The following is a 123,437-nucleotide window of genomic DNA, read 5'->3' on the forward strand; positions in this document are numbered from 1 at the left end:
ATGCTGACTTATTAAAGCAAGCTGAACACTATTTAAATAATAAAGTTTAAAGAGCACATAAAAAAGATTTCCTGGTCAAGGATTCCCAGAAATCTTCTTGTGTTATATCCTGTTTCTAATAGTGAGTTACTAACTTGGTCTTAAGAAATAAAATCTAAACATGCCGATTTGTTTTTCAAAAATGTTCTTCCTTCAATTTAGATATTGTCCTCTGTGATCTACGAAATACTTTTATTACAGTGCTTTAATGGCACATGCCTTTTTCACTACTGCTTAAAGTTGAAACAGCTACTCACTAGAAACAGCTCTAAGAAATAATAGACAGGAAATTCACTTCCCTGAAACTAGACTGAGGATTTTGTTTGGTAGAGAGGAACAAGTCAAAGGTTTCACTTTACTAGAAGTCTCTCATTAAAACCATTGCTCAACATGATATAATTTACAAGAAGCCGCATGTTTCCTCAACATGGCAATTTTTTCAGTCTCCTTTGGTAGTGAATTGTACTCATCTGTTGCTTATATTGAGATGTACTTCCTAGCAGCAATGGGCTCCCCTATGTGACTGGTTGCGTGTGAACTGTCAGTGTTATATAAGCAGTGTTATCCTATCTCTCTTTGGAAACTCCCCTCAATGCCAACCCCACTCCTCTTGCAACCGCCCTGCCCCATGCCTTCTGTCTGCCTTTTGTCTGTGGAACACTTTAGCCAAAGAATAAATTTAATCAGAGAAATGAGGAATGCAGAAACAAAGGAAAATAGTCAAAGGAGACCAAATAATAATAACGTAGTCATTAAGCATAGTAAAGGATATTTAGCTCCTTCTCAAAGACTATATATAATAGTCTGAGCCATATCCTGTGAGCTGTCTTATAGGTACTGAAACACCAGATGGAAGAAGTTAAGTATATGATGACCAGACTGTACCCAGGACATGAGCTGCCATAATTCTCAGAACTGGCCTCAAAGAAATGGGAACAAGTGGACCCTGGAATTAAAGGTTAACTAATTTGGAAAACTCAGCCGTGGCCACAGGACTGGAAAAGGTGTTTTCATTCCAATCCCAAAGAAAGGCAATGCCAAAGAATGCTCAAACTACCGCACAATTGTACTCATCTCACACGTTAGTAAAGTAATGCTCAAAATTCTCCAAGCCAGGCTTCAGCAATACATGAACCATGAACTTCCAGATGTTCAAGCTGGTTTTAGAAAAGGCAGAGGAACCAGAGATCAAATTGCCAACATCCTGTTGGATCATTGAAAAAGCAAGAGAGTTCCAGAAAAGCATCTATTTCTGCTTTATTGACTATGCCAAAGCCTTTGACTGTGTGGATCACAATAAACTGTGGAAAATTCTGAAAGAGATGGGAATACCAGACCACCTGACCTGCCTCTTGAGAAACCTATATGCAGGTCAGGAAGCAGCAGTTAGAACTGGACATGGAACAATAGACTGGTTCCAAATAGGAAAAGGAGTACATCAAGGCTGTATATTGTCACCTTGTTTATTTAACTTACATGCAGAGTACATCATGAGAAACACTGGGCTGGAAGAAACACAAGCTGGAATCAAGATTGCCGGGAGAAATATCAATAACCTCAGATACGCAGATGACACCACCTTTATGGCAGAAAGTGAAGAAGAACTAAAAAGCCTCTTGATGAAAGTGAAAGAGGAGAGTGAAAAAGTTGGCTTAAAGCTCAACATTCAGAAAACGAAGATCATGGCATCCGGTCCCATCACTTCACGGCAAATAGATGGGGAAATAGTGGAAACGGTGGCTGACTATTTTTCTGGGCTCCAAAATCACAGCAGATGCTGACTGCAGCCATGAAATTAAAAGACACTTACTCCTTGGAAGGAAAGGTATGACCACCCTAGATAGCATATTCAAAAGCAGAGACATTACTTTGCCAACAAAGGTCCATCTAGTCAAAGCTATGGTTTTTCCAGTAGTCATGTACAGATGTGAGAGTTGGACTATAAAGAAAGCTGAGCGCTGAAGAATTGATGCTTTTGAACTGTGGTGTTGGAGAAGACTCTTGAGAGTCCCTTGGACTGCAAGGAGATCCAACCAATTCATCCTAAAGGAGCCCAGTCCTGGGTGTTCATTGGAAGGACTGATGCTGAGGCTGAAACTCCAATACTTTGGCCGCCTGATGTGAAGAGCTGACTCATTGGAAAAGACCATGATGCTGGGAAAGATTGAAGGCAGGAGGAGAAGGGGATGACAGAGGATGAGATGGTTGGATGGCATCACCAATTCAATGGACATGAGTTTTGATAAACTCTGGGAGTTGGTGATGGACAGTCAGGCCTGGCATGCTGTGGTTCATGGAGTCTCAAAGAGTCAGACACAACTGAGTGACTGAACTGAACTGAACCGTACCTAAAACAACCAAGATGATGCTAGTCAGACCACTGATGACCAGTTTGAAGATGACTATTAAAGATGAATATGCTGTTTCTGTATTTAGCCTCCCTCTACCTCCATTTCTGGAGAAGGCAATGGGACCCTACTCCAGTACTCTTGCCTGGAAAATCTCATGGATGGAGGAACCTGGTAGGCTGCAGTCCATGGGGTCACTAAGAGTTGGAAACGACTGAGCAACTTCACTTTCACTTTTTCACTTTCATGTATTGGAGAAGGAAATGGCAACCTACTCCAGTGCTCTTGCCTGGAGAATCCCAGGGACAGGAGAGCCTGGTGGGCTGACGTCTATGGGGTCACACAGAGTCGGACACGACTGAAGTGACTTAGCAGTAGCAGTAGCAGCACCTCCATTTCTGTATATAAAAACTCTTGCCCCACTGGTTGTCAGTCAGGGAGGAGTTGGCCTTTGGACAGATGTCTACCCTCTCTCTTGCTCAGTTGCTGGAATCTGAAATAAAGCAAACTTTCCTTGCCATCAACCTGGCCTGTTTATTGGCTTTTGGGCAGTAAACAGCCAGATCCTCACCCTTTTGGTATAAATGTGGCCAAATAATTCTGATTTGTGTGATAATTTTTGAGATATTTAGTCTATAGACCCAGAAAGACAAAAATTCATATGTGTGCATAGGCATGCTTACCTAATGAAGCTGATTAGACTTGTATTTTCTCACTTGTTGTTCAGTGGCTAAGTTGTGTCCAACACTTTGTGACCCCATGGACTATAGCCCACCAAGCTCTTCTGCCATGAAATTTTCCAGGCAAGAATACTGTAGTGGGTACCATTTCCTTCTCCAGATCTTCCTGGACTAGGAATCAAACCCACATCTCGTGCATTGGCAGGCAAATTCTTTACCACTGAGCCACCAAGGAAGCCTTATTTTCTCACTTCCTCATATGAAAATTTTCGTTACAATTTAAAATTTAATAGTCCCATTTATCGTGTTTATTGCATGCCAGGAACGGAGGGGACATTTCATTCACTATCTTATTTACCCCTCATCACAGCCCTGTGAAGTATTAATTGATCACCTTATGTTACAAATGAGAAATCTAGGACAATGCTGGGATTTCTAGCACAAGTCTGCCCAAGCACAAAATCTGTACTCTTAGCTGCTATTTGATCAACCAAGTTCTCTTCTCAAATCAAAGAAAACATGTTAGTGAAAAGTGCATTTGGGCAGTGAAGTCAAGGAACATATGTACCAGACTTACCCAAGTCATGATTTTTGACACTCCATTATCTTACCCCTAAAATGAGGACTTCGATGCTGAGCAGAGGTTGCTGATTGGCAGCTATACCCTGGAGTTGTGTCTTTGGTTTGACAAGGAATTTTTCTTTATTGTTTGTTTTTAACTAGTTATTGGCTTTTTAAATTAGATAGTTCATAAGTATTAAAAAGAAAAAAAGAATGAAAGAAGAAAAATGCTTGGTTATTGTGAAAAGAAACCATCTAGCATAATAGGCCCCTCTCCCCAAAAGAAAAATAGGCCCAAATTTTGTTAGTACAATAATCAGCTTGTGGTAGCAGCTCATCCCTCTATGTGGTCAACTCCTTTTCATGCCCTAGTCTCCACCTCTACCAGTAGTCTTGAACTAAACCACTGTCACACATTTACATTCCCTGCTCTGCCTCTGTTGACATCTGAGTATGTACCCTGTCCTCAAGCCATTATTTCCCAAACTATCCTGTGCAGAGCTGGTGGGTAGGGCCCCAAGATTTCCACGCAACCTTTAATCAAAGACTTTGATACACATTATTTTAAAAATAAATCATTTATCTTAAAATAAGCTTAAAAACCATCCATCTTGATGACTTTCCCAGCTCTAAAATAGGTAACTCTTATTCAGCTCTAACTAGAATATCTTTTCTTATTATTGTGCAGGTAAGAAAATACAGAAATTCTAAGAAGGTTTAAAATGTTTCTATAAAACAAAAAAAGTCATACATTTTAAAACTAAGGAAGAAATAAACAATGTGAGTTATTAATAATAATACATACTATCTTTTCATTACCTGTGAAAGATCTGCAAACTATGGCTCACAGGTCAAATCTGACTGATGGCAGTCAGTTTTTGTGGATAAAGTTTTGTTTCAGCACTGGTATACCCAATCCTTTATGTATTGTCTATGACTGTTTTTACTCTATAATTACAGAAAAGTAGTCTCAACAGAGATTGAATTGTCTGAATTTACTATCTGCCCCCTATAGAAAAAGTTTGCAAAAATCTAGAGAAAAATCTGGGTGATACCCATAGAGCAGAATGGTTCTGGCTCAGTTGGGACTAAGTTAGTATATAAATTTGCTAGAGTTAAGTGATGTTTAAGACACTGTTCTTCTCCACTAAATTTCTAATTGATACATTTGCTCTGTCACAAACAACTGAATAAGATATCTCAGTAACTGTGCTTATAAATAATATAGAAATATACAGAACGTAGTACTGTCAATTCTCTAGCATTTGACAGGCATTATGCTAAATACTTAATTTTTAATACTAACACAATGATAAGCACTAGTATATTAGTTATATTTTCCCAGATAGTTTAAGTAGCAGACTTAATGTCAACGTAACAATGTAGTCACAGGGAATATAGTGGGAGGCAGATTCTTACTCAGCCTTTAAGTTAAGAGGAATTTGCTGGAGGTGTATTAGCTAAATTATAAGGGGTGTATGGGAGAAGAAGAGAAAAGAGAGAGAGTGAGGAGTTACAAAGGCCATAGGCAATCTCTAAATTTCCTGACAATTTCCTTTAATTTTATCTTCTTATCCCCTGCAGTAAATGGATATAGGTAATGAGATTGCACTGATAAGCTGCATGAAAAATAACAATACTAAAAACAGCCCAAGCCTCAGCCATTTGTTGAACATGTTCTAAGTGCCATGTATGATAGGACCTTACATATATGGTTTGGTTTAATCCACAAAGTAACTTTATTAGGCAAATACTATTAACCCCATTTTACAGATAAACAAGGGTAAAGAGAAATATCTTACCCAGAGTTACTAGATGGGAATGGGCAGAGTCAGATTTTCAAATGATGTGCTCTCATTCCAGAAATCATCTTAACCGCTGTATTGAACTGCTTCACCTTGTTCAGCCTCCTCAGTACAATACAGTAGCTCTCAGACCAGCTGACTTCCCATGTCAAGAATTGAAATTCTATAAAGGACAAATGACATATATACACTGCCACGTGTAAAACAGACAGCTAGTGGAAAGCTGCTGTATGGCACAGGGAGCTCAGCTCACAGCTCTGTGATGACCGGGAGGACTGGGGTGAGGATGGATGGGAGGGAGGCTGAAGAGGGAGGGGATATATGAATACATATAACTGTTGCACAGCAGAAACTAACAAAACATTGTAAAGCAATTATACTTCAGTAAAAAAAAAACAAGGTAAAATAAATTCTGTAAAGGTGGGGACATGTGGGCTCAGAGAATCAGAGCCTGTTTTGAAGCCTTCTGTTGGGCAGAATTGTGATGCTAAGTCCCTTTCTGTGCATCAAGCAGGGATTCCCTGATCCAATCAGCAGCAATCAATAGTCAACATATTCAAACATTAGGAAATCAGGGGGAAGAATGTGACCATCAAGTAGAGATTCTTGGATGCCTCTCTATTTAGGTAGTCATTGAATTATTGGCCTCACTTTAGAAATCAATAAATTAATTCTCTTAACTGTTAAATAACTTCCCCAAAGTTATACAGCTTTTAAAGTATCAGATTCCAACTTTGAATCAAGGTTGGTCTAATCCAGTAATGTTTGTTCTTTTTTTCACATCATGAAAAATTTAATTTCTGAAACCTAAAATATCAGAAAATCCAGGAATTTAATTAAGTACACTAAAGTCTTTGGTTTTTCTTTTAAGGGTCTAAGCATTATTTGAAGTCTAAGAGGCTTGCTAATAGAGTAACCATTCATGAAGAAAAGTTGCTCAAAATTTCAAAAATGTTGACAGTAATTTTCATTTGCAGTATTCATAAAAGTTTGAGAATCTTTTACAAATTGACTTCAAAATTTGTCATCCCAATTTTGTACAAACAAATCTTTAAGATGTTTTACTTTTCTTCACCTAAGATCAAATGAAATGCACTGAAATTTTCAAGACAATCCTTTCTAAGTCATGCTTTAAGTGTTACAACTGCTAAATAAGCTTCAAAATTGAGTCATGGAAAAAACAAAAAACATAATGTTTGATCAAAACATTTGAGGATTTTTACATGTACACCCAAAGACTTACTCAAATGTTAATAACAACATTATTCACAATGACCCCAAAGCAGAAACAACTCAAAATGCCCATCAACTGCTAAATGGATAAGCAAAATATACTGTATTCATACAATGGAATATTATTTGCCAATAAAAAGGCATAAGGTACTGACAAAGCTACAGTACAGATAATATCAAAAAGTGAAGCCTGTCACAAAAGAACATGTATGATTCCATTTATATGGAATATCCAAAAAAAGAAAATATGTAGAGACAGAAGGGAGATTAGTTGTTGCTTGAGACTGGAGATGGAGAAAGACTATAAATTGGCATGAGATTTATCTTTAGAGTGATAGAAATGTTCTAAAACTAGATTGTTATAACGTGTGACCATGTGAAGTTGCTCTGTCACGTCTGACTCTTTGTAATTCCATGAACTGTAACCTACCAGGCTCCTCTGTCCATGGGATTTTATAGGCAAGAGTACTGGAGTGGGTTGCCATTTCCTTCTCTAGGGGATCTTCCCGACCCAGGGATCGAAGCCGGGTCTCCTGCATTGCAGGCAAATGCTTTACCATCTGAGCCATCAGGGAAGCCTATAATGTTTGCACAGCTCTGTAAATATGCTAACATGCATTGAATTATGCACTATAAAAACAGGTCAATTTTATGTAAATTAACAATACATCTCAATAAAACTATTTTAAAAAATGAGTTTGTATCTTATAAAAATCCAGCTTATTTCAAATTGGACTAGTGTGAATGTTATATTCTGACATCTATTAGGTTCCTTCGTAAATCTATCCATTTCCTAAATAATGGAATTACTGCTCCAATATTATCAAGCATTCCTTCTGGAGTTAAAGAATTTAACTAATTACATATTACAAATTATAATTGTGAGGCTCAAAATGCTTTGGGATTTAGAAAAGGATGACAACATAAATCATATAAACAAAAACAGAAATGTCACATAGCTTTACCATCTGCTACAACATTTTAAGTCTTCTAGAAGAATCTAAACACTATTCAAGTATAATCATGACACTAACCAGACATGTCAATTATAAAGGTGTTGTATAATATATACTTTAGATGTGAGCATTATTGCTTATGTATATGAATGGCTATTGACAGGGAAAACATACCTTTCCCTACTCCATTTAAAGTAACTTTAGTACTCTAGTCTCATTTTTAAACCACATTGTGGAAGATAGTAAGTTTAAACAAGTTAATTTTTGTATTAAAATAATGATTTTTCTAAAAGCTGCTCTTATTGTTGTATACCAGAAACTAACATAATGTAGGTCAATTATACCAATATGTCAAACAATCAAAGAAATAAACGCTTAGAAAAAGAGATCAGATTTGTGGTTATTGGAGACTGGGGATGGGGGAATTGGGAATTGGATGAAGACAGTCAAAAATACAAATTTCCAGTTATAAAATAGGTAAGTACTAGGGATGTAACTGGAGAAGGCAATGGCACCCCACTCCAGTACTCTTGCCTGGAAAATCCCATGGATGGAGGAGCCTAGTGGGCTGCAGTCCATAGGGTCGCTAGGAGTCAGACACTACTGAGAGACTTCACTTTCACTTTTCACTTTCAAGCATTGGAGAAGGAAACGGCAACCCACTCCAGTGTTCTTGCCTGGAGAATCCCAGGGACGGGGGAGCCTGTTGGGCTGCTGTCTATGGGGTCGCACAGAGTCGGACACGACTGAAGCGACTTAGCAGCAGCAGCAGCAGGGATGTAACATACAAGATGATAAATACAATTAACACTGCTGTATGTTATATACAAAAGTTGTTAAGAGTGTAAATCCTGAGTTTTCATCACAAGGAAAATACTTCTTTTTCTTTTATTTTGTATCTACATGAGTTGATGGATGTTCACTAAACTTACCCTGAGAATCATTTCATGAGGTATGTAAATCACATCACTATGCTATCTACCTTAAATTTATACAGTGCTGTATGTCAACTATGTTTCAATGAAAGTGGAAAAGAAAAAAATAGAAAATAAAGTTGTTTTTTTATATACAAATAACAGAAACAAAATCTTTGAAAAGTAGTAATTTATCACTCTTCTGTAAAATATGCTGAATTAAAAGGAAAACTGCTTAGGTACTAAGACATGGTCACATGTTGCAGTCTATGTGATTTTGTATGGTTGACTGATATGTAATCAGGTTGTCATTTCTATATGAATTTCTATTAAAAGTAAACTCAGTCAGGGGTTGAAAGTGAAAGTCCCTCAGTCATGTCTCTTTGTGACCCCATGGACTATTCAGTCCATAGAATTCTCCAGGCCAGAATATTGGAGTGGGTAGCCTTTCCCTTCTCCAGGGGATCTTCCCAACCCAGGGATTGAACCCAGGTCTCCTGCATTGCAGGGGGATTCTTTACCAGCTGAGCCACAACGGAAGCCCAAGAGTACTGGAGTGGTTAGCCTATAGCTTCTCCATGGGATCTTCCTGACTTAGGAATTGAACCAGGGTCTCCTGCATTGCAGGCAGATTCGTTATCAACTGAGCTATCAGTGCAGCCCATTAGTAAGGGGTTGAACCATATTGAACTCTACTGACCATTTCCAGGAAACCTCCTTGAAACCAATAACATTGAGATATGTTTAAAGGAAGGGCTTTCGTTCTGGCTGATGGGTTAAAGATTCATTCTTCTTATTTTACCTTAATTTACTTTTTATTCAAGTATGGTTGTTGTACAATATTAGTTTTAGGTACGCACCACAGTGATTCAGTATTTTTATAGATTATACTCCATTTAAAGTTAACATATTAAACTGATAAGAACAAATACTATACTTCAGTTCAGTTCAGTCACTCAGTCGTGTCCGACTCTTTGCGACCCCATGAATCACAGCACGCCAGGCCTCCCTGTCCATCACCAACTCCCAGAGTTCACTCAGACTCACGTCCATCGAGTCAGTGATGCCATCCAGCCATCTCATCCTCTGTCGTCCCCTTCTCCTCCTACCCCCAATCCCTCCCAGCATCAGAGTCTTTTCCAATGAGTCAACTCTTCACATCAGGTGGCCAAAGTACTGGAGTTTCAGCTTTAGCATCATTCCTTCCAAAGAAATCCCAGGGCTGATCTCCTTCAGAATGGACTGGTTGGATCTCCTTGCAGTCCAAGGGACTCTCAAGAGTCTTCTCCAACACCACAGTTGAAAAGCATCAATTCTTCAGTGCTCAGCTTTCTTCACAGTCCAACTCTCACATCCATACATGACCACAGGAAAAACCATAACCTTGACTAGACGGACCTTTGTTGGCAAAGTAATGTCTCTGCTTTTCAATATGCAATCTAGGTTGGTCATAACTTTTCTTCCAAGGAGTAAGCATCTTTTAATTTCATGGCTGCAGTCACCATCTTAGTCAAAAGACTGAGAAGCAAAATAATGGCTATATTTCCTTATGCTGTACGATAGAGGCTTCCTTGGTGGCTCAGACAGTAAAGAATCTGCCTGCAATATGTACAATATATCCCTGTTGCTGGTTTAGCTTATACATAGTAGTTTGTACCTCTTAAACTCCTGTTCCTGTCTTGTCCCTCTCCCTGTCCTCCTCCCCACTGATAACCACTAGTTTTTTTTTTCTTTTTTCTTTATCTGTGAGTTTATTTCTGTTTTGCTATAATCATTTATTTAACTTTTAAAATTCCACATATAAGTGATATTATACAGTATTTGTCTTGCTCTGAATGACATATTTCATTAAGCATATTATCCTCTAGGTCATCCATGTTATTGCAAATGACAGAATTTAATTCTTTTTTATGGCTGAGTAATATTCCATTATATATATCTACATGGACATAGATATATATCTTTTTACATTTCTATGTTGATGGACAATTAGGTTGCTTCTATGTCTTGCCAATTGTGAATAATGCTGCTATAAACATTGAGCTGCATGTACTTTTTCAAATTAGTGTTTTTGTTTTCTTCAGATATATGCCCAGGAGTTGAATTGCTAGGTCATATGATTGTTCTATTTTTATTTTTTTGAGGAACCTCCATACTGTTTTGCATAGTGACTGCACCAATTTACATTCCTATCAACAGTGTACTAAGGTTCCCTTTTCTTCACATCCTTAGCAAATTTGTTATTTGAGACTTTTTGATGGTAGGCATTCTGATGGGTGTGATGTGCCATCTTATTATGATTTTGATTTCCATTTCTCTTATGACTAGAGATGTTGTTGAGCATCTTTTCGTGTGCCTTTTGTCCATCTGTATATAGTCTTTGGAAAAACGTCTGTTCAGGTTGTTGTTGTTTAGTCACTAAGTCATGTCTGACTCTTTGCAACCTCATGGACTACAGCATGCCAGGCTTCCCTGTCTTTCACCATGTCCTGGGGTTTGCTCAAATTCATATCCATTGAGTCAGTGCTGCTATCTAACCATTGTACCCTTTGCTGCCCTCTCCTCATTTTGCCTTCTGTCTTTCCCAGCATTAGGGTCTTTTCCAAAGAGTCAGCTCTTCACATCAGGTGGCTAAGGTATTAGAGCTTCAGCTTCAGCATCAGTCCTTCCAATGAATATTCAGGGTTGATTTCCTTTAGGATTGACTAGTTTGATTTCCTTGCTGTCCAAGGGACTCTCAGGAGTCTTTTCTAGCATCATAATTTGAAAGCATCAATTCTTCAGTGCTCAGCCTTCTTTATGGTCCAATTCTCACATCGTACATGACTACTGGAAAAACCAGAGCTTTGACTGTATTGATGGACCATTGTTGACAAAGTGATGTTTCTGCTTTTTAATATTTTGTCTAAATTTGTTATAGCTTTCCTTCCAAGGAGCAAGCATCTTTTAATTTCATGGCTGCAGTCACTGTCCACAGTGATTTTGGAGCCCAAGAAAATAAAATCTGTTACTGTTTCCACTATTCAGTTTATCTGCCTATTTTAAAAATCAGATTATTTGTTTTTTTGGTATTGAGTTGTATGAGCTCTTTATATAGTTTGGATATTTATTCCTTATCTATCATTTCATTTGCAAATATTTTCTCCCAAGTAGGTTGTCTTTTGGGGTTTTTTTGATGGTTTCTTTGCTGTGCAAAGCTTTTACATTTAACTAGGTTCATTTGTTTGTTTTCCCTTAGTAGACAGAGGAACCTGACAGGCTACAGTCCACAGGGTCACACAGAATCAGACACGACTAAAGCAACTAAGCATGCAGACAGGCCCCCCAAAAATATTACTATGATTTATTATGATAATAAAATATTATTATGATTTAAAGGGGGTTCTGCCTACATTCTCTTCTAGGAGTTTTATGGTTCCAGATTTTACATTTAGGTCTTTAATCCTTTTTAATTTATTTTGTATATGGTGTGATAAAATGTTCTAAATTTATTCTTTTACATGTAGCTGTCTAATTTTCCCAGCACCACTTATTTGAAGAGACTGTCTTTTTCCATTGTATATTCTTACCCACTTTGTTGTAGATTAACTGACCATAAGTGCATGAGTTTCTTTCTGGGCCCTCTATTCTGTTTCATTGATTTTTATCTGTTTTTGTGCCTGTACCATGCTCTTTTGTTTACTGTAGCTTTGTAGTATAGTCTGAAGCCAAGGCACATAGGACCTCCTGCTTTGTCCTTTTTTCTCAAGATTTCTTTAGCTTATTCTGTTACTTTTTTCTATTGTGACAAAATATATATAACATAAATTTACCATTTTAACCATTTTAAATGTATAACTCAGTAGCAATAAGTATATTCACGTTGTTCTGCAACCATCACTATCATCCATCTCCAAAACGTTTTCATCTTCCCAAACTCAAACTTTGTTCTCATTAAACAATAACTCCCCATTGCCCTCTCCCCTTCCCCCAGCTTCTGGCAACCTCCATTCTACTTTCTGTCTCTGTGAACTTGTCTACTGTAGTTACCTCATATAAGTGGAAACATGTAGTATTTGTCCTTTTGTGTCTGGCATCTTTCACTTAGCAAACTTTATTGTCAGAATGTCCTTTTTAAAGCTGAATAATACTGTATTGTACATATTAATATATACTACATTTAGCTTACCATTCATACATCAATGGACACTTGTGTTTAATCCATGCTTTAGCTACTGTGAAAAATGTAATTGCTATGACCATGGATGTAGATTCATTCCTAAAATAAGCTCTCATGCCAGGCATGCAGCTCCCAGCTCTTAGCTTATTTACATTGTTTCCTAGAGGCATGCTACAATACACATTACAAAAGTCACAGTTAATGGTTGCTCTCAATGAACTGTTTTTAATATGTCAAGTTTCCAGCTGACTCCTCATTAAGAAAAAGGTATTTACTGTTGCTGGGAATGAAATGTCTGTCCCATTTAGTTTCTGTGTCTGGAAGCAATGCCTCCAGAATATAAACTCTGTGCCAGAGCCTCAAGACTAATTTGCAAAGCTCAAAAATTGGTCTGCTCATGCTATTCTCTTCTCCAACGCCATTTCTATCAAACTTTTCCTCCCCCCGCCAGGGGAAAAAAAAAAAAAAAAAAACATGTGTCTACGTGAAAGCCAGGTTCTCTCATTTAGTAGAACTTACATGGGCCAAAGAATTCATGTATTATGCAAATGTGCATTTTTCAATAAGGTTCCTCCAAATTATACTCAGCACTGTAAGAGGATAACTCTGAAAAATAATGTTATAATAAAAAGATAAAAGGAAAAGTATAATTATGTGATATTGCATCTTGGTTTTATTATCTGCAAACTATTATATATATTTCATGTTAGCTACCTTGTGTCACACACTACCTAAGTGCTCTCTCCAGGCCTCTCTTCCTCCGCTCCCACCGCCACATATACTTAAACTACTGTTTCTTAAACTCTATGGGGTGGGTTTTAGTACCATCAATCTCACTGTACAAAAAAAATGAGGTTCAGAGGAGTTAAGTGGCCATCCAAGGTAACAGTTAGTAAACAGGTAGCAGATCTAGGCTTAGAACCTAGGTGTCCTGACCTCAGGATTTGTGCACTTATCAGTGTCCTTTTGTCCCCTGAATTTGGAGGTTTTGCCCATATAAGTTCAGCATCATTTTGCAAATGAACCTGAAAAGAACTGAGTTGTTTCCTTTTTCCAGGACATTATTGTCTGAAATTTTTTCTTGATAGAAAAAAGAAAAACTTTTCTTTTCACTTAAGTTGTACTAAGTACTTATTAGCTCTTGGCTTCCCTTTATCCTCCATACAGGCATTCTGTATTATTTCTCTCAGTGATATTTTACACAGTGCATTTTACATATACCACTGGTATTTACAGTACCATGCCTCCATTGGTTATTCTCTTTTTCAAAAATAAAAAAATTAATATGAATATTAACCAAATTTTTTATGAACCTCACTAAATAATGTATGTTAAAACATGCTTTTTATTACCTTTTGTTTTTCCCCACAGTACTGTAACTGGTTTTTATTCAGCCTATTTTTGCAGACTTAAGTCAGTATAGATGAATTTTCCATTGAAAACAACTAAGTTATTTTCAGCTTTTTCCACTTAACTCACTAGTGTGGAGGAAATTTTATTCTCTGTTACAGATCTACTGTAAACTCATAAACTGGTATTCATCAATCAAAAGTGAAAGGAAAAATGAGACCCATTTTGCTTTAAATTTTTATGCCCTGGGTTTGCTGAAAGTTATGTAAGTGATGGTGTCTTCCAGGAAAAGTATAAAAGTTGATTGCATTTTTACAGATTTTGTTGTGTTGGTCACTGTGTCATGTCCAACTCTTTTGAGATCCCATGGATTGTATCCCGCCAGGTTCATCTGTCCATGGGATTTCCCAGGCAAGAATACTGGAGTGGGTTGCCATTCCTTCTCCTGGAGATCTCCTTACCTAGGGATCAAACTCAAATCTCCTGCATTGCAGGCAGATTCTTTATTGCTGAGCTCCCAGGGAAGCCCCTCTATAGATATTGCTGGACAATAAATTTACCAAAAAGGTCTGATATGATTTAATCCTGACTATAATCATTACTTCATTTCTGATAATTTCACAAATAGATTGAGAAAACTTAATGTTTATTTTTCTGTCCCAGTGTTATTAGGCCTCTGATAAGCTCAAACAAAAGATGCAGACTAAAAAATCTCTGGGTTTTCAACCTGCTCACATCAAATTGTTCTTCCGCGATTAGACTTCAAGATGAAACTCATCTGTCCATCTCTACCAGAAACTTATGTTTCATTTTTTTTACAAGATTGGGTGCTTCTTCTACATGTAAAAGAGGCCTAAACACAAGTTTTGTTCAGCACTAAGAATTTTTTTTTCCAAGATGAATACTCATCTTGAAGTTTTAAACCGGTTTCAAACTTTTAAATGGAAATTTCTTTCAAAAAAATTATAATCAATTTTTAAAAGAACTTCTTTATTCATTTGGGCACCTACTGCCTCTATCACTGTGCATAGTCCACATTTCAATCTTCCAAAACTATAGATGGAACTATGGCCTGAACCCTGATGCCCACCAGAACTCCTGGACTACCATCTGTAGACCAGTGTCTTCTTTCGCCTTAGGTACTGGTTCTGAGGGTGAAGCCCCAGCTGATGAATGAAAGGACTCAAGAAGTGAGAATACCAGAGAAAAACCATGAGAGTAATGTTTCATTTAAATATCTCAATGCTCTCCTCTTTGCTTCTGAAAAACCTGCCATATAAACACAGGAAGAGAGCTACTAATGGTGAAACATTAATCTGTACTTCCTGCTCCCATCATTCATCACTGAGGCCTAAAGTGGCAGGAGCAACTTCTGAGAAGCACCTTTTAGGACAAACCAGCACACCTGATTATCAGGTAAACAGCCCACCTGTGGGTATACTCAAGGGCACTGCCTCTTCCAACAGACCCCTACAAGGCACTTTTTTTTTTGGAGGTCCATCTGAAGAGTTTCTGGGATTACCAAATTCTAAAGCAGCGAGATGCGAGATTCCAAGTTTACAACCTGGGAGTCTTTTCCCTGAAAGTACGACTGCTGTTGGCAACCAGGGTGGTGCAGCCTTAGCGAGGACACCGCGGGGCGCACCGTAGTGTCCGGGGACAAGTTGGGCGTGGTTTTCCGGCAGGTGGGCGGGGTTTGGGAAGGAGGAGCCACCAGGCTCTCGGAGTTATAACTGGAAAGGACCCCCGGGTCCTACAGCGAGGACGCGCAACGACCCTGAAGGGCTACCAGAAACGGACTGTCTTGTGATAGGAGGATGGAGGAGCTGCGGTGGCACCTTCTCGCCCGCACCCACGGCCAGGGCTTAGTGAAGTCTTTGTCCCACCTGTGGCAGCCAGCGATGCTTGGCGGAGTTTGGGTGCTGACGCTGGCGTGGATGCTCTTGGTCCCCGGGAAAGGTTGGCCAGGTAGGGCTCTGGCGGATGGGAGCTCAGGGGCGCCACTTGGGCCTTTGGAGGAGGGGGGCTCACTTCCCGGACGACGCGTGGAGCGTGCCTGTGCATCTACACGGCCGCATCCAGTCTGTCCCATACCGACCTCCGCGCTATCCTTCCGCCCTCTTTGAAATGGTCACTTTACAACCTTGGTGCTCGTCAGTTTTCCTTTGCGTACAAGGGATTGTTGCCTTCCCTTCTGCTGTTAAGACCCTCCGTTCCGTTTTTGTCCTTTTGTTTCCTGCTGATACCCGCTTCTTAACGTCCCTTTAATTTACTGTAAGAAACTTTTGCTGAATCTTCCAGGTGTCCTAGGCGACAACTGGATTTGAAATAATCCAAAAGGAGTTCAATTCCAAACTACACCACTTCTTCTCTACCCCTGGAAATAATAAATTAACATTTTACCCTAACAATAATTCAGTAAGTTTTGTGTATGATATCTTTCGTATATCGGTTAAAATCAGTTTTGCTACTGTAAAATAGATCTCTGAGAAGAAATCACTTTAATCCAGGACAAAGAACACTTGGTTTAAAATACAGTAAGTTAAAACAACATTCGTTTGTCCTTCCTGATTGTTTTGTGTTTGCACAGATAGGAGCATTAAATAAAACTTACTTGTAAGTTTCCGTATGTTTTTCAGAAATTAATCAGTGTAAAATTATCTGCAGCTTTTAAAACAAAGATTGGGTGAACATTTATAAATGATAAGTGCATAATTTTACTTTATCAGCTTGTTGCTCTTCATCCAGTTGACTAAGGTAAGTTTGCTCTGTAAAACAGGGAGAGCAAGCACTCTCCCATGAAAAATTGTAAAAAGAATATTAGAACCCAATTAAGGTATTTCCGAAAATGATAGGCCACAACAAGCTATCATTGATCCATGCTTTATTTGGCTGCTTACACATTAAGTAGATCTTCATTAAGAACTGTTCAGAATACATGTAATAAAATGTAAATATTAATATGTGCTTCTTACATTTAGACAATGTTTCCAGAAAAATGACCAATATTTACAGAGGAGTTTGCTTCAGTGTTTACTATAGCCCACATTACCCCTTCTTGCCCTTTATAATAACCCATCCAGTATTCTTGCATGGAGAATCCCATGGACAGAGAAGCCTGGTGGGCTACAGTGCATGGGGTCCCAAAGAGTTGGACAAGACTGAAGCGACTTAGCACGCACAACCTCTCTTCTGAAGGTGAATATTAACCGTTACCATGTTCTAAGCTCCTTGCGTGGTAAAGTTGAAAATAAAGTTTATGATAAACTTATTTATGTCCTATAGCAGAGATAAAAGGGGAGACAAGTGTAACATACTTTTTTTTCAAATAGCTTTACCAAGATATAGTTCATATACCATGCAAATCATTTACAGTGTACAGTGGTTTATTATGGTATAAAATGATCTATGGGTTTATTTATATTCACAATATGTGCAACCATTACTATAGTGAGTTTTAGAACATTTTTATCACCTTGAAAAGAAATACTTTACTCTAGTTATACTCCCATTATACCCTCCTCCAAACTCTCCACCTTCCCAATCCTAACCAATCACTAATCTATAGAGTTTCTGCTCTATTCAGTTCAGTTCAGTTCAGTTCAGATGCTCAGTTGTGTCTGACTCTTTGCGACCCCATGAATCGCAGCACACCAGGCCTCCCTGTCCATCACCAACTCCTGGAGTTCACCCAAACTCATGTGCATCAAGTCAGTGATGCCATCCAGCCATCTCATCCTCTGTTGTCCCCTTCTCCTGCCCCCAATCCCTCCCAGCATCAGGATCTTTTCCAATGAGTCAACTCTTCACATGAGGTAGCCAAAGTACTGGAGTTTCAGCTTTAGCATCAATCCTTCCAATGAACACCCAGGACCCATCTCCTTTAGGATGGACTGGTTGGATCTCTTTGCAGTCCAAGGGACTCTCAAGAGTCTTCTCCAACACCACAGTTCAAAAGCATCAGTTCTTTGGTGCTCAGCTTTCTTCATAGTCCAACTCTCACATCCATACATGACTACTGGAAAAACCATAGCCTTGACTAGACGGACCTTTGTTGGCAAAGTAATGTCTCTGCTTTTGAATATGCTATCTAGGTTGGTCATAACTTTCCTTCCAAGGAGTAAGCGTCTTTTAATTTCATGGCTGCAGTCACCATCTGTAGTGATTTTGGAGCCCCCCAAAATAAAGTCTGTGACTGTTTCCACTGTTTCCCCATTTATTTGCCATGAAGTGATGGGACTAGATGTCATGATCTTAGTTTTTTGAATGTTGAGCTTTAAGCCAACTTTTTCACTCTCCACTTTCACTTTCATCAAGAGGCTCTTTAGTTCCTCTTCACTTTCTGCCATAAGGGTGGTGTCATCTGCATATCTGAGGTTACTGATATTTCTCCCAGCAATCTTGATTCCAGCTTGTGCTTCTTCCAGCCCAGCGTTTCTCATGATGTACTCTGCATATAAGTTAAATAAGCAGGGAGACAATATACAGCCTTGATGTACTCCTTTTCCAATTTGGAACCAGTCTCTTGACCATGTCCAGTTCTAACTGTTGCTTCCTGACCTGCATATAGGTTTCTGCTCTATAGATATGCCTATTCTGGATATTTTATCTAAATGGAGTCATATAATAGATTGACTTCTTTTATTTAGCATGTTTTCAAGGTTCATAATGTTCTAACATGTGTCAGTAATTTCTTTTTGTGATGGAATAATATTCCACTGTAAGCATATACCATGTTTTGTATATAAATTAATCAGTTGATGAACATTTGGGTTGTTTCCACCTTGTGGCTAATGTAAATAGTGCTGCTATAAATATCTGGGTATAGGCTTTTTTATGGACACATCTTCATTTCTTTTAGAAATATACCTAGGAGTGGAGTTATTGGATCATAGGGTAACTCTGTGCTTAACCATATCAGGAATAGCCAAATTACTTTTCCAAAGTGACTGCACTGTTTTTCATCCCTGCAGCAGTATATGAAGGTTTTAATGTATTCACAGTCTCATCAGCACTGGTTATTATCTGAAATTTTGATTCTGACAATTCTAGTGGATGTGAAATGATGTCTTACTGTGCTTTGATTTGCATTTCTCTGGTGGCTAATGATGTCCAAGCATCTTTTTTCATGTGCTTGAACATCTGCATATCTTCTTTGGAGAAATACCTACTCAAATCCTCTACCAATGTTTTTATTGGGTTGTTGGCCTTTTTGTTGAGTTGTGTGAGTTTTTGTATAGTCTAGGTACAGATTTCTTAGTAGTTATGTGGATTTGCAGTTGTTTTCTCCCATTCTGTGGCTTTTCACTTTCTTGCTCATGTCCTTTGAAGCATGCAAGTCCTTGTGTGCCTGTCCTTTGTTTCCTGTGCTTTTTTATCATATCTTGAAATCCATAGCCAAATCTAATGTCATGAAGATTTACCCTAAGATTTTTGTCCTAAGTCTTAACATTCAGTTCTTATATTTTGGTCTTTGATTAATTTGGAATTATTTTTTGTATATGGTATAACCAGTGGGACATGACTGAGCGACTTCACTTTCACTTTTCACTTTCATGCATTGGAGAAGGAAATGGTAACCCACTCCAGTGTTCTTGCCTGGAGAATCCCAGGGACGGGGGAGTCTGGTGGGCTGCCGTCTATGGGGTCGCAGAGAGTCGGACATGACTGAAGTGACTTAGCACGTGTGGTATAACCAGAGAGTCCAATTTCACTTTTGGGCATGTGGCTCTTCAGTTTTGTTGAAAAAACTGTCATCTGTCCCTTAGGTACGTGGGTTTATTTCTGGACTGTTAGTTTTCTTTACCAGCCTGTGCCTCTCCTTGTGCCGCCACTACACTGTGCTGTTTATGGTAGCTTTGCAGTGAATTTTGAAATGAGAAAATGTGAGTCCTCATATTTTGTGCTTTTTTTTCTTGTGATATCTTTTTTTTTTTTTGGCTTTGATATCAGGGTAATACTGGGCTCATAGAATGAGTCTGAAAGTATTCCATCTCTTTCTAGTTTTTGGAAATGTTTATGAAGAATTGATATTATTTTTTGAATGTTTGGTAGAATTGAGCATTGATACCATCTAGACCTGGCCTTTTCTTTCTCGATATTTGAGTCTTCTCTTTTTACCAATTCAATCTTTTCACATCATATAAATCTATATGGATTGCTATTTTCTTGAGTCAGTTTTATACTTTGTATCTTTTCAGAAATTTGTTAATTATATAAAGGCTGTATAATGTATTAGCATGCAACTGTAATAGTATTGCTTAATAAGCTTTGTAGTTGTGTGCCCTGTTTCATTTCTAATTCTAGCAAGTGAGTTTTCTCTCCTTTTTCCTTGACAACTCTAGAACTATATCAACTTTGAATTTTTTTTTAAACATCTTTTGTTTTCACTGATTTTCTCCATTGTTTTTCTATTCTGTTTCATTAATTTCTTCTTTAGTCTTTCAAATTTCTTTCTTTTTTCCATTAGATTTAGTGTGCTCTTTTTAAAAAATCTTCAGGTGAAAGGTTAGTTGATTATATTGGGATCTTTTCTTTTTTAATATAATTTTCCTCTAAGCACTACTTCAGCAGCATCTCACAAATTTTGGTGTGTTGTATCTTTATTTTCATTCTTTTCAATGTATTTTCTTATTCCCATTTTCATTTCTTTTACCTCTTGATTTTCTAGTTGTTTAATTTCCACATATTTGTTAGCTACTTAAATTTCTTTCAGCTGTTGACATATATTCATTCTATTACAGTTAGACAACATATTTGGTATGATTTTGTCTTTTCAAATTTATTGAGGTTTGTCTTAGGGTCGAATGTATTGTCCATCCTGGAAAACGTTCCATGTGCTTTTCAGAAAAATGTATATTCTTCCATCGTTGGGCACAGTGTTCTATAGATGTCTGTTAGGTCACGCTGGTTTAAAGCGTGTTGTTCCGGCTCTTTTTCATTTATGATCTTCTGCCTATTTTTCTATTCATGTTGAAAGTGGGGTATTAAAGTCCCAACTATTGCCTTTGAAGTAAGTATTTGTTTTTCTTTGTTTCTGTCAGATTTTGCTTCATGTATTTTTCTGCTCTGTTATTGGGTGTCTGTATGTTTATAATATCTTTCTCGTGAATTGAAACTTTTATAGTTATAAAATGTCTCTCTGTATCTCTAGTAACTTGTTTTTAATTTTAAAATAGCTTTGTCTTATATTAGTATGCCAGTCCAGTTTTATTGTGGTTCCTGTTTGCCTGATGTTATTTTTCATTCTTTTACTTTCAATCTATTTGTATTATCTTCATACAAATTATCTATTGTATTATCTTCATAATTAAAAGATTATATAACTTTTAATATATAAAGGAGGACAAAGTAAAGAGATTTAGCAGATTCATCACCTCTCTATTTGACCTTGCTTTTCATGCTTTTGTGTCATTGTAGAATCCATAATACAATTTTGAATATTAGAAGCTTAATATTAACTTTTAATATTATTAACTTAATATTAACTTTTTATTTCTCATTGAATTTGAAGCTGAACAGTGGTTTTTCTCTTTCCCACATCCTTGGGAAAGCTATATAATTTTTTTTTTTAATTCACAAATATTTGAAATTCCTGTTGAGCAATACGCTCAGTCGCTAAGTCATGTCCTACTCTTTGCAACCCCATGGAGTATATAGCCCACCAGGCTCCTCTGTCCATGGAATTTCCAAAGAATACTGGAGTGGGTTGCCATTTTCTTCTCCAGTATACCAAAGTTTTTCTAATTATAAATTCAGATATTATGAAATGCCTGTCTTTAGGCATATAAATATATTTATCTATTAAAAATAAAATAATTTAATTTCTTACCATATTTGTCTGTCACCCAGTTATGAATTAGTAAGTAAGCTAGTCTTAGCCATTGTATTAACCAATATATTAACATAATACAGGTTACTTATATCTACAAACAAAACTAGAAAACTATTTATATATTGGATCATTATATATCTATTATTTATAACTTGGCATGTTTTCCCAAAGTATTTGAAACCCGAATATTGCAGATTCTATTATATACTACCTAGCTTCTTTAAATCCCTTTGAGAAGACAAAATAGATAGAAATGTAAGTTTTAATGTGTATTTATATGTACTTTTGTTTTAAGGGAAAAATGTTATATTGTACATTTGCTAGAAAGCTTCACACATCATTCATGTCATGAAACTGTCTTATGAGTTAGATATGCTTGTAGAGTTATTCTTTTAGTACTTTGAGGAGCTAGACTTTCTGATTCCCAAATGGCAGCCCGAACCAGCCACAGTTAACTATGCTCCCTTCTAGAGTTAAGGTTGCAATGAGGTTTTTAAGAGTGACATTTGTTCATTGCAAATAAGACTTAAGTTTTTTCTGCAGAGACCTTGAACATTTAAAGAGTGACAAGTCGGTTTGGAGGGGAAAATTGTGAAATAAATAATACAAAGTATGAGCTATTATTAATTATACAATTAAGAATTTTCCTCTAAAATAAATATCAAATGAAAATTAAAAAATTTCTGTTCAAATATTATATGGTTCTTTGGTACTGTCAGTGTCATAACGTGATTGCTTCTACATTTATGACATCATTAGTTTTGGATTAGGAAACAGTTACTCTAAGCAGCAAAATCAAAGGAAATGTGAGAACTTCAGAAGTCCTTAGCAAGAAGAAATATTGCACAGAATAAATATGGAGTTACTGACTTTTCCCCCAAGATAAAATTCTATTGCCAGATAAGCTCAGAGAAAACATTTCAATAATTCACACAAACCTCACTAGTAATCTCGTTTTAAATATTTTCCTTGGTTTCTAACCATGTGCAATCTTCTGATAATGACAGGGAGTTAGAATTATTTCAAAATTAAATCAAATGACAGCACATCCTCTGACTTCTACTCTCATACATTTTATAAAATATGTATCTAGTGTTGACAAATTGAGATTGACAAAGTCACTAGAGCCTTTGGGGACATTTATAACTGGTGAAACGACAGACAAAAGGAAAAAGAACATTTTGTGGTCATTCCGAAAATCTTTTACTGAAAAAAATTCTTTAGGGAGATCTTTTATCTTGCAAAACAATACCTTTTTTTTTTCCAGTTTAATTGCTATAACTACAAACAAAATAAAAGCAAAAAATTTTATAAGCTACACTTGTGAGACTGACATACAAATTAATATCTCTAGTTTATTGTGCTCCTTGTTTTGTTTGGAAACTGATATTTATCAACACTCTAACCTTAGGTTATGTAGTAAGTATTTGAGAGTTTTATTCAGTTAGATAGACTTTTGCCATAGTGAGATACTTTAATAATAGTTAAATTTTTCCTCCCCTTTTCTATTTCAAAGATACTGTCTTTACCGTAGTGTTTTCCTTGAACAAATAGAATACCCAACGTTGGGAGATTTTCTGCCTTCTGTGTAAATAAGATGGAGAAGGCAATGGCACCCCACTCCAGTACTCTTGCCTGGAAAATCCCATGGACGGAGGAGCCTGGTGGGCTGCAGTCCATGGGGTCGCTAAGTGTCTGACACGACTGAGCAACTTCACTTTCACGCATTGGAGAAGGAAATAGCAACCCACTCCAGTGTTCTTGCCTGGAGAATCCCAGGGACAGGGGAGCCTGGTGGGCTGCCATCCATGGGGTCGCACAGTCGGACACGACTGAAGTGACTTAGCAGCAGCAGTGTAAATAAGATACTCCAAATAAAGGCAGTTTCATGTGTTTCTCGTTATATAAGAGACAAGAGCCTCAAACTAGAGCTATATTTCCAGGATAACTGTTTTCTTTGCTTTCTCTTCTCTCTTCTTGCTGGGAAGAGGCACTTTATGTTCTCTCTCTGCGGATTTGACAGAAAAAGTATCTTCCAAGACAACCTCTGCTCAGAAAATGGCTTTCCTAAAAAGCTACAGAACTAGCTCTTCCTCCATTTTCTTCTCTTGTATTTCCTTCGAAACCGTTCCCCCCCACCTCATTCATTTTCCTGTGCTTAGAAATGAAAATCAACTTCAATACTTTTATATTTAAAAATGAATAAAATTTTAAAACTTTATATTTTTTTCTGCACTAGAAAAAAAATGCAAGAAACTTTAGTATGAGGGCATTTTATAAAAATTATACTAGTGTTAAAAGATTAGATTAGTTTGCTGCATTTCAGGACCTGGCAGAGATGGGATTTGGGGGCAAACGTGGCTACTGTGACAGAAAGCAGGTCATGGAGTGTCAGTTATGGCATTCAAACCCGGAAGACCCAATTGTAGGAATAAACAAATCTTGACACAAAGCAATCAGCAATTTTGTTCTTTAGTGGCTAAGTTGTGCCCGACTCTTTGCACCCCCAGGGACTATAGCCTGAGAAGCTCCTCTGGCAAGAATACTAGAGTGAGTTGCCATTTTCTTCTCCAGGGGATCTTCCTGATCCAGGGTTCGAAACTGTATCTCCTGGATTGCAGGCAAATTATCTACCACTGAGCCACTAGGGAAGCCCTTGCCCAAATTAAATGAAATTAGGGACTCCCTTGGAGGTCCAGGGATTAAGATCCATGCTTCCAATGCAGGGGATACGAGTTTGATCTGTGTTAGGCAGTTCAGTCGCTCACTCATGTCCGACTCTTTGTGACCTCATGAACCGCAGTACAACAGGCCTCCTTGTCCATCACCAACTCCTGGACTTTACCCAAACTCATGTCCATTGAGTCGCTGATGCCATCCAAACATTGCATCCTCTGTTGTCCCCTTCTCCTTCCACCTTAAATCTTTCCCAACATCAGGGTCTTTTCAAAAAATTCAGCTCTTTGCATCAGGTGGCCAAAATATTGGAGTTTCAGCTGCAACATCAGTCCTTCCAATGAACACCAAGGACTGATTTCCTTTAGGATGAAAGTCCAAGGGACTCTCAAGAGTCTTCTCTAACACCACAGTTCAAAAGCATCAAATCTTCTGCACTCAGCTTTGTTTATAGTCCAACTCTCACATCCATACATGACTACTGGAAAAACCATAGCCTTGACTAGACGACCTTTGTTGATAAAGTAATGTCTCTGCTTTTTAACATGCTGTCTAGGTTGGTCATAACTTTCCTTCCAAGGAGGAAGCATCTTTTAATTTCATGGCTGCAATCACCATCTGCAGTGATTTTGGAGCCCAGAAAAATAAAGTCTGATACTGTTTCAACTATTTCGCCATCTATTTCCCATGAAGTGGTGGGACCAGATGCCATGATCTTCGTTTTCTGAATGTTGAGCTTTAAGCCAACTTTTTCACTCTCCTCTTTCACTTTCACCAAGAGGCTTTTTAGTTCTCTTCACTTTCTGCTATAAAGGTGGTGTCATCTGCATATCTGAGGTTATTGATATTTCTCCCAGCAATCTTGATTCCAGCTTGTGTATCTTCCAGCCGAGCGTTTCTTATGATGTACTCTTCATATAAGTTAAATAAGCTAGGTGACAATATACAGACTTGACATACTCCTTTTCCGATTTGGAACCAATCTGTTGTTCCATGTCCAGTTCTAACTGTTGCTTCCTGACCTGCATACAAGTTTCTCAAGATGCAGGTCTGGTGGTCTGGTATTCCTATCTCTTTCAGAATTTTTCACAGTTTATTGTGATCCACACAGTCAAAGGCTTTGGCATAGTCTATAAAGCAGAAATAGATGTTTTTCTGGAACTCTCTTGCTTTTTCTATGATCCAGAAAATGCTGGCAATTTGATCTCTGGTTCAGCTTGAACATCTGGAAGTTCACGGTTTATGTATTGCTGAAGCCTGGATTAGAGACTTTTGAGCATTACTTTACTAGCGTGTGAGATGAGTGCAACCATGTGGTAGTTTGAGCATTCTTTGGCATTGCCTTTCTTTGGGATTGGAATGAAAAGTGACCTTTTCCAGTCCTGTGGCCACTGCTAAGTTTTCCAGATTTGCTGGCATATTGAGTGCAGCACTTTCACAGCATCATCTTTAAGGATTTGAAATAGCTCAACTGGAATTCCATCACCTCCACTAGCTTTGTTCGTAGTGATGCTTTCTAAGGCCCACTTGACTTCACATTCCAGGATATCTGGCTCTAGGTGAGTGACCACACCAATGTGATTATCTGAGTCGTGAAGATCTTTTTTGTATAGTTCTTCTGTGTATTCTTGCCACCTCTTCTTAATATCTTCTGCTTCTGTTAGGTCCATTCCATTTCTGTCCTTTATTGAGCCCATCTTTCCATGAAATGTTCCCTTGGTATCTCTAATTTTCTTGAAGAGATCTCTAGTCTTTCCCATTCTATTGGTTTCCTCTGTTTCTTTGCATTGATCACTGAGGAAGGCTTTCTTATCTCTCCTTGCTATTCTTTGGAACTCTGCATTCAGATGCTTATATCTTTCCTTTTCTCCTTTGCTTTTCGCTTCCCTTCATATCACAGCTATTTGTAAGGCCTCCTCAGACAGCCAGTTTGCTTTTTTGCATTTCTTTTTCTTGGGGATGGTCTTGATCCCTGTCTCCTGTTCAATGTCACGAACCTCTGTCCATAGTTCATCAGGCACTCTGTCTATCAGATTTAGTCCCTTAAATCTATTTCTCACTTCCTCTGTATAGTCATAAGGGATTTGATTTAGGCCATACCTGAATTCTGAAGGAGATCAGCCCTGGGATTTCTTTGGAAGGAATGATGCTAAAGCTGAAACTCCAGTACTTTGGCCACCTCATGCGAAGAGTTGACTCATTGGAAAAGACCCTGATGCTGGGAGGGATTGGGGGCAGGAGGAGAAGGGGACGACAGAGGATGAGATGGTTGGATGGCATCACTGACTCGATGGATGTGAGTCTGAGTGAACTCTGGGAGTTGGTGATGGACAGGGAGGCCTGGCGTGCTGTGATTCATGGGGTCGCAAAGAGTTGGACACAACTGAGCAACTGAACTGAACTGAACTGAATGGTCTAGTGGTTTTCCCCACACTGTTCAAGTCTGAATTTGGCAGTATTGAGTTCATGATCTGAGCCACAGTCAGCTCCCGGTCTTGTTTTTGCTGACTGTATAGAGCTTCTCCATCTTTGGCTGCAAAGAATATAATCAATCTGATTTTGGTGTTGACCATCTGGTGATGTCCATGTTTAGAGTCTTCTCTTGTGTTGTTGGAAGAGGGTGTTTGCTATGACCAGTGCGGTCTCTTGGCAGAACTCTATTAGCCTTGCCCTGCTTCATTCTGTACTCCAAGGCCAAATTTGCCTGTTATTCCAGGTGTTTCTTGACTTCTCACTTTTGCATTCCAATCCCTTATAATGAAAAGGACATCTTTTTTTGGTGTTAGTTCTAAAAGGTCTTGTAGGTCTTTATAGAACTGTTCAACTTCAGCTTTTTCAGTGTTACTTGGTCAGGGCATAGACTTGGGTTACCATGATATTGTATGGTTTGCCTTGGAAGTGAACAGAGATCATTCTGTCATTTTTGAGATTGCATCCAAGTACTGCATTTTGGACTCTTTTGTTGACTATGATGGCTCCTCCATTTCTTCTAAGGGATTCCTGCCCACAGTAGTAGATATAATGGTCATCTGAGTTGAATTCATTCATTCCAGTCCATCTTAGTTCGCTGATTCCTAGAATGTCGACGTTCACTCTTGCCATCTCCTGTTTGTCCACTTCCAATTTGCCTTGATTCATGGACCTAACATTCCAGGTTCCTATGCAGTATTGCTCTTTACAGCATCGAACCTTGCTTCTATCACCAGTCACATCCACAACTGGGTGTTGTTGTTGCTTTGGCTCCATCCCTTCATTCTTTCTGGAGTTATTTCTCCACTGCTCTCCAGTAGCATATTGGGCACCTACCGACCTGGGGAGTTCATCTTTTAGTGTCATATCTTTTTGCCTTTTTATCCTGTTCATGGGGTTCTCAAGGCAAGAATACTGAAGTGGTTTAACATTCCCTTCTCCAGTGGACCACATTCTGTCAGACCTCTCCACCAGGACCTGTCTTGGGTTGCCCCACATGGCATGGCTTAATTTCACTAAGTTAGACAAGCTGTGGTCTGTTTCATGAGATTTGCTAGTTGTCTGTGATTGTGGTTTCAGTCTGTCTGCCCTCTGATGCCCTCTCTCAGCGCCTACCATCTTAATTTGGGTTTCTCTTACCTTGGATGTGGGGTATCTCATCCCATATGCTGCATGGCCAGAAAAACCCCAGAACAATGAATTTAATGAAAATAAAGTCCTTGAAGCTCAAATATCTCAAAAACACATTCTATGGAATTTGTTGATTAGCTGATTGTATTTATGGAAAGTGCATATTAAGTCATTTTTGTTTTAGCAAGCGATCGCGATATATCAGATGGTCTTATGTACACTTGTAGGTTTATTTGCTCTGTTTTTGTTTTGGGAATCAATTTTAATTGAGGAATGAACTATGTCAATGAAGAAAATTTATAAGGACATCTATCTTTCCAATCTAGCTTGGGATTGCTTTCCTGGGGGACACCAGTTTCTTCAGAGCCCCTATAAAAATGTCCATTTTGACTCCTTGCACCTCCAGTAGTCAGCCATTCAAGACCTGATATGTGACCATTTCCATTCTCCTGGATGTTATCGATTTCTGCTCTTTGATAGACCTGCTGAGATGCTGACCAAATGTGCTGAGGTACCAACTCATTAATGTTAGCTCCATGTGCTTTTCTTATGTATTTTTTTGCTATAAGTATTGAATCTTGTTACAACCAATTTATAACTCACACTGCAATATTTTTTTCATCAAGATTAAGTTAATCTGAGGGAGTATTACCATACTTCTCTATTCTGACAATAATAATAGTTAATGTAATGCCCAACAGTCCACCAATTGTTTTTATTTACAGTGTTTATAGAAGACAGTCTATCATCATTATTCTTACCATATAATACAGGAAATATATTTTGGGGGGTTAACACTTCTAGAGTCACCAAGATAGCAGGTCAGATAGCCAAGTTTTGATCACAGGCAGTCAGTCTCCAAGGTTCGTGTACTTAACTTCAGTAACTTGCAAATAGTAAAATCCTGCCTATTTTAAGTGCCTGAGTTGCTTCAGTCATGTCCAGCTCTTTGTGACCCTATAGACTGTAGCCTGCCAGGCTCCTCTGTCCATAGGATGCTCCAGGCAAGAATACTGCAGTTGGTTGCCATGCCGTTCTCCAGGGGATCTTCCTAACCCAAGGATCAAACCCACATCTCTTGTGTCTTCTGCATTGGCAGGTGGATTCTTTACCACTGAGCCACCTGGGAAGTCCTTTCTTTATCGTTACCTAGCATTTTAAATTATTATACCCACATTTAAAAATTTTTTTAAAGTGGGAATTATTTTCCTTTTTTAGGTATGTAATATAGAAAGAACTTGGGAAAGATATCCTAATTTGGCTTCAAGTGAGGCTTTGCCTTCATTTTTTTCCCCCTAATTGCTAACCAGTTGGTCCATCACCAGATTTTGAGCAATCCTTTCTTTCTCCCCTGATTTTTTGATGCCTTCTCCACTCTGCACTAACATCTTACACATACTATTTTCAGAAAATTTTCAAGAAATCTGTAAGATCAGTTTATCTTTGTGCTATATATTAAGATAACTTCAGGTTGACTTGTCTTAAGATGTATCAGCTATTCAGTAAATTCACTTATAATGAATTTATCTTGTTCACAATATAAATGAATAATAATAAATGTAATAAAAAGTATTTGAATTGAAAAAAGATTGTATCAATTATGAGAAAGCTACCCTTAAATTTATGGCTATTCAGGTGGCTCAAGTGGTAAAGAATCCATATGCCAATGCAGGAGATGCAGGCAGGAGATGCAGGTTCAATCTCTGGGTCAGGAAGATCCCCTGGAGGAGGAAATGGTAACTCACTCCAGTATCCTTGCCTAGAAAATTCCATGGACAGAGGAGTCGGCAGGCTGCAGTCCATGGAGTCACAAAGAATCAGAAATGACTGAGGACACAAACACATACCCTTAAATTTACTATTAATGACTTTATCTTTTCTTTTATGGTACAGGCACAAGTTATTAGATTTTTTTGGTGATTGATACTTTGATATTTTAAATATTAAATATTTAAATATTAAATATGGATGGCATCACCGATTTGATGGACATGAGTTGATGGACAGAGAAGCCTAGGGTCCTGTAGTCCATGGGTTCACAGAGACTCAGACACGACTGAGCAACTGAACTTTAATATTTTAAAGGTTGTTTAAAAGAAGATATAAAATTGATGTATCTACCATGTATGAAAACAAATTGGTGTTTCCACTTTTGTTTTCTCTGCTTCAAAAGATGAACCACTGTGGAACACAGGCCCCCATGTGGCTGTCTCTGAAAGATTCAGAAACATTGCCTCCACCTGGGGAACTCAAGAAACTGACAGCTTGTGCCACATGGTGATTTTTGTTCAGCACTGTGAAAGACTGCTGTCTTTTTCAAATCCTGGTGTCTGTAAGAAACTGTTGAAAGTTTTTTGTGTACTTCCTACAACCCACTCAAGGATGCATGGGATATTGTGCAGAAGGTAATAAAACATGTGGAATGCACATGAATTGCTAGTGTTGGAACTCTGTATTGGTGTGTTTGTGCCATCCTCTGGATGGGGTTTATGGAGCTAATGTAAATCTCAGTAAGATATTTGGTTTACTGCTGCTGCTAAGTCGCTTCAGTCGTGTCTGACTCTGTGCGACCCCATAGGCGGCAGCCCACCAGGCTCCACCATCCCTGGGATTCTCCAGGCAAGAACACTGCAGTGGGTTGCCATTTCCTTCTCCAGTGCATGAAAGTGAAAAGTGAAAGTGAAGTTGCTCGGTCGTGTCTGACTCTTAGCAACCCCATGGACTGTAGCCTACCAGGCTTCTCCATCCATGGGGTTTTCCAGGCAAGAGTACTGGAGTGGGGTGCCATTTGGTTTACTATTATTGCTAAAATGAGGCTAAATTTCTGGTTTAAATTGGCCATATTTGTTAAGGGTTCTTTGCCAAGATGTTTAAATTGTCAAAATTATTTGTTAATGTGGAAGTGTGAACAGTTAATATCAGCAATGGTAATTGATACCACTTATCTACTAGTAACATTCAGTAGGAAGTACCTTTCTCCTTTATGGTATTCTTCAGTTCAGTTCAGTCACTCAGTTGTGTCCGATTCTCTGCGAGCCCATGGACTGCAGTACACCAGGCTTCCCTGTCCATAACCAACTCTCGGAATTTACACAAACTGATGTCCATTGAGTCAGTGATGCCATCCAACCATCTCATCCTCTGTCATTCCCTTCCCCTCCTGCCTTCAACCTTTCCCATCATCAGGGTCTTTTCCAATGAGTCAGTTCTTTGCATCAGGTGGCCAAAGTATTGGAGTTTCAGCTTCAGTGTCCGTCCTTCCAATGCATATTCAGGACTGATTTCCTTTAGGATGGACTGGTTGGATCTCATTGCAGTCCAAGAGACTCTCAAGAGTCTTCTCCTACACCACAGTTCAAAAGTATCAATTCTTCAGTGCTTAGCTTCCTCAAACTCATAACCCCAGTCTAATCATTAGCAAGTTCACATAAACCCAAATTGAGGAACATTCTACAAAACATGTAAATAGTACTATTTAGAAGTGTCAAAATCAAAGAAAACCATGAAAGAGTAAGAAATTGTCAAAGATTGGAGAGGACTAAGCAAGCATGAGTAAGGCATTATGAAGATATCCTGGACTGAGTAACTAGAACTTTTTAGAAAAGAACATTCATGAAAAACTGGTAAAAATCTAAACAGAGACTTCAGTTTATTTATGAGTAGAATCCTAAAGGCAATTTTTTAGTTTTGACAAATGTATCATGGTTTTTTTAATAAGTGAACATTAGTGGAACATGGATAAAGATTATAAGGGATAGCTGTGTGTTATTTTGCATACTTTGTGTGAATATAAATCATTTTAAAATAAAATGCTCATCACAAAACAAACCAAAGTTATTTTGGAAAGCAAAGAAAACTGTGAATGCAATAGAGATTGACTGGTACAGGGACGCTATCTTATAAGGGCACCTGGGAAATGTCTCTCTGAATAGGTGATGAACTTGAGCTGAGCTCTGAATAAAGAGAAAGGTGGGAATAAGCATTCCACGTAAAAAGAACAGCAAATGCGAACGTCCTTAGACAGTTGTAAAGATGGACACTCGAGGAACTGAAGGAGAAACAATATGGCAGAAACACTGAGTGGATGATCCCTAGGAGGTGAGATCAGATGAGATGAATTTGGAAGGGGGAATCTATAGGGCCTGTAGACCATGGTAAGAATTTACATTTAGTCCTAGCTGCAATAAAGTCTAATGGGATTTTAAATAGGTGAATAACATGATCTGAAGATTGTATTCAAAAGGCTACTATCCCTGTAGAAGACTCTATCTAGGAGGCTATTGCATTAATTCAGTAGAAAGATGGTGGTGGCTTAGGGGTTGGGGGAGGTGGAAATGGCTTAGACTAGTGGAAAAGGAAAGAGGGTATTGAGTTGAGATGTCTTTTAGAGATGGAAGCTCATGTATTAGATATGGGAGAAGATGGAAAGAGAGAAACCAAGAACAACATCTAGGTTTTTTTCTTGAGTAATTGGGATGGGACAGAGTACAATCACACTGGCTGGGGAGAGAGAAAGGAATCAAGAATTATGTTTTGGCCTGTTATCTAAGACGGGGCATGAGATATACAGACATAAAATACATATCAGACTTGTGACCTTGACACTGATCATGGTATTGACTAAGGACATTGAAGAATAAGGACACTTACAGGGAGCCCCAAAATATATTGTCATGGAGCTCAGAATTGATAACTAATGAATCTAATGAATTTTTTCCATTCCTTTCCTTTTATAGCTAAATTATGACTTTGAATTCTTTGAAAATAGACAATGTACTCTTTACATCAATAGCAGTGTTTAATAGAACTAGTGGCCCAACTCAGCTGCAAGGAACTCAAAATAGAAACTACATAATGGCATTTTTTTTTTTTTTTTACTTTGAGAGCTTAGACAAGTATGGAGCTGATAAAGGAGGGATTTATTCCTGGTTGAAGATGGGGGGTAGTGTGCTGATACGTGACCAGGTTATGGGGGAAAACCAGTCCCCTTCTGATTTATTATCTGATCTCATCCATATGTAGGAGACTGAAATACTGCTGTGGATCAGTAGGCAAACATTGCTTCAGCAAATAATAATTGTATGGGTAACATCTGGGCTTCCCAGGTTGGCACTAGTGGTAAAGAACCCACCTACCAATGCAGGAAACTTAAGAGACAAGGGTTTGATCCCTGGGTTGGAAAGATCTCTTAGAGGTAGGCACAGCAACCCACTCCAGTATTTTTGCCTGGAGAATCCTGTGGAAAGAGGAGCTTGATGGGCTACAGTCCGTAGGGTCACAAAGAGTCAGACACAACTGAAGTGACAGTATGCACACACACACACACACACACACACACACACACACATATGCATGGGTTACATCTACAAACATTTTCATCCTGAGATTACTATACTCACCAAATTAGAAAACCCCAAATGACACAGATACACCAAACCAATGGCAAAGAATATACATTATAAATTACAATTAATTTCAGTAAATTACAATCGAAAAGATTAAAAGTTGTAAATACTGGAGGTAAGGAGAGGATAAAATTTATGATGTGGTGTCGTCAAAGAAAGCTTTTCTGAGCACAGGGCACTGACACTGAGAGTTTGAAAATGAATAGCTCTTGGTCAGAAAAAGGGTGAGGGAAGGAGCTTCCCAGATAGCAACAGTAATACATGGATGGCCTTAATGTTATTAGGATAGGGTATACTCACAAAAGTAAGGGCAGGACAAAGATGTTGGATCTCAGTGAGCAAGTGAGAGCATAATAAAACATGTACTTGGAAGGGCTGCTGCTGCTGCTGCTAAGTCACTTCAGTTGTGTATGACTCTGTGTGACCCCATAGACAGCAGCCCACCAGGCTTCCCCATCCCTGGGATTCTCCAGGCAAGAACACTGGAGTGGGTTGCCATTTCCTTCTCCAATGCATGAAAGTGAAAAGTGAAAGTGAAGTCGCTCAGTCGTGTCCGACTCTGTGCGACCCCATGGACTGCCGCCTACCAGGCTCCTCCGTCCATGGGATTTTCCAGGCAAGAGTACTGGAGTGGGGTGCCATTGCCTTCTCTGTGGAAGGGCAGTGGGGCCTAATATTTAAGGAGCTCTGCATTTCATTCTCTGTGCACTGAAAAGTCTTTGGAGAATTATCCTGGGAGAGTTAGTTCGTAAATGTTCACATTCCTTACACAGCTGCTGGCCAACTAAACCTGGCTGCAGGCAGTATGTTCAGTAGGGAAGGGTAGCATCTGCTCAGTTAGTAAAGCTCGTGTCTTTCACTGGAAAGGAGAAAATCCAGAGAGACACATTAGCTTCACTCAGTGGCCAAGCTGAGATATTTTGAAAAATATTGTGTGTTTTCTTTTTTAAGTATTTTTCAGTACTCTTTACACCATATTTTTTCAACACTCTTTACACATGGTACCTCAGACTGTAAAGAATCTGCCTGCAATGCCGGAGACCCAGGTTCGATCCTTGAGTCAGGCAGATCCCATGGAGAAGGGACTAGCTACCCACTTCAGTATTCTTGCTTGGAGAATCCCATGGACAGAGGAGCCTGGCAGGCTACAGTTGATGGGGTTGCAGAGTCGGACACGACTGAGTGACTAACATACTTTTTATAAAATTTCAAATAATGTTATCAAATATTTATGTAAATAAATATTTTTTTTGCAGATGTTTCAATGGAAAGAACCAACAATTGACCAACACTGGTGGTGGTGGTGGTGTAGTCACTAAGTTGTGTCCAACTTTTGTGACCCCATGGACTGTAAATTGCCAGGCTCCTCTGTCCATGGGATTCTCCAGGCAAGAATACGGGGGTAGGTTGCCATTTCCTTCTCCAGGGGATCTTCCCAATCCAGGAATCGAACTGGGTTTCCTGCATTGCAGGCAGATTCTTTACTGACTGAGCTATATAAGAGAAGCCCCATCAGTTTAAGAAATAGTGGCAACTGTTTAAAATTAAAAAAAATAATAACTTTTACTCTAGAGAATAGCATAATAACATACAAATAATTACTTCAACAGAAATTTTATTTTGTTATTGTTTGCATTGAATTTAGAAACTCAATATTTAAAATTTGCATTTCACAACATGCCCTTAAAATGTAAGAAATATTTCCTGTTTTATTGATATTACTACTCATTCAATTTCTCAAGCCTGAATATTCAGAATTAATTCTCTCATTCTCCATATTCAAGTCCTCATACTGGTTTTAGGGAAAGGGAGATGATTGTTATGTTTTATTTTTAATATACAAGTTAGTCAAACATATACATAATTATCCTCTTTGATATGCCAGTAAAAGCCTACCTTGAAGTACCATTTAGACTTCAATTAAACGTCATAGATAGCAAACAAAAATGTAACTTAATCCTCTTAAGAATTTCTTTTTCATGCTTAGCAAGAATCTGGGACAAATGTTCAATAATGATGGTGATTTGGCCACTTAACAATGTCAGGCTGCAGTGTCTGTGAGCCTAGAAAGGCTCTTTCTGCACGGTGACAGGGTGAAAGTCCAGGTTTAGCCTTTTTATCTGCTTTTAGACAGAATAAAATGAAAAACCCAAAGGCTGAAAGAGGGCTGGTGGTAACTGAAACTTGCCCCCCTTTAAGGAGCTTATTTGGGAAAAACCTTATCACAACTATTTCAGATTTCCCTGGCTTTTCTCAGTCTCATCTTCAATGAGACTATGAAATGTTTTTTAACTTGGATGTATTTCTACCCCAAACCTATGGTGATTGGGTAGGCAACAGTCAGTCATATTTACCTTAAAAACCATCAAAAAAGCAAAAATTAAGGAAAAAAAAATCTCACTTTAATAGTATATTCTCATGACTAGGTTTTGTTTTTTATAATTCATATGTCATTTTCACACAATTTATCTACCCTTAGTGATTTTTAGAAGCCAAATAAGAAACACTGATTTAAGATTATAATTGTAAAGAGTGTCATTTAAACAAAAAGATTGAATGCTTTTATTAGAATAATGCATGGAAAAATATTTTTCACATTTTACATAGTTAGCAAAATAGTCCTTAAGCTATACATGAAGAGGCAACATATCAATTGAAAATAGGCTATGAGAAATTAAGATTGTGTTCTAGAAAGCCTGCAGCACCCATGAAAAAATAAAATAGCATAGCTAATCAACCAACAAGGAGATAAAATGGAATCATAAAATATACTGTTTGTTTGAGGCAGAAAAATGTGAAAAGTACCAATAAGACAAACAGAAAACAACAACATGGTAAATTTAAACCCCACAATATCAATAATCAATTAAACAAAAATGGTCTAAAATCTCAACTCAAAGTCAGAAACTGTCAAATTGGATAGAAAAGTAAGACACAACCATGGGGTGCCTAGAAAAACCAACTTTAAAGATTTCTAAAAATGAGGTTGAAAGTGTAAGAAAGAAAAAGATCTACTTAGGTAACACAAATCACAAGGAATATGAGTGGCTAAATTAATAGACAAAGATTATAGAGCAAAGAATATTACATGGAAAGGCAGCATTCATTTCCTAACAATAAAAGAGTCACTTGAACAACAGAACATAAAAATCTAAATCCTTAATGTACCTAATAACAGAGATTCAAAATACATGAAGCAAACTTACCCATCTTCAAGAAGAGATATACAAATCTATAGTCTATGTTGGAGGTTAATGCCCATCTGTCAATAACTGAGCATGTAGAAACAACAGCAAAGTGGAGGAGACTAGAAAACCCATATTATCTACAAATTGCAAAATTGGAGGAGGCTAGGCAATCAGTATTATTTACAAATTGTACATGAAGCATTTACTGAGATATAATACATTCTGGGCTCTAAATTAAGGAAATTAGAATATTAGAAAAAGTTTGAAGTTAATTAAAAGAAAAACCTACTACACATTTATATTGGAAAAGAAACACAGTCACAAATTAAAGGCCTCAGCTTATACACTGGACCTAGAAGAAGTACAGATGAGACCCAGAGTAAGCAGGAAACGGAAATAATGATCAGAGTGAAAGTCACTGAAACAATACACAAAACAGAAAACTCAAGAAAATTAAAAGGTAGTTCTTTGAGAAATTCGAGAAAATTAATAAGTTCCTAGCCAATTCAATCAATAAAAAAGAAGATAGAAACTACCAGTATCAGGAATAACAGACATAATATAACTACAGATTCTACATATATTACAATAAAGGATTACTATGAATAACTCTGCCAACGAACTCAACATAAATGAAACAGACAAATTTCTTGAAATATGCAAAATGAAAGCTCATTCAAAATAAATAACTTCAACGACCTAATGTCTATTCAATAAACTGTATTTCTAGTTAAAATCTATCACACAAAACAAGGAAAAAAAACTCATGCCCAGATGACTTAGGAATTCTTCCCAACATGTAGGGAGGAAATACCAATTTTACACAACTCTTCCAAAAAATATAGAAAAGGGACAGCTAACCTTCTGCGCTGCTGCTGCTGCTAAGTCGCTTTAGTGGTGTCTGACTCTGTGTGACCCCATAGACGGCAGCCCACCAGGCTCCCCCGTCCCTGGGATTCTCCAGGCAAGAACACTGGAGTGGGTTGCCATTTCTTTCTCCAATGCATGAAAGTGAAAAGTGAAAGTGAAGTCACCCAGTCGTGTCTGAGTCTTCGTGACCCCATGGATTGCAGCCTGCCAGGCTCCTCCACCCATGGTATTTTCCAGGCAAGAGTACTGGAGTGGGGTGCCATTAAACTTCTGTGATGTCAGCATTATTCCAAAAGTAAAATCAGATACAGGCATTACAAGAAAAGTATGGAGCAACATCCCTCATGAATATAAATACATATGACCAAAAAAACTGCACATGAAAAAAACCACGTAGTGATTTGGGTTGCAAATAACAGAAAACAAGTAGAAATAATGTAAAAAGAAAATCAACACTAAAAGGTTTTAGGATATGTCATTGAATCTGAGGAAGAGTTAAATGGAATCCCTCAGAAAGTGTGGGCAAGAGAGCAACTCCATAATCTTAGCCGTAGGAATCTGCCTGGTGGCTCAGACGGTAAAGAATCCACATGCAATGTGGGAGACCTGGGTTCAATCCCTGGGTTGGGAAGATGCCCTCGGGGAGGGCATGGCAACCCATTCGAGTATTCTTGTCTGGAGAATCCCCATGTACAGAGGAGCCTGACTGGCTACAGTCCATTGGGTGGAAGGCACATGGGGAATAGGGAGGGTCACAAAGAGTCCGACACAACTGATCAACTAAGCACGCACACAGACATCCCTATAGAGCTCCATTATTAACCTGTCTCAGCTTTCAACTCCTCATCTCTGTTTAGTTCTAAATTCTTCTGGGAAGCAATCTAATGAGCCTATCTTTGTTCATAATGTGCTGAATTTGGCACTGGGGTATGAGTACTACCATGATGGCGGTAGACTCAGTTTTATAATCCTGTGCATGACTATGGAGCAGGCAATTCCTAAGGAAGGGATGTCCAGGTGACTGCTATAAATTTCTGGAGATTGTAATGTTTCATTACTTAATAATGCAGACTAAAATTTAGAATCCAAGATATGAATGCTAAAATTGTTTCAAAATATGATTCTAAATTATCTTCATTTGATCTCACCTTGAAAAGGGAAAAAAAGTATTATAAAAGAAAAATGAGAACTAGTAAATCTTAACCTATATTAAAACATACTTCTCAAAAAATTGTCCTCTTAGATATCACCTATTTATCTTATCAGTTGGATAAATCTATAAACCTTAACCTTTTGCAGCTGTTTCTGATGCAAATTTATACCCATGTGGCCCTGATGAAACTGAAATTGAAGGTGACTGTGTTTGTATCAGTTTGTTTTTAACAATGTATTTATAAACCAATAATTTCAAAAGGTTTTTATTTTCTGTAACTTACTTTATGTGTTGAATTATAGTAATATTCGACAAATAGTCTAGTGGATATCAAAAATAAAAATCACTCTATTATGCCTTTAAGAAATAGTCTTGGAACTGGCAGAGGTATAGAGAGTTGGGTATATTCATATCCTACAGATATATGTGTATATTGGTAGAATCTTTTCATGAGAAAATCTGGCAGTTCATCTCAACAGCCTTAAAAATTCACATGTATTTATATCTAGGAATTCCACTTTCAAAATCTACCTAAAGAAATATTTAAAGTTAGTTATAGGAGCATTTTTCAAATAATATGAAAAAAATTGCACATATCCAGTTCCTGCTGGTTAATTCAATAGTTTTGATGCATGCATTATGATGAAATATCTGTAAACAATATTATAATTCAAGGACACATACTTTGACCTTAGTAGTAGTCTTGGTACTTTGTACCAAATAAGCTTGAAAGATAAACCCAAAAATGTTCATGGTGGTCCCTTCCCAATCAATATTTTTCATTTTCTAATTTAAATTTTTAAAAGTTATTTCAAATGTTAAGGCCCCCTTCCTGCAACAAAAAACTCTAAATAGTTTGTCTAATAAAATTTATGATGTCTAGCTAATAGGGGGCAGAAATTAAAATTATTTATTGAAACATTAAGCTGTGAAAAGAAGAGAAGCAAAAAGCAAAGGAGAAAAGGAAAGATATAAACATCTGAATGCACAGTTCCAAAGAATAGCAAGAAGAGATAAGAAAGCCTTCTTCAGTGATCAATGCAAAGAAATAGAGGAAAACAACAGAATGGGAAAGACTAGGGATCTCTTCAACAAAATCAGAGATACCAAAGGAACATTTCATGCAAAGATGAGCTCGATAAAGGACAGAAATGGTATGGACTGAACAGAAGCAGAAGATATTAAGAAGAGATGGCAAGAATACACAGAAGAACTGTACAAAAAAGATCTTCACGACCCAGATAATCATGATGGTGTGGTCACTGACCTAGAGCCAGACATCCTGGAATGTGAAGTAAAGTGGGCCTTAGAAAGCATCACTACGAACAAAGCTAGTGGAGGTGATGGAATTCCAGTTGAGCTATTCCAAATCCTTAAAGATGATGCTGTGAAAGTGCTGCATTCAATATGCCAGCAAATTTGGAAAACTCAGCAGTGGCCACAGGACTGGAAAAGGTCAGTTTTCATTCCAATCCCAAAGAAAGGCAATGCCAAAGAATGCTCAAACTACCGCACAATTGCACTCATCTCACACACTAGTAAAGTAATGCTCAAAATTCTCCAAGCCAGGCTTCAGCAATATGTGAACCGTGAACTTCCTGATGTTCAAGTTGGTTTTAGAAAAGGCAGAGGAACCAGAGATCAAATTGCCAACATCTGCTGGATCATGGAAAAAGCAAGAGAGTTCCAGAAAAACATCTATTTCTGCTTTATTGACTATGCCAAAGCCTTTGACTGTGTGGATCACAATAAACTGTGGAAAATTCTGAAAGAGATGGGAATACCAGACCACCTTACCTGCCTCTTGAGAAATCTGTAGGCAGGTCAGGAAGCAACAGTCAGAACTGGACATGGAACAACAGACTGGTTCCAAACTGGAAAAGGAGTACGTCAAGGCTGTATATTGTCACCCTGTTTATTTAACATATATGCAGAGTACATCATGAGAAATGCTGGACTGGAAGAAACACAAACTGGAATCAAGATTGCCGGGAGAAATATCAATAACCTCAGATATGCAGATGACACCACCCTTATGGCAGAAAGTGAAGAGGAACTCAAAAGCCTCTTGATGAAAGTGAAAGTAGAGAGTGAAAAAGTTGGCTTAAAGCTCAACATTCAGAAAACGAAGATCATGGCATCCAGTCCCACCACTTCATGGGAAATAGATGGGGAAACAGTGGAAACAATGTCAGACTTAATTTTTCTGGGCTCCAAAATCAGTGCAGAGGTGACTGCAGCCATGAAATTAAAAGACGCTTACTCCTTGGAAGAAAAGTTATGACCAACCTAGATAGCATATTCAAAAGCAGAGACATTACTTTGCCAACAAAGGTTCGTCTAGTCAAGGCTATGGTTTTTCCTGTGGTCATGTATGGATGTGAGAGTTGGACTGTGAAGAAGGCTGAGCGCCGAAGAATTGATGCTTTTGAACTTGGTGTTGGAGAAGACTCTTGAGAGTCCCTTGGACTGCAAGGAGATCCAACCAGTCCATTCTGAAGGAGATCAGCCCTGGGATTTCTTTGGAAGGAATGATGCTAAAGCTGAAACTCCAGTACTTTGGCCACCTCATGCAAAGAGTTGACTCATTGGAAAAGACTCTGATGCTGGGAGGGATTGGGGGCAGGAGGAGAAGGGGACGACAGAGGATGAGATGGCTGGATGGCATCATTGACTCGATGGACGTGAGTGAACTCCGGGAGTTGGTGATGGACAGGGAGGCCTGGTGTGCTGCAATTCATGGGGTCACAAAGAGTCGGACACGACTGAGCGATTGAACTGAACTGAAACCATATTGACATAAAATGAATCAGGATAAATAATATAAAATTTAGATACCAGCTCTTTTTCTTTAAAAATGGTACTGGAATAATCCTCAAAGTAAATCACTCTGTGTTGTTTTTCTATGCCCTATTTCATTTGCAAATGGATTTTCCAGCCCATTTTTCTAGTGCTCTCTAAACAAGCAATTGTTGTATCTCAAAGTCTCAGTTTGATTAGACCCTGTTAGAATAAAATAATATCCTTAATAATAGAAACATTAACCATAATTTTTTTTCTGCATTATAGACTTGGATTTTCTTTGTGATACACTTATATTAAAGTAAAATCACTTCTCCCTCTTGAATAAACAATAAATTTAAGCCACCTGTTATGATACTCAGAATATTTGTGTAATTGTAAAAATTGCAGTACAACGTCACACACAATTTGAGAAAGTAACGCTTGAATGAAAATATTGAGTCAAAAATTAACAGATATAGCTTCAGGATAAAATAGAAAATACATTACAGCAGGTGCTTTGTTAGAATTGACAAAGTGATAATTGTGCCTTTCAAGCAGAAATAATTTATCTGTTGTTGTTTTTGGAATCTTTTTCTTTATATTTTACCAAATGTTTTTTGATCTACATTCTTGCAAGCAGTGATTAGCTTACCCAAATAGAGGATGCCAAGTGATTCAAAAATTAATTTCATGATTTATTTTCTTTTCAGTCATTTGTTATCTCTTCCTAGGAATCATTTCCATAGATAGTTCTTCCCTATTTGGAAATAAATTCAACATTTTTTTTAGTTTATTTAATAGAAAATTTTCATTCAGATATGTAATTTTTCAAAAATCATATATACTCCAAAGTAGTCTATTATTTCCTTAAAATCTAGATAATGATTTGGCCTAATGTTTAAAATGTTTGGCAAAATAATTATTACTGAGATTAATTTGGGATGGTTCATTTGTTATTGGGATTTTGTAACTAGATGTCTAACAAATAATACTTTAAAATATCTGAAATTACATAACTTTTTTCCCCTCACATTTAGACTAAGGTCTCAGAATTTCCCAAAATCTACATTACAGAATTGAGAAAATTATTTTGTGATTATCATAAATTAATTACAGTGCATATCACAGAAAATATTTGTATTTTTTAGGACATTTAAAAAAATCTTACTTTTAATATTTATCAGTCAGATATTTTTCTCTTTTCTAAAATAGAACAAAAAAAAATCAAAAGCTATTTTGAAACATTTAGATTCCCCCGATTTAATCTTAAAAATGCCCAGGGCTAAAAATTGTAAAATCTTCCAGAGTTCCTCGAGAAACCTTAAACTTTTTTAACCTCAGAAAAATGAAAAGAATGACTATTGTTTAACACTTGATATTTTTCACTACTGCTCCTGCTGCTGCTCAGTTGCTTCAATTGTGTCCGACTCTGCACGACCCCATAGACAGCAGCCCACCAGGCTCCTCTGTCCCTTGGATTCTCCAGGGAAGAACACTGGCGTGGGTTGCCATTTCCTTCTCTGAATATTTCCCACTAACATCGTGTAATCACTTCTGTAATGAACATCTGTTTCAACCCAGAGTAATGATGGATTGGGTTATGAGAGTAATTTATAGGAGTAAAAGGGTAAAGCATTTGATTTTGCATCATCATGACTATATTTATATCAGGAAATTATAGAGTAGAAATCTTATTTGTTCCTTTTTTTTAGAAAAGATAATTGCTTAACAGAAAGTAAATTCCTTTTCAAGAGCTAGACTTTTCAAGAGTAGTCATATTCAACATGCATTAATACAAGCTTGATAAGCTGACATATTTCTCCGCTATTAATATCTATGAGATTATGAGTCAAAGTAAGAATATGGTACTTTGCTGATTGCCAGAGAATAATTATTTTTCTAAATGTATTTTACTTTTCCTTAATATAAATCCCTGAGTTACAGTTTTCATGAGCTTTCCCATAACAACTCTTTAAGATGACCAACTACAAATTTTCTCCCACCAGGTCAGCTGTCTGTCTCATTACCACCACCACCTCCAGGAAGGCCAGAGGTTGTGGTGGAGCTTATTGAGTCCAGGCTTTTCTGTAGGTGTGCTTTTAATGTTTTCCCTACAAACAACTTGGTGGGATTTCACATAGCTTGGTCTAGGCTTTCTTCTCAAGAAATCAAAGAAGAACTGAAACAAGAGACCACAGTTCAGGCATTCTCTCTTTTAGAATTGGATGGTATAAATCTCAGACTTGGAGACAGGGTATGTTCAAAAAGTTGGATTTTCTTTTATTTTCATAAATGTGTTAATTTTTAAAAATGGATTTTAAAATTGGAAGTGGGGATGAATTGGGACATTAGCATTGACACATATATAGTCATGTAAAATAGATAGCTAGTGGGAACCTGCTACAAAGCACAGGGAGCTCAGCTCAGTGCTCTGAATGACCTAGATGGGTGAGGAGGGTCAGGGAGGTCCAAGAGGGAGGTGATATATGTATACTTAGAGCTGATTCACTTCATTGTGCAACAGAAACTAACACAGCATGGTAAAGCAATTATACTCCAAGAAAAATGAAAAACAAAAATGTTAAAAAATATATATATTCTAATATAAGCTTTATCCTCAGGATATAAAGCACAATGTTTTTCTTTTAATTTTTTTCTTGGAAGTTGTGCCAACTCCGGTGATAACTGGATTAATCAGTAATCTTAGTGACTTTATATGAGTATCTGCTTTAGTAATTCACTGATTATTATCAAGGAACCCTTATGAATTTATGTCCCTTTCTTGTTTTAAAATATAATTTTATTCTGGAAAAAAGTTTCTATTTTTTCAATGATAATATCATTTATTATCCACCTTTAAAAACATCTTAAGTACAAAGTCTACAAAACACTGATTTATGTTGAGGTTTATAGAATTAATATTTTATAATGGACTTTTTCTCAATTTTCAAGCAAGCTTTTAAATTACTTTTTTCTATTATATCTTATGCACAATCTACCAAAAGTTAGAGTTAAGTATTTTAATAATTTATCCATATGTCTTCCAGAATTGTGTTGGTAAATGACTATTTGTTAACTGTATTCATAGATATTTTGTAGTGCTTCTGTCTTTTTCTTGGAGAACCCACATGTACAAAGTTTAGCCATCGAAAGCCGAGAATTTTTTGCCGGCATTAAGGTATGTAGCAGTGGGTGTAGATTTGAAAGATTATTCCTCTGGAACTGTGTTTTCCACATTGTGATCTGTGGCTGCTGGTTCCAGAACCACATCACAGACTCCATGCTGAGACCCAGGAGTTTGTATTTTTTGAGAAATAGCTCAAATAATTCTAGTGCCAGTGAGCTCTGAGGGCCTGTTACTGAACTACAGTTGGAATATACTTGCTTTTTTTTTTTCTTTCAGAAAAAAATTCTGTCTGCCTTGAACCAGAATCATGAAGGCAGGCTTCAACCAGACTGCCTAAAATGTGTTGTGGAACCAAACTGTGCCTAAACTCTAAACATTACAGCAACTCCATGAACTCTTCTGTGCATTGCTGATGTATTTAAGGGTTTGGTTTTAATTGATCTTGTTTAGTTAAAAAATTCTAGTGTTTATTGCTATCATCAGCTCACTCAGCAAAATAGGAGCTATAGAGGGGAATGCCCTTTCAAAATTATTATATCTTAGAAATAAATTATATTTTAACATGATTGCTTTACATGTTTTCTTACACCAGTTACAACCTGAGCACTATATCTGAAGATGGGAATGAATACCAGTTGAGGATAGAGAGCACAGTTCCTATTGTTTGTCCTACTGGATTCAGTGAGCTTGATCAGGAGTGTAAAATCTCATTAAAACTGACAACTGTTGATCAAGGTAATATGCTAAATCCATTTCATTATTATATTTCAAATACTAACCAGTCCTTTTTTCCCTTCAGGAAGTCACTGGAGTGCACTCATATAATTAATTATATTGCATGTTTACATCATTTTACAACTCAATCATGTTAATAATACTGGGCCAAATTTATGATTGCCAAAGCAATCTATATTGCAGTCCACATTTATCCCTCCAGGGCTCAAAGCACAAGTTAGGAAAAAAAGACAATAATAAACAGTCTCCACATTGTTATCTTTCTCTTCCTCCTCTTTTTTCTCTTTCTCCTTCTCCTCATCCTTCCACTTACTCTTCTCTTTGTTTTGTTTTCAGAGATTGAGGGACGCACTGGTCTTTAAGATCTTCCAAGTCATCCCTAATGAGGAAGGTGTGATAAGTTATGCTAAAAGTTCAAGCTTATGTAACACAAATCTCATAATGCATTCTTCCCACTCTGCTCTCTAATGTAAGCTCATGTTTGAGATGTTTTGCTTTCAAATTCTTCCATTTGAATTACTGGTTATGGAGATTGTATGACACGGTCACATGCATGTCACTGTCACAGCCACAGAGAGAGCTGAAATTCCCCCTCAGAACAAGACAGACTAGGAGAGGACAAACTGTCTATAGCAGTGACTGGGTTGATTGGGTTCTTTGTTTTTCCCTTAAGCCTCTGATATAGGGACCAATCAAGTAAAATATAAATAAAATAATTTTCAAGAGAGATTACAACTCTGTTCATATATTAATACCTTTTTCACCATAGGGCATAAAATTTTATTCAGTAAATACACCAAGTGCTATGTATCTAGGTCTTCACATCTGTATTACGCTTAATTAAATCAGAGAAACAAAAGGATAAAAATGCTAAGAGAGATTGCCTTATAGGAAGTACTCACCCAGAAAAAGAGATGACTACAGAGATAGAAAAAAAAATCAAAAGAAGCTATCCCAACATGCTTAACACTCAACAGGCTTAGGTAACACCCATCTATTCCCTCGGATTTCAGGAGCAACGTAAGCAATACTTTATTTTTAAATACAACCCAGAATATGAAATTAAACCCTCTCTCTCAGGCTGTTTGACATGTCTACCTCAAGCCATTTGCTTATTGTGTATTTTTGCATAATATGCAAATTTTACTAAAGTTTATGGGGAATAATAGGAAGAGGGTGATGTTATTGACATCTTCCAAAATTGTGTTAGGCAAAGATTTCCTTCCAAGTGTAAAGTATATTTGCTTGCTCTAAATTCTTTCAACATGATAAGCACTGCTAAAATAATACAAAAACAGCCTAAATATATTCCTACATTTTAGAAGTTTATCTGTTATTTGTCAATTAAAAACAATTTTCTTTTTTTCTGGATAAAATTTATTTCATCCTGATATTCTTCATCTCATCTTCTTTAAGTATATTTTCATTATATCTCTACTCCTATAGAGCGGAAGTTGGTGTCTCCTACCATATTTCTGGGCTTTGCAGGTAGAGCTAGTGGTAATGAACTGGCCTGCCAATGCAGGAGACTTAAGAGAGCTGGGTTCAATCTCTGGGTTAGGAGGATCCCCTGGAGGAGGAAGTGGCAACCCATTCTAGTATTGTTGCCTGGAGAATCCCATGGACTGAGGAGCCTGGTGGGCTACAGTCCATAGGGTTGCAAAGAGTCAAACATGGTTGCATCTCTGAGCACACACATGCACTGTATTTCTAGAAAGACCCCACTGCTTTTTCACAGTCTTAAAAAGAACAGTACTTGGCCCTCATATCATAGACTAGGGGGAATTATGTCTGTGGTTCTATCTAAGCAAGATATATTTCATATTCACCTTAGGGAGATGGCTAAGAGTTTAGATGTTTCTGTTACTATGTATATGGGAAAAGTATATATTCCTAGGGAAACAAAATGTATGAAGAGAAAATCTTTTCAGGAACTTAGAATCCATGAAGTGAGCCTATCTCAGATGGACTTTTGGTGGACTCTATCCATTTTGTTTAGTTATACAAATTTCTAGAGTTCCTTCCTCCTCTTTTCTTTCCAACTTATTTCTGTGTGTGTTTTTTGTTCCAAGGCAAAAAGCACCTCAAGGTTCTGAATATACTGGGACATTTAGAAGGTGAAAAGAGATTGAGGATTTATTTCTGGTGTGGAATTACTTAGTTTTGATTTTTCTGTTTTTAAAAATGATGAACTCTGTATCAATAATTAAATCTGCTTAGTGAACTCTATTTCAGTAATCATTGCTATCCCTCAACAATGGATAGATAGAATGTAAGTTCAAGCCCTAAGATTTATCTGTACCCAAGGCCTAAAAGAATTAGAAAGAAAAAATTAATGATGTTTCATAGTGTTAGAATTACATTGTTTTCTTTACAGAAACAAAAATAAATTTTATATTGCTTCTAAATTATTTCCAAGAGCATATGAATTTATAACCTATGAAAAATAGTAATATGTATGTATATATGTTTACACACATGTTGATTAACTATTTGTAAAGATCAGGTAGAGTTCAATAGCTTTGGTTTATTCAGACAGAAATTACCAATATATTTTTAAGTAAGAGGAAATAATTTAAGAATAAATTCTGAATTCACTGTTCTATGTTATTATGGATTTTGGTTGGTAGTTTCTCTTAGGAAAATTTTCTATGTATTTTTTAACTAAAATAGGTACAGAACAGCTAGGCTTAAATTTGGCACTGTCTTCCCGTCGCGTGGACCTTCGTCGGACATCATCCTGTGCTAACGGAACCTGCAGCCATGCTTTTGTCTACTATACTGCAGTTACACATTTTTCACAAGATGGGAATAGAGTCACAAATATTGTAGTAGAACCTATAGTTCATGAGAATTTCCTGTGGAACAGCTATATTCCAGACAGCATCCAGGTTTACAAATTATAAAAACCTTTTTATAAACTAAGCTTTAAAAATATATGTATTTTATCACTATACCTTATAAACTTTTCATCTCAAAATTATTTAATGAGCTATTTCAGTTTTTAAATGATTCCTACCTTAATAACTATGATAAAACAGTAGCTAATTAAAAATTCACTGTTTGTTAGAAAATGTATTGTATATCTCTAAATAACAATTAATAGTAATATTTAGGGAAAATTTCTTTGCTTTTAAGATCAGAGTGAAAGATGTCCCAACTGCTTACTGCTATTCATTTACTGATCCACATATAATCACCTTTGATGGCAGGTAGGTTCCTGAAAGCTTTCTCCTTTGGTAGTTTGTGTTTTTCTTGGATTTTGTTGCTTTGTTTTAAACATTATACTTTTTCTTAGTCCTCTTCACTGAAGGATTAAAAAGGAAGGCATGTATGGACATCACTGTTTTGTTTCTAAATATTTGTTCATGTGAAATGTTTTTTGCCCTAAAATCTAGTTCTTTTTAAATATACAGAATAATTGTGAAGCTGAGTTTGTAAAAGTGAAGATTCTTATAAATACAGTAATTTTAGCTCGACCATTTACTTATCATAATGATTAAATTATCTATTCTAGAGATATGTACTGTATCACATTTCTACATGATATTGAAGTAATAATATTGAATGTTTAGGTAAGATGATTAAGCTAACACATATAATTATTTTAAAAATTAACCACTTCTAATTCATTGCAAGAATACTCAGGGGAAAAACTGTTGTAGCTATCGTGAATATCTGGATGTCTGCCTTTGGAACTTAAACTGAGCAAAATGACACAACAGTAACCTAAACTAGCTTGCTATTAATACCTGAATAGAAGGATTTAAACTCAGTTATACTGTTTTGGGAAATACATGATTTTAAGATGTTGCTAAAGAAATAATAAGAATACCTCTTCATTGAGTCATAATATTCTTTGTGATAGAAGGTCATTTCTTCTTTAAAAAATTATAATGTGATCATTGTTAATAAAATTATTTAATATCAGCAAGAACATGTAGAGCCCCTCACCAATAACAAGTGAAATTCCAAAAGTCTGAAAAGGTATTGAAAGGTTGTAGGCGGTAACCCACATACAACAATCTTTTATGATTATAATTAAATTAAATTAAATTCTTTATGATTATAGCTAAACTTAGAAGCTTTAGTGGAAAAACCTGGAGAAAGCATAGTGGCTATTAATTTAATTTGTTATCATTCAACAATATTAACCATGTAACAACTAAGTGGCAAACCACACTCTTAAGTGCTGGAGTATGGCAGTGCACAAACAGACAAACGTCCCCTAGCCTCCTGAGGCTTACGTTTGTATGGGTGGAGAGAGACACACGACAAAGTATGTAGTGTATCTGAGGGGAAAGAAAGCAGTGTCACAAAGAGAAGGCTGAAAGTGGGGACTGACTGAAGTGATGACACAGAAGAAAAATGCACTGAGAGAGATTTGGGTGTTTATTACTACCTTGTTTCATTTAGTAATCTACAAATAATTGTTGTGATGTATAAAGCTATTAGAATACAAATTTTCCATTCTTGCATCAAAATATATTGAATGCATATAAATACATTTAATATGTATATTTAGTTTATAACATACTGTTGTGATATTTTATACCAATTCTTAATGCAATTGACTTCTGTTAATGATATGCTTTATAAGAGTATGTCACGTGATTTTGAAGTCCATGTACGTCAGTGGGACTGTGGAAGCTTTCACTATCCTGTGTCATGTAACTGTGGCTTTGTTGCCAAAGAAGAAGGTGATGTAGTTACTTTCGATATGTGCAGTGGTCAGCTACATGAATCACAGCCATATTTATTTGCAAAGAGCCAAGATGTAATCAGCAATATCAAGATAAGTGAATCTTAGGAAGAAAAGTCATAGTATGTATGATTCTTCACTGTTAAAAGTATTTTTTGTTTTTTTCTACTGATTTTGGATTCAAATCTGAATTTCATCTATATTAAATTAGGTGCCATTATTTTCCAATGTTAATTTTTTTAAGAAAATAACTTACCAATTAACACTGATCTCAGAATACATTTTTTTTCACTTACCACACAAATAGACACAACAAAGTTCAAACTGTCAAATCTAAGTGCCTTATTTTAAGATTTCAGTATGATAACAATGGATTATTCATAAAAAATATTTTTATAACATCCAGTAAACAGTATATTAGGCAGAGATGAAATACATAATTAAGAATAAATATTTATGAGTAACTATTTTTGAAATGAATACAGATGATTCTGCTTCAGGAATAAACTGATAGATACATGAAAGAGATTAGAAAATCAAGAAATAGACCTAAGGTTATATATTTTAAAATACTACTTAATATCTGTGAACTGATTATTTGTATTTTAAGGTCACCTTCCCTTCATCTTCCAAAAAAGTAAATTCCAGGTGAATGAAATTTAAAATTTAAATCAAAGTAGTAGAAGTTGCCAGGTCCAGCACAGCAGGTGAGAAAGACCTGAAACGGGGGCAAGCACCATAATGAAAAAACAGACCCATATAATTTGGCAAGTGGGGAGTCAGGGGGCCATCCTGCTGTCCATGGCAGGAAGACAAAATGGCTCCTTCCAGCCCTCACTTTTATTGGCAGAAGTCACATGAGATCATTAGGGAATAGCTATACTGGGGAGTTTGATTAGCGCAGGCTCTGCTGTTGATCAGGAATACAGGAATAACTTGTTTTGTTTCCATGGAGACGGACACAGGGGTAGGCAGTGAAGCGGAAGAGAGAGCTCTTCCTGACCCAAGAATGTCAGGTTAGCATGCTTACTAGGACAATCACGAGGGCGCGGTTTGCCGCACCCTTGAGTCATGGGGCAGGTTCTGGTCTCTACTCTGCCAGGCTGCAACAGAAAGTTTAAGTAAATGTTTTTATAGCATTGAGATGAGTAAGAATTTTTAACATAGCTTTATATATTTGAATTGTCATTAAAAACCAAAATGCAAATCAAAAAGGGAAAATACTGTTACATATAAAGCATAGTTAATATAGAAAGCACTCATACATCACTAATATAGTCAGCACTCCAATTAAAATGAGAAAACAATATAAATAGGCAATTCACAAAGAAATAAAACTAATATACCCAGAAGTACAAGTAATCAACAAAAATATGAAAATGTCAACCTCATTAGTTTATCAAAGAAATGAAGATCAAACACCTCTCATGCAAGACCAAGTGTAGACCATGTAGTTACAGACTTTCCAGAGAACATATGTATTATTCATATATTATGATCTGAACCTGTGCATGCCATTTTTTCAGGAAATTTTAGTTCTGAAAATTTGTCAAAGTAAAATAATCAAGGATGTGCAGAACCCTAGTGATACTCATTATATTTTTCCAAGAGGGAAAAAGTACAATTAATCAGTGATGAATAAACCATTTAACCAAAACCCTAAATATAATGCTGTCACATAATAGAACGTTTTGTACTCATGAAAATTTTGGAGTAAATGTGGATTTATTGACAGGTGAAGAAGATATTAATGAAATGTAGGAGAGGTTTACAAAGCACTTGCATTAAGATATACTAGCTACCTCAGATTGAGTAGTACTGTAAAATTTGTTTGCTTTTGTATTTTTCTGCAGTGAACATTTAACTGATTTCATACAAAGGAGAAAAGCTCTGTTTTTAAATTTAAAAGTTTAAAAGGGAAGGAGAGTCAGACAAACAAAACACAGGTGGTGTGTTTTCAGTGATCTTCAACACACACCAAAGCGCCTGACCTGGGAGAGGGCTGATCCTCCTGTGAGGAGGCTCATGGATGACATAGGCTTTTAAGATGATTCAAGAAACCCCCTTGCTCCCATTCCCAGTTGCCCAAGCAACTTTCTGGTATAATTTGGCTTCTTATTCTATTTACCTACTGACTGCAAGAGAATACTGATTACCCACAGGAATCTGTTCTCTTCTGGAATTATATTTATCTGTGTAAATTAATTACTCGGCAGTCTAGCTCTACATGAAATAATTATTATCAGAGATATTATTTTGGAAACATTATCCTCAACATTTCTAGCTGTTTTAATTGTATAAAATATTTGCTTTAGTGTAAATTATTTAACAAAAGGAGCATAAACAAAATATCTCAGTGAAAGGATCAATATGGAGATTAAACTTCAATATATAAAATATATAAAGATAAAACTTTATATTTTGCTCATTTTACTAATATGCTTAGTTTTTTTTCTAATCTGTCTAAATGGTACTCATTATTTTGTCCCAGTAAATTAGAGGAAGACATTAGAAAGTCAGTTTGATTCTCATAATCATTAAACCAATAACTCCTGATTTTCCTCCTACCACCACCAACCTGCTCTTTTCCATCTCAGTAAATGCAAACTTCTTTCCTCAATTGTTCATGTTAAAAACTCATAGTCACTTTAACTTTTCTTTTTATATCAAGCCTCATGTTTGATCCATCAGAAGCAAATTCACCTCTAGTATCAAAGAATTTTATCTCTTTCCCTGCTACCAACTTAGTCCAAGCCACCATTCTCTCTCCCTTAATTATTTTAGATTCTCTTAAAGTTTATTCTCCATGCAGTGATTCCTTTGAAATGTAAGTCAGACTGTACTATTCCTCTGCTTAAATCCCTTTGTTGGCTCTTCATCACTTTCAGAGTAAAATTGGCAGGCCCTATATAGCTTAGAAGACCGTGTATAATCTGAGACTCCTCTCTCACTGAACTCATCCACCATTCCTCCATAGGTCATTACTTTCCAGTGTTCTCTAGTGGAAGCTTACTGTTCCTAATAAAGGCCAGCCTGCTTCTCCCTCAGGACCTTTGGACTTATCACTCCCTCTCACTGACACATTCTTCCACATATCTTCATGACTGACTTCCTTGTCTTTTCTATTCAAATATCATATTATCATATAAAATCCTTCCATGGTCATTCTAAATAAAATAGTTTTTCTCACACAACCCCATAGAATTTATCTCCCTTAATGCATTAATAGTTAATATACATTTTCTCCATTGTCTTGAAAATATACTTTTTCTCCACTGTCTTATGTGATACACTTCATATTTATTTTTTCTTTTTTGTCCTCTCATAATAGAATGTAAGTATCAGGAAGGCCAAGACTATTTTGTTCATGATTCTATCTCCAACATTTAGAATAACAGCAGAAAAATAGAAGTTGCTGTGTAAACATCTGAATATATAAAAGAATATTATTTTTCTAAATTTTCATAAATATTTTAGAACTCTAAATACAAATAGCAGGATTTTTATATCCTATTGCTTTTAAAGTTATATTCACGTAGATCTTGACAGTTCTTAAAGGATTCAATGACTTTATGCATTTATCTATTTTAATAGATAATGCATTTATCTATTTTAACCACTAGATCTTACTGATAGAGATAATGAATAATCTTACCATGACCAGAAGGAGAGAAATACCATAAGAAGGTCATCTGACTCTGACTGATAAATTATTTTCTCCTACGACTGAGAAGTATACCTAAGATTATGGTATCAAGTACGATAGCAATAATACATAAAAATAGCAACAATACTGGGAAAACAGCATGCACAAAATTTGATAATTCTTTCCTAAAAGTTATGTAAGAATTGTTTTTTAATTTAATACATTGCATTGCTAAATACATTATCTTATTACAAGGGCATTTTTTCATAACCTATTTTTATAAGAGCATTTTTTCTGTAACGTGTCTCTATGACATAAACCAAATGGCAAAAGCAAAACATACACAAGGTGGCAGTAATTTGTTAATACTTGTATTATTTGGTATCAAATATTATTAAAATATTAATTAAACCTGTATAATTGGGCACTGATAATATCTGTAATGCTATTTCTATTGGCTGAATAGTAGGTAGTACTTCTTTTAATACTAGATTACTGTTAACATGTAACTGTTTAATTAATGTGCTAAATAATATTGGGGATAGACTTTAAAATATTATTTTACATATGCTTTTAATTTTGGCCTTGAAAATAATTTTTTCTGGAGTTAAAGAAAATATGTTCTATTTTTTTAATCATTTTTTTCTGAAGACAAGGTTCCTGAGATTATAGAACTTGAGAATGCTGGATTCTGTAATATTTGAAAATATAACTGTGTGATGGTGAGAGTTTTTGGTCAAGGTTTCAAAGAATCACCTTCAATTAAATGTGAAGTTACTAAACTGAAGGTATGTTAATTATAATGTCAAAAACAATTAAGTTCATGAGTTATTCAGGTTAATTTTCTTTAGTTTGGAGTATCAATTAGCAACATAATCTCAAAGGATGTCATATCCTCAGAGAGCTGAACAGGAAAACTGTTAAGTTGCTTAACCATAAAGCTTCTCCTGTTTTTTATCATTTTTATTGAGGCATTAGCTCACTATTTCAGTCTCAATAAAAAATTAAAATAATATCAAATGATATCGGCGTCTTTATTGAAATGTAAAAACACAAAGAATGGAGGTCATTTTAATCGAAGACACTTTGTTTAAATTACAGGATTTAGAGATATGAACAATTCCCTTTTGCAAACCAAAAAGTTAGGAATAATTGTGCTCATCCTTTATATTTCCCTTAATATGGATTTCATATGGGAAAATTGCAAAAAAAAAAGTGTTTTTCTTTCTTGAAGCCACATAAGACAGACATGGTCACTCAGTTTTAATATTAGTGCATCAAATTATACTTTATTTTTGATGATATTTATATGATCTTCCTTTTATTTGTGGAATTTTAAGGAGCATTTTAAATTTAGAAAGTACTTATTACGTTGGGTAAGCTAGAAGCTTACAATAGTAAAACATAATTTAGCATTTTTTTTTACTTTTCTCTCAATTCATTCTGAGATTGAGAATTTAAGGAGGAAATAACTTTTGTATGTGTCTTTGTCAAATAGTTATACGTAAGAGTTATGCTTATTGCAAGATTTTGAGTAGAGCCTTTCCAAATGAGCCATGAAATATTTTAACCTCAGTGAAATAATAAGACATGTAATAGAAAATGTAATATATATTATTTCATTCACTTTAGTGTTGCTCACGAAAGTTGTCATTATATTGTTCTTGGCAGAATAAACCACATGTTATCACCACATCATACCACATCACATCAAATGTGATCATCACAGTCCAATTAAGTGATCTGATGAGAGAATTTTATAGGTTTATATTCTCTTGGAAAGTACATTTTGTTCTTTCAGATATACTTTTTACTGTGATACTTCTTCTCATACAACTTCCCTCCTTCAAATACCTGATAAAGAGTATACTCTGGAATTCTCTAACTCTATACAGAACTATAGGAAAATATATATATATAATATATATATATATATTCATTAACAAGAATCAAAATTACATACATTAACTATTTTCTTTCTCACACTGTTTAGAATATTTATGTATTTTATTTGTAATACTGTTGGATTTCTTTTTATAGTATTTGTATTCCACTTTGAATTTCCTTCACACTCTGGTTGATTTTAGTTATACACTTATTTGGAAGGTATGTGATATATTATCGTGGTTCTAATAGTTGATGCCATACAAAAGGTATACACTGCAGAGAAGTGTCACTTTCTTCTCATCCTTGTGTTCCTCTCCCCATTGCTCCTTCTTTCCATCCTGTTCCCATCCATTTTCCAAAAGTATCCATTGTTTTCTTAGTTTATTCTTATTGTATTTCTTTTGCACAGAGGAGAATGTAAATTTCTTTTTTCCTATGAATGGTAGCATAATACAGATGTTCTGTTTTACTTTTGCAGTAGTCATTTTTAACAAGTTTTTGTCTAGAGCTCCATCCACCCAGTCATTTTCTTCATTCACCCTAAAAGCATCTAGGACTTTACAGAATCCAATTTTTAAGAACTGGATCACTTAAGTGATCCAGAATTAAGAATCCCGTCACTTACTGATAGGATTAAACTTAAGTTGCTATCCTAGAAACAAATGACCCTTCATGATCCAGCTATTGTCTGTTTTTCCAGGTGTGAACTCCTGTACTCTAGGAAAATCCCATGCTTTTTCCTGCATTACTGTTTTTTCACATGGTATCCCCCTCCAGGCTTCCTAAATGGCACTCATCTATTTCTGCTCCCAGTATCCAAAAGGCAGTCTCCTTTTTCACTTTCAAGAGAAGTGCTGTTCCTTTTTTGAAGCCTTCCTTGACCACGCTAGTTAGACTTAGCGGCTTCTTTCTCTCATTACACCTTATTTGAATCTTGGTTATAACAATAAGAAAGTATTTTGTTTTTCTTTCCTCTGTGATCTCTTTCTTTTAGAATATTCTCATTCCATATGAAAGAAAGTGAGTGTTAGTCACTTAGTTGTGTCTGACTCTTTGTGACTCTATGGACTGTAGCCCACCAGGTCCATGGGATTTTCCAGGCAAGAATACTGGAGTGGGTTGCCATTCCCTTCCCCAGGGATCCAACCCAGGTCTCCTGCATTCAGGCAGACTCTTTACCGTCTGAGCCACTAGGGATTCCATACAGATACTCACAAAATACTGTTGAATGGAAAAGAAAGAGAACCCTGTTTATTCTTCATTTGGAGTAGGCTTTCTAAACAGAAGAGTGGAAATAACCCCTGTATTCATGGTCATTGCCTGGAGTCTTGTTTCAACACCCAAAACCAAAACAAGAGTCCATACATCCATCTAAGTGTCAATATCATGACTACCCTCTGATGATTGTTGTCATCCCCCTCTGCTGGAAGGGAATCACTGATTTATCTGCTAGGCCAGACTGTACACAGTCCCTTAAACATGGAGATGTGTTATGGGGCTCACTCTTTCAGCAAGATAGCTTCTGCTAGCCATGGACTAGTATGTTCTTGCTTTTTTTCCCCTGCTGACCTGTAATATTGAAACATCAGTATACTCCTATTTCTGAGCCCTTAAAAACATTCCAAGGCATAAACTTTTTAAATATCTGAACCTAAATTTTAGTAATAAAATATATCCTTGTTCTGTGTTGTTATGTAGCCAGAACATTATTCTTGCTTTACTTCTTTAGATACCAAATGCAATTCAATACTGAAAAATAGTATTTAAAGTTTAAGTATGATATGACGTTGAGTTATTAAATGTGGTGAATTGGTTAGAATATATTTAGTTTTAAGTTACATAAATTGAACTAGCTTGAGCAAAATGATATTATGAGGAAAATGCATTTTTCACAAAACCCCAATAGGAACCTGACTGCTGAATTCTCAGGAAAAAAAGAATTAAACTTGGGACTTAAACACCATGAAGACTCAGTTTGTCTGCATTTGTATGTGTGTGTGTATCTGTCATGGTCCTGCTTGTCTCTGTTTGTGAGCTTCATTTTTCCCTTTCACTAGGTATTACCTTTCTCCAAGAGTGATAAACATGGCCATCAACAGCTCCATAGCTTTTTATCTTGTAACTCAAGCCTCCAGGCTGGCTTAACATCCTCTATGGTACGAAGTTAAAACATCTGAAATAAGCATTGGCATAGCTTTGGTCTACCTACGGACCAGTCAGATGTAGTCAAGGGAGGTGGGTCATGTAAGAAAACGAGAAGCCCTTTGAAAACCATGTATATGGAGGCAGAAAGGGCGGTTTCAAGTAGAAGATGGGGTCAAGAGAAGTGAAGGATTTTCTGGGTAGAAAACCAGTCTGCTATGTATCAACTACATAGTCAAAAATGTTTCTTCTTGCTACAAAAGTCATTACTTGGGATCCATTATTTATGGCTAATATTGGTAAGTTATTTGATTTGAACCCATAAGAAGTGTGTGAGTCATTAAAAGCAATTTATATCAAATTAGGATGCATATGTATTCTGAATAAAACTGTCAATGTCAGTTTTCTTTCTTTATTATGCATTCCATTATACCAGGCACATATTTTAAAATTAATATTTTGGTTATATGCGACTCACTGGCAAAGCATTTCCATGATCTAACAGAGGTTAATTGATTTTTCATTACGCTTTCAGTTTAATAGCAGTAAATGGGTCCCTGAAGAGGCCCTCTACACATACACTGTTTTTCAAAACAGCAGGACTGTTGATTGTCAGTTGCCTGCTGATGTTCAGCAGTCTAGTACCATAGATATAATGAGTGATAAACCAATCATGAAGTGGCAAATAAAGGTAAAAAAGAAAAGATATCCTCATATTTATAAATAAAATATTTATGTATTAAAATTTCATAATGAATTTATAATATTATACTTAGAACAAATTATCTGATTATAGAACTACATATATCTTGCAGGTATCTAACAATAGTTATAGGTTCAGTAATCCCAAAATAATGATCATATATGATGGAGCTTGTCAAGTTAGTGGTCTCTATGAAAAGGACTTGTGTACTAGATCAGATCAGATCAGTCGCTCAGTCATGTCTGACTCTTTGCGACCCCATGAATCGCAGCACGACAGGCCTTCCTGTCCATCACCAACTCCCGGAGTTCACTCAGACTCACGTCCATCGAGTCAGTGATGCCATCCAGCCATCTCATCCTCTGTCGTCCCCTTCTCCTCTTGCCCCCAATCCCTCCCAGCATCAGAGTCTTTTCCAATGAGTCAACTCTTCGCATGAGGTGGCCAAAGTACTGGAGTTTCAGCTTGAACATCATTCCTTCCAAAGAAATCCCAGGGCTGATCTCCTTCAGAATGGACTGGTTGGATCTCCTTGCAGTCCAAGGGACTCTCAAGAGTCTTCTCCAACACCACAGTTCAAAAGCATCAATTCTTTGGCACTCAGCCTTCTTCACAGTCCAACTCTCACATCCATACATGACCACTGGAAAAACCATAGCCTTGACTAGACGAACCTTTGTTGGCAAAGTAATGTCTCTGCTTTTGAATATGCTATCTAGGTTGGTCATAACTTTTCTTCCAAAGAGTAAACGTCTTTTAATTTCATGGCTGCAGTCACCATCTGCAGTGATTTTGGAGCCCAGAAAAATAAAGTCTGACACTGTTTCTACTGTTTCCCCATCTATTTCCCATGAAGCGGTGGGACCGGATGCCATGATCTTCATTTTCTGCATGTTGAGCTTTAAGGCAATTTTTTCACTCTCCTCTTTCACTTTCATCAAGAGGCTTTTTAGTTCCTCTTCACTTTCTGCCATAAGGGTGGTGTCATCTGCATATCTGAGGTTATTGATATTTCTCCTGGCAATCTTGATTCCAGTTTGTGTTTCTTCCAGCTCAGTGTTTCTCATGATGTACTCTGCATATAAGTTAAATAAACAGGGTGACAACATACAGCCTTGATGAAATCCTTTTCCTATTTGGAACCAGTCTGTTGTTCCATGTCCAGTTCTAACTATTGCTTCCTGACCTGCATACAGATTTCTCAAGAGGCAGGTCAGGTGGTCTGGTATTCCCATCTCTTTCAGAATTTTCCACAGTTTATTGTGATCTACACAGTCAAAGGCTTTGGCATAGTCAATAAAGCAGAAATAGATGTTTTTCTGGAACTCTCTTGCTTTTTCTATGATCCAGTGGATGTTGGCAATTTGATCTCTGGTTCCTCTGCCATTTCTAAAACCAGCTTGAACATCAGGAAGTTCACAGTTCACATATTGCTGAAGCCTGGCTTGGAGAATTTTGAGCGTTACTTTACTAGCGTGTGAGATGAGTGCAATTGTGCGGTAGTTTTGAGTATTCTTTGGCATTGCCTTTCTTTGGGATTGGAATGAAAACTGACCTTTTCCAGTCCTGTGGCCACTGCTGAGTTTTCCAAATTTGCTGGCATATTGAATGCAGCACTTTCACAGCATCATCTTTCAGGATTTGGAATAGCTCAACTGGAATTCCATCACCTCTACTAGCTTTGTTCGTAGTGATGCTTTCTAAGGCCCACTTGACTTCACATTCCAGGATGTCTGGCTCTAGGTCAGTAATCACACCATCGTGATTATCTGGGTTGTTAAGATCTTTTTTGTACAGTTCTTCTGTGTATTCTTGCCATCTCTTCTTAATATCTTCTGCTTCTGTTAGGTCCATACCATTTTTGTCCTTTAACGAGCTCATCTTTTCATGAAATATTCCTTTGGTATCTCTGATTTTGTTGAAGAGATCCCTAGTCTTTCCCAGTCTGTTGTTTTCTTCTATTTCTTTGCATTGATCGCTGACGAAGGCTTTCTTGCTATTCTTTGGAACTCTGCATTCAGATGTTTATATCTTTCCTTTTCTCCTTTGCTTTTTGCTACTCTTCTGTTCACAGCTATTTGTAAGGCCTCCCCAGACAGCCATTTTGCTTTGTTGCATTTCTTTTCTATAGGAATGGTCTTGATCCCTGTCTCTTGTACAATGTCACGAACCTCAGTCCATAGTTCATCAGGCACTCTATCTATCAGATCTAGGCCCTTAAATCTATTTCTCACTTCCACTGTATAATCATAAGGGATTTGATTTAGGTCATACCTGAATGGTCTAGTGGTTTTCCCCTACTTTCTTCAATTTCAGTCTGAATTTGGCAATAAGGAGTTCATGGTCTGAGCCACAGTCAGCTCCTGGTCTTGTTTTTGCTGACTGTATAGAGCTTCTCCATCTTTGGCTGCAAAGAATATAATCAATCTGATTTCGGTGTTGACCATCTGGTGATGTCCATGTGTAGAGTCTTCTCTTGTGTTTTGGAAGAGGGTGTTTGTTATGACCAGTGTATTTTCTTGGCAAAACTCTATTAGTCTTTGCCCTGCTTCATTCTGTATTCCAAGGCCAAATTTGCCTGTTACTCCAGGTGTTTCTTGACTTCCTACTTTTGCATTCCAGTCCCCTATAATGAAAAGGACTTCTTGTTTGGGTGTTAGTTCTAAAAGGTCTTGTAGGTCTTCATAGAACCGTTCAACTTCAGCTTCTTCAGCATTACTGGTTGGGGCATAGACTTGGATTCCTGTGATATTGAATGGTTTGCCTTGGAAACGAACAGAGATCATACTGTCATTTTTGAGATTGCATCCAAGTACTGCATTTTGGACTCTTTTGTTGACCATGATGGCCACTCCATTTCTTCTGAGGGATTCCTGCCCACAGTGGTAGATATAATGGTCATATGAGTTAAATTCACCCATTCCAGTCCATTTCAGTTCGCTGATTCCTAGAATGTCAACATTCACTCTTGCCATCTCTTGTTTGACCACTTCCAATTTGCCTTGATTCATGGACCTAACATTCCATGTTCCTATGCAATATTGCTCTTTACAGCATCAGACCTTGCTTCTATCACCAGTCACATCCACAGCTGGGTATTGTTTTTGCTTTGGCTCCATCCCTTCATTCTTTCTGGAGTTATTTCTCCACTGATCTCCAGTAGCATATTGGGCACCTACTGACCTGGGGAGTTTCTCTTTCAGTATCCTATGATTTTGCCTTTTCATACTGTTCATGGGGTTCTCAAGGCAAGAATACTCAAGTGGTTTGCCATTCCCTTCTCCAGTGGACCACATTCTGTCAAATCTCTTCACCATGACCCGCCCGTCTTGGATTGCCCCACGGGCATGGTTTAGTTTCATTGAGTTAGACAAGGCTGTGGTCCTAGTGTGATTAGATTGACTAGTTTTCTGTGAGTATGGTTTCAGTGTGTTTGACCTCTGATGCCCTCTTGCAACACCTACTGTCTTATTTGGGTTTCTCTTACCTTGGGCGTGCGGTATCTCTTCACGGCTGCTCCGGCAAAGTGCAGCCATTGCTCCTTATCTTGGATGAGGGGTATCTCCTCACCGCTGCCCTTCCTGACCTTCAATGTGGGATAGTTCCTCTAGGCCCTCCTGCGCCCGCGCAGCCATGGCTCCAGGTCACTCCTCTCGTTGCTGCCCCTGGTCTTGGGCGTGGGGGCGTGGGGTAGCTCCTCCCGTCTGCTGCCCCTGGCCTCAGGCTTAGGGGCGAGGGGTAGCTCCTTCCGGCCGCCGCCCCTGACCTCGGACGTGCAGTAGCTCCTCTCGGCTGTTCCCGTGCCATCGCAGTCTGGTACTCTCGGTCGCCTCCCCTGACCTCGGGCGTGGGGTAACTCCTCTTGGCCGCCGCCCTTTGGGCATGGGGTCCTCCCGGCTTCTGCCCCTGACCTCGGACGTGGCGCGCCCGTCGCAGCCGCCTGCGCTATGCCGCGCCCGTTGCAGCTGCCAGGTATGTAACTTTTCCATTATTTTCACATTTGCATCATAGCTTTTTCATTTCCTGTGCTGCTGGAATATTAATGTAAGTTTTCACTTTCATATCACAAATACTAATAGAGAAAAGCCTTCTTCAAGGTTATTCAAGATTAAATCAAAATTGTTCTTCTGCCTATAACTCCTGTTAAAATGGCTGAGTTTCTGCCTTAAAAATTTTGAAGTGACAGGTTTACTCCTGAAACATCAAAACAAGAGGTTCAGGTTGAATTTTCTTTCCTACACACATTTTAAAAGTAGTAATAGTGATTTTCCAATAAAATGCTGCCTTATGGTTACTTTATCTTCTTTGTGGCAAATGACATGCATTTAGACAGAATTTGTAAAATGTGAAGGTAACACTTTCAAAGGGAGTTTCCTGTGGCCGCTAAGCTCATTGAACCATGCAAATATCTACCATTTAAGGGATAACAGAACAGCACAGCCTGGGCTGAAACTTCTCACCCATATCCTTTTTAATCTATATCCAGTCCACTAGGCTTATCAACAGGTTTCTTTTCTATGTCAGTTGCTGATTTAAGTGATACCATGTGTGTAATATCACCTGGCTCTTCAGAACTAAGAAGCATATAAAATAGTTTTCATGTATCTGTTGTTCGGTCACTAAGTCATGTCTGACTCTTTGTGCCCCCATAGACTGCAGCACGCCAGGCTTTCCTGTCCTTCACTATCTCCCAGAGTTTGCTCAAATTCATGTCCATTGAGTTGGTAATACTATAACCATCTCATCCTCTGCCTCCCTTTCCTCAGATTTTTAAAATTTTCTTCTTGAGATTAACAATCAGATCACATCAATAAGAAATTTCTGTTTTTGAGAAGTTGTTTGATTTTCTTTCCCTCCAAATATTACATTTCCATATGTCCTGAAATAATTACTCTTCAAATGTTGTTATTCACAGTTGTTTTAACCTCTTGGGGCTATTTTGTTCTCATTTTTCTGCAGTGTTCCAAGTGATGTCAAGGAGATTTGGTAGAATGAGCAAGTTTATATATCCTGGACAAAATTTGATCTTCTTCCCAAGTTAAAAATGATTTCTACATTTATGATTACTTCTTTGCATGTCAGCATTTCTCTCCACTATTTGTGTAATAGCATCCATTATCAAGTATGGATGACTATGCCAGGGATCTAGTTTACTCTTGCCATGTTCAAAGGACTAGTGGGCTCCTGGAGGAAGGGAGAATAACTATAAACCAATCTAATTCCTAGATATGCAGGGGAAAAGAGTCTGTTTTTATTTGTAAATAAAACACTTCCTGTGTGAGTTTCGCAGTAAAAAGAAAGAAAAGTGATGCTTTATTCCCATGTTATTTATAAATTTTCTTATTCCTTTCATATTGATCAGTTCCATTAACACATAGAGGAAATTATTTGTTTTCTAAGATGCATTTATGATCAGAATATACAAAAAATGTTTTCTAAAGTGAAAAAAATGTTTGCTAATCAATACAGACTTATAAATTGCATTTGTTGGAATCATCAACATATATGTTGCTTTCTTTTATGTATTGTGTATTTTTTTCCCTAAATACTAACTAGTTGTATCTTGATTGGTGTTTTCCTTTTTAAAAAATCTCCATTAGGAAAATGTTTGCATTATCAATGGACTCTGCTACATTGAAGGGGATAAAAATCCTACCAGCCCTTGTTCAATTTGTAGACCTAAAATTTCAAAATTTACATGGTCATTTTTAGAAAGTAAGTTATTCTTTTTAATCCAAATATTTAAAAACAATTTAAAATCATGGGTTACATAAATGTTTTTTTAAGATGAATACTGTGTAATTTAGGATTTTTCTTAATTGCATAATTTATTTTGCTGCAAGGAAATATAAGATGAAATGTTTTCATTATATATAATCTCTATGATTGCAGTACAATAGATATGGGATTTTTATTTTAATATGTAATAAAGAACACAAACCCAGCGCTATTATTCTGTGACATTCTGAGCATAATATTGGGTATGGATGATTTCTGGATGCTTTGTTCCACCTAAAAAAACTACCCAAATTATAGTCATGTACCATATAATTTCTTTACTTCTTTAAATATAGCCATGTATGATTCGATATAGGTGTTTCTCACATTCTCTTTTTTAATAAGGCCAGGCATCACAAAATACAACAAGATATAATTACTCCCTGGTCCCATGTAATTTTATCTAAGGAGTCATAAAGCGTTATATTTACATAGTGCTTTGTAATGTCACCATGTACGTTATTGAAAGTGCAATTTTCATTATTGTGTTAGACCATATGAGTCATTGCTCAGGTGCAAGACTTGGGATATTATGGGAAGAGTAGAAATGTGGGGAAGAATTTAGTGCAAGAAATAAGAGAAACACAATGTAACTTCTGAATTGGTGTCTTTTTTTAATGGCCTTGTTATGACTGATTCATCATAAATTCACAGTGTTCAAAGATATAAGGGGCATTGAATTATCTGTTCCAAGACCCCCATATTGAAAGGTGGGGAAATTAAAATCAGTCAGTATTATAAGGACATACAGGGGCAAGTTCAGTTCAGTTCAGTCGCTCAGTCATGTCTGACTCTTTGCGACCCATGAATCGCAGCACACCAGGCCTCCCTGTCCAACACCAACTACCGGTGTTCACACTCAGACTCATGTCCATCGAGTCAGTGCTGCCATCCAGCCATCTCATCCTCTGTTAACCCCTTCTCCTCCTGCCCCCAATCCCTCCCAGCATCAGAGTCTTTTCCAATGAGTCAACTCTTCGCATGAGGTGGCCAAAGTACTGGAGTTTCAGCTTCAGCAACATTCCTTTCAAAGAAATCCCAAGGCTGATCTTCAGAATGGACTGGTTGGATCTCCTTGCAGTCCAAGGGACTCTCAAGAGTCTTCTCCAACACCACAGTTCAAAAGCATCAATTCTTCGGCTCTCAGCCTTCTTCACAGTCCAACTCTCACATCCATACATGACCACAGGAAAAACCATAGCCTTGACTAGATGGACCTTTGTTGGCAAAGTAATGTCTCTGGTTTTGAATATGCTATCTAGGTTGGTCATAACTTTCCTTCCAAGGAGTAAGCATCTTTTCATTTCATGGCTGCAGTCACCATCTGCAGTGATTTTGGAGCCCAAAAAAATAAAGTCAGCCACTGTTTCCCCATCTATTTGCCATGAAGTGATGGGACCAGATGCTATGATCTTAGTTTTCTGAATGTTGTGCTTTAAGCCAACTTTTTCACTCTCCTCTTTCACTTCCATCAAGAGGCTCTTTAGTTCTTCTTCCCTTTCTGCCGTAAGAGTGGTGTCATATTCCTATCTAAGGTTATTGATATTTCTCCTGGCAATCTTGATTCCAGCTTGTGCCTCATCCAGCCCAGTGTTTCTTATGATGTACCCTGGATATAATTCAAATAAGCAGGGTGACAATATACAGCCTTGACGTACTCCTTTACCTATTTGGAAACAGTATGTTGTTCCATGTTCAGTTCTAACTGTTGCTTCCTCACCTCTTCTTAATATCTTCTGCTTGTGTTTGGTCCATGCCATTTCTGTCCTTTATTGAGCCCATCTTTGCATGAAATGTTCCCTTGGTATCCCTAATTTTCTTTAAGAGATCTCTAGTCTTTCCCATTCTGTTGTTTTCCTCTATTTCTTTGCATTGATCGCTGAGGAAGGCTTTCTTATCTCTCTTTGCTATTCTTTGAAATTCTCATTCAGATGCTTATATCTTTCCATTTCTCCTTTGCTTTTCGCTTCTCTTCTTTTCACAGCTATTTGTAAGGCCATTTTGCTTTTTTGCATTTCTTTTCCATGGGGATGGTCTTGATCCCTGTCTCCTGTACAATGTCACGAACCTCTGTCCATAGTTTCTCAAGAGGCACGTCAGGTGGTCTGGTATTCCTATCTCTTTCAGAATTTTCTACAGTTTATTGTGATCCACACAGTCAAAGGCTTTGGTATAGTCAATAAATCAGAAATAGATGTTTTTCTGGAACTGTCTTGCTTTTTTGGTGATCCACCAGGATGTTGGTGATTTGATCTCTGGTTCCTCTGCCTTTTCTAAAACCAGCTTGAACATCAGGAAGTTCACAGTTCACATACTGATGTAGCCTGGCTTGGAGAATTTTGAGCATCACTTTACTAGCGTGTGAGATGAGTGCAATTGTGTGGTAGTTTGAGCATTCTTTGGCATTGCCTTTCTTTGGGATTGGAATGAAAACTGACCTTTTCCAGTCCTGTGGACACTGCTGAGTTTTCCAAATTTGCTGACATATTGAGTGCAGCACTTTCATAGCATCATCTTTCAGGATTTGAAATAACTCAACTGGAATTCCATCACCTCCACTAGCTTTGTTCATAGTGATGCTTCCTAAGGCCCAGTTGACTTCACATTCCAGGATGTCTGGCTCTAGGTCAGTGATCATGCCATCATGATTATCTGGGTCGTGAAGATCTTTTTTGTACAGTTCTTCTGTGTATTTTTGCCACCTCTTCTTAATATCTTCTGCTTCTGTTTGGTCCATACCATTTCTGTCCTTTAACGAGCTCATCTTTGCATGAAATGTTGCCTTAGTATCTCTAATTTTCTTGTAGAGATCTCTAGTCTTTCCCATTCTGTTGTTTTCCTCTATTTCTTTGCATTGATCGCTGAGGAAGGCTTTCTTATCTCTCCTTGCTATTCTTTGGAACTCTCCATTCAGATGCTTATATCTTTCCTTTTCTCCTTTGCTTTTCACTTCTCTTCTTTTCACAGCTATTTGTAAGGCCTCCTCAGACAGCCATTTTGCTTTTTTGCATTTCTTTTCCATGGGGATGGTCTTGATCCCTGTCTCCTGTATAATGTCATGAACCTCATTCCATAGTTCATCAGGCACTCTATCTATCAGATCTAGGCCCTTAAATAGTCTTGTTTTTGCTAATTCTATAAAGCTTCTCCATTTTTGGCTGCAAAGAATATAATTGATCTGATTTTGGTGTTGACAATCTGGTGATGTCCATGTGTAGAGTCTTCTCTTGTGTTGTTAGAAGAGGGTGTTTGCTATGACCAGTGCATTTCCTTGGCAAAACTCTATTAGTCTTTGCCCTGCTTCATTCAGTATTCCAAGGCCAAATTTGCCTGTTACTCCAGGTTTCTTGACTTCCTACTTTTGCATTCCAGTCCCCTATAATGAAAAGGACATCTTTTTTTGGGTGTTAGTTCTAAAAGGTCTTGTAGGTCTTCATAGAACCGTTCAACTTCAGCTTCTTTAGCATTACTGGTTGGGGCATAGACTTGGATTACTGTGATACTGAACAGAGATCAATCTGTCATTTTTGAGATTGCATCCTAATATTGCATTCCAGACTCTTTTGTGGACTATGATGGCTACTCCATTTCTTCTAAGGGATTCCTGCCTGCAGTAGTAGATATAATGGTCATCTGAGTTAAATTCACCCATTCCAGTCCATCTTAGTTTGCTGATTCCTAGAATGTCGACGTTCACTCTTGCTATCTCCTGTTTGTCCACTTCCAGTTTGCCTTGATTCATGGACCTAACATTCAAGGTTTCTACGCAATATTGCTCTTTACAACATCAGACCTTGCTTCTATCACCAGTCACATCCACCACCTGGTGGCGTTTTTGCTTTGGCTCCATCCCTTCATTCTTTCTGGAGTTATTTCTCCACTGATCTCCAGTAGCATATTGGAGAAGCGCGCCGGCTGTGATGGACCCGGCAGAAGCGTGGCTGAGAGGAGCTACACCAAATCTGAGGTCAGGGGTGGCGGCCGAGAGGACCTATCCCAAGTCCGAGGTCAGGGGCGACAGCTGAGAGTGCCCGGCTGTGACGGCGCAGGAGGGGCCAAGAGGAGCTACCCCACGTCCAAGGTCAGGGGCAACAGCTGAGAGTGCCAGGCTGCGACAGCACAGGAGCGGCCAAGAGGAGCTATCCCCAACCTGAGGCCAGGGGCGGCGGCCGAAAGGAGCAATCCCACATCCAAGGAGTGGTGGCTGCGTGGTCACAGGAGGGCAGAGAGGAGCTACTCCACGTTCAAGGTCAGGAGGGGCGACGGTGAGGAGATACCCCTCGTCCAAGGAAAGGAACAATGGCTGCGCTTTGCTGGAGCAGCTGTGAAGAGATACCCCACGTCCAAGGTAAGAGAAACCCAAGTAAGACGGTAGGTGTTGCAAGAGGGCATCACAGGGCAGACACACTGAAACCATAATCACAGAAAACTAGTCAATCTAATCACACAGATCACAGCCTTGTCTAACTCAGTGAAACTAAGCCATGCCCGTGGGGCCACTGAAGATGGGCGGGTCATGGTGGAGAGGTCTGACAGAATGTGGTCCACTGGAGAAGGGAATGGCAAACCACTTCAGTATTCTTGCCTTGAGAACCCCATGAACAGTATGAAACAATATGAAAAGGCAAAATGATAGGATACTGAAAGAGGAACTCTCTAGGTTGGTAGGTGCCTAATATGCTACTGAGATCAGTGTATAATCATAAGGGATTTGATTTAGGTCATACTTGAATGTTCTAGTGGTTTTCTCCACTTTCTTTAACTTCAGTTTGAATTTGGCAATAAGGAGTTGATGATCTGAGCCACAGTCAGCTCCCAGCCTTGTTTTTGCTGACTGTACAGAGCTTCTCCATCTTTGGCTGCAAAGAATATAATCAATCTGATTTTGGTGTTGACCATCTGGTGATGTCCATGTGTAGAGTCTTCTCTTGTGTTGTTGGAAGAGGGTGTTTGCTATGACCAGTGCGTTCTCTTGGCATAACTCTGTTAGCCTTTGCCCTGCTTCATTCTGTACTCCAAGATGCTTGTTAACACAAACTTGATCTTTTATTGTTGGTTGTTGTTTACTTAGTTTGTGGTAGACACAAAAATCAATAACTATAAAAGTAAATAAATTGCAGTTCTTAAAGTTCCTAAGTAGTGTAGGAAAGAGACACATACGTGTGAAGAACAAAGTTCATGGAAGGAATACAGGTGGTTGACATTGATTGGGTGAGTGTGACCATAGGAACATCTGTTAGCTCTGCTGCCATAACAGAATACCACAGACTGGGTGACTTCAACAGCAGAAATTTGTTTTCTTACAATTCTGGAAACTGGAAGCTTGAGATGAAGTTGCCAGCAGGGTTGGTTTCTGGCTTCTCTCCAAGTCCTATAGTATTCATGCCTTATGACCTCATTCAATTTTATTCACCTCCTTAAAAGTATCTCCAAATACAGCCACATTCAGGTTTAGGGCTTCCACGAATGAATTCTGGGGAACACAATTCAGTCCCTTAGAGAAGCATCTGCTGAAGAGGTGATGTGTAAGCTAGTTCTCTGATCTAATTTGCAAGGAGTTTAATGCACATGACATTTTTATATGTTCTTATTCACAGTGCTTTGGTTTCATAAGTTTAACTCTGATCTGTTTTTCGTGTATACATTTATAGTTGAAACACGCTTTTTAAATGAATTTATTGCACATACTGTGGTTCTCACAAGGTCTGACAACAGTGTAACTAAGGAAAAGGATGGTATATATGCCAGAGACGGAGGAATGTTAAGCCAACGAATGGAAATGCCTTTATTAGGTAATTATTTTAGTTAAACTCTAATGACAAGTATTATCTCTCATTTGTTTTTCAGAAGATTCCCATATTTACCCCTCAGGAATTTTTATTTTCAAAAAGTTCTAAGATTATATAATGCATTTTAGATTATCCTTTTTCTTGCTAATCTTTTGAATTTTCTGGTTTATATTCTAGATAAATGAGTCATGTTGTGTTAGGAACAAATTGCATAATTATTTAAGGTGATTTTAGAGAAACTTAGGGTTGGAAGTGATCATTCCAAACTTATATTCTATAAATTCCTGGTCATTCATCATCTACTCAAACCCTACTCAAATGTGAAACTCACTGTTTCAAAAGACCTTTTCTTCTTCACAGTGCTTTCTTTATAACTCTTGTTTTATTCAGTAACACTATTATTCTTGCATGTTTCTAATTACTTTTCTTTATGCCTTTGCATACTATGATGTCAGCTGTTTATCTTCCAAGATATTGCATTTGTTCATTTTGCAAGGTATTGTTGATTATTGCAATATAGGAAATGTATCCTAATTTTAAAGTTATTCATGCACCCAGTTGCCTTATTTAACGCTATTTACACTCTTCTATGGTTTATTCTTGTCTTAATTTTGCTGGTAAAACATATTTTTGCAAATGGTGAGTTTGTCTCCATTTACTTTTTTATAGTAACTAAGATTTAGTCTAACTTTATGATGTACCGACACTAAGCAAATATTTTTAATACATTATTTCATCTGATCCTCATAATAGCTATATATAGTAACTCATTTTCATTTTACAAATGAGTAAACAGAGGCAGGAGAAGGCAATGACACCCCACTCCAGTACTCTTGCCTGGAAAACCCCATGGACGGAGGAGCCTGGTGGGCTGCAGTCCATGGGGTCGCTAAGAGTCTGACACAACTGAGGGACTTCACTTTCACTTCTCACTTTCATGCATTGGAGAAGGAAATGGCAACCCACTCCAGTGTTCTTGCCTGGAGATCCCCAAGGACGAGGGAGCTTGGTGGGCTGCCGTCTATGGGGTCACACAGAGTCGGACACGACTGAAGCGACTTAGCAGCAGCAGCAGCAAACAGAGGCACTGATGGGTTAAGCAATATGTTTACAGAGTTCTTAAATTACAGAGGCAAAACTTGAACTTGAGCAATCTAACAGCCCTCTTCCAGGTCTCAAATTTATGTTCTGATTGTAGCGGCTGGGACCTCCGGTGCAAAGTGTGCAGGAATGTTTCTTAATAGTTTTGTTTCTTAATGGTTTTAGTGGGAATTCTTCCATGTTTTGCCCCTAAGTATGGTATCACTACAGGTTTCTGCTGGAATTTTCCTTTTATTGGTTGCTTTCTCAGAATTCTCTGGTTTTAAGTCAGGAGTGGGTTTTACATTTTATCAAATGCTTTTTATCATCACTAACTATGTGCTATAACTTCTATCCCCTGGATTAACTTTTTCAGAATGTTTTCATAATTTTCTTTTTTATTTATTTAGTTTTGGCTGTGCTGGGTCTTTGTTGCTGTGAGGGCTTTTCTCTAGTTGTAGAGAGTAGAGGCTCCTCTCTAGTTACGGTGCCCAGGCTTCTCTTGATTGCAATGTCTTCTCTTGATTCAGAGCACAGTCTCTAGGGCAATCAGGTTTCAGTAGTTGTGGTGTGTGGACTCAGTAGTTGTGGTTTGTGGGTTTTAGAGCATAGGCTCAATATTTGTGGTGCACAGGCTTAGCTGCTCCATGGCATGTGGGATCTTCCAGGAACAGGGATTGAACCCATGTTTCCTGCATTGGCAGGCTGATTCTTTATCACTGAGCCACCAGGGAAGCCCTTTCAGACTTTTTTTTTTTTTAACAAAAATGGATGTATCAAATTACTTTTTAACATATTAATTTTTTCACTTATATCTTAATAAATTATGTTAGTTGAGATACAAGTCTATTTCATCCTGATGTGATAATATATAACTACACAGCTTCACTTGATTTATCTTAAATAAAATAGTAGTATTTCATTTTAAATTTGTGTATTTTCAAAAATAATGCTGACTATAAGATTATGCCACTCTGATAAAATGTTGATGTTTCACCTCTTTGTGCATGTTCCAAAAGTTTTGCAAAATAGTTTTTCCTTGAAATTTGGTAAAATTTTTTTTCCATTAGATCAGCTGTCCTGACATCATTTTAGGAGGTTATTTTAGATTGTTTTTCTATTTCTTTCAATGTAGTTTTTCTGTCATCTACTCTATCTTCTTCAGTTCATTTATATTTTGCAAAAACTCATCGAGGTTTCAAATTGTTAGTTTAAAATTATATGTATTATTATATACTTTAAAATTATTTTCATGTATGTATCTTTTCTGTTTTCTTATCTACAGAGTTGTTTAGTTTTATCTTTCCATTGTTTGTTTTTGGATAAAACTTGCCAAAATCATCAAATTATTTTTTTTAAATAATCATTGAAATTTGCTTTTCTGTTGTTTATCTGTTTATAACTTTTCTTTGACTTTTTGTTGTTTTGTAAGAGTTTATTCTGGCCACTGATCCTTTACATAATGTGTACTTGAAAGTGTCTTTTCTATCTCTATGGCCTGCCTTATCTATATTGTCTTTTTATGCAGAAATATTAAAACTTTAAACAAATACTTCTATACTATTTTATATTCTGTGTTATCTTGTGTATCTAAATATATTACAGGTTCTCAGAGGGCAAGAATCATGTGTTGACTTTTTAATGCTGTAAGACTCCTAGAATAGCATTTATACATGTAATAGATTTAAACAAAAAATTTTTAATTGAAATATGCATGCATGCGAAGTCGCTTCAGTCGTGTCAGACTCTGTGCGAATGGACAGCAGCCCCCAGGCTCCTCTGTCCACAGGATTCTCTAGGCAAGAATACTGGAGTAGGTTGCCATTTCCTTCTCCAAAATAAAAGGATGAGCAGTATCTTATTAAAGATGGTATTCTTATACAAATCAAGTCCCCAAATGTGTTTCACACCAGTGTCCTGAATACTGCGGGAATAAAAGAAAGACCTCACATCTAGATGAAAACAAATGATCTGGAATTGGTTGCTAATATGTTACCAAACAGAAACTAGTTACCTCATTAGAATGATTCTCTAACAAGAGAACCAAAGGCAGAGAAAATATGCTAACATTGCAAAGAATCCTGAATTTAGGTTATATATGAGGATGAATGCCTTGAATGAGAAGGTTGCTTAATTTGGGATTAGATATTGAAGTATAATTGCTTTACAGAATTTTGTGGTTTTCTGTCATATATCAACAAGAATCAGCCACAGGTACACCCATGTCCCCTCCCTCCAAGACCTCCCTCCCATCTCCCCCCACCTCCCCACCCCATCCCACCCTTCAGCCTGTCGCAGAGCCCCTGTTAGAGTTCTCTGAGTCATACAGCAAATTCCCATTGGCTATCTATTTTACATATGGTATTGTAAATTTCTATGTTACTCTCTGCATACATCTCACCTTCTCCCTCCTCTCCTCCCACCATGTCCATAGGTCTGTTCTCTATGTCTGTTTATCCATTGCTTCCCTGAAAATAAATTTATCAGTGCCATTTCTTCAGATTCCATATAAATGTGTCAGTATAAGATATTTATATTTCTTTTTCTGACTTACTTCACTCTGTATAATAGGCACTAGTTTTGTCCACCTCATTAGAACAGATTCAAATGCATTCCTTTTTAATAAACTGTGGAAAATTCTGAAAGAGATGGGAATACCAGACCATCGGACCTGCCTCTTGAGAAATCTGTATGCAAGTCAGGAAGCAACAGTTAGAACTGGACATGGAACAACGGACTGGTTCCAAATAGGAAAAGGAGTACATCCAGGCTGTATATTGTCACCCTGCTTATTTAACTTATATGCAGAGTACATCATGAGAAACGCTGGACTGGAAGAAGCACAAGCTGGAATCAAGATTGCCGGGAGAAATATCAATAACCTCAGACATGCAGACGACACCACCCTTATGGCAAAAGTGGAGAGGAACTCAAAAGCCTCTTGATGAAAGTGAAAGAGGAGAGTGAAAAAGTTGGCTCAAAGCTCAACATTCAGAAAACGAAGATCATGGCATCCAGTCCCATCACTTCATGGGAAATAGATGGGGAAACAGTGGAAACAGTGTCAGACTTTTTGGGCTCCAAAATCACTGCAGATGGTGACTGCATCCATGAAACTAAAAGACACTTACTCCTTGGAAGGAAAGTTATGACCAACCTAGATAGCATATTCAAAAGCAGAGACATTACTTTGCCAACAAAGGTCCGTCTAGTCAAGGCTATGGTTTTTCCAGTGGTCATGTATGGATGTGAGAGTTGGACTGTGAAGAAGGCTGAGCACTGAAGAATTGATGCTTTTGCACTGTGGTGTTGGAGAAGATTCTTGAGAGTCCCTTGGACTGCAAGGAGATCCAACCAGTCCATTCTGAAGGAGATCAGCCCTGGGATTTCTTTGGAAGGAATGATGCTAAAGCTGAAACTCCAGTACTTTGGCCACCTCATGAGAAGGGTTGACTCATTAGAAACGACTCTGATGCTGGGAGGGATTGGGGGCAGGAGGAGAAGGGGACGACAAAGGATGAGATGGCTGGATGGCATCACTGACTCGATGGACGTGAGTCTGAGTGAACTCCGGGAGTTGGTGATGGACAGGGAGGCCTGGTGTGCTGCGATTCATGGGGTCACAAAGAGTCGGACACGACTGAGCGACTGAACTGAACTGAGGTGCTATGTCATTGTAATTTTGATTTGCATTTCTCTAATAATGAGTGATGTACATGTAATAGACTTTAAATGAAGGAATGAAATACCTAATGTTAAATACTACAGAAAGTGTTAGTCACTCAGTCGTGTCCAACCCTTTGCACCTCCATGGACTGTACCAGGCCAGGCTTCTCTGTCCGTAGAATTCTCCAGGCAAAAATACTGGTGTGGGTAGCCATTCTGTTCTCCAGGGGATCTTCCCCACCCAGGGATCAAACCCAGGTCTCCTGCAGTGCAGGCAGATTCCTTACCGTCTGAGCCACCAGAGAAGCCCTCTGTAGGTAGAGCAGAACATTAATAAATATTATGCTAACTGTGACTAACATCTTTTTCTTTTTTGGTTGTTAAATTTGCATCAACTGTCAACAGAACATTCACTACTTGGTGCGAGCTCAATCCACAGTCCTGCAACTACGAAAATGTTCTTGGCTGCAACCAACTACCTCTCACACTTCTCGTTAAAATCAATTACAACTCAAATTAATCATTCAAAGAAGGCTATTTCCCATCAGATATCAGATTTGAATATGTGGCTCATACCCCTAGTGCAAACCTCTTCCTGGAGGAGTTGGCAGTTCCTACAAACAACCATAGTTCTTTAAGCATTCACCTGAACAGTTCTCATGGTGAAGTAGTACCCAGAGTCTCATCCAAACAGAGGCAGGAGAGTATAATTCTCAAACTAACAGGTCTGCCCAAGGTTATACACAGTATAAAAGGATGGGTTTACATCATCACTTATTACAGCCATCACTGTTTTGCCAGAAAAGCCTGGATTGACCAAAAGATCAAGTTGGGCTGAATCCCCTTGCTTTCTTGGTGTTTCCTGTGTGCCAACCACAGATGGTCACTTCCAGCGTGGACGCTGCCCCTTTGGATATTACAGAGATGGTAGCAATTGCAGAGGTAGTGTGACAACTCTTCAAATGTCACAAAGAAAACTATCTAGCTCACTGTTAAGTGCTTAAGAAGATACACCTTTCTATATATTACATTTTGTTTACTCCATTTAGTTCACTAACTTCTACTCATTTTATTTATTATTTGGGTATATTCTCTTCACATTTCAAAAAAATTAACACAAGTGTTGCTCAAATTTTTAATAATGTTGATACTAAAAAACATTATAACTATATAACACACTACAAATATATGAATTAAGTACCTACTTGTTCTAGGGCCTTTGGAAATATTTCGTTTCTATTATGTCATATAATCCACAAGGACTCCATGTACTAGGTATTATTTTTCCCGTTATACAGAAAAGAAAGCACAACCGTACAGGGCCAACCGACACTCCTGGTAGCAAGCAGCTAGGTATAAAATAACAGCATGAATAACACTGTGGTCTGGGTTCTTTTCAGCTCACAGAGGGTATTTAGCCTTTAAATGACTAATCCTGCATTATTTGTATAAATTAAGTTTCTCTGTAATTCCTCCAGCTCTTAACAATAAAACAAGTTAGGCATCACTTTAATTTTGAAAGGATTGTTTACTTCTTTTCACAATCATCAGCATAGTTTTCTTTGATACAAATAAAACTTCTGGCTTAGAAGTTACATTTTAATGTTCATATTATTTTCTTTTGTGTGTGTGTGTGTTTTGATTTGTTTGAGACCAGCTTAAGAAACAGAGCTGTTAGGGTGTTCCTTTGTTCTGAGTTACCTTGAGGAACTTCATTGTTTTTTTTTTTTTTTTTTCTGTAGGAATAATGATAATAACCTTTAATTCTTACATGTTTATAACATAAAACTCCTTTTTATTAGCAAGTAAAACAACCTCAATCATTTCAGTTACTTCAAAAAGTGTTAAATGCCTAATAGAGTATATTGGGTTGTCAGAGAAGCTTAAGAAATAAGAACATATAAGCTTACGATGTGTTGCTGGCATTTTGCTCTTTGACATTATGATTCTCCCTGCCATTCACCAGCATTTAGCTAATTAGTATCTGACACTAAACTGCTCTCTGAAAGACTGTAATCCCTTTTATGGTTAGCAGCCACCATGTCCAACAGCAGATTTTCTATGGGACTAATTTCCTCATATGGTATGTTTTTCTTACCCTATTAATCATTTACCTCAGTCATCCTGGTAGTAAAACAAATATAAGGGGAAAAATAATTTTGTGAATGTTTGCAGTCATTATTGTTTAATAGCAATTTCAAATTTTCCAATTTCAGAGAATTTTACTTTTATTACAGAATTAAGTCTACAGGCAATGTGTATACACTGTATCTACAATTCAGCCTTTTTGCCTTGATTTTTCCAGCCATTTGTAAACATCCTTGGGGAAGAAACAGAGAGTGTGTTGCCACAAACATATGCAAATGCAAACCTGGTTACACCGGTTCTGACTGCCAAACTGATTAAGTATAGCTTTTATTAGTTTGCATAATGAATTTAATTGATAATTAATATTTCTAAGCCATGAGCTTTATTTTTTACAGCTGTATGTCATCCTGACTGCAAAAACCATGGAAAATGTATTAAGCCTAACATTTGTGAATGTTCCCCAGGACATGGAGCAATCTGTGATGAAGGTGATAATTCAAATTAAAAATCAAATAATAAAATCAAAATAATGCAATCTTTTAAAAGTGTTTTAAAGGTAATTCAGTTTTACTGTGTACATATTAATATGTACACAGTATATGTTAATATGTACATATTAATATGTATTAATGCTGGTGAGGGAGTCTAAGTTTTGTTAATGTTTATTAAAAATAATTTATTGAAGATTTAAAAAATTTAAATTTGCCAAATCAGAGGACCAAAAAACAATACCTCATATATCTTTGGTAAAAGTATCTGCAGAAATTTTTTTTTGATATTTAGTTATATGGAACCATATCCCTATAAATATTTTAGCTTCAAACAAAGGATATCTGCCTATTGAATAATTTCGCAAACATGGGTCCAAGGAACTGCTATTACCAAATAATTAGAAGATATCAGGTAGCAAAAAGAAACCTAAAAAATCATTTTTAAAAACATGTTTATAGCCATATAATTTCATTGCCTTGGTTGAAATCTTAAATGGAGAGTTTAGGAAATGGCATTCCTAAAATGGATAATACTTTAAAGAAAAAAAGTTGTTAAATTTTTAAGTAATATTTTTAAAGAATACATATTAGTGAGTTGTACATATATAATTATTAATAAACTGAGAGCCTATTGTGTTTTCATGGCAAGGCAAGGCACAAATTAACAAATTACAGTAAACACAGAATGAACTAACAGAAACAGTATGAATAGCATATGAAAATAATTATAGAAATATAGAAGTGTTCTCTTTGTAGGGCAAGAATGTGTAACTCCAAGTCTCACTTTTCAGAAGAAACCTTAGATTGTGTATTTCCATCCAGTTAACCAAAAGTTTTATAAACCAAAACATGCTGATGATTTATAGGTGTCTACAGAGTGTGACCTCATAGTCAATCCCACAGAACTAGATTTCATGCTAAAATAGAACTAAGTTTACTATAAATTGCTCATAGCAGAAGGTTTTATTGTGCTTGTGCTTCATAAACATAAACTGACTGTTTCCAAATTAGGAGCTGATTTAACACAATCTGTGTCTGCAGAAGGCTGGAGACCACCTTGTCAACATGGTGGCACCTACTTAGCTGGAAACCGCCGCTTTTGCCCGTATGGTTTTGTAGGAATAAGGTGTGAAACAAGTAAGCAAAGCTCTCTTGCAGTCTAGTATAATGAAATTGCTCCTTGAAGAGTTGATTGCTCTAATGTTAACTGAGATAAACCCAAACCCTATGCAAAATATATGCCTTCATGATTTGCTATGATGATTACCATTCTGCATACCACTGAGAGCACTGGGTGCCAGTAGTAAGTAAGATAAAGAAGCTTGTTCTTAGAAACAACTCTTTTCTGGACTCTGTCCATGACCATTACTTTGAGATAATAAGAATTCTAATTTGTTGTGTGTGCACAGTTGCTCAGACACGTCCAACTCTCTGCGACCCCATGATCTGTAGCCCATCTGGCTCCTCTGTCTGTGGGATTCTCCAGGCAAAAATACTGGAGTAGGTTTCCATTTCCTTCTCCAGGGGATCTTCCCAGCCCACGGATTGAACACGTCTCTTGCATCTCCTGCATTGGTGGTTGGGTTCTTTAGCACTTGTGCCACCTGGGAAGCCCCTCTAATATGTTGGCTTATATACAAATTTACCTCATTTAATCTATGTCTATGATTGCTTTCATTAGTAACAGTTTTCACAAATAGTCAACTCTTGCTTACTATTCATCTCAGTGATTTTCTACTTTCCCCATCTGTATTAACAGCAAACAATAAAGGTAACTGAATACGAAAACTGCGAACTATTTAAAGCCCCCCCCAAAAATGTTTTTTATCTTTCTCTTTAATCTTATTCATTAGACTGTGGTCGGCAGTTATGAGCCACTAAGTCATAGCCTTTTCATACTGTTCATGGGGTTCTCGATTCATGGGGTCGCAAAGAGTTGGACACGACTGAGCTACTGAACTGAACTGAAGTCATAGCCAGTAATATGACCAGTACCGAATCTAACTTACCTTTCTTTTAATTTATCCTATGATCTTAGTTGTCTGTAACAGGCACTGTGAAAATGGAAGCAAATGTCTTAAACCAGATGTCTGTGAGTGTAAGCCTGGCTGTAGCACAGCCAGGTAAAATCAGAAATATTTTCAATAAATATGTCAGTTGAAAGAAATTCAAGGTGCATCAGTGGTTTAAGGTGCATCAATGGCTTAAGGATAAGGACTTGCAAAACATAAAACTAATCAGATGAGATTGGTATAGAGTTTTTATTTCAGATAGATTTTTAAAACCCTGTCTCTCATATTCATTCATTATCTTTGTATACAACCATAGAATGTATTCCAGCTTTAATCTTATCCAACCCAACCAATACTTTCTTTTTTGGCTTTTATTTTTCCCTCATACTCTGCCTTATGGTGGAGAGAAACATATTTGTGTTGCATATTCAGGTATCTTTGAAGATTTTTTTAAAATCACAATGCAGACATTCTGTTTCATTAAATATTCAAGCACTTCTGAGTTAACTGGACATCATAATGTTATTCTATTTATTACAGTATCAGGCTTAATTCCTTGGCAGTGGTGTTTGCCATTATCTGTTTAATCCATTGTGATCTAAGGACTTTTCTCAACATAAATTTAATTCAGTGTTTATAGCTTGACAACTATGTGTGAAGCATGATGCAAAGGGAAATAAAGATCAATTTGATTTTTTCCCATTACAAGTAGCATATCATTAGTGAAGGAGATACAGATTATAATTATAAAAAGCACTATGTTACAAGTTGGGTAACAAGTGACATAATAAATGTTTACCTTTCTGGAAGCAGAGGAAAGAGAAATTCATTCTGACAGGTGCAGTTAGGAATAAGATTGTAAACTTTGGAGAACTGGCAAAATCGGGATTAAAAATGGAATTTGGGGTGACTTTCAAAGTGGAACAAAGGGAAAGAAGCAAAAACAAAGTGTGTTTTTGAGTGTGCTAGGACTTGAGTGCAGTGTTCCTATTTGAATTGGGAAGATGACTTAAAATCATGACTGAATGTATTTGAGCAGATTACAGACTATCCTGTTTGTGTTGCTGAATTGCTTTCTCTTAACTTCCAATTGTTTTACCAAGAATGCTTACCAAGGGCATTCTGAATTCTAATAACCGCCTCTACATTCTTAGCTTGGTAATAACTTAATGAACAAACTTTCAAAGCTATTATCTGGTTATTCCTCTCCTCTTATTTTGGAAAAGTCTAATTAATTATAGGTTATGGGTTTAAATGGCAGTAAAAATAAAATATTTCATTATGCACCATTCTGTACTTCAGGGCAGCTTCCATTTTTAAATAACAAAACTTTTATGGTCCTTCTCCCTCCTACTGTTTACCAGCTTTGTGTGACCCCGTTTGCCTCAATGGTGGTTCCTGTAATAAACCAAACACTTTCAGTTCAGTTCAGTTCAGTTCAGTCGCTCAGTCGTGTCCGCCTCTTTGGGACCCCATGAATTGCAGCACGCTAGGCCTCCCTGTCCATCACCAACTTCTGTCCAAATGGATTCTTTGGTACACAGTGTCAGAGTGGTAATTATTCTTTCTTTATAAATAAAAAGGCAAAGGATCAGCTGTTATCCTTATGGGAATTCCCTTGTGTGTTATTTGTTGTTTTTCCCTTGCTGCTTTTAATATTTGTTCTTTGTGTTTGATCTTTGTTAATTTGATTAATATGTGTCTTGGGGTGTTTCTCCTTGGGTTTATCCTGTTTGGGACTCTCTGGGTTTCTTGGACTTGGGTGATTATTTCCTTCCCCATTTTAGGGAAGTTTTCAACTATTATCTCCTCAAGTATTTTCTCATGGTCTTTCTTTTTGTCTTCTTCTTCTGGAACCCCTATGATTCGAATGTTGTGGCGTTTAATATTGTCCTGGAGGTCTCTGAGATTGTCCTCATTTCTTTTAATTCGTTTTTCTTTTATCCTCTCTGATTCATTTATTTCTACCATTCTATTTTCTAATTCACTAATCCTATCTTCTGCCTCTGTTATTCTACTATTTGTTGCCTCCAGAGTGTTTTTAATTTCATTTATTGCATTATTCATTATATATTGACTCTTTTTTATTTCTTCTAGGTCCTTGTTAAAAGGAGATCTTTCAATAGAAACTCTTCAAGCCAGGAGGGAATGGCAAGACATACTTAAAATGATGAAAGAAAATAACCTACAGCCCAGATTATTGTAGCCAGCAAGGATCTCATTCAAGTATGAAGGAGAAATCAAAAGCTTTTCAGACAAGCAAAAGCTGAGAGAATTCTGCACCACCAAACCAGCTCTCCAACAAATACTAAAGGATATTCTCTAGACAGGAAACACAAAAATGGTGTATAAACTCGAACCCAAAACAATAAAGTAAATGGCAACGGGATCATACTTATTAGTAATTACCTTAAATGTAAATGGGTTGAATGCCCCAACCAAAAGACAAAGACTGGCTGAATGGATACAAAAACAAGACCCCTACATATGTTGTCTACAAGAGACCCACCTCAAAACAGGGGACACATACAGACTGAAAGTGAAGGGCTGGAAAAAGATTTTCCATGCAAATTGGGACCAAAAGAAAGCAGGAGTCACAATACTCATATCAGATAAATTAGACTTTAAAACAAAGGCTGTGAAAAGAGACAAAGAAGGTCACTACATAATGATCAAAGGATCAATCCAAGAAGAAGATATAACAATTATATAATATATATCCACCCAACATGGGAGCACCGCAGTATGTAAGACAAATTCTAACAAGTATGAAAGGAGAAATTAACAATAACACAATAATAGTGGGAGACTTTAATACCCCACTCACACTTATGGATAGATCAACTAAACAGAAAATTAACAAGGAAAAAAAAAAAATGTATCTATAAAGTTCACTAAAGCAAAGCACAGTAAAATGAGGTATGGCAATAAAAGGCGTTAAATTTATCAAATAAAAAAAAAATAAAGTGCTGAAAAATTAAAGCTGTCAATTCTGTAATAGATATTCATTGAAAGTATCTTTTGAAATGGGGGTGAAAACACCTTCAGAGAAATGAAAGCTAAGGAAGCATGCACGAGCTATAAAAAATGATAAAGTCCTTTATGAATGATGATAATATCAAAACAAAACTTGGAAATACAGGAAGGAGTAAAGAGCACTACGAACAGTCAATACATGGATAAACATTAGAAACTATTCTCTTTTCTTAATTTCTTCATGGTAAACTATCAACATTATATTGTGAAATTTTTCAGAAAAAAATAAATAAATAAATAAATAAGCAGGGTGACAAAAAAAATAAAATAAAAAAACTGGTTCAAAACAAAACAAACAAACAAAAAAGGCAAAGGAAAAGTTAGACACAAACAGAGCTCTGAGTAAACAAACATAAGACAATTTTCAAAGGGGAAGATGTTATTTATTTACTCTATTTCTTGTGACATTGCAGTTTTGGTCACCAAATTACCAATTCACAGAAATATATGAGTTATTGTGTAAAATGTTTACTTATTCAACTTATGTTAGGCTCACAGCCTTGGTGCATTTGTAGGACCAAGGTGTGAAACAAATAAGCCAAGCTCTCTTGCAGTCTTTCATGTGCAATGGTGTCATTTTTGTTGCCTTCTCTGCAAAAATGTTTTATTTACAGTCAATCTAATGTCTACTACTAATTTTATCTCATGATCTCTCTTGACTTTAGTTTCATTAAACACTTATGAAGAGCCAGCTACACACAGCAGTGTGCCCAGTAATATGAGACATAAAGATGTACCATTTACCCCATTTACGGCCTATGACTTTAACACTTTCACTCATTGAGTTAATGCTATAAGCTGTTTTTGGTTTTTTTTTCAGAATAATGGGCATGACCTGAAGTTAAGCACACAGGCATGAAATAATGTCAATAAATTAAGTTTTAAATCTGTTTTCTGCATCTTAGTAGTTTTGAGCCTATATGAATATAGAGTGGATTTTTAGTATACGATGTGATAATTTAACTTCTAAAATACATACTTCCTTTGTCATGTTACAGTTTGACTTCAATCCTGTTTTGTTTTGTTTTTTCACTTAGAGGTAGGTTAGGATTCTAAGATTGACACTGAGATGGAGAAGAAACCATCACTCTAATACTAGATATATTAAGCATTCAAAATGAGTTTTTCTAATTCAGATTTCTGTTAAGAAGCTAGGGTATGAACATGGAATGCAAAGACCAGGTTAAGGCAGATCTTGAAAATTAGGAGATTATTACTAAATGCATGTTTAAGAGTTTTAGGTAGAATTTTGAGTGGAGAATGTGAGAAAGGAAATAAAAAGCTATGCTTCTAATGCTATTTGCAATAGGTGTAAGATTTACTAAGAAAATTTATCCTCTAAAATGTATAAGCTGACTATATAACTAAGCAGGGACTCTCTAAATTACTAAATTGAACTAAAAATTGTCTAATGAACATGTCATGTTAAAATTTTTGGAGTTATCAGTCTTTATAATCTCTTAGTGGCATGGATATGACAAATTTATAGTTTCCAGGCCTTTACTTTCAAGTTTGAGCTAGACAGTTGCTGTCAAGTGTGAATGAGACTACAGTAGACCATATACAAGTACAGTCAGCACTTGGCATTAAGTAATGGTATTATTGTTATGATACGTTATAGAAAGTGCAGGAAAAAATATGGTCTTTATTTTTATTAAGTCACATCCCTTCTGAGCCCAAATAGAGGGAAGGGAAGATGGTATACATATTGAAAGCCCTGAATAAATTAGGCAGAATATGGTTAAAATAAGTATAAGGAGCATATACTGTGTATTCTATAGCATTTCAAAAGAGGGAGAGAGACACTGAGCTGAAAACAACACGAAAGGTTAACTATTAATAAGCAAGACTTAAAATGTGAGGCTGTGTGTGTGTTAGTTGCTCAGTTGTGTCCAATTCTTGGGACCCCATAGACTGTAGCCTGCCAGGCTCCATGGGATTCTCCAGGCAAGAATATTGGAGTGGGTTGCCATTTCCTTCTCCAGGGGATCTTCCCGACTCAGGAATCAAACCCAGGTCTCTGGCATTGCAGGCAGACTGAGCTATGAGGGAAGCCCAAAACATGAGGCTCAGTTCAGTTCAGTTCAGTCGCTCAGTCGTGTCTGACTCTTTGTGACCCCATGAATCGCAGCACACCAGGCCTCCCTGTCCATCACCAACTCCTGGAGTTCACCCAGACTCATGTCCATCGAGTCAGTGATGCCATCCAGCCATCTTATCCTCTGTCGTCCCCTTCTCCTCCTGCCCCCAATCCCTCCCAGCATCAGAGTCTTTTCCAATGAGTCAACTCTTCACATGAGGTGGCCAAAGTACTGGAGTTTCAGCTTTAGCATCATTCCTTCCAAAGAAATCCCAGGGCTGATCTCCTTCAGAATGGACTGGTTGGATGTCCTTGCAGTCCAAGGGACTCTCAAGAGTCTTCTCCAACACCACAGTTCAAAAGCATCAATTCTTCGGCGCTCAGCTTTCTTCACAGTCCAACTCTCACATCCATACATGACCACAGGAAAAACCACAGCCTTGACTAGCCGGACCTTTGTTGGCAAAGTAATGTCTCTGCTTTTGAATATGCTATCTAGGTTGGACATAAATTTCCTTCCAAGGAGTAAGCGTCTTTTAATTTCATGGCTGCAGTCACCATCTGCAGTGATTTTGGAGCCCAAAAAAATAAAGTCTGACACTGTTTCCCCATCTATTTCCCATGAAGTGATGGGACTGGATGCCATGATCTTCATTTTCTGACTATTGAGCTTTAAGCCAACTTTTTCACTCTCTACTTTCACTTTCATCAAGAGGCTTTTTAGTTCCTCTTCACTTTCTGCCATAAGGGTGGTGTCATCTGCATATCTGAGGTTATTGATATTTCTGCCTCATATCTTCCAATTTCCTTCATCCCTTAAATGCCATGAGCTCTTTCTATACACAAAGTAAGGCCAGATTACTTGGCTCATTTTGGAGTTTGATGGAAGATCCATCTGAGACTGGAGAATCTCATAAATATGTATACATGAATGGGTATTCTCCTAAACCTCCTTTTCTTAAAATGGGATTCGGGGTGGCACAATAAAGTCCATGTTTTATGCCATTTCCCTGTATTACTCTAATTATATATACTTTTTTGTATAGATGTAGTATTTATCAAGTTTTATAGAGTATATGAGTACTGCCCATTATAAAAAGGTCTTTTATTCTTTTTATTTTTAAGTGTTAAATTCCTAACCACAGGTATTTCTTGTGGTGTTTTTGTAATGAATAATAGAAATAACCTTAAATTCAATAAGGATTGTTGTTGTTCAGTCGCTCAGTCGTGTCTGACTCTTTGTGACCCCACGGACTGTAACCCACCAGGCTCCTCTCTCCATGGGACTCTCCTAGCAAGAATACTGGAGTGGGTTGCCATTTCCTTCTCCAGTGTAAGGATTAGAACGCAGAAAACTTAAGATCATTTCTCCATTATAAAAAGTACCAATAAAAATGCCAGAGAAAGGGAACTCAATCATTAACCAAAAAAGGCTCAGTCTAAAATAATGGATATTATTCATTTGCTAAAATCTTTCAGTTATATTGTTTTTATACAAAAAGTGTTACATTATTTTCACCTATGAATCTACTTGAAATCAGCTGAATTTTTCTTAGTGTTTGGAAATTTTCAAAAGGGGAATCTGTCCACAAATACGTTATTACCCAAACAAAACAACTGGGCATTCACTTTTACACCAAAAACTAAAATCCACTTAATCATCACTTAAGGAAAATTAAATTTAAAAATTTATAGGCAAGTTTGCCTTTGTATTACTATTTTTATATAACTGAATTTAATTGTCACATCAGGAAGAAGTATGACACAAGAAAAATCCTATAAATGATAGAAACATCTATTTCTGAACTCCATGGAACAGAACCATATACATAGAAGTTACTAGTATACTGTATTCAGGATTATCCAATAACTATTCTTGAAAAAGCTGATGATTTATTGTTAAAAAGATTTTTTCCCAGGCCCTGACAGGAATAAGTCACATATAAAGCTCTGTCTCTATGACCTCAGTAGGTACCTAAAAGTAACTTTAAAGTTTTTTCTAAACATATGACCAATTGTATGACCAATTTTTCTAACTTCCATAGGAACAGGTCTTATTTTGAGCTTGGTTTTGACTTATTTTCTTGTTTTTTTTTCCCCAGGTGATTTCACTCTTTACTTTAGAGTTTGGTGAAACATAAGATTAGATTCATAATATTTGTACTATCATACTGAAGGCTCCATTGGTTATGAACACTTCACCAATATATTTCCAAGTTTGCTAACCCACTAGCAACGTATGGCTATAAGCACTGTATTTTATGACTTAGAAATGATGGTTTTAACAACTTGCAGTTGTGATCTTTTATTTTACTATCTCATTTCTCTGCCTTATGTCCCCATAGATCACACACACATAATGCAACATATAATAAGTGAATATGTGATATTCACAGATTGCTGCCATATGTTCTTTTAGCTATCTGCCAGCCTCCCTGTAAGAATGGTGGTCACTGCATGAGAAATAATGTGTTCGTCTGTCCTGAAGGATACACTGGTAGGAGATGCCAAAAAAGTAAGACACTACTAAATATGTTTGCCAGCTACAGGTAAAGCAAACATATGAATAGCAAAGCTATTGATATTTAAGGACTAATACTTCATCCCTTTATCTCCAGGTATCTGTGTTCCCATGTGCATTAATGGAGGAAAGCTTGTGGGACCAAGCCTTTGCTCTTGTCCTTCTGGCTGACAGGGAAACAGTGCAACACATGTAAGGGAAATGCCCTTAAAACGCTAAAGTCCACATGGGAACGTAAAGCAGGACTTCAAAGAGCATGTTCCTTGTTTTTTGTTTCCTTGCTTTTATTTTTTCTTATTTAGTCCTACTTTAGAATTTATCTTTTTTTTTTTTTTAGAATTAATCTTTTTATTTCACTCTTCTTCCATTTCCCAGTGCAAAGCAATCCTCCTTCCATTGGTTTATTACTGGACTTGCCTAAACTTCTAAATCAAAAAGGTCCTAATTTCATATTACAAAATATGTATAAGTCTTCCTAGGAAATTCAGTTAGCATCAGTTGCATCAGTGTTTCAACTTTAAAACTGTTTTCCATAAATGTCTCTTGGAATGTTAACATCAAACTCCTCTGCCTTATATCAAAATAAATCACTTAATTAAAAAATATATATATCTTTTAAAAATAGAGTAAAATGCCAGTTCCTCTGAACTCTTTCTTTCTAATTAGCAGAGGTACAGGGTATCCTGTATTTTCCAGTCTAGCCAATACAGTTGCCAGGATAAATGACATGTATTTAAGTCTTGGTTTCAGTTATAAGTAGGAGTCAGGGGAAGTTTTTAAAAAAATTACTGATTTCTTGGCCCTGTCTCAGACCAGTTCAGAACCTGAGAGGTTTTATTGCTTTCAATCTAGTTTTTGAGATGATGGCAGTTCTCATTCAAATGTTTCATTTTTTCCATAAAAGTCTAACAATGGGAAAAAGGTAAGGGGAAAAATTCTTTAATCATTGATGTTTTACCTGTTTCTCTTTTTTCTTTAATGAAAATTGTTGTGGCTTATGGTAGGATTTGACTAGTAAATTAAGTTTTAAACTTATTTGTATTTCCATTTGCAGCAATCTGCTTTCAGAAATGTAAAAATGGTGGTGAATGTATCGCTCCCTGCATATGCCATTGTCCTACCACACGGGCAGGAGCACAGTGTCAAACACCTAAGCCTACACAACTCACTTTCTACTCTGTGTTCTGAATTTGAATCTATTCTAATTATTAAATAAAGTATAGCTTTAAGAGAAATATATATAGAAAAATAAATCCCAGTATGCTGATTCATTAAAGTTTTAGAAATGGAGGGATGTCTTATCCATTTCTATACCTATTTAAAAAGGAATGTAGGGTATGTTATATTAATGTTTTGTGTAACTTAGAAAGATCCAAAGTATAATCTGTGGGGTGTCAGTGAATTCCTCTTAGGTGGACTTAAGAATTTTTTAAGAATTTTTTGTTTTTCATTTTAAAAGATCTTTCTTTTTCTTCTAGTTTTATTGCAATATAATTGACATTCTGCACTGTATAAGGTGTACAACATAATGATTTTACTTACATATATCATGAAATGATTACCACAATGTTTAGTGAATATTCATCTCATATAGGTACATTAAAGAATTTTTTTAAAAAGTATCTTTCCCTTGTGATGAGAACTTTTACTCTCTTTTTTAAAATAAAAAACCAAAAACCTGATTTTATTTATTTTTTTTTTTGAATTTTAATTAAAAAAAATTATACATGTGTTCCCCATCCTGAACCCTCCTCCCTCCTCCATCCCCATACCATCCCTCTGGGTCGTCCCAGTGCACCAGCCCCAAGCATCCAGCATCGTGCATTGAACCTGGACTGGCATCTCGTTTCATACATGACATTTCACATGTTTCAATGCCATTCTCCCAAATCTTCCCACCCTCTCCCTCTCCCACAGAGTCCATAAGCCTGTTCTATACATCAGTGTCTCTTTTGCTGTCTCGTATACAGGGTTATTGTTACCATCTTTCTAAATTCTATATATATGCGTTAGTATACTGTATTGGTGTTTGTCCTTCTGGCTTACTTCACTCTGTATAATAGGCTCCAGTTTCATCCACCTCATTAGAACTGATTCAAATGTATTCTTTTTAATGGCTGAGTAATACTCCATTGTGTATATGTCTTTTGTATATAATGTACAGTGGTAATTATATTTATCATGTTGTACATTTCATCCCCAGTACTTATTTAACTAGAAGTTTGTAACTTTTGACTGCTTTCCTCCAAGGGAGAATTAGATGAAGAAGGTTTTAATATATAGTTTAAATATTTTTCTATATTATAGGGTAGATATATATCTATCATGGAAATCAGAGAAAATATGAAAAATTTTTTAAAAATAAATCTCTCCAAATTCCTTCACCCAGAACTAGTTTATGCCTTGATTTTCTCATCTTAGCTATTTCCACTTTTAGTTATAAATTTTTATATAGATGGGATTTCATGTTAAAGAGAAAAATCAAATTTTATGCAATTTTGAAATTTATGTAAACTTGAAATAACATCTTAAAATATTAACAAATATTGACTTAATGGGAAAAACAGAAAATCTCCTCAAAGTACTTTCAAATGTTCAATAACTACATAATATAAAAACTAGTAATGCAAATGTATTATAAACTGAAATTATACAATTGTAAAATGACTGTATTTTTTTTACTAAAAATACCTGCTCTGCTTTTCAGTATGCTTGAACCACACTCATTTCCATTTGTCAGAGATTCTGCATATAATTTTTATGACTCTTAGAGTTTATTTTATTATTAATCACTATTCACTTCTCAATCTAGTAAAATATTTTCAAAGAAATCATTAAGTGCTAGTACTTATGTAAGAAATATGTGCTCAAAAGTCAGTAGTTCACATTGAAAGTCAGATGTGATAAAATGCTATAAAAAGGAACACTCAACCTCGATTTGGCCTACTCATTCTGGGAGGGGCTGTGTGGACCATGAGAGAATGATGAGATGCTAAAAGCACGTGAATGTGAAAATACGCTCCAGTGCTTGTGAACTCAGGTACTTGAGCACAGTCTGAAGACGTGCACCCTGCTTTTGCACCTTGTAGCTTCTGTGTGAGTTTTTAAAAGTCCCCTTCCTCAAAAATGCTTTACTTCTTTCTGTCTGGAAACTGTCTAAATACTGATGATGTTATTTATACAAGTTGTTTTACTGCCATCTTCTGGAAAAATTGTAATAAATATTAAGTCTATGATGTCTGTGATATGAACAGTGTTTAGTTAGCTGTGGAACCTCATCCTTTACACAACCTGCTCAGCTGTACACAATAGCTCTGATAAAAACATATCTTTCAATGTTGCATTTATACTAGAGGGAGTATTATTCTTATATATGCAAGCTTCAAATATGAGCTATTTAAACAGATACTTCTCCCGTGAAAAATAACTGTATTGTATATAATTTTACATTATGCCTATATTTAGTCAGTATTACTTAAAAGTGTTTCAGAGTCCTTAGAAACATAATTTTAAATGATATATTAAATTCCATAATATAAATACTATAATTCACTTGACCTTTCCTCTCATGTTGAACATTTCTGTTATTTACAAACTGCTACTATTATAAGAATTTTTCTCTATAGGTGGGTAGGTAGGTAAATGATGGAGGAAAAAAAAGACAAAAGATAAACAGATATTGAAATAGATATAGGTATTTTAAAGCTGCATAGGAAGAGATTTTAAAGAAGAAATTTCTAGTACAGATAATATGAAAATCTTTAGGAAGCTTCCAATAGAGTGGTTTCACATTAAACTTCCATTGAAGCGAAGTGAAGTCGCTCAGTTGTGTCCGACTCTTTGTGACCCAATGGACTGTAGCCTACCAGGCTTCTCTGTCCATGGGATTCTCTAGGCAAGAATACTGGAGTGGGTTGCCATTCCCTTCTCCAGGGGATCTTGCCGACCCAGGGATCGAACCCTGGTCTCCCACATTGGAGGCAGACACTTTAAATCTCTGAGCCACCAGGGAAGCCTTCCATCAGTAGTACATAAAACTTCCATCAGTAGTACATAAAATTGTCTGTTTTTCCATATGTTGGTCAGTACTGAGTTGCCCCTTTTAAATTTTTGCTAAAAAAGTTTTACTAAAAAGCAAATTATGAATGCTGATTTGAATCTCCTCTCTAAAGAAAACAAAAAGATCTGTTTTAAATACTTTAAAATATAGCCAATGAAAATGTTTGCTTTAATAATATTGATATCTTTATGAAATAGTAAAACTGTTGTGTTGTGTTGCACACTGGTTGCAGAAATATAGTAGTGCAATTGGTCATTCATTGATTCTTACGACTATTTTATAGCCAAGTTGCTGAATGGCTTCAGGCCTTTGGAACTGTCTGAAGCATTTGTGTTAAAAGACAGTAACTGCAAAAACTTGTGTATTACAGCAATTTGCAATCAAAATGTCTTTATGGAGGCATATGTGTACTCCCCAACATATGTTCTTGCCGCACTGGATATTCTGGAGTCAAATGTGAAAAGAAAATACAGGTATTTTACAGTTTAAACAAAGATTGTATTAGATATTGACACCTGCCATCAACTGGGATATTCAGTTGATAGATACAGTAATTTATACCTGTTAATGCTTTTTGTTCTTTTACTTCTAAAATAGAAAATATACAAGATTTTACTGTTTTCCTCTAAAACTAGATATCGTATCATTTTTGTGTCATTATAGAGTTATCTTGTAGAATTTTCATGTGCGCTTATGGAATTTCAGTGTGTAGATAACAACCATCAAACATTATATAATATTTCATGACACCAGAGCTGAAAGAGAGCAAGTATCTCACAATATAGATTTAAGACACCAATAATTTATATTTGGTCAAATACTAGTTAAAAAGACCACCTTCGCCCTTTAAAAAAATTTTACCACCTTTACATCAGGGAATCACTACTTCATTGATGGGGGGAGGCGTGTTTCTAAACATGTTCAGCGGATCATATGCCACTGAAGCATTGAATATCCTCATTCTTTTCCTTGATAATAGTTCTCTCTCTTCATTTGTGTGCAAGCATGCTAAGTCACTTCAGTCCTGTCTGGCTCTTTGCAAACATGGACTGTAGCCTGCCAGGCTCCTCTGACCACGAGATTTCTCAGGCAAGAATACTGGAGTGGGTCGCCGTGCCCTCCTCCAGGGGACCTTCCCAACTCAGGGATGCAACTCACATCTCTTGTGTCTTCTGCATTGGTAGGCAGGTTCTGAAAAACTAGCACCACCTGGGAAGCCCCTCTCTTCATTTACTTGATGTATGTTCAGTTGTGTCCTGCTCTTTGTGACTCTGTGGACTATAGCCTGCCAGGCTCCTCTGTCCATGGGATTTTCCAGGCAAAAATAACTGGAGTAGGTTGCCAAAAAACCATTTCAGAGAAAACAATTTTAAAAACTCTTCATATCATTAGAATTAGGATTTATTTGTATTTTGAAAATCAAGAAAGCAATAAGACTTTCTTGCAGTTTCTGAAGCTGTACCCCCCCCATGTGAACTATAAAGCCAGTGCTATGTAAACATCTATTTTAAAAGTTTCTATGATTGTATCAGCACTAGTAAAATGAAATTGAATTTTTTAGGCCTCCAATTTTAAATTTCTAAATATCATCAGCCAACGTATTTTTTCAGTCCTGATTCCTACACAATCACAATTGCAGCAGAACTCTCCAAAAATTTCTTAATCTATTGGTTTAGTTGCTAAGTTGTGTCCGACTCTTGTGACCCCACAGACTGTAGCCTGCCAGGCTCCTCTGTCCATGGGATTCTCCAAGCAAGAATACTGGAGTGGGTTGCCATTTCCTTCTCCAGGGGATCTTCGCGACCCAGGGATAGAACCCGGGTCTCCTGCACTGCAGGCAGATTCTTTTATCAACTGAGCTACTATCTATTTGATTTCCTTTTAAAAAGCAATTATATGCTATTTAACACTTCAAAAAATCCAAGGGTCTTGAATATCAGAGTACTCTGGAGTATATTATATTTTGAAAAATGATAAGGAATTTTATTCCTGAAGATACTGAATGAGACTGGCTTGGTGGCAAAGTGGATATGTATATATGTCTTTCTCCTAGCACTGGTGTTCCTTATGGAAGTTCCTCATCATGGTGTTCCTCATCTCCGTTTTGAGAAAAACAAGATCGGAATAGTATTATGGTTTGAAAACTAGAAAACAAAAGTTACTGAGTATTTGATCAGCTATTATTGAGAAAAATAAATATTTTAATATAAAAGTTTGAGTTAAGGCAGTCTGAATATACTTTATTTGAGATTTTTTTATGGCACAGAAAACCCTATGACCTCAAAAGCTTTCAAGTCCACTTTGACATACTAAACTACTTCTCTATGTTCTATTTTTATGTACTTCTTTACTATCCAAATCCTTCCTCATATGACTACTAGCAGATCATCATCCCCATTTATGTTTCTGAGATCCATCTCGAACCATATTAAGGAAAGAAAAAACACGAGGTCATGGGGCAAATGAAACAAAAAGAGTTAGCTCAAGGACCACATGTCCTGCTCTGTTGTAACCTGCTCTCCCAAGCTCTTATGGGTTGCTAGAATTTCAATGAAAGAGACAAAGAATTACTAGCTAGAAAGAAGACATGGAGAAAGAGGAAATGGGGAAGGGAGGTGCTAGAGAGGGTAGTTTGATGAACAGCTTTGAGAGATTTCATAACCTGCTGCCTAACTGCTAAGTGTATTTCTTACATCCCTGCCACTTGTTTGCTCTGTGACCTTGGGCAAGGTATTACACCCCACCCTGAGCCTTAATTGTTTTCATCTGTAATATGGAGCTTATATGGGGTTGTCATAGGATTAAATATGTTAAAATATGTGAAGTACCTAGAACAGTGCCTGGTATGTAGAAAACACTATGTAAGTTTGTTGGTGGTTACACTGAATAGAGGAATAGAGAGAGGTGGAGAAAGAAAAGGATGGACAAAGAGACCTGAGAGGAAATTTTGCAATACATGAATGTCAAAAGTCTTTTCCTAGAGAATATAAAAATACTTATTTGGTTTTATGGAGCATGGATATTTCTTGAATATAACCCTTTACCAAGATGGAATCATATATAATTGTATGCAAGCTCCATTAAGTCACAAGTATTTTGACATTTAAATATGATCTTGATTAGATCTCAATTTTATGAGAGCAGTTCTTAGTCTCTAATGCTTTATGTCAGGAGGAAGAAGGCAGCAAATAATGAGTCAGAATTACCTAGTTTTCTAATATTCTTTGAAACTTGATTTCCCTCTTTCTACTGCAGGTCAAATACCATTGAGTAATATCAAGTATAAGAATGGACATTTTTATTCAGAAGAAGTTGAAGTTAACTATTAATACTTGAAGTTTATTTGAACATCATTCTTAAAGCTCTTTTAAAGGTTGAAGAAACTAATAAAAACAGACTGGTCTTAGTTGTCATTGTTAGAGAAAAGGAAAGGAGAAATCCAGATAATCAAATTTTTACTTTGACGTGATTTGTTATTAACATATTGAAATGATGTTTTTGACAGTCACAATATTTAATAAACTGAATGTTTTCCCTGTCTTTACTGTGACAGTGTCTTTATCATGTGGGACCAGTCAGCATCACAGAAGGCATCTGAAGTATCCAGATATACAGTCTTAATGCAAAATTAGGAACTCTCAGGACTGCTGGAAGAGCCTTAGTGGGGATGGGGGAGGCTAGGGAAGAGGTCAGGAAAGCAGCTGCTGAAGGTCAGAGAAATTGAGAATGAAGATGTCACTTTAATTCCAAGCATCTAACAGCAAACACCTTTGAAGAAATAATGGCTTCCTATTCATGCCCAGCTTCTAACTCTCTGGAAGGCTCTTTTCATTGGTGAACTCTAACCCAGAACCACGCAGAGAAGGGGTTCTGGAAAATGTGCTCCTATCCTTAGGAGGAAGTGACAGTGATGCCAAGGGAACAAAAGTGAGCTCACACGGGACATATTGAAAGCTCTGCATCTTACTCCTTTGGACTATATTCTGGAGGTAAAGTTATTACTTTTCAGTGATAAAAAACCATGTTTAGTTTGGTCTGTTTATTTTTCATCTCTACTCTTTCTGCTGCTCTGACGTGTACAATTTCTGGAGAGCGGGGAAGAAATAATGGAGTTTGGAGTTTTAAAAGACTCATTTGGTCACTGTGTTTTCTGTGAAAAGGTCTTTTATTCATCCATTCTTTTCGGTACCATCATCTATTTTGATGCAGAAATGAAAGAAACTGTCACAAAATCAAATCCGCCTATAAATATCAAAAGAGATTTGAATACTTCATAAAAGAAAATTAGATTGACATGATTGTTAAAGAAGTGGGAATGTCAACAAAGAATATATAAATAACTGAAAGCTCTATTTCAGAGATGCAAATAATTATACATTAACTAGAGTTATAACACTTCTTTTTCTCTATTATATTTGACCTCAAACTTCATTATCTTTTTTAAAAAACATTTTATTTTAATTTGAACATGCCTATTAAATCATATGAGTTTACAAAACTCATTTTGTTTTTTTAAATGGAAAGACTAAGCATTCCTAGGCCATGTCTAAAATTACAAGACAAAGTAATACATTGTTAGAATAAAATTATTGCCTAACTTTGATAAGAATCTATGCATTCAGTGTCAGAATTAAGGAGATTTTATCATTTCATCTTTGCTGAAAGATAAAGAATCATTTAAGAGAATATAACATGTTTTACTATGTCTTATTTTATTACCAATAATATAGAAATACAAATGCAAAATAAACCTTTAATAATTTATATGTGGTTAAATTTGTAATCTGTTGTGAAAATAAGTGCTAGAAAGAAAAAAGTAGATGAGAGTGAATAATTTTTTAGTTAATAACTAGAATTAAATTCCTATAGAAGCTGTCATAATGAAATAGCTATAATTTTTATATCTGCTTCTGCCTTCTTTGCTCAGTATACAGTATTGCAATTTTATTAGTAACTTACTAAGCTGATCTTCAATGTATATTTTTTATAGTTAAAAAGTTATAATAGCTCAAGTATTTATCCTGAAATGTCTAAACCAGGATTTTAAAATCTTTATAAACATTTTCTAGATCCACACCAAGACTCTCAAGCTGCAATTAAAATATTAATCAGTAGACTATGCATTTATAATAGATTTAATGGACCCATATAGGCTAATAATGAAGAAATGCTATGGTTTACAGCTTACAGATTTTATATAAAAGCATTCCTTATGAAAGCTAATGACTCATGCAAATAGAAGTAATTTTCAGAAATATAATGTGAACTTTGAAAAGCAAGTAATTTGATAAATTTATGAAGAAGTAATTTAAGTTTTTCTTATTTCTTGGTTATATTTTCACATCTATTAACTTGAAAAATCTTTTATCCAAAATCTATTTGGAGAATATTTTGAAGATAATGTGTTTGAGAATTTAGGCAAAAGTACTTCAACATGTGTAAGTTCCAGTGTTTATGTTATCTTCTAAAAATGAATTCTGATCTTAAACATTGTTTAATATGCTTGGCTATTTTGTGTTTATTCGTGTTAACATTTAAATGAAATATATGAATTATCAAATATTCTTAACCTTTCTTTGACCCTCTAGAATTGGGGAGACCTGGGTTTTAATTCAACCCCAAATCTTCATGCCATCTTTTCCCAGTTATGTGGCCTTGCACAAAGAGCTTCTATATTTAATTCCTTCATTTGTAAGATAGGGATAAATAATTCTCATTTCAGAGATTAGTGGATAATTTTTAATTTAAAATGAGATAATTATAATTTTTCACAATGTCACCTAATAAATGCCCAATATATGAGTGTTATTATATGTTGCTAAAAACGAATTAGTGGAACCACTAGGCTGAGGAAAAGATGACAGACTCCTCTATTTGGGTTTTAGGTTTTCCAATGATTATTGTATATTGGTGTTTCTTGTTTCTGACTAAAGAGTTTACTTTTAAAAAGCACTGATTAAACAATATGTGAGTCAAAAGCAAGGTAAAATAAGGGGATGTAAATTTTCAATCAACTCTGGCATACAGTTATTTAAAATTGAGGACAGTCTTGTCCATCAATGTGAAAACCAACTAACCTCAGCTGTCAATCTTTTAAAAATGTTGTAACTGCCAGATGGAATTAGCAGAGTTTCACCTGCAGATGGTGCTAGATCCTCAGTTCCCAGATACCACACACGCAATGCAAGATGACCACTGGGTAAGACAGCTTATTAAACATTTAATGCAGACATGATATCTTTCAAAAATAAATTTCTTTGCTAACACAGTATCGGTCTTTCTTATGAAAAGATCATCTGTTACACCTGGTGATTAATCAATAATTTCAGCCACTTGGCTGACTGCAGTTAACAATTCCCATTGTGCTAGTAAAGGATGAATTGCATTTGAAGATTTAGTGACCATCTATATGAGATTTAAATTGCTGTGAGAATTATTAGGGTAAGCAGAAAACCTTTGTTTTTCATATGTACATTGAACTTGGAAAAGTCTAGAAATGCAAACAGTCAGTACTTTCAGGTATTTCAAAGTTATAATGTTTTCTCCTATTATTGACAAATAATCATAAGTCCCATATGTGGTACACCCTGAGAGAAAAAAAGGCTTTGTAAAGGATGATGGTTTTCTGAATATACTCCTTCTTGGCACTATAATTTTATCTGAAGTAAGCAGGTTCCCCCCAGCTATATGTCTTACATATGACAATACCTGGAAAGTCTTTGACTTGAGAGACTAGAAACTTGAGAAAAGTATTAAGACTTACTGGACAAAAACAGTACAGTGAAAGTAATTCCACTTTATTTCCCAACTCCCTCAGGCAGCAAGATAAATAGATCATATACTATACATACATATATAGTAGACTCTGATATCAAACTTAAATCTTGCTCACCAAGTAACTGTGGCCCTTGCTAATGTGACCAAGAGATACTGTTAGGATCTAGTTTTGATTCTCATTCTAAGATCTCGAGATCTTCATCTGCATTTTCTTTACTGCTTTGGTTCAATTCTGCCTGAGCTGAGATGTTCTCTCTTGGTTGAGGGCTCTGATTATGAATCAAAGGAAATTCTTAGAGTTTGTGTTTCCATGCCTCCAAGTTGTGTTTTTAGCCATCAAGACCTGTCAATGTTTGGCAAAAACCACTACAATATTGTAAAGTAATTAGCCTCCAATTAAAATACATAAATTAAAAAAAAAGACCTGCCATTCTTTTCTAAGGACGATCTTGATGATATCCCCTTCGTTAGTTTATGGAGACGGCAGCTTCAAGGTGCTTCATCTATGAAGCAACCCCTTTGTTGCCATATCAGTGTCCTCTGCTGATGCACTCTCACTGATAACTTGCAATTTCTGAGGACTCCAGAAATAAACAGGACTTTTTTTCAAATTCTTTTTTGTGACAACAGTCAATTCTTCCTTTGGAGCTGACCTGAAATCTATCTCCCCATATTAAAGATTCAAGCCATTTTCAGTGTAAAGTCATCATCAATGCACCCTGCCTGCAGCATTACAAGTGAAATAAATAAAGCATCAGAAATGCTATGGATAGTCTGACCCCTTCATTTTCTACACAGTGGCCTGCAAAGAAGAGTAGAATGGTTCAAACCAAGAAAAAAACATAAAGCAGTAGCAGAACTTCGTAAAAAAAACCAAAACTGGGGCACCTTCTCATAGCGTTTGTATCATGTCTCACATGAGTGATAGAAAAATATTTTAGTTTTCTTTTTCTCCCCAGAAAAGAAGAAACAGCTGTAGGAAATGGAAATTGACCTTACCAGAAATAAAACTTGAATTGCTCATTTTGAGGGTTGGCATACGGCTGTGTGCTTGGCTCTGCAGAGCAAGAGTGGGATTTTTCTAGAGCCATATGGTTGGAGTCAAGAAGGGCAATGAGTTAAAGCAGACAGAAGGCAGTTTATGGGTAATGATGAAGTCCTGAAGCATAATATATTCTAAAATGTTTCCAATATTAGATTTACATTGAAAAGGAGGGGGCTGCCAGGAGATGCACTGAGGTGTTTTTCTCCTGAAATGAGAAAACAAGGATCCCAGACTGTACTACCTGTCAGCTCTGCTTAGATGACCTTACCTTCCAGTCGCTGTTAAACCAAATGATTAAGAGAAATGTCCTGTTTCTAATTGTTTGAACATCATGATAGTCTTCCAAACCAGTATCTATTGAGTTTCCACTGAAACAGAAAATTCCTTCATTAACCCATACAGGCAGGTTGATAACAGGCTCTGCCAGTCTATATTACTCAGCCCTAACTAACCTAGTGAGACAACTGACTAGAAAGGGAGTTGTTTCATTCCCCATTCCTCAGGGAAAACTAAACTGACAAGCATGGTTGAAACCATGATGGATAAGCAGTTTGTAACTTCTGACAGAATTCTCGTGCTGAAAATACATATGTGAGATTTTAACTAATTAGGCCTCAAGCTCTTTGTAAAAGCCACATTGCAATTAATTAAGATGCTACTCATTATTTTTCAAAAAGCAAATTCTTTATCATAATTCACAAAAGTGTCAGAGAAGAGTAAACATTCTAACACTACCATATTATTATTTTTAATGCTAAAATAGATAAAATATTTAAGACGAACTCTGTTATTTTTAAGCTGTTCATTTGACTTGAAATTGACATATTGTTATGAATACTTTAGCCAACATGTAATTATAATTGAGTTAAATGAAAATTAAAATCAAGATTTGTAATATTTTATCGAGATCCAAATTTAAAGAATTATCACATCCACTTTTAAGAGCAGTGCTACAAAACGGGACCTGTCAGTGGAAATCTTGAGAGATACAGCCAATTAAGAGAATACATAAAAATTTTAAATAATAACCTCTGATATACTACTCTTTGAATAACAATATTTTAAGTGACATCAATAAAGTTATTACATATTCAGCTATGAAATTTCTATAGACCATATGAAACAGTAAGTCATGCAGAACTTAATCTTACATCTTTGAAAGATGGCTATGTTATATTAAATGAAAAATATGAAAAGGCAAACTTTTAGACAATCCTACTGCTGCTGCTGCTAAGTCACTTCAGTCGTGTCTGACTCTGTGCGACCCCATAGACGGCAGCCCACCAGGCTCCCCCGTCCCTGGGATTCTCCAGGCAAGAACACTGGAGTGGGTTGCCATTTCCTTCTCCAATGCATGAAAGTGAAAAGGGAAAGTGAAGTCGCTCACTCGTGTCAGACACTTAGCAACCCCATGGACCGCAGCCTACCAGGCTCCTCCATCCATGGGATTTTCCAGGCAAGAGTACTGGAGTGGGGTGCCATTGCCTTCTCCAGACAATCCTACTACACTCATTTTAAAATGTGTTTGCATGCACATATGTTTTTAATAACAAAATTTCTATGAAGACATATACTTTTTTTTTAATTGGTTACCTTAAGAAAATATGATTAGGAGCTGAGGAATGATTTATATAGATGTTACTTATTACTTCTTATATATATTTGTACCATCTGCTTAGAATTTTTTAGTGATCTTAATTTTGTAATGTATACTTTTGCAGAATCTTCAATTAGCTTCAAACAATGCTGCTCTCTTGAAATACCAAGTAAGAGACATTCAGAATAATATGAATTGAAAATCAAAGGATGACTGCAGTTTATCTTAACTGAAAAGGGGCAATTAAAATTAATTAAAAATTTAATATGTTATTTTAGAAAATTTCAGTTGTGGTACTTTTTTCAGAGTAAAAAATTTTCCTAACTCATTATTGCATATGGATTAAAGTTGTAAACAGTTGTATTTAAATTAAGGAGAATGGTTTACAGTCCTCTGAGTATTATCATAAGATTAAAATGAATTGCTCAGAATTTTCAGCTGAGGCCAAACTGGACAGCTAATCAGTCATAAGCTAATGTTATTAGCTTGATTCTTGTTATGAAACTGTCTTCTGATAATACCAGGCAAGTGGGTGGGCAGAAAAAAAAAAAAAACCTCCATATAAAAACGATGGAACCAAGTTCTTTTGTTTGCAATAGTTCTAACATTTAGAGATCACATTTATAGCAAACACTTGAGTTTACTACTTGAATAATTCAAGTAAAAAGCTTACATGTGCTTAAATTCATGGGACCAAAAATCCACAAAGTATATTTTCTACTTATAAGTTTGTTACAGAAAATGACGACTATCTTTCTTTTTGAAAAAATATGTGATATTTGATACATACAAAAGAAAATGGCACTGTATCTCTGAAGTGATAAAGAATACCAAAATGGACACCTACAACTCAATCAATTCAGAAATATGCCAATGACAAAAGAGTTGCACCTATTTCTGTTCTCCTTTTATAATCTTGCTTCTCCCCACTCCAAATTATTGTCCTGTATTTTGTGTTCATAACCTGTGTTGTACATGCATGCTAAGTCGCTTCAGTCGTGTCCAACTCTTTGAGACTCCATGGACTATAGCCTGTCAGGCTCCTCTGTCCATAGAATTCTCCAGGTAAGAATTCTGGAGTGGGTTGCCATGCCCTCCTCCAGGGGATCTTCCCAACTCAGGGACTGAACTTGCATCTCTTATGTCTCCTGCATTGGCATCTGGGTTCTTTACCACTAGCACCATATCAGGCAACCTTTAAGACAATGACCACCACTTCCTGATACTAATACCCTTATGTGATCCCTTTCTTTTGAGGGTATGCTGAACTTAGTGATTCATTTGTAACCAACAGAATATGATAGAAGGAATGACTATCACTTCTAAAATTAGGTTATAAGATACCTAACTTCTCTCCCTACTTTCATATCCCCTTTCCCTTCTCTCTCTCTCTCCCACTCTCCTCATTTTCCCTCTCTTCATCTCTGAGAAAAGCCAGTTACCATGCTACCAGTTTGCCCATAAGAAGGCCTATATAGCAATGAACTGAGGGAAGCCTCCAGCCAACCCAGGAAGAGCGGAGGCCAACAACCCAGGAGGAACTGAATCTTGATAAAAACCACAAGAGTGATTTTTGAGTGGATCATCCCCAGGTCAAACCTTGAGATGACACCATCATCCTGACTGAAACCTCAAAAGACACCATGAGCCAAAGCACTTAAACCACACCTGAATTCCTGACCCACAGGTAATGTGATATAAGAAAATCATGTTTTCTGAGTCACCATTTTTTGGAATAACTTGTTAGATAACAAATGTTTATCCTCACCTTTATAAAGTTTTGATACAGAGCAAAAAGTTTATTAATTTCTGTTAAATCCAAACTTTAAACTGTTTTTTTTTTCTATTCTTCATCTTGTGAATTTATTATCTGCCTAATCTTCTATAATTTAGAAAGGTACTGAAATTTTTTTTTTCCTTTTTTGTATTGGCTTAGTTCTTCTTGTAATTTTATCAAATTTCCCTTTATATACTTGAGGCCATTAAATTAGATGCCTAGACGTTTCTAGTATACCAGGCCTTTTCTTAGGTGGCATAACATACTGGTTAAGTGGATGGACTCTGGGGACAAACTGGCTTCTGCATTTGAACCCTAATCTTATTCCTTACAAGCCGTGATCTGAAGCAAATTATTTAACCTCCATCCCTTCATTTCCTCATCTAAAAAAAAAAAGGAAATATAAATAATATCTATCTGTTGGATTTAAATGTAGTTTAAACAAGTTGATACTTTTACACAGACAGCAATAGTTGACATAGAACTATTGGTAAATCACTATATGTTGTGACTTATTTATCCCTAATGCTCTTTGCTGAATGGTTATTAAAGGTTACCTAAAAATTATTTTGAAAGCTACTCATCTTTATTTAAATTTTCCTGAAAAAATATATTTATCTGGCTAATCATTTTCTACTGTACTTTCAACGCTTCTCTAGCCTTAAGTTTTATGTGTGCCTCTGGAATTCAATGCAAAGCTGATTTTTTTTTTTTTTTACTACTAGTCATTTTGCCTTTTAATTGGAGAAATTGTGTATCATGAATTACAAATATTTTGACTTATTTCTTATCATTTTGGTTTTTCCTAGGTGTTCCACTTCTGCTATTTTTTCTCTTTTCATACTTTCTTTTGGATTGATTGAGATGCTGTATTTGTTTGGATTTTGCTTCCTCTTTTCCCTTTAACTGGCCTGGGCATAATATATATTTTGATCTTTATGATTATTGCCTTTGAAATTCGCAGTTGAAAAACAAAATTTCACTCTCATTTCAAAAAATTTAACTTTTTCAACAGTTTAATTCCTGTCAGTCTCTTTCCAAGTTACATGCTATTGTTTAATTTTATCTTCCTTTATATTCTAATTTAGAAATTATTACTTTTATAAAGACAACATTTGATTAAGTTAAGTGTTTACTAATTTGCTTTCCATTCTTTCTTGCCTCTTGACCTTCATTTTGGAATCAACTTTTTTCTCCCAAAGCACATTCATTTACAAGTTCCTTTAGTAAATTTCTATTGATGGTAAATATTCTATTTTTATGTTAAAGTACTATTATGATTCCCTCTTACTTGAAAATAGTTGTGCTGGATACTTAATTCTGGTTTTATGGTTATTTTCCTTCTATTCACTGAAACTATTATTTCACTGTTTCTAAAATTTATCTTATCAACCTAATTATTGTTACTCTGTTTTATTCTGGTTCTTATCCTATTCTTCTTTTTTTATTTGTTCTGTAGTTTGACTACAAGGTGTCAAAATGTCATTTTATTTTTAATTTATACTGCTCAGTAAGTATTATATTTATTGTATCTATGGAATCATCCAATACCTACTCATAAGGTTGTTACAAGCATTAACTTAGTTAATGAAAGTCAAGTGCTGTGAACAGTACTTTGTACATAATTGATACCATGTCTGTGTTTTATTGTTACTGAATAATGATAACTTTTATTATCCTCTCCTTAATATTGCCCGCCACCACTGCCATTACTTGTATTCTTTCCTCTAGGACACCCATTAGGAATGTAAAGCACTTGTCCATTCCAGTCTAAATGTCAATTAACTAATCTTTCCTATTTTCCAAATCCTTGCTTCTATGTGCTGCTGGGTAATTTTGCAGATCTATCTCTGAATCACTAATTATCTTTTAGGTTTTGTCTAATCTGCTATTTCATCTGCAAGTGTTGCTGATTAGGCATTCTGTGCCTGACTCTGTACAGTGCACTTGATCTTTACAGTGTCCCACCTAGGCTCCTTCCCTATAGTTTCTGGTGGAGCCAGTACAAGGGGAGCCATCAGTAGCAGACCTAAGTTCAGGAGGAAGAGGAGGGAGATGTCAGGTACTGAGTCCCCTCTTGTCTCCCTGTGTTATCATAACACTTTCATTTTGAGAGAGTTAACATTTTACTTCGTTATGAAGCTGGGATATATTCTTGGTATATGAAAGGCACAAAAGGTATTTTTTCTTAAACGAATACTGAACTGCTTTCTTCTGAATCATGACAATTCCAAAATAACCAGGAAAAACAAATCATTTTGCATCATCTAAATATTACCATGCCCATAATCACTAAGTACTTTATGTGAAATTGCTTCAAGAATGTTAAAGATAAATAAGCAAATCCTTTTCCAATCTAAAGAAGAGAAGCAGAGCAATTCTCTTTAGATGTATCACATCTGGTAACAGAATGGGAATTGTTGAATGAAGATGGAGAATCTGATTACAAGAAAGAAAAAAAAAATGTTTAGAGATTTGGCATAATGTGATGTAAAGCTTTCAGAAAAGGAAAAACTAAAAACTGCCAAAAGGAATTTATGAGCTAACATGATTTTTTTTCCCATCTGAAATAAAAGACGATAATCATAAAAATGCTTTGCTACTTTTCCATATATTTTATTACTTATTTACATGCAACTACTACAACATTCAAGATTGCTGGGAGAAATATCAATAACCTCAGATATGCAGATGACACCACCCTTATGGCAGAAAGTGAAGAGGAACTAAAAAGCCTCTTGATGAAAGTGAAAGTGGAGAGTAAAAAAGTTGGCTTAAAGCTCAACATTCAGAAAACGAAGATCATGGCATCTGGTCCCATCACTTCATGGGAAATAGATGGGGAAACAGTGGAAACAGTGTCAGACTTTATTTTTGGGGGCTCCAAAATCACTGCAGATGGTGACTGCAGCCATGAAATTAAAAGATGCTTACTCCTTGGAAGGAACGTTATGACCAACCTAGACAGCATATTCAAAAGCAGATACATTACTTTGCCAACAAAGTTTCATCTAGTCAAGGCTATAGTTTTTCCTGTGGTCATGTATGGATGTGAGAGTTGGACTGTGAAGAAGGCTGAGCGCCGAAGAATTGATGCTTTTGAACTGTGGTATTGGAGAAGACTCTTGAGAGTCCCTTGGACTGCAAGGAGATCCAACCAGTCCATTCTGAAGGAGATCAGCCCTGGGATTTCTTTGGAAGGAATGATGCTAAAGCTGAAACTCCAGTACCTTGGCCACCTCATGCGAAGAGTTGACTCATTGGAAAAGACTCTGATGATGGGAGGGATTGGGGGCAAGAGGAGAAGGGGACAACAGAGGATGAGATGGCTGGATGGCATTACTGACTCGATGGACGTGAGTCTGGGTGAACTCCAGGAGTTGGTGATGGACAGGGAGGCCTGGCGTGCTGCGATTCCTGGGGTCGCAAAGAGTCAGACATGACTGAGAGACCGATCTGATCTGATCTGATCTGACTACAACATTAATGGCATACATAACATAGAGAGATTGTGAGTTAACTTATAAATTTAAGAATAACAATTCTTAAAGAAACTACTTACATACTGTACACAAAAATCACTGCATTGGCACAAAAGTTCTTCACCCAATTTATATTTTAAAATTATTCCCTAACCAGCTAAATTTATAATAAACTTGAGAATGGGCAGTGCCATAGTCCACACTTATTTTCAGTTTCCCTGAAAAGTTCAGTGGACACGTGTGTATATCATTTCCAGAGCATCTTTTCTCATTCTCAACACCCCTACTTTGAGTTAGTAGCAGGAAATCTTAACCAAGACTCCCCAGTTCTATCCAATGATCATTTTACTAATGTTAACCTGTCAAAGTCTTGAACAAAGGTTCTTGAAACAGTGAATAACTAGGTCAATTTGGTCATTACAAAGCACCTCTAATAATTTTTGAGCTTCCAAAGATCAACAACCATCCACAGTTTACTCTTGAGCATTCCATCTGACCTAACTGTGCTTTTTAACCATCCTACAATGACAGAAATAAAATAGTTATGAACACTAGGATGACACCAGCTTGTCTTGATATCTGTGCACCCAGTTATTAGGTTGGAGAAGGCAATGGCACCCCACTCCAGTACTCTTGCATGGAAAATCCCATGGGCAGAGGAGCCTGGTAGGTTGCAGTCCATGGGGTCACTAAGAGTCGGACACGACTCAGCGACTTTACTTTCACTTTTCACTTTCATGCACTGGAGAAGGAAATGGCAACCCACTCCAGTGTTCTTGCCTGGAGAATCCCAGGGATGGGGGAGCCTGGTGGGCTGCCGTCTATGGGGTCGCACAGAGTCGGACACGACTGAAGCGATTTAGCAGCAGCAGCAGTTATTAGGTCTAGGATACTTTATTATCTGTATAAAGGAAACTATAATATTTCAGCACATATAAAACATGGCTCAACTACTAAATTATAAAACACTTAAATCAGGAAAAAGTCTAACGAGATCTGGTCTCTAACAATTCAAGAGTCTAGAAAGCACTGTTTTTCATGTTTTGGAGGTGGCAAACAAATCTGGCCTCAGAGAGTGTTCAGTTCAGTTCAGTTCAGTAGCTCAGTCGTGTCTAACTCTTTGTGACTTCATGAATCGCAGCACGCCAGGCCTCCCTGTCCATCACCAACTCCCAGAGTTCACTCAAACTCATGTTCATAGAGTCAGTTTATGCCATCCAGACATCTCATCCTCTGTCTTCCCCTTCTCCTCCTGCCCCCAATCCCTCCCAGCATCAGACTCTTTTCCAATGAGTCAACTCTTCGCATGAGGTGGCCAAAGTGCTGGAGTTTCAGCTTTACCATCAGTCCTTGCAATGAACACCCAGGACTGATCTCCTTTAGGATGGACTGGTTGGATCTCCTTGCAGTCCAAGGGACTCTTAAGAGTCTTCTCCAACACCATAGTTCAAAAGCATCAATTCTTCGGTGCTCAGCTTTCTTCACAGTCCAACTCTCACATCCATACATGACCACTGGAAAAACCATAGCCTTGACTAGACGGACCTTTGTTGGCAAAGTAATGTCTCTGCTTTTGAATATGCTATATAGGTTGGTCATAACTTTCCTTCCAAGGAGTGAGCGTTTTTTAATTTCATGGCTGCAATCACCATCTGCCGTGATTTTGGAGCCCCCCAAAATAAAGTCTGACACTGTTTCCACTTTTCCCCATCTATTTCCCATGAAGTGATGGGACCAGATGCCATGATCTTCGTTTTCTGAATGTTGAGCTTTGAGCCAACTTTTTCACTTTCCTCTTTCACTTTCATCAAGAGGCTTTTGAGTTCCTCTTCACTTTCTGCCATAAGGGTGGTGTCATCTGCATATCTGAGGTTGTTGATATTTCTCCTGGCAATCAGAGAGTGTTACATTTATCTAAAGAGAAATCCTAAATTCAAGAGGAAAGCGTCAGTGTACATGTCTTTATAAAAGATGACATTTAAATGAAAGTTTGCTTCTAACCTACAAGGTGTACACTTTATGTCTTGAAGTGCTGAGGACTTGGCAAATATGAATACTTATAAAACCAAACCCAACATATTTCAACTCTATATAACTTGATAGAGTAAAACATGAAAGAGGAAATGTGAAACAGCACTCTCTGTGTTGCTGAAAGTTAGACAGGGAAAACAATGAACAAATGTATCTGTCTTGAAAAATGTATAACTAGACTCAGCAAACTAGATACTTTTTATCAATTATTAAGGATGCATGTAAAGGGAATTTTTCAGCATACTTTCCTTCTCCCCTCTGCCTTATAGTTTTAAAGGTTCTTTGTTCCTTTGATTTATTGTTCTGCTTGTGCATTCCAGCCCCAGAGTCATAGTTAGGGGACAGCTAAAATTAAGGGACTAAGGAATAGTCTGTCAATCTTTGCCCCTTGGGTAGAAGGCAGCTATACAGCAAATGAAAAATGAAACATCATTAAGAATAAATTGTAGGTTTTGAGTATGTTCCTTTATTCTCAAAATGGGTTTTCTTTTTTGAGAATCGTCTCTTTCCATTTGAACTGGCTTGTATTATAAGCTGATTGTGGCATTCTGTTTTTGTTTGAGTCTGCCCAGATGTTCCTTCCATTTACAGGGGAAAAAAAAATCTACTTCTAATACAAAGTTCTGTATTTTTAAGTCCCATCTGATGAGTTGAGTTTCAAAGTCCTAGAAAATTCTTCAGAAACTTGTGACTTTTTTCTTTTTAATCTGCACTTTGCTTTCTAATTTGAGAAGAGCTTTTGTTGACTTTTTTATTAAGCTTTAAAAGTTTTCTTGCATTTTGCTAATCAGCTAAGTTTCACATTTCAGAGTAGCATCTTCATGTTAAAAATTCTAATGTGACTGCTATTTAGTTTTGAAATATATGAATAGCCTTATTTTCACATTTTTGTTTGCACTGAATATTATCGCAGAAGGATAAGTTTCTCTGGAATAATATTTAATTATAAATATAGAATACCATATATAATTATGAACTATATCATATTTATAACATTATAATTATTTTAACATTTATAATTATTCATGGAAGGGAAGAGGAAAAGCTAAAACCTAGTCTTTTAATATCATTTTTAAAATCAATTAACTAAAATGCTAATTACATAACTCTAAGTTAAATCAAAACAATGGAGTTAATATATATATTTATTAAACCACTCAAAAGAGAATAAAACCAAAAGGAACAATGTGTCTATCACACATGATATATTTCTCACCCATTTTCATTTGAGGGGGAAAAACTGTTGGCAAAATCATGCCTTGGGTAGAAGAGAAGCTAGGTTTTATTAGCAAGTAGCCCAAAAAATGGAGTGGTAGGAAAGAATTTCTCAGGCCAGTTATCATAAGGAAATCATTGGGATCAAAGTCAGGAATTTGTGGAAGCTGTTTGCCCATATTTCAATATCCAAATATAGGGGGAATGAAACATCTTCAGGTAAGCCCTAGAAACTTGTGGAAGGCTAATGCCCAGACTCCTGACGTGGCAGGCAGAACTGTCCAAAGTAGGAAAAGGAGAATGAAGGCTCTCCGATAGTGCAGGCTCTCTGACGTAGTATGCCCTCCTTCAGATCTTGTCCAAATAGTCAGGTGTCCTCCTTCCTTTCCAGGTTTCTCTCTTCCTCCATCCTCTCAGGCTGAACTATTAATACTTGCAGCTGAGCTACTGAAAAACCACTGACTAACTTTTATAGGCCTTTTAATTTGGGCTCAAGTTTTATTTTCTTAATAGTAATTTACTACTCCTCCAGATAGCTTGAGTATCTGCATTTCTAGAGCCTTGTGCATATTTTCAATGTCTGTGGTGTCATACTCTATTTAATCATTAGCCTCATACACAGGAGATGATCAGAAAATGTCACGCGGATTCATGAAGGAATCAGCAGAGCGTTTTAACTATACTAAAACCGACACAAGATTTTTTAAAATTAGTACTTTTTAAATAAGCAATTGGTTATTATGATAAATTAATGCTAATCTTTAGAGTATCACATTCTTTTTTCAGAAAACATATTATGTAACTTCTAGAAACTAGCTGTAATTTTTACAAGAAAAAATATAGGTGATTCTCATATTAACTTTTATTCATTCAAATGTTGTTATAGGTTTTTAAAAGAGGCAGGATTCTCAGGTACCCAGTGCAAATTGTTGGCTTATTGTCATCATACTAAAATCTGACAAGCATGTAGGATTTTTGTCACAAAGACTCTGAGGTCAAATTACAAATCACTTTATAAGAATTCTGTTCTCCCTGGGACTGGGAACTATTTATTAGAGGGACAAAATATAAATACCAACAATTTTTAGGTACAAAGTGTTATCTATCAATGACAAAAACTAAAAGCTGTTTCTAGGTTCTAAAGTACCCTAGAGTAGACAATTGCAAAAAGAAGCTGCAAAAAATTTTTATGTGTACACAGTTCACTCTACATCAGAAGAGGAAATGATTATTTTACATCTTCATAATGGGTGATGTAAAGTTAAGAGTGTTGTGCTAGCCATATTGATTGACATGGGATCTTTTCTTTCACATTATTGTGGCTTGTGTATATCATCATCACAACTTTTCAGTTTTAGTGTGGTTGTCCACTGGTATTTTTTAGAGCTTTTTCAGTACCACGATGGAAAGAAATGACACAAAATAGATTCATAGGAGGTGCTGCTGCTGCTAAGTCGCTTCAGTCGTGTCTAACTCTGTGCGACCCCATAGACAGCAGCCCACCAGGCTCCCGTCCCTGGGATTCTCCAGGCAAGAACACTGGAGTGGGTTGCCATTTCCTTCTCTAATGCATTAAAGTGAAAAGTGAAAGTGGAGTTGCTCAGTCATGTCCGACTCTTAGCGACCCCATGGACTGCAGCCCACCAGGCTCTTCCATCCATGGGATTTTCCAGGCAAGAGTGCTGGAGCAGGGTGCCATTGGCTTCTCCATTATGGGAGGTGAAGTTCTTTTAAATACTCTTGAGTTGTTCCACTATGCACTGCTTTAAGAACTGGATGATGTAAGGCTGTCATTTTCTTCCTTCCATAACTTAATGGCAATTAACACAAACAAACCTCACAATTTTTTTTTTCTTTTTTTTTTTTCTCTAATTTTATTTTATTTTTAAACTTTACATAATTGTATTAGTTTTGCCAAATATAAAAATGAATCCGCCACAGGTATACATGTGTTCCCCATCCCGAACCCTCCTCCCTCCTCCCTCCCCATACCATCCCTCTGGGCCGTCCCAGTGCACCAGCCCAATCTTTATAATAATGTATCTCGTATCTCTCAAGTGCTAGTAATATTATATAAGCCCACGCGTCACTTTCCACCTGAATGTCATCCCAGTTCACCACAAATGAAAGTCTTGGTGATGCTACAGAATCCCAGGCACTATTTGTCACCAGCAATGGGACTCTGTTGGCATTTAATTTCACTTTTCTTCAACCCAAGTAGACCCTAAAACAAGGATTTCAGTGCTAGTAGTCTACCGGGAGGTGGACCCATGAATACCTTTAGGCTCAGTGGAAAAATGAGACAGCGAAGAAAAGTTAACTAAGAAATTTACTACTGCAGTCACCTGGAGCCTGATCTAACAGAGTGGATTCACAGTTCAAACTTATTCTTTGAAAATATGAGGAATTTTCCTGGCAGTCCAGTGGTTAAGACTCTGTGTTTCCACTGCAGGGGTTTTGGGTTCTATCCCTGGTTGAGGAACTAAGACCTTGCATGCTGCCACCACGAAAAAAGAGAGAGAGAGAGAGAAGAAAAAAGGAAAAGAGACTCTGAGAGGGCAGTGGTGGGTGAGTATGCACTCAGTCATATCTGCCTCTTTGTGACCCTTTGGACTGTAACCTGCAATGGGATTCTCTAGGCAAGAATACTGGAGTGGGTTGCCATGCCCTTCTCCAGGGGATATTCCTGACTCAGGGATCAATCCCATGACTCCTGCATCTCCTGTACTGCAGGTGGATTCTAACCGTTATACCACCAGGGAAGCCCAAGGGGCAGTGGTATTTATCTACAAATTCCCACTACTGTAGTCATTGTCTGAAGAATGTTATGGGGGACTGAGAGACAAGCGCTAGTTAACCTGCATTCCAGTCTGCATGGGCAAAGTGAAGAAGCCAGAAAAATTCCTCTGGCAAATAAATGTACATGCTGATGATCAGAAGAAGTAGGGCTTATATATTATGGTAGTTCTAGGAGCAAGATTGAGGAGCAACTAGTAATAGCACTTCTTGATTTATTGATATATACCCCAGAAATGTCAAAAGCATGTGTCAAGAAGGCTAATGTCAGCTGCAATGATGGAAAACTTGTTGATCCATTATTCAGTTTCTAGACCTAAGCCATTTCTCATTCCCAATTGAAAGGGATAGTGGGTAACATTAAGGATGGACTCTGTCACACCACAGCAGGTATAGGAGATATTCCCCAGTCTGTCCAGAGGGATCCATGACAAGTATCCATAAAGATGCACATGGAAAGAAGTGGAAAATGGCAGTTCTTCAAGGACTGTTAGTAATAATTATAGGGTTGAGCTGTAACTGATACGTAGGATCCTTTTTGTGGCATAAGAGGTACAGTAGACAGCATAAGACCATGGACCCCAGTGGTCCTACTATATACCTTATCACCTAAAAGCGTCCAAGCTAGTAACATTTTCAATGGCCTCTTAAATGCCCAACTTGAGTCTTCAGCCGGGATGCCCAATCACTCTGAGTGGTTGGAAGTTGGGATACTGTTCTTCAAGATTCAATATATACTAGTTTCATTTCAAGCTACACAGCATGTGGGATCTTAGTTCCCCAACCAGGGATCAAACCTGGGGCCCTCAGAAGTGAAAGCATGGAGTCTTAAGTGGAGTCCTAAGTCTTAAGTGAAAGCATGGATTCACCGGACCACCAGGGAATTCCCAAGATTCAGTATTTACTTTAAGCTAAAAGCCACTGTGTGGTGATATTTTCTCAAAAGCTTAATACCTAGGGTTGGGGCCAAGGTATGGGCATAACGATCAGCTCCCTCATCGTCACTGCTACTAACCCACTTGGGGAATGTTTGCTCAACTCTCCCACAACTTTAGCCTCCACTGGATTACAGACACTGGTTTGGGAAGGCGTATGAGATGGAATGCTTCTATCAAGGGACATAGCAAGGGTTTGCCACTAAATCTACAGCTTTGGTTGCCACCTGGACATTTTGGATTCCTGGTACCAAAACACAAGCAGGCAAGAGAAAGTCAGTATCCTGGGAAAAGTAATGGGCCATGGTTATCATAAAGTGATAAGGTTGGTGCTAGTGACAGGCACAGGGAAAAACAGGTCTGAAATTTAGATGGTTCTGTTGGGTATCTCTTCCTGCCTCCTCATCTCCAGTGGTAAGTGTGAATGGACAATAAACCATGCACAATCAGTGATCACATGGGTAAGGGAAAAACTGAAAAGTGTGATGCTAGACTGATAAAAACAATTTTAAGATACTAAGGAAAAACTATTTATAAATTCAATCAAAATGTATAGAAATTTAATTGTTATCCTTATTACTTTACCTGATTATATGATAATTCATTATCATTATGGAATATGATTTTCTAAATTAGAAAATGGGTTATGGATACTGTACAATAAAAATGAGATAAGTTGTATATACAAATCCACTTTTCTTTAATACCAGAACTTGTTTGAAAAACTACAGTGTAATAAGTCTTTAATAGAAAATTGAGAAATTTGTTTGTTAGAGAACATCTATTTTTAATTTCAAAGGTTATTAAAATCAATTCTGTTTCACCATATCCTTTCATTCCACTTCATAGCACTCATATTGAACCCGGCAGTGCTTGGACAATCACAGCAAGTTGGTTATTATGCAGCCACACTTTAAAGTCTGTTGGCTTATTATGTAGCCATTAAGAAGATTGATTTTTTTCTAAAGTAATTTTCGTATTTCTGATTAAATCTTCCCATGAATTTATTTTTCAGTTGTGGGACACATCAGAGTTGTATGGTAAAGTAAATTAAGCCTAATTTGAAACCTCATTTAAACCACTATTGTATATTTTAATACATTGAACTGATTTTCTCCTGTGTGAGGCAGGAATTTGTTTTAGATATTGAAGTTTAGCTTCCATTGCTATGCTGACTAACTTTTACATCTCTGTAGATACCTTCTCCATCTTTCTCTGTGGCCCAGGGAGCTGAACCTAGTAGGCATCAATTTCCTTGCCCACAGGCTTTGGCGTCAGCATTGAGACAAAGCCAGGAGATGAGAGAGAGCTGGGAGCAGCGCGGGGGTTAGTGTGAAGATATTCATTCTTCCATATTCCCCCATGTTGTTTGTGGTCAGCAGACACATCACCTTCTTTAAAACCTCCTTCTCCAGGATCTGATCATTGCTACTTCCCCTGCCTCTTTCAATCTATGGCTAGTAAAGGCACTCTGGTTGTTAGTTGCACACGCCGCCCCCACCCCACCTTGATTTTTCTAAAGAGTCTAAAAATTTTCTAAAATTTTCTAAATTTTAGAAATTCTAAAAATTTTCTAAATTTTTCTGAAGATTTTTCACCATTCTAAAGAGTCATTTTGCTAAGCTCTCCTTTACTGTTAAACTTGAATCCACATGTGTGTCTTACCAGGACGCTGACTAATGTAATTACTTTAAGTATATTTATTTTCCCTATTACAAAAACCATGTTGTTATTTAGTTGCTAAGTTGGGTCCAGCTCTTTGCAACCCCATGGACTGTAGCCTGCCAGGCTCTTCTGTCCATGGAATTTCCCAGACTAGAATATTGGAATGGGCTGCCATTTCCTTCTCCAGGGGATATTCCCGATCCAGGGATCAAACCCACGTCTACTTGGCAGGTGGATTCTTTACCACTGAGCCACCAGGGAAGCCCCCAAAGCTAGAAAAGTTATAAAGGCCAATAACTGCTTTGAATTCATAACTTACAATTATTACAGTTAACTTCCTTGGACACACACTCCTTCACTTATAAATCCAGGATGGATGACTAAAGTTTTGAACAAAAAGACCCTTTTCCCTACTTCCTCATATCACTTTTATCAGTTTACCTTGAACTTCTTTTTTTGTGTTTCTCTTCTCTCATCCTCCCCGCTTCCTCCAAGTGAACCAAGGATCATACATACTGTATTTTCCCATTACATTAGCCCTCTCTCCAACTAAAGCCTAGAATGACAAATCTGCTAATTTGGAAAAATTTAAAGTGATCTTAAAGTTCTACTTTTAAGTATACCTTAAATGAATATGATCAGTTGTCTACTGGACATTTTATTAAGTTATCTGAATTAATATGCTCATTGTCTTTATTTTCCTTTCAGCTTGCTACTTTTCTTTAATAACAAATGACAGCATGATCTTTATCAAACTAGAATCCATGTTCATCCCCAACCTCTCAATTTTTCTTTCTCTGACATCTAGTTATAATGGTTTTTGTAAGGATAGCACCAAGCATGTATTGATTACTCTAAAATCAGTACTCTACTTATTTTATGTAACATTTATAATAATAGCTAATATTCATCAGGAATTACATTTATCATATACCATACTGAGTTTAACTTGTATTTGTTCAGTTTTAATAACATCACTTTGATGTTAAACACTATTTCCACTTTTCCAGGTGATACTGAAGTACAGTAAGTTATTAACTTCCCAAAGTTAACACAGATCATAGCTGGCCTAAGTTTGAGTTCAAAAATGATGCTATTAACTACCACATTACTTTCTTTTTCTAATGCCAAATGGGAGAAATATCCAATTTCACAGATGAGAGAACTGATTTCTAAAGATATTTAATTAATTGCCCAAGATCACACAGCTAGTCAGAGGTGAACATAGGTGTTACATACACTTTTTATTTCAAAATTCCCAGAAGCATAGTTTTCATTAAAATTTGCTCATAGCACTTAAGAATTTTTTTCTTAAAATGTCCCACAAACTTCACTATTTGAGCAAATTTGAACAATAAAGTAATATTTATGAGCCATTTTTAAGATAAAAATTGTGAGTACAACTTATGTTCTCCAAACACCATAAGCACCATGATCATTCAGCTAGGAAGCAGAGTAGCAAAGATTACAACTTAGACTGTCTCACAACAAAGCCAGCTTTTTATCTATTTCATGTTATTATCAAATCCTATAGAAAAATAACTCTAAAATTTCCCCCGTTTCCTCTCCATTTGTATCACTACTGCCTCGTCACTTCTCTCTTTTCCAGTAAGGTCATAATTGTTTTTCCTTCTTCCTCCCTCACCGCTCCCATTTCATCACCCACGCTACCTTTTTAAGTTTTTCTATAATTAAAATCAAATTACAGGGAGAGAATATTTGTATTGAACATCTCTGATAAGGGACTAGTATCCAAAATACATTTTAAAAATACCACTCAATGGTTAAAAGGTAAATGAACCAATTAAAATGTAGACACAAGATCAAAAGAGATATCTTTCCAAAGATGATATACAAGAAGCACATGAAATGATAATCAATATCACTAGTTATTAGAGAAATGCAAAGTCAAAACCACAAGGAGATACCACTTTACACTTACCACAATGTCTGTATTTAAAAGGGTGAACAGTAACAAGTGTCAGTGATAATGTGGAAGTACAGGAATCTTCATAAATTACTGCTGGGAATGTAAAATGGTGCACATGCTTTGGAAATGGCTTCATTGTTTTTTTTTAAAAAAAGTAAACTTAGAGTTATATTACCCAGCTCTTCCAATTTGCAGTATAGATTCAAAAGAACTGAAAATATATGTTCATATAAAAAACTGTACTCAAATATTCACAGAAGCATTAACTTGAAAAATACAATAGAAACAATCCAAATGTGCATAAATAAATGAATAAACAAAATGTAATATATGCATAAAATGGAATATTATTCAGCTCTAAGAGGAATGAAGTACATGAATGAACCTTGAAAAACTATTCTCAGTAAAATAAGTCATTCACAGTCACATACTGAATAATTCTGTTTACATGAAATGGCCAGAATAGAAAAAATCTATATTACCAGAAAGTAGATTAGTGGTTGCCAAGGGCCAAGGGGAGTAAAGAATAGGAAGTGAATGCTAATGGGTATGAGGTTTCTCTTGGGCCAAGTCTTTTACTATAACTATTAAAATATATTAGATTATATTACATACACTATATAAGTCAAAGTAGACTTAGCAATGCTGTCGGAATAAACCATGGTAAAATCTAAGTAGTCTAACACAATCAAAAGTTAATTTCTCATGAATGCTGTAAGAAATATCTCATATTTAATATCATCTACTAGAAAGAGTTCAATTCATCAAACCACTGATGAAATGTTAGCTGTATCAAACAGGGAATGAAAGAAAAGACAGGTGTGTTTTAACCATCCTTCCACTGACAGCATCCTCAGTAAAATATATATTTACAGGATAGGTTACATTTGGCCATTTGGTTTTTTCTTTTTAAAAAAATCCTTTAACTAATAGATAAATTAGTATAAAGCCCTGAAAATTCATTGCTCTTTAATGACCTACAAAGGCTTTGTCTTCCTAATTTAAACATATTTTGATGCCTAATTAAAGATAAAATAAGGCCCTCTCATGCAGTTAATTTTCATATCATTTTATGACTATCAGAAATAAAATTCAATTTTGTAGTCAAACAGCCTGCTAATTTTTGTGGTTTAGTAATAAAAGCTTAGATGTAATGGAAATATGTAGGGATTTACCTTGCAAATGATCAAAATAATCTATAAAGTCATTATTTTTAACATAAATTGTTAAAATTCATATTTTGTTACTCCGATAAACAGTCAGTTAAGTAAGACATTACTTATTAAACTTTAAGGGGTATTAAAAAGTCCCTAGTAATAGCACAAATTTCAAATTTGTTATATTTCAAAAATGTTTTTAATTATATAGTGAGACAGAATTTGAAGATAAGCAATACATTCTTAACAAGTAGGATCAATCTCCTGGACACAAAAAATACAGACTGGTCTATATGATATAGTTTGAGGTTGTTTCTCCAAGGACATTCCTACTTGCTGCTCTGTCTTAAATTCCAATTAATGATTCAGTCACCAAAATATGTGTTGGTTGTTCAAAGACTTGTGAATTCAACAGTGAACAAGAACAAAGACTCTGTCCATTTCCCTGAAACCTTAGTCATTCATTATCACCTTAATAATGTTTGCCATAAATGTTCATGCTGTCTATACTATATTAACTTAATAATTTTCTTTAAAGTGACTTATTTTACTTAAATCTATATGAGAGAAATCAGTTCAAAGCATATTAAACAGGTGGAATTTGCTCTTAATAGACTGTAATTGTAAAGAAATTAATATAAGAAAACAAAATAACCATATTAATTAATAGAGTCCATTTGATAATGACTTTGGCCCTGATGATTCTGAACTTGAATAGAATACTCTCTCCTTATTTAAAGGAGGAGATCAAAAATAGCCAGGACATGGAAGCAACCTAGATGTCCATCAGCAGATGAATGGATAAGAAAGCTATGGTACATATACACAATGGAGTATTACTCAGCCATTAAAAAGAATACATTTGAATCAGTTCTAATGAGGTGGATGAAACTGGAGCCTATTATACAGAGTGAAGTAAGCCAGAAGGAAAAACACCAATACAGTATACTAATGCATATATATGGAATTTAAAAAGATGGTAACAATAACCCAGTGTACAAGACAGCAAAAGAGACACTGACGTATAGAACAGTCTTATGGACTCTGTGGGAGAGGGAGAGGGTGGGAAGATTTGGGAGGATGGCATTGAAATATGTAAAATATCATGTAAGAAACGAGTTGCCAGTCCAAGTTCGATGCACGATACTGGATGCTTGGGGCTAGTGCACTGGGACGACCCAGGGGGATGGTATGGGGAGGGAGGAGGGCGGAGGGTTCAGGATGGGGAACACAGGTATACCTGTGGTGGATTCATTTTGATATTTGGCAAAACTAATACAATTATGTAAAGTTTAAAAATAAAATAAAATTAAAAAAAAATGGTTTGAGAAGTATTGAAAACTACAAAAAAAAAAAAAAAAAAACCTGGAACTTTCCATATAATCAAAAGAATCACAGAGTGATTTGTTTTTTAATATGATGTCTCAAGACAAATTATGATCACTTTGGAGAACAATTTAAACTCCACTAAAATGGGTTCCTTGGCTATAAGGATTTGTCCTCCTGTGAAATCTTTTTCTTAGGTACAAAATATTCTATACAGATTACTTGTATTGTGAAAGTAATTCTGTATTTTAAGTGACCTCATAGGATAGGAAGTCTTTTCCTGAGGTATTAAGACTCTGAGTAGATTATAATTGAAGAGACCCACTGGGCTCAGGCCTCAAATCTCTGAGATTTTAATAAAAGGGAAAAGTAGAGAGAGGTCAAAAGTAAGGTGAAAGAATATTTAACTATTCTGACAACTTCAAATCAGCTAGAAAGTTGAAATAGGATAAACAGCAATTCTCATTTTCAGTTTATAAAACGGTTTAGTTCAGTGGGTAATTAATAAATTCTTAAATAATTAGCTATTATATTCCCAAATTAAACTTCATTTTAATTACTTAACTGAGGTGTAACAAATATTACACAGGTGTGTTGTAAATTTATTATCTCATTTGAGATGAAAAATAAATCCAAGCTGGAATTATTGTTAAGGCAGAAAACAGTGTCATTGCTGTGTTGGACAGTCTTTGTTTGCTCAACTAGAGATACTCCTTACTTATCTCCACCCTACTCCACATTCTGAAATACTGAACTTGTGTGGATTACATCAACACGCTCCCTTGTCCTCTGACATTCTATTCAATTGGGTAAGCCCAGCAGAAGTTTAGGGGAAGGGAGGAAAATGAGATCTGAATGTACTTTTTCTTCCTGGCTTCTTTCTTGTGGAGTGAAATGTGTTGGCAAGCCCCTTGACTAAAGACCTCAGCTCCTATTGAGGAATTTCTCTTGAAACAGCCCTTTTTGTTTTTTTGTTCCTTCTGTCCTAAGGGTGGTATTAGTGCCATGATTCACCAGTCTCAGGTGCAGTACAACTTCTTGTGCTTTCCCTATACTTTATCCACATGCTTTTCAAAAACAGTCATTTTTTTTAAACACTCGGCAAATTACCCAGTTTGGATGTATTACTTTATTATTTTCCTCCTAGGCCACTGACTAGCTCAAACACCCATTTATCTTCTCAAGAACTTCAGTGGTTTGGGGCCAAGTATTCACATAAAATTAATCTTTCATAAGAAGACCTAGTTTTAAAATGACATTTTCTTATAATTGTTTTATATTTCAAAGGAAACAAACACTCTGCATTATTGTTGAAAATTTGAGTTCCTGTTCTCTATTTCATCTTACAGTTTTTTAGGAGGAAAAAGGTCATTGACTAAAACACAGAAGATTCAAAAATACCTAAAATAACTATCAGATTGAAAATACATATTAAAATAAATTTTCTCTTGTAGGAGATTCATTTTCAAATTTTAATGACTAGTTCTGGCTACCATGGAGTAACTAGGAACAAATTTAAACTCCTATCATGAACACAATAAAACTGGAAAATTTTATATATATAAAAAAAATTTGTAAGCCTTGAAAAGCTACCACCCAGGGCTATTTATGATCCTTGAGAGAAGAGAGGAGGATGAGGTGAGCCCTACACTCATTGGCTTTTTCAGTGAGGCATTTTCCAAACTGTTAGCGAGGAAAATAGAACACAATCAGAGAGTGCTGTTTCACTGGGTGGAGAAAATAAAAATCAGAGTTCTGGGTTACATAACTGGTTGGGATTAGAGGATCAGAATACTAAAGAGAAGACCAACACAAGGAGGCCAAAAATATGCATTAAAATTTCCCTCTGGGAAGGGAACCCTCCTACAATGTTGGTGGGCATGTAAATTGGTATAGCCACTATGGAGAACAGCATGCTGCTGCTACTTCTAAGCTGCGTTAGTCATGTCCGACCCTGTGCGATCCCATAGACAGCAGCCCAACAGGCTCCTCTGTCCCTGGGATTCTCCAGGCAAGAACACTGGAGTGGGCTGCCATTGCCATCATGGAGAACAGTACAGAGGTTCCTTAAAAAACTAAAAATAGAGCTACCATATGACCCTGCAATCCCATTCCTGGGTATATATCTGGAGAAAAGTATGGTCCAAAAAATACATGCACCCCAATGTTCATTGCAGTACTGTCTACAATAGCTAAGACATGGAAGCAATCTAAATATCCATTGAAAGAGGAATGGATAAAGAAAATGTGGTACACATATACAACGGAATTTTACTCAGCCATTGAAAAGAATGAAATAATGCTACTGCAACAACATGGATGGACCTAGAGAGTGTCATATTGAGTGAAGTAAGTCAGACAGAGGAGGAGAAATATCGTGTGACATCCCTCATATGCAGAATCTAAAAAGAAATGATGCAAATGAAGTTACAAAACAAAAACAGACTCAGAGACTTCAAGAACAAGCCTATTGTTGCTAGCGGGAAGCATAGGGAGAAGGGATCGTTAGGCAGTTTGAAATGGGCACGTACACACTGCTATATTTAAAATGGATAACAACAAGAACCTACGATATAGCACTTGGAACTCTGCTCAATGTTATGTGGCAGCCTGGATGGCTGGGGGTTTGGGGGAGAATGGATATATATATATGTATGGCCAAGTACCTTTGCTGTTCATCTGAAATTATTACAACATTGTTTGTTAATCATCTATACCCCAATACAAAATAAAAAGTTTAAAAAAACATACTCTTCTGGTCTTTGGCCAACTCATAAAGTTTTCATGTTTATTATGAAACACTGGGAGATCTAGCAGAGAATAGCGGTTGGGATACTGAAAGTTTGAGTAGAGATTTTAGAAGCTTCACAGACTGGATTTTGGGCCCATTAGAACAGAAATTTTTTCCAAACAGGGTTTTTCATCTAGAAAGGTCAGCCTTGCAATTGAGGACAAAAAGCTAGGAGTAAAAGGATAACTAGCATAGACCAGGACTATAAGTTCTTCAATCAAGCCATTCAAAGTAGAGGCTGGTAATTTACTCCTTGCCAGAGCAAAATATAACAAAATATAGGTGAATATATATAACCATAAACACCCATATAAAATAATTCAAATGTTTATTATAAACAATTATAAATTACTAAACAAGCAAAAAACAACAGGTAGTTGCTCATATTCAAGATGTAGGTTCAAACCCAGTAATGATTAAGGAAATGGAGTTGCAGAAAACAAGTTCAAAATTACTGTAACATATTAAAGATAATAGAAAATAATGAGGAATGAAAAATGATCTTTTTTAGAACATTAAATTCTATAAAATTATCTTAATGGACATTTTAGAACAACAGAACACCAAAATATAGTATCCGAGATTAATAACTTATTGAATAACTTTAACAGCACACTGAACAGAGAAGACAAGATCAGTGAGTATAGATAGAGACTGTTGTCATGCTAAGTCATGGCCAACTCTTTTCGATCCCATGGACTGCAGCATGACAGGCTCCCCTGTCCTTCACTATCTCCCAGAGTTTGCTCAGATTCATGTACACTGATTCAGTGATGCTATCTAGCCATCTCATCTTCTGCCACCCACTTCTCTTTTTGCCTTCAATCTTTCACAGCATCAGGGTCTTTTCCAATGAGTTGGCTCTTCGCACCAAGAAGCCAAAGTACTGGAACTTCAGCATCAGTCGTTCCAGTGAGTATTCAGGGTTGATTTCCTTTAGGGTTGATTGGTTTGATCTCCTTGCAGTCCAAGGGACTCTCGAGAGTCTTCTCCAGCACTATAATTTGAAAGCATCAATTCTTCAGTGCTCAGCCTTTCTTATGGTCCAACTCTCACATCTGTACATGACTACTGGTAAAACCATAGCTTTCACTGTTGAGCCTTCCCTGGTGGCTCAGATGGTAAAGAATCCACCTACAATGCAGGAGACCTGGATTTGATCCCTGGGTTATGAAGATTCCCTGGAGAAGGGAATGGCTACCCACTCCATATTCTGGCCTGGAGAATTCCATGACCTGTATAGTCCATGGGGTAGCAAAGAGTCAAACACGACTGAGTGACTGTCCTCTTGACTATCTGGACATTTGTTGGCAAAGTGATGTCTCTGTTTTTTGATACGCTGTCTAGGTTTGGCATAGCTTTCCTTCCAAGGAGCTGCAGTCTTTTAATCTCAGGGCTGCAGTCACCTTCTGCAGTGATTTTGGAGCCCCAGAAAATAAAATCTGTTACTGCTTCCCCTTATGGTCCTTTCATTTGCCATGAAGTGATGGGACTGGATGCCATGATATTAGTTTTTTAAACATTGAGTTTTAACCCAGCTTTTTCATTCTCATCTTTCACCCTCATCAAGAAGCTCTTTTAACCCCTCCAAAAAAGTGTGGGGGATCTTCTCTAAAACTGTGGCCTTCAGAAGTTTCTCCTTTTCACACTAGGTCTGCCTCCCACAATTCATCAAAAGTGACATTTAAGTGTTTCTGAAACCAGCTTGTAGCTACAGCAGCTTCTGTCCCAGGAAACTTTATCTTATCTATGACTTTTTATGTTTGCATTTCTCTTCAGGTTTTGGTCAGTGGTTTGCAAGTTTCCATCCCTGTG

General features: G+C 36.7%; 1 protein-coding gene across 1 annotated transcript; it reads left to right on the forward strand.

Moving 5' to 3' along the window:
• Positions 1-15,931: 15,931 nt before the first annotated feature.
• Positions 15,932-105,912, forward strand: VWDE (von Willebrand factor D and EGF domains). The gene is given in 32 exon segments (XM_086398073.1): positions 15,932-16,013; positions 28,482-28,666; positions 30,329-30,560; positions 38,918-38,983; positions 43,562-43,809; positions 44,644-44,735; positions 45,272-45,417; positions 48,091-48,308; positions 48,556-48,664; positions 50,007-50,225; positions 54,408-54,553; positions 58,330-58,485; positions 58,610-58,732; positions 64,098-64,256; positions 69,890-70,010; positions 70,013-70,067; positions 72,750-72,760; positions 75,216-75,362; positions 75,365-75,478; positions 75,481-75,560; positions 75,563-75,752; positions 77,116-77,216; positions 77,272-77,386; positions 78,431-78,526; positions 79,428-79,499; positions 80,709-80,822; positions 80,917-80,955; positions 86,937-87,032; positions 87,136-87,204; positions 87,207-87,230; positions 88,093-88,192; positions 91,469-105,912. Coding segments are annotated over 32 exon segments (3,852 nt in total). The 5' UTR covers positions 15,932-15,946; the 3' UTR covers positions 91,611-105,912.
• Positions 105,913-123,437: the final 17,525 nt, after the last annotated feature.

The sequence above is a fragment of the Bos grunniens genome, chromosome 4, assembly GCF_055505025.1.
Source record: "Bos grunniens cultivar Pamir isolate PY7600 chromosome 4, Bosgru_T2T1.0, whole genome shotgun sequence".
Taxonomy (NCBI): Eukaryota; Metazoa; Chordata; class Mammalia; order Artiodactyla; family Bovidae; genus Bos; species Bos grunniens.